Genomic DNA, 102,455 nt, shown 5'->3' with positions numbered 1-102,455 from the left:
GCTTCACTCGTCATTCATATACAGATGAGAGAGGGGAGGGGAAAGGGAGTCTCTTTCAAAAGGGAGAGATGTGACAAAGGAGAGTCCATACAATATTCACAAGGTAGGGGGAAACAAAGGACTAATCGATCATTTTAGGACTAACTCCCAGCAAGCACGTTGGGAGACTAATGCTTGTTTTCCAGGGAGCAACTCAGAACTGGGTCCCTGGATTTCAGAGGTTGTGAGGTCTATCGAGGGATTAGCGGTTGTAGGTTGAATCGGATGTCTCAGTGGGGAAAGAGAAAAAATAAAACGCAGTTGGATTAAATGTACTTTACTGCTATATTAACATAATTAAAGAGCATACAGACTTGGAGAAATTCCTCAGTCCCCCTTCTCAATTAATAGACATCATAATTATTTTCAATTCATTTTCAGTATGATTTGGTTGTTTCTAAATCTAATGGGTTATTGGGAAGCTTAATAAAGAACAGGGAAGTTCCCTTTGTTTAATATTAAACCTAACTGACACACAAGATCAGCTAATCAATTCATTCATTATTGTGATTTTATTGTTTGCAATTAAGACTTCAATTTCTAAAAAATATGTGAATGAACACAAGTAATAAGAAATGAGGTAGCAAATGATAAATAACATTTTACATGCACCATGTTGTGCTTGTCATGCCCTGATCTGTTTCACCTGTCTTTGTGCTTGTCTCCACCTCCCTCCAGGTGTCACCCATCTTCCCCATTATCCCCTGTGTATTTATACATGTGTTCTCTGTTTGTCTGTTGCCAGTTCGTTTTGTTTCGTCAAGCCTACCAGCGGTTTTCCCTCTGGTCCTGGCGCGTCATTGTTCCTGGTTTCCCCGATTTTTACCTTTCTCCCCACCCTGAGCCTTTTCCACACTACTCTGGCTTACTGATCTCTGCCTGACCTGACCCTGAGCCTGCCTGTTGTCCTGTACCTTTGCCCCACTACTCTGGCTTACTGATCTCTGTCTGACCTGACCCTGAGCCTGCCTGCTGTCCTGTACCTTTGCCCCACTACTCTGGATTATCGACCACTGTCTGCCTTGAGCTGTCGTTTGCCTGCCCCTGTGGCTGTAATAAACATTGTTACTTCGACACAGTCTGCATTTGGGTCTTACCTGAAACGTGTTAGTGCTGTTGATGCCTTATCTTCATATTTCCCAGTGTGCCTTTGAGTTTAATGTCATAGCTTACCTCCCATGGCAGAGTCGGTTGGTGTAGTCTTCCTTTGATAAATTAGTAATGATATCTCTGGTAGTTCCAAAAGTCCTATCAAGTCTAGGAATGTAACATCTATAAAATTATATTAATCTAACCTTCTGATACAATATATAGATTTACCATGCAAATGTGAAGGTAGAGATGGGAGATACTGACAAAAGCAGCATGGGGCTGGAACGAGCTTGAGACCCATAGCAGTTGGGGAGTCGTCGTCAGTGGCTTATGCTTCCTCAGGAGCGATGGGCATAATTTAAAATCATTTGAAGATATTACATGTAAACATACAGCAGCACCAGATCTTTCTATCCTGCAGCATTCGAGTCTTTGAAGAACAACATGTCTTAGTTATTAGTCAAAACCAAGCAACAGGGTGATGCATTGATAAAAGTCTTTAAGCAAGAGATATGTTCGCCTTTTTGTATATTCTTATGATTTCTTTCTCTTGACTCATGTTTTGACCTATCATCTTCATCATTTGGATGATTTGTAGTCGTTTTTGCCCTTCTCTGAATAAGAACCCCCCCACCTCCGAGACAAAACAAACATTTCTTCCACAACGTCTGTCTTGTATCACATGCTATGCTAATATGATTATGGCCAGCACTTCTGCGTCTGTTTTGGCTTTGAAGTATGACGCCGGCAGCTTGTGAAGATCAGAAGAGAGTGAGGGGGCTTTTATTGAAGCCAGACTGCTTTGATTCCCTGGCAAAACAATGGGTCAGTAAAAACAGATACAAATGGAATAGGTGAACAAGGAGGTATTGTGATAGTATCACCAAGTATAGATTCACAAAGCTTAGAGGTAGCTACAGGTTTTTAAGAGCATCCTCTGAAGATCACATTTTAAATCAAGACACTTTACATAGATGGTAGGGGGCTTGCTCCCAAGTCTGTTTTAAGACCATGTCACGTTCTGACCTTTATTTCCTGTGTTTTGTATTTAGTTAGTATGGTCAGGGCGTGAGTTGGGTGGGCAGTCTATGTTTGTTTTTCTAGGTTTTGGGAATTTCTATGTTTCGGCCTAGTATGGTTCTCAATCAGAGGCAGGTGTCATTAGTTGTCTCTGATTGAGAATCATACTTAGGTAGCCTGGGTTTCACTGTGTGTTTGTGGGTGATTGTTCCTATCTCTGTGATTGCACCAGATAGGACTGTTTTTGAGTTTTCACATTTATTGTTTTTTGTAGTCAGTTGTTCATGTGTACCTTAACGTATTAAAAAGAACCATGGACACTTACCACGCCGCGTATTGGTCCTCTGATCCGTTTTGCCTCTCCTCTTCGGAAGAAGAGGAGGAAATTCATTACAGACCAACCCAAGCACTATCATTTTTAGCTAGCTAGCGAATGTTAGCATTGCTGGCTATCTTTGACAAACTTTACTAGCTAATGGCAACATTGCATGATTAGGTGTCTCGTAGAAGGGCTTTGGGGAATGCTAGCAAAGTTGTTTCCTACTATATATTTGACTACTTTAGCTATGTCATCGTATTTCCAGGCACATCATTCCAGGCACATCCAGTATCATTTAGGTGAAACAGTAGGGTGCCACTATGGCGCCGCCGGTAGAGGGCGGCTTGAGAACGCTCATAACAATGGCATGACGCGACCAAGTGACGGAAGTGCAACCTATGAATAGGCAGCAGTCTAAAGTTACCAAGGTAATTCAAGGCAGGATGGTGGCTGGTAAGTGAATTGCGAGTTACAGACAGAACGTCTCTGTGTGCCATCGCAGCTTGTGTCTCCTGTGGCCTCTGGGTGTTTTCAGGTGGCGATGACAGAAGCTGAATGATATTATGATCAACATCTCCCCTTCCTCCTACCCCACTCTGTTTCCTGGTCAACATCTCCCCTCCCTTTTACTCCTTCCTGCTTCCTGGCCACCTGACTATGACTAACTGTGTAGAAACTCTCAACATCTATTTCACCTTTAAGTAAAAGAAGGTTCAGGACGGTAGCTTAATCATCATTTATTGCTGACACGTTTCAGAGCAAAGCTCCTTTGTCAAAGTACTTTTGCAACAGTGTCAGACCGCTACACTCTTGCTCTCTTCACATTTCTCTCAAAACCTCAACATTCACATTTTTTTGAACGCTAGTTCCCTTGAGTTTCAGAGATAGGCATTATAGTAATGGATTGCATCTGTAAAGGCTTGTCAGATTGTATCAGTGAAGGGTGGACACACAGAAAAGTCATGATTGCCAACGGCAGCAAATCATTTGTAGCATGTCACTCACTACATGTCACTAGTTAACTAAGTTCATAATACACTTATTTAGGGTTCAATGGACAGAGATATATGCTGTGTTTATAACCAAGTGGGAAGGTGAAAATGACCAGTTGTGAAGTTGTAAAAACGAATTGGGTACATTCAACTGGGAAATACCATCCAACATGGAGGTTATTAGAAGGCTTATGATTGTCTTGTTATTTTTTGCCTATTAAAAGTATATCCAGATCTGCTTTCACTTACTAAATCAAAAGAAAGATGAACAGATTACATTTTGGATCAACAATTTGGATTTACTTCTCACCATAAACAACAACTGCTGAAGATGCCACCATGCTTGCTGTCTTTTTTGTTGACAGGATGGCAGAGGAATTTCCCACTAGTATTTACCAGTTGGAGGGGCATTCAAGTGGATTTTCCCAGTCGTATGCTGGTGTTTACGAAATGAAGAGATGTTGTGAACACCCCAACCTCTAGAGAACCAGACCCAACCTTTAGAGAACCAGACCCAACCCTTAGAGAACCAAACCCAACCTTAGAGAACCAAACCCAACCTTTAGAGAACCAGACTCAACCTCTAGAGAACCAGACCCAACCTTTAGAGAACCAGACCCAACCTTTAGAGAACCAGACTCAACCTCTAGTGAACCAGACCCAACCTTTAGAGAACCAGACCCAACCTCTAGAAAACCAGAACCAACCTCTAGAGAACCATATCCAACCTTTTGAAACCCACAGACCCAAACAAGATATCTTCTGCATAAGCTAGGAGTAGATTTTGTCGATCACTGAACAAAATTCCTTAGTTCATTCAAAATCCCAGGCTCTGAGATAACGAGTGAAAACAGTTTTTCTTGATTTAGTTAACTTACTATGATATAAACAGACACCAGCTGCCTGTTTAAAAGAACTGAGAACAACACGCATAATACATTTGATTGACAACTATGACTATGGTCCCTTTGGTGGCCTGGGCTGGTCTGGGATGGTCTGGGCTGGTCTGGGCTGGCCTGGTGCCTCTAGCACACCTGTCTGCCAGGTCTGTCCCCACCATCCACCGCAACGCAGATGTACACCTCCTTTCTTGTCACTCTCCACTGTGTCTGTTCAATTAAAAGAAAAACAAGATATTGTCCCTTTGGGATACCTTCATCATTATCACCATCATTTACTGCCAGTGTTTCCTCACAGTAGTCCACTAGACTACTGTACAGTGGCTCTTTTCCCTCGCAGACTCCTGTGTTGCTAGGTAAGGATAGCATTAATAATTAACTTTGTAGCCAGCCTTTTGATGAGACCAGGAACAAGAAGCTAGTACAAAGCTGCTTTAAAGCTGAGAAACGAACATCAGTATTCTCCCGTGGATGCTGCATTCACCTCATTCACTGGAGTGAGACCCGGAGTGTGATCCAGGGTTTTGTGTTTTGAGACAGAGCCCCGGCGCATGCTTTACAAACTCCCAACTTCACTGATAAACCCTTCACAGTTCTCCACAGTAATCCACCAGTTCAGTTCAGAGGTCACTCATCCATTGTACTGTACACATTTTGCTTTACAGAATGTGCTTTACGCTAAAGAAGGGAGTATAAGCTGAGCCGCACACAGTCTGGTGACCTCTGCATGCAATGATATCTGCTCCCGATTTCGATCATAGATATTGGTCATTCTCCAGAGACCTGAGAATATGCATGGCGGCATCTTTGTTGAACCCCTTTCACAATATTTTGCCAACCCAAACCATACTGAAATAAAATATCCCCCCAAATTTTCCATGCACACAAAAAGCTTATTTCTCTCCAATTGTGTGCACAATTCATGTCACCTCATGAAACATGGGACCAACACTTTACAACTCCCCACACCTGGTTGTCTACGAAGAACCAAAAACTTGCAGACACTAGGCCCTCCATGGAATGAGTTTGATACCTCTGGTGTATAGTGTGCAGTTTCAGGAATTTTGAGAGATATTCGCCACACACAGTTTCAGGTCACACACTGCCAGACCTGGGTTCAAATACTATTTTTTTTAAATGCACATTTGAAGTACATTATCTGTGATTGATTGAGCTTGCTTCTCTTAATGGACCAATACAATAGTCCCACAACCTCAAACCCGCCTATATGGCACTCCAGGCAGGCTGGAGCAAACTCTCAATGCAGTTGAAAGATTTCAAATAGTATTTGAACCCAGGTCTTCACCCTGCCTTGCTCACCAAACAGCAGTGAACTCTCCAGTTGATATGAGCACAATTCAGCATACAGTAAACAAACAACTCACTCACCAAAATGGCCTCCTCAAGAGGTAGTCGATAACGCATTTACCTGGGCTATCTTTCTCCCAGAGTATGGCAAGAGCTACTCACTCAAGCTCATTAGAAAAACAGCTTTCCTGACTGGGGACTTAAAAAGTAAAAGGTGTTGCTAATGTTAATTATGCTTCCTAATTCAATCTTAGAGGTTCCATGAAGGAGACTTCATGCTGTTGAGCTGACTCGGCATATTGGTGGATTTCACTAAGGCAAGACAGGTTGAGAGCTTTTATCGAGGGCACGCCAGTACAACATCTTCCCTTTAGCCCACACTGACAGCATGATAATTTATGCTAATGGTTATATCTACTTCATCATGATGGACTCTTTCAGATTGCTAAATGTTTTGAGCCACTACAAACAGACGAACCAACATGTTGTCTCGAAGCAATGCACTCTTTTTAACATTCTCATTTCAAATCTGAACACGACTGCCAATTAGCTTACAATAGTTTGGGTGATACACTGTACTGTATAAGTACAATGTTTTTTTGATAGATTTTTGTGTTAACAATTTGTACAGTTAACTATTTAAAAGTGCATAGCTCCTTAGAGGACGACACATTAAAGCAATGGAAACTAGTATTCATCGATGTGATCCTTCTAATGAGCATGATGATTCTAGAGCTCCACCAAATGAGCCTCCACCTTGACTTTACCTAACAATATAATGAGTACAATGGGAAACAGGGTGCTGGTTTCAACTGCAGGGCACAGCAGGTGTTTATTAGTAAAGGACCACAGGAGGAGGCAGGTAGCTGGGTTCAGGGACAGGCAGAAGGTCATACACAGGGACTCCAAAAATGTAACAGTACAGACTGGGAAAAGGCTATTAACGTAGTCTAGGAGATCAGGCAAGTGGTTGATGACAGGAAATCTGATAAGCAAAAGTACAGGCATGGAATGGGCAAAAAGGCGTCGTTGGTGAGGATGGCCAAACACCATGATACACAGGAGGACTAATATGGACATAACCAGCACTCCAACTAGACCATGTATCGAAACAAACAATACCTCACAATGATGGGGTGCAAAGAACTGAACTAAATAGTGTGTCTAAATGACGTACAGGTGTGCGAACAGTTGATCAGGTGATTGGGATCTGGAGAGTGAGCTGCGTTCAGGGGATCTATGTGTTTGAGAGTGTGAGTTGGAAGCCAACATTACAATCAACGTATCATATTGACCTTACCTATCAACCTATCATATTACCGGCTCGGACTCTGGACAGGTACATTTCATACATGTTGCTAAAGCAGTGTTAGACCGATCAGCCAGGAGTAATGATCCATTTAGCAATTCCCTAGCAGAATGGTGTCGAGAGGATTTCCACAGAACTGGCCTTCATTAAAATAACCTTTTATTTGGCAGGATGAATAAAAAATCAGAACGGTAGTGTGTGTATGAAGACCATCAAATAATATTTATGGCGTTATATACTGTACCTCTGGCATATACCAATATTGCTATCTAAACAAACCATCATTTTGGCATGTACAGTTATCTTGTGAGTGACAGAGGAATCCTGTACCTGACTCAATTCAGAGTTTAAGAATTATCTCAAACTATGCTGCCTTCACTTGCTCATCGGAACTGGGAAATGTTTCAGTTGTGAAGTCGTCCAACATGATTGTGTTCAAACAGGCACGTGCACAGATAAGGCTCTACCTGTGCAGAACAAATGCCCCTTTGCCCTTCCAGTTTCTAAAGTGGCCTTTTCTTTTGAGAGTTGGGGGGTGGGGGGCTGTCCCTTTTTCAGTTTGAGCACCTACCCCTCAAAAAGCCTGTGGACGGACCTGTCTTCAAAGTGCTTTTGAAGTCAGAACGATTATTCAACCAATTAGATTTTAGCTAACTAGATAGCTAAAACGTTGCTTGCTAATAATAAAGTTAGCGAGCTTGTTCAACATTGACAATATGGCCAAACTGGCTACATTATCCGCATTGATACATTTGACGATGTCAACATTGATTTTGCTTAATCATCTTTTGCTTGAAAAGGTGAACGGTCAGTGATGAAACTGTGGTATCATCTCCAAATCTGACCTGGTGGGGTTGTTCAACTGGTTATTTTGTCGGAACCTTGTATTTCCTACTTCCGAGGAGCATTTCAAGGCACCATAGGACAATGGGACAAGGCAACAGCTTTGTGTGTCGCGAAACGTTCCAAAGCTTTGTGGGAATATAAATGTATGTCCTAACCAAACAATCCACTTTGCATTCAGGCCACTGCCTGAACTCTGACACTGTGCATTACTATCTTGAGATTAGCAGCAGCCTATGTATACAATGCTATACACAATGTTGTACACTGTACAGAACCCATAGGGCTCTGGTCAAAAGTAATACACTATATAGGGAATAGGGTACCATTTGGGATGCTGTTCCAGATTTGAAAATGCATGAGTCATAGACAGTGAGGAACAAACCGTTGGAGATGTGGGGCAGATGTAGATTAACTAGCTGTTCTCCTTTTGTTTATTTGTTTGGTTTATATAATTCTAGGAGGAATTTCCCATTATGGTCCAGACAAATGTTTCATGTGGGACAATACTAGCGCTGCCTGAAATATCCTTTTTCAGCGTGAGCACATGCCCATCAAAAGGTCTTTTCACGACACCCTGTGTTCAAATGCTTTTGAAGTCAGAACGATTCTTCAACCAATTACATTTTAGCTCGCTAGATAGCTTTTGATTTTCCAGTTATGGTCCGGACAAAGTTCTGTTTCATGTGGGACAATACTAGCGCTGCCTGAAATATCATGAAATATTGAATTATTAGTGGAAGACCATTAATAGTGTATGTCCTCGCAGCATTTATGTTAAAGCCACAAAGAAGGAACCTCTAGCTTCACATGTTCTTATTAGCACAGCACAACAGACTTGTTTCTAGGGGCAGGTGATTCAGTGCTCTGTTGTTGCTATCCCTAAAGAACACAGCACAATGTTGATTTAAATGTCAGTTTGACAGCCTTAAAACATAAACCCACTTACAGTGCTGGTTCTAGCCTGGCAGGCTCAGACTCAGAATAGGAATGTTTATTGAAGGGCCACACAGCGACAGAAGTATTTATTTAGAAATCTTGTGAACCATTATTATTGTACATGGTGTCCATTCAGGTTATTGAGTGACTTACTAATTGACTTGTACTAACTTAGCAAATGTATATTTGTATAAATGTATACACAAAAATGTATATTTGTATAAATGTGTACACCCAAATGTATATTTGTATAAATGTGTACACCCAAATGTATATTTGTATAAATGTATACACCCAAATGTATATTTGTATAAATGTATACACCCAAATGTATATTTGTATAAATGTATACACCCAAATGTATATTTGCTCAGCAGCAACAACTATAACAATGATGGTGAGGTGGCCAGTGGTGCCGTTTCCCCCGAATGCAGATTCCATCTTTAAGCAAAACATATATTTTTGTTTGTATTCATTTTGTGAATATTTATATATTTATATTTTCTACTTTACTCTGGAAGTGTAGAGAACTGCAGGTTGTATAGATCATTAAATACAATCCTAAATTGTAATTGGCTGAACACCTCATATAGACAAAGCAATATAATAGTAATCAGCCTTATCTTCCACCCCAGTCCTTGAGAAAGATGTCTGTCTCCTCCACCTTGCTCTGTAGTAAGTGGTGCTCTGCTGCTTTCCTCTCCTCTCCTGCATCTATCTGCATCAGAGTAGCGTCTGTCAAGGCTGACAAAGAGCCAAGACTGATTGTACACCCAACTAGCCGGGGCTGCCAGGGCTGATGTGCGATAAGACCATCAAGGCTTGAGGCAGCCAGTCAGGCACATAAGCTCTCCACATGTCGACAATCACAATTCAGCACTTTTGACTCAGCTATAGGGGCCTAACAGTGATTCCCAAACTGGTCTTACATAACTGTGTACAGTAACCCCTAATAAGCCTTATACTCACTGGGGTGGGAATACTGAAAAAAGTTTGTTTGTTAAAGCCCCACTACATCCTTGGCAGTATCTACTAACTCTCCCTGTACTTGAATTCATGTATCATTATCGTGGTGGTGTTGTCTACCAACAAAGGGCTTTGGTGAGACCTCCCTGTTGACAGGAAAACTATATGATACCTCATAAGAGAGGTGCACTAGTCATGGTAGCTTTGACTCTTTGACAAAGCTATTTTGCGTTATTGTCATGAATGGCACCTCTAAACCTCTTGTTTCTACCAAGTCTATGTGTGGGCTCCTTGTTTCTACCAAGGCTATGTGTGGGCTCCTTGTTTCTACCAAGTCTATGTGTGGGCTCATTGTTTCTACCAAGGCTATATATGGGCTCCTTGTTTCTACCAAGTCTGTGTGGGCTCATTGTTTCTACCAAGGCTATGTATGGGCTCCTTGTTTCTACAAAGTCTATGTGTGGGCTCATTGTTTCTACCAAGGCTATGTATGGGCTCCTTGTTTCTACCAAGGCTATGTGTGGGCTCCTTGTTTCTACCAAGGCTATGTATGGGCTCCTCGTTTCTACCAAGGCTATGCATGGGCTCATTGTTTCTACCAAGGCTATGTGTGGGCTCATTGTTTCTACCAAGGCTATGTATGGGCTCATTGTTTCTACCAAGGCTATGTATGGGCTCCTTGTTTCTACCAAGGCTATGTGTGGGCTCCTTGTTTCTACCAAGGCTATGTATGGGCTCATTGTTTCTACCAAGGCTATGTGTGGGCTCCTTGTTTCTACCAAGGCTATGTGTGGGCTCCTTGTTTCTACCAAGGCTATGTGTGGGCTCATTGTTTCTACCAAGGCTATGTGTGGGCTCCTTGTTTCTACCAAGGCTATGTGTGGGCTCATTGTTTCTACCAAGGCTATGTGTGGGCTCCTTGTTTCTACCAAGGCTATGTGTGGGCTCCTTGTTTCTACCAAGGCTATGTGTGGGCTCCTTGTTTCTACCAAGGCTATGTGTGGGCTCCTTGTTTCTACCAAGGCTATGTGTGGGCTCCTTGTTTCTACCAAGGCTATGTGTGGGCTCCTTGTTTCTACCAAGGCTATGTGTGGGCTCATTGTTTCTACCAAGGCTATGTATGGGCTCCTTGTTTCTACCAAGGCTATGTATGGGCTCATTGTTTCTACCAAGGCTATGTGTGGGCTCATTGTTTCTACCAAGGCTATGTATGGGCTCATTGTTTCTACCAAGGCTATGTATGGGCTCCTTGTTTCTACCAAGGCTATGTGTGGGCTCCTTGTTTCTACCAAGGCTATGTATGGGCTCATTGTTTCTACCAAGGCTATGTGTGGGCTCCTTGTTTCTACCAAGGCTATGTGTGGGCTCCTTGTTTCTACCAAGGCTATGTGTGGGCTCATTGTTTCTACCAAGGCTATGTGTGGGCTCCTTGTTTCTACCAAGGCTATGTGTGGGCTCATTGTTTCTACCAAGGCTATGTGTGGGCTCCTTGTTTCTACCAAGGCTATGTGTGGGCTCCTTGTTTCTACCAAGGCTATGTGTGGGCTCCTTGTTTCTACCAAGGCTATGTGTGGGCTCCTTGTTTCTACCAAGGCTATGTGTGGGCTCCTTGTTTCTACCAAGGCTATGTGTGGGCTCCTTGTTTCTACCAAGGCTATGTGTGGGCTCCTTGTTTCTACCAAGGCTATGTGTGGGCTCCTTGTTTCTACCAAGGCTATGTGTGGGCTCATTGTTTCTACCAAGGCTATGTGTGGGCTCCTTGTTTCTACCAAGGCTATGTGTGGGCTCATTGTTTCTACCAAGGCTATGTACCAAGGCTATGTGTGGGCTCCTTGTTTCTACCAAGGCTATGTGTGGGCTCATTGTTTCTACCAAGGCTATGTGTGGACTCCTTGTTTCTACCAAGGCTATGTGTGGGCTCATTGTTTCTACCAAGGCTATGTGTGGGCTCATTGTTTCTACCAAGGCTATGTGTGGGCTCCTTGTTTCTACCAAGGCTATGTGTGGGCTCCTTGTTTCTACCAAGGCTATGTGTGGGCTCATTGTTTCTACCAAGGCTATGTGTGGGCTCCTTGTTTCTACCAAGGCTATGTGTGGGCTCCTTGTTTCTACCAAGGCTACTTGGGGGGGGGGGGGGTACTCTGTCAAACATACGGCCATCAAAGGAGAACCAGAACTAAGTAATAAGTCTATATACGATCTGAGCAAATGAGGTGAGATAAGGGAGGTAAAGGCAACAAAAAAGGCCATGGTGGTGAATTAAATACAATATAGCAAGTAAAACACTGGAATGGTAGATTTGCAGTGGAAGAATGTGCAATGTAGAAATAGAAATAATGGGGTGCAAAGGAAAAAAATAAATAAATAAATACAGTAGGGGGAGAGGTAGTTGTTTGGGCTAAATTATAGATGGGCTATGTACAGGTACAGTAATCTGTGAGCTGCTCTGACAGCTGGTGCTTAAAGCTAGTGAGGGAGATAAGTGTTTCCAGTTTCAGAGCTTTTTGTAGTTCGTTCCCGTCATTGGCAGCAGAGAATTGGAAGGTGAGGCGGCCAAAGAAAGAATTGGTTTTGGGGGTGACCAGAGAGATATTCCTGCTGGAGCGCATGCTATAGGTGGGTGCTGCTATGGTGACCAGCGAGCTGAGATAAGGGGGGACTTTACCTAGCAGGGTCTTGTAGATGACCTGGAGCCAGTGGGTTTGGTGACGAGTATGAAGCGAGGGCCAGCCAACGAGAGCATACTGGTTGCAGTGGTGGGTAGTATATGGGGCTTTGGTGACAAAATGGATTGCACTGCGATAGACTGCATCCAATTTATTGAGTAGGGTATTGGAGGCTATTTTGTAAATGACATCGCCGAAGTCGAAGGTCGGTAGGATGCTCAGTTTTACGAGGGTATGTTTGGCAGCATGAGTGAAGGATGTTTTGTTGCGAAATAGGAAGCAAATTCTAGATTTAACTTTGGATTGGAAATGTTTGATGTGAGTCTGGAAGGAGAGTTTAGAGTCTAACCAGACACCTAGGTATTTGTAGTTCTCCACATATTCAAATCAAATCAAATTTATTTATATAGCCCTTCGTACATCAGCTGATATCTCAAAGTGCTGTACAGAAACCCAGCCTAAAACCCCAAACAGCAAACAATGCAGGTGTAAAAGCACGGTGGCTAGGAAAAACTCCCTAGAAAGGCCAAAACCTAGGAAGAAACCTAGAGAGGAACCGGGCTATGTGGGGTGGCCAGTCCTCTTCTGGCTGTGCCGGGTAGAGATTATAACAGAACATGACCAAGATGTTCAAATGTTCATAAATGACCAGCATGGTCGAATAATAATAAGGCAGAACAGTTGAAACTGGAGCAGCAGCACAGTCAGGTGGACTGGGGACAGCAAGGAGCCATCATGTCAGGTAGTCCTGGGGCACGCGGGACTAGGTGGGTGAGGAAGGAATCAGGCGCAGAGAGTTCCACTGGGAAACAGTGCTCTTTAATATGGCACAAAAATAGACAAGCCCAACAACACAGGGCACTGTGTTGTGACTACCCAAAACACAGGGTGCCAAGTCCAGAAAATTATACACCTCTACCTAAACGCACACACGTAACACAAAGACAATCCTGCACAAAACAAGGGCGGGTACACGTACTTTAAATAAGGAAGCTCATTAAGCACATACAACAGGACACAGGTGAAAATAATAAGACAAAACAAACAGACAAACAAAAAAGGTATCGGTGGCGGCTAGTAGGCCGGTGACGACGACCCAGGGGAGCCAACTTCGGCGGATGTCGTGACAGAACCGCTGGACGGGCGGGCTGGTGCAGGCAGCGATCGGTTGAAAAGCATGCACTTAGTTTCACTTGTAATTTAACTGTACACACTACTGGGTTTAAGATTCCACCATTACTGAATGAGCCCACTAGAGGGTGCCAGATAATTTAACCTTGCAGCTTGATTGGTTCATTTCAGACCGGGGACCTTAATGCCACAATCCTTAATATGTTTTTCAGCTAAATGGCGGTTTGCTATAAAGCTAAAGGATGGGGCAGGAGAATTGTACCACTCTTCAATCATAGATGGAGAAACTGTATAGTAAAGTAACACATGGTTTGATTATACACTGAGTGTACAAAATATTAGGAACACCTGCTCTTTCCATGACATACTGACCAGGTGAAAGCTATTATCCCTTATTGATGTTAAATCCACTTCAATCAGTGTAAATGAAGGGTAGGAGAGAGGCTAAAGAATCATTTTTAATTGAGACATGCATTGAGACATGGATTGTGTGCGTGTGCCACGGAGGGTGAATGGGAAAGACATAAATATTTAAGTGCTTTTGAACAGGATATGGTAGTAGATGCACCGGTTTGTCTCAAGAACTGCAACACTACAGAGTTTTCACTCAGTTTGTGTATCAAGTGTGTGTGAAGACATCCAGCCAACTTGAAAACTGTGGGAAACATTGGATTCAACGTGGGCCAGCATTCCTGTGGAAAGCTTTCAACACCTTGTAGAGTCCATGCCCTAAAGAATTGAGGCTGCTCTGAGGGAGGTGTTCTTCATGTTTTGTACCTGTATGTTGAAGCTATCTATACATAGTTTGATTACAAAGACATTGTTTACTAATACTGGTGTGAAACATCCTTATTCTATAGCTTGGGTTATGTACTGCAGATAAGACAGTAGCATTAAGCTCATGAAGCATTGTAGAGGTGATTTTCCTCAAGAATCAATACATTATTTTTAAATGACAAAAATAGCTGTTAATATCAGATTATCACGGCTGTTGAAAGAACTGGACCAAGGTGCAGCGTGGTGAGCGTACATATTCCTTTATTTCATATGACACCGACAAACGCAATCCAAAACAACCGTGAAGCTATAGTGCCAACAAACAAAGACACCTTCCCACAAAGACAGGTAGGGAAAAGGGCAAAGTATGGTTCTCAGAGACAACGATAGACAGCTGTCCCTGATTGAGAACCCTACCCGGCCAAACATAGAAATACAAATAATAGAACATCGAATTCCCACCCCAAATCACACTCTGACCAAACCAAATAGAGACATAAAAAGGATCTCTAAGGTCAGGGCGTGACACAGATTGTACCTTCAAGGATCGATGTCTGATATACAGTGGCTGAATGGGGGTTATTCTGTCAGATTTAGATTTCTTCATATAAACCAATCATGGAGTTTGCAATCCTTTTAGCTAGCCTTTAGGCAGCATAAGCAACATTTTGTCAGTACATGCATCACACATGATGGACCTGATAAGTGCATGTACAGGTAACTGCCAAAATAAAGGAAACACGTGAGTAAATGAGGGATACAAAGTATATTGAAAGCAGATGCATCCACTCAAGTGTGGTTCCTGAGTTAATTAAGCAATAAACATCCCATCATGCTTAGGATCATGCATAAAAATGCTGGGCAGGCCATTATTTGAGCTATCATGGCTTTTCCCATATAGGATGACTAAACCCCCATCCACAGTGGTCATTTAATGGTTTGATGAGCATGAAAAATATGTAAACCAAATGCCATGGCTGTCTGCCACCAGATTTCAACCCATTTGAACACTAATGGGATATTCTGGAGTGGCACCTGATACGCCGTTTGCCACCACCATCAACAAAACACCAAATGATGGAATTTCTCATGGAAGAATGGTGTCACATCCCTCCAATAGAGTTCCAGACACTTGTAGAATCTTTGCCACAGTGCATTGAAGCTGTTCTGGCCCGTGGTGGCCCAATGCCCTATTAAGACAATTTATGTTGGTGTTTCCTTTATTTTGGCAGCTACCTGCATGCAGTGGTAGAATTCCCTCTCAAGAACTTAACACGTTAATGGTATTACTACGTTATCATATCAAAGGTCTTGCGTTCGACAATTTGCATAATTGAATTGAGAACCACCCCTTAGCTTTCAGGCTTATTAAATATGTGACTGGGTGTCTTTGCATCTGTAATGAGGTAGCCGCACACACACAGACGCACATTCAAATATACAGGGCTTCAAACATCTGAGACTGCCCATCTCCCTATCTAACTATCAGCTCTGATTCCGCCAGATAGAGGGATCCGACTTATCAAACTTGACAACACACACTCTAACCAATCAGAGAACATATAGTATGGAACTAGACCCAGGGATATCATTATCTGAAAGTAATATTACCATTACCCAGGCAAATGGAAGTCTGGAGAACCTATTTGCGTGTCCAGAAAGAGTTAGCTGGAGCTGTGTGTGTATGAGGTCTTGTGTGTGTGTCTCCAGAACTGGTTAGCTGGATATCTCTGTTCTGTTCTGTGCATGGACTACGCATGATGATTAACTTTCCAGCCTTGTGCTCTCACCACTACCCCCAGTGCGTGAATTTTACCATGACATTCAGGGGATCTCTATTTTTTTCACGGGACGTCCTATTTTTTATGGGTCTACTTTGTTTTATTGGGCCTAATAGTAAAGTCATGTGTTTTAATGGTAAACATGTATTACCTTTTAATGTGGCATGAACACAACCAGTCAAAAGTAGTCTACCTGCACACTTTCGTCCACTCCAATAATTCCAGCATCCAAACAGTGCACTGTGCACCTGACATTTGAAGAGACATATGTTACAAAACATTTGGCGATTGTCATTAGGTTTACACTCTTGTCGCCTGAATTAATTGATGTGTCTTGCTGACAAATTGGCCATTTTTGTAAATTGAAAAGTCAGAAAACCTGAAAGGGGGCTGAAATACTTGATGGAAATAGGTTACAGCTGTGTGTCTACCCCGAACTCAGCGGCGTGGGAAACTGTGAGGCTGGCTGGACCCACAGGCGTAGTATAGAGATGAATGTGGTTGAAACAACCTGAACCAACTGTCACTGGTTTGAACCATGACAGAGAAGTGGGGGTGTTGGTTTAATTTGGAATAAGCTTCTTTTTCCCTATGTACCACTGTAGCAGGACAAAATTGCATTACAAATAGGAGAATGATTAAATTGGAGGGTGTTGGTTTAATTTGGAATAAGCTTTCACGGAAGTCCTGTGAAAAAACTTTATAACAGAACGTTATTTCGAAACTCACCACAAACTATCTATAGTACCCATAGAGTGTAGCTCAGTAACACAAATACTTTAAAATTGACTAGGCTAAATGCAACTGTCACGCCCTGACCTTAGATTCTCTGTTTTTCTATATATTTTGGTTAGGTCAGGGTGTGACTAGGGTGGGTACTCTAGTTGTTGTGTGTCTAGAGTTTTTGTCATCTAGGGTTTTTGTATGTCTATGTTGGCCTGATATGGTTCCCAATCAGAGACAGCTGTTTATCATTGTCTCTGATTGGGGATCATACTTAGGTAGCCATTTCACCATTGTTAGTTGTGGGTTCTTGTCTATGTTTAGTTGCCTGTCTGCACTAGTTGTATAGCGGTTCGTTAGTTGATCCCCTCCAAATTCAAAAAAGGAATTGACCATGGTGTTAAGCTTAGTCACGTCAGAGCCAATGTGTTGCTTCGCTGACCACCTTGCTATCATAGTATAATATAAGCACTAATCATAGAGTATTGCTCCCAGAGCCTTAGAAGACAGGACTGCAACAGACAGAGGCCAAGCCATTAATAAACCTATTTACATGAATAACACAGCCCACGTGGTATAATCTACAGCTGCGGTCTGAGGCTCTGCCTGCATACCAAATGTCACCCCTTTCCACTTTATAGTGCACTACTTTTGACAAGACCCCTATGGGGAAGTAGTGTGAGTGTGCGTTCGTCTGTGTGTGTGTGGACAATGTAAAATGCCCACAAGCAGTTACACTGACACTTTCTGACAGTAACAAATGCCATGGGCATAGTTATTGGACCTAGAGATTAGGCCATATGGGGGGGGACCTTGAAAAGTCAATACCATAAACATGTACCAGTTAATAGCTACACCCATTTTTCACTCCCTCCATTCACAGAAAACATAAATGGTTGTCATAACTCACTGTACAACGACAGGTTTTCAATTTCAAAGGACGGGCGGGGTGGGTGGGTGGGTGGGGGGGGGGGGGGTGTAAGACCTTAGGTGAAAGTCAATGCTGTAAGATTTTACCAGTTTATAATACCACCCATTTATCACAACCTATTCAGCCGTTATACCACACTCAACACATTGACTTCACAAAACATCACAAAACAACAGAAATAAAGGTCAGAACGTGACAGTACCCCCCCCCCCCCGAAAGGTGCGGACTCCAGCCGCAAAACCTTAACCTATAGGGGAGGGTCTGGGTGGGCGTCTGTCTGCGGTGGCGGCTCTGGTGCGGGACGTGGACCCCACTTCACCATAGTCTTAGTCCGCCTCATTGTCCGCCTCCGTGGCTTCCTAACCACGGTGACCCTTCTAAATGACCCCACTGGACAGAGGGGCAGCTCGGGACAGAGGGGCAGCTCGGGGCAGAGGGACGGAAGCTCTGGCACCTCTGGGCTGAGGGGCTCTGGCGCCTCTGGGCTGAGGGGCTCTGGCACCTCTGGAGCGGGAGACTCCGGCAGCGCCAGACGGGAGGGAGACTCCGGCAGCGCCGGACAGGCGGGAGACTCCGGAAGCGCCGGACAGGCAGGAACACCTGTAGGGAGGAGACAGAGAGACAGCCTGGTGCGTGGGGCTGCCACAGGACCCACCAGGCTGGGGAGGCCCCTGAAGGACCGGGCTGTGGGGGAGCACTGGAGCTCTGGTGCACAGGATTGGCACCACTCCCCCAGGTTGGATCACTACTCTAGCCCGGACCCTCCAGAGTGCAGGCACAGGTTAAACTGGGCTGTGGGTAAGCACTGGAGATCTAGTGCCTACTACGCGCACCTCTCCCTTAGGCTCCACTCCCACATTTGCCCGGCACGAGCGGAGTGCAGGCATAGGATGCGCTGCACCCTCCCAGCGCCCGGAGACACAGTACGCAGAGCCGGCGCAGGATACCCTGGACTAAAACTGCGTTCCGGCGACCAGACACGCTGAGCAGGCACCATATGCCCTGGTTCGATGCCCTAACTCGCATGACACTTTCAGGGGGCTGCCCTATAGCGCACCGGGCTATGGGCACGTACTGGCGACACTGTGCGCTTAACCGCATAACACGGTGCCTGACCAGTAACACTCTGCTTATAATAAGCACGAGGAGTGAGCTCAGGTCTGCTACCTGGCTTAGCCCCACATCTCGTGTGCCCCCCCAAAATGTTTGAGGGGGCTGCCTCTCGTACCTGTCGTGCTGCCGTGCTGCCTCCTCATATCGCCGCCGCTCAGCTTTCGCTGCCTCCAGCTCTGCTTTGGGGGCGGCGATATTCCCCAGCCTGTGCCCAGTGTCCCTCTCTGTTCAATATCTCCTCCCATGTCCAGGAGTCCTGTGATGCTGGCCGCTGTTGCTGCTGCTGCTGCTGCTGTCGTCGCTGTCTTTTACCACGCCGCTTGGTCCATGGTTGGTGGGTGATTCTGTCTTTGTGTTTGTTACACCAGATAGGGCTGTTTTCAGTTCTTCGCGTTTCTTGTTTTTGTATATTGTTCTATTTTCATCTTTATTAAAGATGTATCAAAATAACCACGCTGCATTTTGGTCCGCCTCTCCTTCCCAGGAAGAATCCCGTTACAATATTAGTTTGTAGCCCAAACGGTTCGGATGCTACAGACAGAAGTTGGCACATCGACGGTACCAACGTCAGACAAGTCCCGTGGGGCTCATGGGGTTGTAGGCTAAACCATTCAGATGCTACAGACGTTTTCATGAGAAGACCGACTTTAGGGATTTCTCCTGGTCTGACAAACAGCCCTGTAGCTCTGCCTCGTTCCACCTCAGATGCGGAAGGCCGACATAAGCGGATGAGGTGGAATGAGACGCAGCCCATGTAAGAACAACAAAAATATCTCCGTCTGTCAATCTACTCTAGGGTGTTAAAATCTTTGTCTTTCTAATGTCTAATTCTCTTTTTGTCCTTGGAAGAGTCATTTTTACTTAAAGCTGCAATCAGCAGTTGAAACAATATCAAAGCCAATCCCACCCCAGTTTCGGTAAAAAGCTGAGGGATGGGGCTGGAGAAATGTAACCACTTTGAAATTCATAGAAAGAGATATGGATGCAATGACTAACCATCCACGATATCAACATTTGTTTTAACCATGTTTTGAGGCTATAGTGCTTGTTTAAACTTACAAACATTTGACTTTAACAAGCTTATATTTTGGTTTATGATGGTTTATGACAGTTGAACTGAAGTGCATTCTTTGGGAAACAATAGGTCCATATAATTAATTTGTAAGTCAAAAAAATGGATGTAGCAACTGCCCCTTTAACTACAGTAGGTAGTCCCACCGAGGTCAGAAGACCTCTTTCCCAAGGGAGGATGACCGACCACTTGAAGAGTGACAGATCTGGTTAATAAAACGGTATAGACACTCAGACACCCAAGCGTACAATACTGTCAGCATGAACTATATTTATCTCTTGAGCTCACAGCTGCTAGGCCATAGAGAGGCTGTCTTCTTCTAACACTGCCAAAGCCTGTCTCGATCATAAGGATACAAATAAATGCTATTAAATGTACTGATATAAATTGAATGCTATAATGCTAAACGCTTATATTGCTAAAATATGATTCCCATGCATTTCTGTGTCTATTGCTTCCTTAACGATCATGTCAGATATTTAGACAGCCCTGAACAAGGTCAATTGATTGCCTTTTTCCCCAACATGTGATAACAAGTTTTTATTTTTTATTTCACTAGGCAAGTCAGTTAAGAATAAATTATTGTTTTCAATGGCAGCCTAGGAACAGTGGGTTAACTTACTTGTTCAGGGCAGAATGCCAGATTTTTACCTTGTCAGTGTCACAGCCTGACCATAGAAAGCCTATATTTTCTATGGTAGAGTAGGTCAGGACGTGACTAGGGGTTTTAGTCTAGTTTGTTATTTCTATGTGGGGTTCTAGGTTTATTTTCTATGTTGGTGTTTGTGTATGCTTCCCAATTAGAGGCAGCTGGTAATCGTTGTCTCTAATTGGGGATCATACTTAAGTTACATTTTGTCCACCTGTGGGTTATGTGATATTGTTTGTATGTATGTGTTTTGAGTTAGTGCACATAGTATATCTGTAGTCACGGTTTGTTGTTAGTTTATTGTTTATTTTGTTTTTTCGTTGCTTAGTTTCACTTTCATTAAAATATGTGGAACTCAACATACGCTGCGCCTTGGTCCAATCATCATTATTAGGAACAACGTGACAGTATATCCCCTCACAATGGGACCAAGCAGCGTGCTCGGGAGGAGATGACATCCTGGTCTTTGGAAGAGATCAGGGAGAGAATATTCTGGACTTGGGAGGAAATAATGGCAGGAGACAAGAGCCTGCCATGGAAGCAGGCGGAAGCAGCGAAGGAGGGACAGCGACAAAGTCGGGGAGGAAGGTCACAGAAACCCCAAGAAAAACATTTTTGGGGGGCACATACAGCATTCGGCGGGGCCGAGGAGTGAACCAGAGCCAGTCTGGGAGAAGAGGGATAATTTGGAGGAGAGAGAAATTGGAGAGTTGTTGACTTGGTGGAGGATGCACGGCATTTGCCCTAAGGAATGTGTTGTCAGTTTGGTGCCACAGTCAGTTCCCCGTACTCGTCCTGAGAAGTGTGTTCACGTTCCGGAATAATTGATACCGGCTATACACACCAGGTCTCCAGGGCACCTTAACAGCCCAGTATGTCCTGTGCCTGCTCCTCGTACTCTCCCTCAATTGCGTGTCCCCAGTCAGGTACGTCCTGTGTCTGCTCCCAGCACTCGCCCTGAAGTGCGTGTCACCAGTCTGGCGCCACCTGTCCCGGCTCCACGCACTAGGCCTCCAGTGTTCCTCCCCAGTCCAGTACGTTCTGTGCCTGCTCCTCGCGCTCGCCCAGAGGTGTGTGTCACCAGCCCAGAGGTGTGAGCATCAGCATTTGTGGGTTCGATTACAGGCTCAAAATGGCCAGAAACAAAGTACTTTCTTCTGAAACTCATCAGTCTATTCTTGTTCTGAGAAATGAAGGCTATTCCATGAGAGAAATTGCCAAGAAACTGAAGATCTCGTACAACGCTGTGTACAACGCTCTAACCAGAATAGAAAGGGGAGTGGGAGGCCCCAGTGCATAGATACTTTTTAGATACTCAACTAGTCTAAAGAAGGCCCGTTTTATTGCTTCTTTAATCAGAACAACAGTTTTCTGCTGTGCTAACAACATTGCAAAAGGGTTTTCTAATGATCAAGTAGCCTTTTAAAATGACAAACTTGGATTAGCTAACACAACGTGCCATTGGAACACAGGAGTGATGGTTGCTGATAATGGGCCTCTGTACGCCCATGTAGATATTCCATTAAAAATCTGCCGTTTCCAGCTACAATAGTCATTTACAACATTAAATGTCTACACTGTATTTCTGATCAATTTGATATTATTGTAATGGACAAAAAACATTCTTTTCTTTCAAAAACAAGTACATTTCTAAGTGACCCCAATCTTTTGAACGGTAGTGTATATCATAACAGCTTTTCAGAAGTTATCTGTAGGTCAACACCACATGCAGTCAATAGGTTTTCACCAATGGGCAATTTTTTCAAACTCAGCTAGCTACAAGACAACTGGAGAAATCTAATTTGATCTACAGAGTCAGGTCACGCCTCACTCTCTCCAGTCCCGTATGTGTAACACCTCTCAGAGTAGGAAAGTGCTGAGCGCTGAGAAAATGTATTCCTACTTTTATGGGTAAGAATATAAGTTATGCCTAAAACTTCTTAAGACCTTTAGTCCTTTCAATAAACCATTAGGAAGACCTTATTAAGAGCTGTCCTAACCTGTTTGAAGCTGCCAGGTGAAAGCAGATGGCTTTCGTGAATCTGCCTGGGCCATGCCATAGAGTGAATAATGACTTGGAAATTATCAAGTTGTATCGACCAATCGCATCGCCTGTCTGTGTAACAGAGGTGGTTGTGAGCAAAAATACAAATGAGCCTTCTCTGCAAGATAATGGACAGTATTCCTCTTCTTGTTTTTTTCTTCTTTAGTGAACCAGGCTTGTTTGATGCTTGACTGCTTGACCTTGCTTGAGACCTGAAGACTTGCATTAACTAACCAAACTAATGTTTAGGCTTTAGCTCAGCAGGCTAACATAGCCTTGTGGTATAATGGAGACCAGGGTTAGAAACCCGGTGCGTCACACTGGTTGTATAAAATCTCATCAAGCAATTCCAGCCGATGGTGAAATAGGCACTGCGTTGACTCATCTGAACGGAGGGAGTTGGCAGTTGATTTAGGATTTGTCAGTCTCATTCAAGCTCATTTTGATATCACCCACCACCTTTGAACTTTCTGCTACAAATTTGGCTCCTGCTTTGCACCCCTCTCTACAGTTCACCTGTTCTCCATGAGAACTTCTTTTGAGGCCATCAAAACTCCACCAGCTCTGTCATATCGAGCACGAGTCTTCAATGTTTGAAGACCAAGCACTCCCACCACGTTGTGGAGCCCCAAATACAGATTGTTCTTTCTGACCGAGACATCTTCCGCACTTCAGGCACAGATGCACAGAGCTTCTTGTGCCATGTGGGCCACACACAGCGATGGGTATTGATGGAGTAGCTGTACCATTCAATTGCCTCGGGTCATCACTCAATAGAGGTCTGGTTATGCTGCAGGCGGTCTCTCTGTTTATTGGCTAACAGCCCCTATTGCTAGAGTGAGCACAGAGGGATGTGTGCTAATCATGTTAATGGTAACTAAAACCCAAAGGACAGCCTGGTAATTGGATGGATGGCAACATCAGTTTTTTAGTGTTCACATGGTCTGGACAAACCTTGAGTTATCACACACACTGGAGACCTAAGGAGCATACATGTACATGTGAGAAGTGATATTTTGATTTAGGCTACTATAGATCATATGATTGATAGATAATTATTGCTGGTGGATTTTTACCAGCCGCCCCACAGGAAATGAAAGCTGAGGGTAGACAGAAAATGCTTTCCACAAACTGCAGTGAGCTAAGTGATGCCGTACAACATCATCATCTGTCTGAACCTATAGCTAGTCTCCAGTCTTCCAGTACCAAAGCACCATCTGATACATCCATTCATATTGTCCACAAACTTCAATCCAGTTGGCAGCATGGGTTGAAAGATTTGAATGAGAATGCCAACTTGGCATTGTGCCAAATGTGTGGCCAGGAATATCCTAAATCATTGTGTAACTCTGTGTTGTTGTATTTGTTGCACTGCTTTGCTGTATCTTGGCCAGGTCGCAGTTGTAAATGAGAACTTGTTCTCAACTGGCCTACCTGGTTAAATAAAGGTGATAGAAATAAATAAAACAATTAAAAATCCTCTCTGCTATGGAGGACAGGATGTCGATCTTCCTATTCCTGCCATGCAACTCCCTGGATTCCTCCGGTGCCCCGTTGAGTTCTTTGTCCTCATCAGAAGACACAACATAGAGGTTGATCTGGGAGTTGGAGCTCTCCAACTGATTACCTGGCATTGGTATATCAATGGGGCATGTGGTTGCATATTTCAAACCCAGTACATGGATTTGAATCCCCAACATCTTTTAGCAGAGATACCATCTGTACTATGCTGCACAACTGGAAAAGTTGATGTTTCCCAAGACAGACACTTGTTGCCCCTTGGGGTACAATTGGAGTAAAATAAATAGCTATGGTCGATTTGTACCATATGGTCTGAATGGGCAGACAAATTCTGCTCAGGTGTACAGGTGTGCTGAGTGAGCAATGCTGCAGTGCTGTCCTTGGTGAGTATGCTGCTGTGGTGGGCAGAATGTTCTGAAATGACGAAATGTGGTGAACAAAGCTGTCCAGGGTTCTGAATTGACCAATGTGGTGAGCGGAGCTGTCCAGGGTTCTTAAATGGTCCAATGTGGCATTCGCTGTCGATGGTGCTGAAATGGCCAATCTGACATTTATTGGGGCTGTCCCCGGATCTGAACAGACCGGCACCGTCATTTAACCCAATCATTTCACACATCCCTGTCATGTTCTACAGTTTTACAGTGCCATATAAAGACTTTTCTTTCACCCTTAATTGTTTAATATACACTGGGTGTACATAACATTAGAATCACTTGCTCTTTCCATGACATAGACTGACCAGGTGAATCCAGGTGAAAGCTATGATCCCTTATTGATGTCACTTGTTATATCCACTTCAATCAGTGTAGATGAAGGGGAGGAGACTAGTTAAAGAATGATTTTTAGGCTTTGAGACAATTGAGACATGGATTGTGTATGTGTACCGTTCAGAGGGTGAATGGACAAGACAAAGGATTTCAGTGCCTTTGAACAGGGTATGGTAGTAGGTGCCAGGCACACCGGTTTGAGTCAAGAACTGCAACGCTGCTGGGTTTTTCACGCTCAACAGTTTATGTGTGTTTCTAATGTTTTGTACAGTCAAGGTATACCGTTGGTGTAAAGGTATGGTCTGATATTCACATAAAAACCTCTCCTATATACGCACAAGCACACATAGACACACACGTACACACACACTTGAGATCAATGTGAGTACGGGTTGGGGCTGGGGCTGGTTGAGAGAGAGAGATACAAAAGTGGCCAGTAATTGGGTCTTACATCTAGTGTTTACTTTGTGCATATTTCATGTACAGTATGCCAAATGGTTCATTCGTGTAAAGGTACCTTGAGGGATATATGGTGTCATCTCATTTTTGGGAATTCTGTATTCACAACTGCATGGACATTTTGATGTGTTGTAGCACATATTGGCCATTATACAGTATGTAGCTAGCAATGGCCTAGTAGGTTTAAATGCATTCATACTTTCATAAGCAATTCAAACCACTCTAGATGTTATTCAAGCAGATAAGATTGCTGTAAGAGTGCTGCACTTGTATTCATTCAGCTGTCTCTGTGATTTACAATCCAAATCAAGCAATAATGGAAAGCAAGCAAACATCTTTCAGTTCCAAGGTTTGGGTGATTTCCTCAAGGCAAGCACTTCCTCTCTTATGTAGTCTAGTGGTAGTGGTGGCAGTGGTAATTATGAAGACAGTTCTTGATGAGCTTTCATTTGACGGGAATGGGCGGGCCACTACAACATCCCTTTCAATTCACTTATGCAAACTAGCCCATTGTTGTACACCGGCCCGGGGAAATAGCCAACGGTAGGCTACCTGCGGAGAACGCAAGCGTGCGTCTGGCTCCATTCCTAAACCCAAACGGACGTGCTGACTTCGAAGATTTGCCGCAAAAAAAGGAGACAGCAGAAAGAGTGTGCAGAAAGAGTGACTACTGGCCATATGTCAACGAAGGGCAGAAAGTATCACGAGAGAGTATCGTTCTCCGAAGAGGAGGATGAACAGTGTTGGAAAGAGGAAAACGGCTGTATGGATGTACATTACCTAAAATCCGTCCAAACAATCCGGGATTCGTCTGGATATTATGCTTATAATATGTGAGTAGACAAACCTATTATCGGCGCCACTTAGGCTGTAGAACTCATTGGAGGCTAAATAAAGTGGGCAGGTGAATTTAGATATGCTACTGAATATTTGTGTGGGTTAAAAACTTTACTTAAAACAGTTGATATTGAATGAATCATTATTTTTAAAACACCTGACACTTAAAGGGACTGTTTTCTTTCTGCCTTTGGTCCGAATAAAAATCTTATCTTCTCATGAATTTTTTGAAAATCACGTTTATTCATATCTGTTGCACTGATATGTCATATAAAGTCATCCAATACGAAGCCTTCAACTGGAAGCCTAGTGCAATGATGTTGTTTTGGGCCATACCAAAATTGGAATTTTATTCATATAAAATGTAGCTGCATCTTTGGACATTGGCAGTGTTTGTGACAATACTTGCGCCACCTTGTGGATAATTCAGTCCGTGGTCATAGAGAGAGAGTGCAGACAAGAGACCATGATGCTACTGTTCACTCTTTTTGGTTGGATAATGCATAAACCTACAGGTAGCCTACATGTCGCCTACTTTTTGTATCATGTTGAGACTCACTCAGCATGTAAAAATGCTGAAACAGCAGACGTTCTAATTAATCTCATGTTCATATGCAGGCTACTACATAACTCGCATGATTCAGGTTGTATTATGTGCCTTTCCTGTTTTCAAATCCCATTTACTTAATCCATTCCACACACACAGATCACATTTGAGAAAGTACAACGACTCTGAGACAGCATGATTTCTAAGGCCTCATCTATCTATTGTCAACATTGCTGATATCAATGTTTCGCTCATTTGCAGGCATCGCTCATTTGCAGGCACTAGCTCTCAACTCTATTTTGTTATGGCCATACATCAGAGATGATCATCTAGACAGGAGTATGTCAATCTAATACACACTGCTGTGTGTGTAAATCCGCTCCAGTCTTCAGAGGTTCTCCATATCGTACCCATTAATTAACACGTTATCATGTGTCACACATGGTGACGTAAAGTGGGCTGATATGGGTGATTGCTCTGCTTTATACTATCTTATCCTGGTGATACTTGCTTTGGGCTAATACATCAAATGTAGCACAGGGCTTATGGTAAGTGGTGCAGTGTTTAACATCCTAACTATGGAACAACATTGTCAGACGAAGCTGAGATGTATATTTAACATTTGAAAAGTCAGTCGAAATACTTTAAAGTGAACCCTTCAAACAGTAGGCCGTCCCACTTCCCTGCTGTGTTGGGTAAAGTAATATCTCAGGTCTTGTGTGATGCCATTTTAATATTTACTTAGATATTCCTTAGGTGTATGTTGAGTTTGTGAATATGAGAAAAGTGGATATCTTGCATTTAAAATACCAATGCCATTTTATGCCTTGCCAATGTTATGCCTTTCCAACATGTGATGTTCTCCCTTGGTGTAGAGACCCTAGACTGGTCGCAGATCTGTGTGTGCTCTTTCCAACTCCATTGCTCATTGTCAAAGCAAACATGTTTGTATGATAATGGATGTGAATGATGGCACAAACAGACTGGCACTCAGGCTATGGAGACTCCATAGAATTCGAATGAGTAGAATAGATATATATTTCTTCCGTCCATGGGATCGTTTTAGTGGTCCACCCATTATGGCAACTCAGTAGTGCCTTGCATGTGTAGAATAGTTGGAGAGGCACTGTATTTTCAGCAAAAGATTCCCACTGACAGAGCATAAGAAAGTCTTGTTCCACCTCGACCACCCAGGAAGTAAAGGTCATGAATTCATCCAGGCAGTGAAATTCGTCCTCTGATTCGTCCTATTTCCCTTCCAAGAGCTAGCTTTATCGTATGTTCTTTAAGAAAGACAAAAACAAGACCTGAAGACCATGTCCTACTGCAAACGTTTTTACACATTGGATTTGGGGTTCTAATTATGGTGCAAAGCAACTGTATTGTCAAACCAAATTGTTTTGGTAGTTTGTTCCATTGCCCTTTCCTCTCAAAATTGTCCAAATTCTGACCTGTCATACTCTTTCTTTTGAAGGAATGTCAGACAAGTTACAGCATCAGTGATTTGCTAATGAATGTAATTAACAGACGTGAGCGAAATGAGTTCCTTGAGTCCTGATCATGTGACCGAATGTCACCCGAAGTCCAATTGCAGATTACCACAATATATATATAATAATAATATCCTCTGCACTGTTCATTGTTATTATGACACTTGTACCTGTTTTACCAACATCCTCTGGAGTGGCATGGAAATAGTGTATGTCAGGCATACAATAGTAATCGGTACAATAATAAAGCCCTGCAGTAGACTTTTGTCCTGTCCAGGGGGTGTACATGTCTTCACGCTACAGAATCAGGAGACAGGCACCTGCTCTATGGACCATTCTGCCTTGGACAACAGTACTTCATAGTAATTGAAGCTTTTGTATTGTATAATTAGCAGGGGCTGAAGCTGTGACTCAATGGCTTTTTTCGTGTCCAGGCACTTTCTAAGGCAGTGTGTCCGGCTCTGCCCAGTCAGTGTCTTCACCGGCTGTGGCCAAATCCCTAACTTGACAAAAGTAACATGGTGTATGATGCTCTTCCTCTTTCCTGTCAGTGTACGGCTCGGGTTCAAATGTGCTAGATCACTTGTTCTGTTTGGGCTGCTGTACCAGCAGGAGCCAAGACATTTTCATGTTGTTGGATGGTGCTTTCTTTTGCTGTCCTGGATCAGTTGAAATGGCCCGCCATCCTGTTGTCTTGGCAGTATCAGTAGCGGAATGGGTAGAATCCTGACTTTTACCTTTTGACTGTGTGACTGACCGCTCTGGCAGTTTGCTTCTGATTTGATAGTAAACAACTGTTCCCCTGGAGTGCAGCCTGTAACCGAGTGTGGGGGAAAAATGTCTGCAACCACAGTTAGGGCTAAGGTGGAGGAGGAGGATGATGGTGGATGGTGGATGAGGATGATGTATGGTGGTGGATGAGGAGGAGGATGCATGGTGGTGGAGGAGGAGGATGATGTGTGGTGGTGGATGAAAAGGATGATGTATGGTGGTGGATGAGTAGCTTGTGAAGCTCAGCTATGGTATATAATGGTGTTTCTATTAATATAAATGGGAATTTTGTATTTTTTGTGGTTTTATTAATCAGATAGGACAGTGAAGGGGAAAAGGAGACATAGTGCGAGTTAGAAAGGGAAATGGGGAGAATGCCTTCAATTGAAATGTGCCTTCCGCATTTAACCCAACCCCTCTGAATCAGAGAGGTGCGGGGTGTTCCCTTAATCGACATCCACATCTTCGGTGCCCGGGGAGCAGTGGGTTAACTGCCTTGCGCAGGGGCAAAACGACATATTTTTACCTTGTCAGCTCGGGGAAGGGCAAGGAGGATACATATTGCTCAGGAGGAGTATGCATGGCTTATAAAGATCAAGGCCTGTATTCACAACGCATCTCAGTGCTGTATCTAGGATGAAGTCCTCCCTGTCCATCCATATCATCTTATTCATTAAGATCTAAATGGCAACACTGATCCTACAGTAGATCAGCACACCTACTATGGGACTCTTTGTCTGTACAGGCCCATCTATAGTATAGAATGGTTATGAGAAGGAGAAGAAGTATTTATATTATCCCCACAGTGCTGTTCCTAACAGCTTAGGTTACTCACAGTCACAGCCCACAGATGTGGTTGTTTTATATAGCCTGTTATTAACCTGCTGAATGGTGTTGCCCTGGGATGAGTGGGCGGAGAGTTTGGGAGGAAGAGGCTTTGGTTGGACAGAGTTTAGAAGTATCATCCATCATTAGACCGATGTTCCAATTCCACATTGGGATAGTCTATTGATTCAACCAGGATAAAAGGGGTTCCTGTCAGTTCATGGTTGTTTTGTGTGGCCTCTCTAATCTAGCATGTGTATCTGAGAAGATATGGTGCGTGGGTTCCAGCACATTTGATTGTAACGTTGTCCAATCGATACTTTCTATGGAGACGGTGGCATGTTTTGAAGTAGTGAATCGGATAAGAGGTTCGGTGTCTAGCTTCGTTCCTTTCTGAGGACATTAAACATTGAGCAGTTCTCAGTAACTATCTAAATGAGGAGTGAAGAGTATTGACTGGTGCTCAGGGGCTATTGATAATTAAACATTTTATTTAAGGCCCATTGCAGTCCAAATTCAGTTTTAATGGAACTATTACAGTAAGGTACTTAATTATTACCCAGAAAGGATTTGATATTGAAAAAAATGGCTGAATTGGGCTTTTTAAGCATAATTTTTTCCAGTTTGGGCTTGAAATTCATTTTGGAAACTATATTTTGTGCAGCTAACCAGGCAGACCAGGAGTCTTTGTGTTGAGAAAATGGATTTCATTTAGATAGCATCTGACTGGCTTCTCGCTAGCTTGTGGTGAATAGAGCTGGTCAGTACTTCCCCAAACCCACACTACAGCTTGGAGTAGGATAAAGGAGAATGCGTTTGCTTGCATTACAGCACTACCATCAGACCAAACTGGCATATACCTCTTGGTTGAGCTACTGTCTGCCTTACCCTTTGCATGCCTGCCAAATTTCGGGTCAAGGGTTGTGAACATATGTCTACTATTGCACCATCATTATTGCTAATGGACCAATAACCACCATTAGGAACCAATATGGACCCTATTCACATAGGACTTTTGGACTTACACCCTCAAGTCAATTTTTGCTGCCACTTAGCCTTTGCCTCAAATGGATGCACTGGGAATGCATTCCACACTATTATGTCCTGTCTATTACTAGATTCTTATCCTCCTCTATTTTGTTAACCAAAGGTCTGGTGTGCTACATGAATACAGTACATTGATTTGGTAATGTCTATAAGAATGAGCCATAAGGGGAATATCTATAAGAGTTAGCCATAAGGGTAATATCTATAAGGGTTAGCCATACGGGTAATGTTTATAAGAGTTAGCCATAAGGGGAATGTCTATAAGAATTAGCCATAAGGGTAATGTCTATAAGAGTTAGCCATAAGGGGAATGTTGAGGCAGAGTACGACCCTGCCTCACACAGGAAGCGGCGCAGGTCCTAATCCAGGCACTTGTCATCTCCCGTCTGGATTACTGCAACTCGCTGTTGGCTGGGCTCCCTGCCTGTGCCATTAAACCCCTTCAACTCATCCAGAACGCCGCAGCCCGTCTGGTGTTCAACCTTCCCAAGTTCTCTCACGTCACCCCGCTCCTCCGTTCTCTCCACTGGCTTCCAGTTGAAGCTCGCATCCGCTACAAGACCATGGTGCTTGCCTACGGAGCTGTGAGGGGAACGGCACCTCAGTACCTCCAGGCTCTGATCAGGCCCTACACCCAAACAAGGGCACTGCGTTCATCCACCTCTGGCCTGCTCGCCTCCCTACCACTGAGGAAGTACAGCTCCCGCTCAGCCCAGTCAAAACTGTTCGCTGCTCTGGCCCCCCAGTGGTGGAACAAACTCCCTCACGACGCCAGGACAGCGGAGTCAATCACCACCTTCCGGAGACACCTGAAACCCCACCTCTTTAAGGAATACCTAGGATAGGATAAGTAATCCCTCTCACCCCCCCCCTTTAAGATTTAGATGCACTATTGTAAAGTGACTGTTCCACTGGATGTCATAAGGTGAATGCACCAATTTGTAAGTCGCTCTGGATAAGAGCGTCTGCTAAATGACTTAAATGTAAATGTAAATGTAGTTAGCCATAAGGGGAATGTCTATAAGCATCAGCCATAAGGGTAATAGGGGTGCCTATATTTGTCCTGTTTCACTGCATGTACATGTGGGTAATCTGTACAAGTGTGAGGTGTGAATTGGAAATGTGTTTTTTGCATATCCCACATCCCAGGAGACACCCGTGGAGAGTGTGGTCACAGCCAGGTGATCAGACATTATTGACGGTGACACGAAGCCATTAGAGTTAAGTGCCTTGCTCACGGGCAGAAGTGACAGATTCTTCTGGGTTTCAAATTAGCAACCTTCTGGTTACTGACCCAACACTCTAACCGCTCGGCTACCTGCCGCCCAAGTACAACCCCTGGATACCCTGCTTCTCTATCGCAGGGCATTATTTGAATGCATGATCCTCCAATATTCTCCAATGTGGAAGAAATGTAATGTCAGAGTGGAAATCTAACCCTATTATTACTCTAATTAAGATGATACGTTAGCCTATTAACCCAATCAATTTCTGGCAGCCGTTGTTCTATCGAGGCAAAGGGGAAATAGTCATGTTAATTCTAGGTTATCCCTTGGGTGTCTGAAGCATTTGGCTATATATGGAGGATGCAGTGTCCCCTCAAGCCTGCCAGCAAGTCATTGGGGTAGCAAGTCCTAAGGGTCTTCAGCTGTTCATGCCTGTAAAATGAATTTCCTGCTCAAGGGCAAATCTCAAGGACCATTATGGTAGGAGAAATGTTGCTCTGAGTGACGTCCCTATGTGATGTTATTTAATTAACCCTTTTTATTTTATTTTTGGAATAGAATAGTTAACCAAGGAATACATTTTTGTTCACAGTACATTCTCATTGGTAGCCTATTTCATAAGCTGAGTCCATTTTTCTCTTTAATTTACCCAACTAAAAATGTTTCTCCTTTGATGACTTTTCCTTGCCTGGCATTACTCATCAAATAAATATGAACAAATGAGTGTGCGGTTTATATGGGAAGCGAGGCATTGCATTGATTGCTTTTTCAGGCTATTGACAAAGGTCACCAATGCAAGGTTAACTGAATTCCCATCACTTGTTTCTCTCTATTGATTTACACTTTGTTTGCCCATGTATTGTACAGTATGCTGGCACTTCATTTGATGCCGGGTTGATTATAACGGATAGTCACCCAAATTACAAATAAACATCCTTTCATAGATAATTATCAAACCGTACAAGATAAAGATCCTGCGTGTCAGCGAACCCACAGTTTGACTGTATTTACTTACCCACAGCAAAACAATGGGTGTTAAGGGACTAAACGTAGCATACTGCAAAGTAGCATGCCACGCCCCCCCCCCCCTTTACCCTTAGAAAAGCTTCAATTCGTCGGGGCATGGACTCTACTAGGTGTCGAAAGCGTTCCACAGGGATGCTGGCCCATGTTGACTCCAATGCTTCCCACAGTTGTATCAATTTGGCTGAATATCCTTTGGGTGGTCGACCATTCTTGATACACACGGGAAACTGTTGAGCGTGAAAAACCCAGCAGCTGTGCAGATCTTGACTCAAACCAGTGCGCCTGACACCTACCATACCCCGTTCAAAGGCACAAAAATATTTTTCTTTGCCCATTCACCCTCTGAATGGCACACACACAATCCATGTCTCAATTGTCTCAAGGCTTAAAAATCCTTATTTAACCTGCCTCATCCCCTTCATCTACACTGATTGAAGTGTATTTAACAAGTGTCATCAATAAGGAATCATAGCTTTCACCTGGATTCACCTGGTCAGTCTATTGTTTGTATTTCCTTCTACTTCCTTCCTTAGAAGATTCATAACAGACCACTGAATAATGCAGGTATATGTCATATCTCATTGCACGTTAATCAACTTTAAGATTACAGACTTTACCTTAGGGTGACGCACTGACTTTAAGGTGACATACTTTACCTTAATTAAGGTGAAACACTAAATTTAAGGTGACATACTTTACCTTAATTAAGGTGACACACTAACTTTAAGGTGTCATGGTTGTCATAAGAACGGGACCAAGGATGTTGAGTTCCACATATTTATTTCCAAGAGAAACTTCAGCAAAACAAAAATATACCAATAAACGAACAACTAAACGTGACTACGTGGTGCACATGTGGACTGTTGACCGTTGCAGGAGGTTCCAGACTGTGGACCATGGCAGGAGGTTCCATACTGTGGACTGTCGCCGGAAGCTCTGGAATGGGGACCGTCGCCGGAAGCTCTGGAATGGGGGCCGGAAGATCTGGACTGGAGACCATCGCCGGAAGCTCTGGACTGTGAACCATCGCCGGAAGCTCTGGACTGTGAACCATCGCCGGAAGCTCTGGACTGTGAACCATCGCCGGAAGCTCTGGACTGTGAACCATCGCCGGAAGCTCTGGACTGAACCATCGCCGGAAGCTCTGGACTGAACCGTCGCCGGAAGCTCTGGACTGAACCGTCGCCGGAAGCTCTGGACTGTGAACCTTCGCCGGAAGCTCTGGACTGTGAACCATCGCCGGAAGCTCTGGACTGGGGACCGTCGCCGGAAGCTCTGGACTGTGAACCATCGCCGGAAGCTCTGGACTGGGGACCGTCGCCGGAAGCTCTGGACTGTGAACCATCGCGGGAAGCTCTGGACTGTGAACCATCACCGGAAGCTCTGGACTGAACCGTCGCCGGAAGCTCTGGACTGAACCGTCGCCGGAAGCTTTGGACTGTGAACCTTCGCCGGAAGCTCTGGACTGTGAACCATCGACGGAAGCTCTGGATTGGGGACCGTCGCCGGAAGCTCTGGACTGTGAGCCATCGCCGGAAGCTCTGGACTGGGGACCGTCGCCGGAAGCTCTGGACTGTGAACCATCGCTGGAAGCTCTGGACTGTGAACCATCGCCGGAAGCTCTGGACTGTGAATGCGCACTGAGGCCTAGTGCGTGGAGCTGGTACAGGTGGCACCGGACTGGTGACACACACTTCAGGGCGAATGCGGGGAGCAGGCACAGGACGCACCAGACGGGGGAAGCGCACCCGAGGCCTGGTGCATGGAGCCGGCACAGGTGGTACTGGACTGGTGACACACACTTCAGGGCGAGTGCGTGGAGCAGGCACACGACGTACCTGACTGGGGACGTCGTGTGCCCAGTCCAGAGCTTCCGGCGATGGTTCACAGTCCAGAGCTTCCGGAGACGGTCCCAATTCCAGAGCTTCCGGTGACGGTCCCCAGTCCAGAGCCTCCGGCAATGGTTCACAGTCCAGAGTTTCCGGCGACGGTCTACAATCTGGAACCTCCTGCGACGGTCCACAGTCCGGAACCTCCTGCGATGGTCCACAGTCTGGAACCTCCTGCAACGGTCCACAGTCTGGAACCTCCTGCAACGGTCCACAGTCTGGAACCTCCTGCAACGGTCCACAGTCCACATGTGCACCACGTAGTCACGTTCAGTTGTTCGTTTATTGGTATAATTTTGTTTTGCTGAAGTTTCTCTTGGAAATAAATATGTGGACACGCACTTAAGGGAGAGTGCGAGGAGGAGACACAGGACGTACCGGACTGGGGAGGCGCACTGGATGCCAGATGCGTGGAGCCGGCCCAGGTTCCACCGGACGGATGACACGCTCCTCCAAACGCCTGCGTTGCCGCATATTCCTAGCCAACTCCATTCTCGGGTATCCCTCCTCACACTGATCCATCGACTCCCAGGCGGGCTATGGTACTCTCCTTGGGTCAACCAACCACCTCTCTATCACCTCCCAGATGGTCTCTGGCACTTCCCTCTGCTCAGCCGCCAGCTCCACGTGCCACCCCCCAAAATAATCTTAGGGTTTCTGTGGCTTAGGGTTTCTGTCCCCGGCGTCGTCTCCCTCCTTCTTGCGTCCTCTGCAACTCCTGCCAAGGAAGGGTCTACTGTCCTTCCATGATTTCTTTCCAGATCCAACTTATTTTTCCCATCGTTGCACGCTGCTTGGTCGTTGATATTCTGTCACGGTTGTCGTAAGAGTGGGACCAAGGCGCAGCGGATGTTGAGTTCCACATATTTATTTCCAAGAGGAACATCAGCAAAACAAAAATATACCAATAAAAGAACAACTAAACATGGCTACGTGGTGCACATGCACAAACACAAAACAATATCCCACAAACACAGGTGGGAAAAATAGCTACTTAAATATGATCCCCAATTAGAGACAACGATTACCAGCTGCCTCAAATTGGGAATCATACACAACACCAACATTGAAAATATATACTAGAACACAACATAGAAATTATAAACTAGAATAGTCACGCCGTGAACTACTACACCATAGAGAAACAAGGGCTCTCAATAGTCAGGGCGTGACATAAGGTGACATACTTTACCTTAATTAAGGTGACACACTAACTTTAAGGTGACATACTTTACCTTCAGGTGACACACTTCTTCAAGGAAAATAAAATAAAAGTGTAACAGGTCTCGTCGAGACCACGCTCAAATAAAATGCCCTGCTTGAGAAGGATGCTGATGAAGATGAAAACGTTGATACAATGTTTGACATTTCCTTTCTGTGTTTAGAGGGGAAATGGTGGAAATTCGTTTCAGTACTATTCCTTCAGAAGAGGTATGGAGAGGGGGAGATAGGGAGCCTACCTTGTGTGCCAAACTGACTAGCACTACCCATCCGTCAACCAAGGACAGTGGAATGACAGTGCTCTTATCTATAGAGAAGTAGTAATAGCAGCTGTAATTGACTTGAAATTGGGTTTGATGTTTTAAATCAAAACTGGACTTGAGTTTACTTGAATTGGTCGGCTATAAAGGCAGAGGGAATGGAACCGAATTGAATTAGTGGAATTGTCTATTAATTGTCTACTAATTTAATTTGATAAATGTCATGTTCATTCCAATTTTATGGACCAACTACTATTACTCAATTACCAATTGTTGTCAAATACTTCCCAAACACCCAGGGTATTATTAATCCACTATCAGAAACAAGTATTCCAACATGTGCTTAATGACTATGGCTCTCATCTCTGGCAGGAGCACTTGCTTGGTTTGAAACCTGGCACAGAAACCCCTGATATGTTAGTGCATCCTGTAGTTGTATCACCCAGGCATCTGTTGTGTTTCATTAAAATGCTATTAACGCCAGAAGGATTTCTTTCACAGTCTGTGGGGCACTCTGTCACTGCACTTTTCACTGAGACTGCTGGGGTGGCTTGGTGCTGGGCTCTAATGAATACACTGCTGCCGCTCTCCACTCTGTTGTGAACGTAGGGAAGGCATGGGCTGGTGGGATGACATGGCTATGGATCAAGGAACAACAAACTGTGCAGACACCAAACATGATGCTCTAGATACGCCCTTATGCCAAAACGCAACATAATTCAAAATGTAAGCATGCCTTGCAATCTCTGCTCTTATAGCACTGGTCTCTTTGAATGGTGAAGGGTGTTTTTGTAGACTTTGTAAAACAGGTCTACAACTGAAGTTGAGTCCATTTAAAGTTGACTGGTTTTGACTGGTAGAGTAGGTCATCTTTATTATCCTGGATGGGTAATGTTCTTTATAGCTGGTATTCAATACAACTTGGTGGTAAGTATGTTTGCAAAAGTCAGAGCTCTTCACAGAGGAAGTAACCATAATGTCGCTTTCTCCATCTCTGCAAGGAAAGCGGCAGCGGAACTTGAGCTCCCCGCCCACCGGCGGATGATAGCGGCGCGGGAGAAGGGTCGTCGACCACAGATGCGCGGGCCGGCCTTCATGTTCAACGACCGCACCACAAGCATGACCGCTGAGGAAGAGCGCTTTCTGGACTCGGCAGAGTACGGCAACATCCCTGTGGTCCGCAAGATGCTGGAGGACTCTACCACGCTCAATGTCAACTGCGTGGACTACATGGGCCAGAACGCATTGCAGCTGGCGGTGGGCAACGAGCACCTGGAGGTGACGGAACTGCTCCTGCGGAGGGATAACCTGGCGCGCATCGGTGACGCCCTGCTCTTGGCTATCTCGAAAGGCTACGTCAGGATAGTGGAAACCATCTTGGCCCATCCATCCTTCCAGGCTAGCGAGCGACTGACACGGAGTCCGTGCGAGCTGCAGGACGACGACTTCTACTCATACGATGAGGATGGCACGCGCTTCTCGCCCGACATCACCCCCATCATTCTGTCTGCGCACTGCCAGAAGTACGAGGTGGTGCACATGCTGCTGCTGAAGGGTGCGCGCATCGAGCGGCCGCATGACTACTTCTGCAAGTGTGTAGAATGTGCCGAGAAACAGGGCAAAGATGCGTTCAGCCACTCACGCTCACGCATCAATGCCTACCGGGGCCTGGCCAGCCCCGCTTACCTGTCACTGTCTAGCGAGGACCCAGTGCTCACCGCATTGGAGCTCAGCAACGAACTGACCAAGTTGGCCAACATCGAGAAAGAGTTCAAGGTAGGACACTACTGCACTCAGGGTTGCAAACTTTCTGAAACTTTCCCAAATGCGTAGGTTTTTCAGAAATCTATTTCTGAATTCTTAGGTTTTACAGAAATCCTAGGAATTTGGGAAAATTTCACAGAATTTTGCTGACCTTCTCCTCAGAAGCTAACTGCTTGCTGACTGTTGTTGTTTCTGCATTTAGTTTCAAGGCGTAACCATGTTTGTTTTCCTTTATTTAGCTTGAAGATGTAATGTTTGATCGTTTTGAATGCTTTGGAATTCTGACATGGAATAGTATGAACTAAATTGCGGATTGTTATCAGGTAAAGAGTGTACAATAGCGATGTGTTGAATCTGCTTAATTAACAACTCCATTAATTTCAGCCTCATGTTTTTATTTAAAACCGATGTTGTGTAATGTAATGAATCTTCAACCTGTATGTGTGTTATGCTGATGTCGCCACCAGGATAAAAAGAGCCATAAAAAAGAGACCACGCAGCACAATTGCTTCTCCCTGGTAAATATGTTTAACTACATAAATTCATTGAGATTGATTAAAAATGTGCCTAGCTGCACACTGGCTAATTACTTGCTGTTACTTCAAGGGTAATCTGTCTTTTAGTATATCTGGCTGCCTGTCAGATTGTGCATTATTTTTTATTTTTTATTTAACCAGGCAAGTCAGTTAAGAACAAATTCTTATTTACATAGGTGACCTACCCCAGTCAAACCTGGACAACGCTGGGCCAATTGTGCACCGCCCTATGGGACTCCCAATCACAGCTGGCTGTGATACAGCCTGGATTCAAACCAGGGACTGTAGTGACAGCTCTTGCACTGAGATGCAGTGCCTTAGACCACTGCGCCACTTGGGACTACAGTTGCATTTTAGCCACAGCCTGCAGATAAACATTGTGACAGATGTGATTTCCAGAGCTGTTAATGGGAAAGAGAGAAACCAGTGGTGTTTCAAAAAACAAACCTGCCCTCTCCTTTAAGAATACATTTTTGAATTATTTGTCTAATTTAAATTGATTGTGAAAATGAGTTCACTGAACTATATTGCCGCAAAAGCTTGTTATTAAATTACCCACATTTACTAGAGTGCTTCATGCTGTTAAACATATGACACATTAACAACCATTTCAAGCTTGGTATGATGCAACAAGCTACACTGAATGTGTTTGTAAATGAACATTTTAGAAGAGGACGCTTGTTTGACCCTGTCTCATAAATCAAAACTTTCTCCTGTTGGGATGTTCAGGTTTGTCTGATACAACACTTAACACAGAATAAACTGAAAAGCAATTTCCGTAGAGAACACATCACATAGCTCTCAATATGGGCCCTCATACAGGACTTATTATGTTTTGTCCTTATACCTGTTTTCTTCAATCTGTTCTCTGAGTTGTCCTTTTGCCTCCCTCTGAGGGATGCAGTGAGATGATAGAAGTATATCGGAACATGTTCTAGTGAATGAAAGGCAGTAAATTGCTCACACGGTGCAATACTTCACTTGAGAGTTGGATCACAATGTTCAGTTATGAGTGACTGAAAATGTAGCGTTTGGGCTTGTCAAACACAGTATTTGACAGTATCTTTGAACAGATGGTGTATGACAATCCATCACAATTAGAAAGAATAAAGCACTAGACATGAACAAAGTGACAGACGCATGCTGAGCAAAGTCTAGTTGTTCCTTGGAAATGAAATCCAGACTAAATGCTCTCAGTATAAAGGACAAACAACACATTTAAAAGCAAAAGATAAGCCGTTAGCTTAATACGCCTTTAATTGTGTTCTTAGAGCAAGGTTTAAACAACAATGTGAGTAAAAGTGGTGACTCTGGAATGATTCACTATGGAAGTATGACCATAGGTAAAAGGGACAGGCGACAGCTTGGCAGTGTGCTATAAGGACAAAGTCAGCTGTACCAGGAACATTTCAGACTACTGTTTCATCATGAGACTGCATGCATTTCAAATGCATTGTCAATATGTATAACTGTTTATGTATCGTCTGTGTAAACATATCGTCTGTGTAAACATGTCGTCTGTGTAAACATGTCGTCTGTGTAAACATATCGTCCGTGTAAACATATCGTCTGTGTAAACATGTCGTCTGTGTAAACATATCGTCTGTGTAAACATGTCGTCTGTGTAAACATATCGTCTGTGTAAACATGTCGTCTGTGTAAACATGTCGTCTGTGTAAACATGTCGTCTGTGTAAACATGTCGTCTGTGTAAACATGTCGTCTGTGTAAACATATCGTCTGTGTAAACATATCGTCTGTGTAAACATGTCGTCTGTGTAAACATGTCGTCTGTGTAAACATGTCGTCTGTGTAAACATGTCGTCTGTGTAAACATATCGTCTGTGTAAACATATCGTCTGTGTAAACATATCGTCTGTGCAAACATGTCGTCTGTGTAAACATATCATCTGTGTAAACATATCATCTGTGTAAACATATCATCTGTGTAAACATATCATCTGTGTAAACATATCATTTGTGTCCCCTAATTTGCAAAAATGTTTCTTCTTGATATTTGAATTATACCAATGAAACATGCATGGCCTCTTCCTCCCTTGTAGACAAAGTATTTATTACATTAATGTTGGATTGCTTTTCAACAAGTAGAGTGATCTAAGCTAGGGATGGTTGACCAGAAGTTCAATTAACAGCTTAAATATGATACTAAGTAATACTGAGGCCAGTATCATCAATATCGACTGTATACTTTCTATAAATAGGAAGAAAATTATATTAAATACTTTGACTGTACTCAGCACAGTATTATAAATCTTGTCACCTGGCAAGCACGTTCATTTTATCAAAACACAGATGTCTTTTCGCAAAGGACTAGACTAGTATTATGTAGGCCTATTTAAGGAATGCTGAAATGACCAATTTAACTGCTTCCACGAGAATAAAATTGCGGATGCAATCAGATAACAATTCCATTACCTTACCTCCTCCTATAGTGACAGTAATCCTGTGAAAATAGAGGTTAAAATACATTTCACATTGTAGCATTAACAACACATTTCTATGAACGTTTTATTTTTTGGAGATTCATTTCCGAGCTATTGTAATCCGTATTATTCATTTTATTATCCTGCACAAGTATTGAGATGTAAATGTATTTCAGATTTTCCTACTTAATAATACAATTCTATGTCATGTGGATATACAACCCTTTCTTGAGTTCAGCTAATGTCGAGATCATTACACACAGATATCCCCATTGGGTCACCACTATTGGACCCATTACTTATTCAGAAATGCTAAAAGTGTTTTCAGAGAAGCATAAGTATTTTTTTGTCACTATTACTGTATATCTTTCTATAACATAATGTTTGCTGGAAAAATATTACTAAGTTTATATTCTGTTCGTGTCACGTTACCTTTGTAATTGAGATTTACGCCAACGAGTTTGCCTTTCCCTGTCTCCAGTAGCTGACTTGACTCTAACCTGTTTTTCTCTCTGTCCAGAATGACTATCGCAAGCTGTCTATGCAGTGTAAGGACTTTGTAGTGGGAGTGCTGGACCTCTGTCGGGACACAGAGGAAGTGGAAGCCATTTTGAATGGAGATGTTACTGCTGAGAAGGAGTCGGGGCAGGGCCTTCGCTCTCTCCTGAGCAGGGTCAAACTGGCCATCAAGTACGAGGTGAAAAAGGTAAGTAGCTAACAGTTTCCTTTATCTATCCTCAGGTCTAGACCTGTAGTTGACTTCTCAATACTTCAACAGGCATTAACTCTTCCCATGTAAACTCTCTCTGACCGGTGATCTCTTATTGGTTGAATGCTGAACATATCCAGTGTGTCCTGTAGAAGTGAAGCAAACAAAAACTATCCATTTGGTTGGACTCACATCACACCTTATTTTCTAGCTGCACAACAGAACTGCAACGCTCTCTTATCTCTCGATCTTGTAAGTTATTTCTAGAATTTAGAATATACTGTAGTTCGTTCAAAATGATTCACAGGACACGCCACTTTACATCAAAGTGCCTCCATTGCTACTTGCCTGTGTACCAGACCTGCATCCATACCTCTTCTACCCCTCTTCACTGGCCCTGCCTACAAAATTCACTTTCAACTCAACAGGGCTTCTTTTATGACACTATCTACAGTATCCATCCATTTAGCATCAACATTTTGGTACTACACTTTTTGCAACAGTCAGACATTTTCATTGATTCAATGCTGCTTGCTTTAGTTTGTTTTTGCCAGAACGACTTTATGTTGTAGTGGAAACCACTGTGCTGTATCTCAAAGTTCAACTAATGACTAAACATAACCTTCCTGTTCAGAGTGTCTAGAAGTAACACAGCAATATGTCAACCAAGTCAAAATCAATGTATTGAATGTATACAACTTTATTTAACCAGGTAGGCTAGTTGAGAACAAGTTCTCATTTGCAACTGCGACCTGGCCAAGATAAAGCAAAGCAGTGTGAACAGACAACACAGAGTTACACATGGAGTAAACAATTAACAAGTCAATAACACAATAGAAAAAAAGAGAGTCTACATACATTGTGTCCAAAAGGCATGAGGAGGTAGGAGAATAATTACAATTTTGCAGATTAACACTGGAGTGATAAATGATCAGATGGTCATGTACAGGTAGATATATTGGTGTGCAAAAGAGCAGAAAAGTAAATAAATATAAACAGTATGGGGATGAGGTAGGTAAAGTTGGGTCTGCTATTTACCGATAGACTATGTACAGCTGCAGCGATCGGTTAGCTGCTCAGATAGCAGATGTTTGAAGTTGGTGAGGGAGATAAAAGTCTCAAACTTCAGCGATTTTTGCAATTAGTTCCAGTCACAGGCAGCAGAGAACTGGAACAAAAGGCGGCCAAATTAGGTGTTGGCTTTAGGGATGATCAGTGGGATACACCTGCTGGAGCGCATGCTATGGTTGGGTGTTGCCATCGTGACCAGTGAACTGAGATAAGGCGGAGCTTTACCTAGCATGGACTTGTAGATGACCTGGAGCCAGTGAGTCTGGCGACGAATATGTAGCGAGGGCCAGCCGACTAGAGCATACAGGTCGCAGTGGTGGGTGGTATAAGGTGCTTTAGTAACAAAACGGATGGCACTGTGATAAACTGCATCCAGTTGCTGAGTAGAGTATTGGAAGCTATTTTGTAGATGACATCGCCGAAGTCGAGGATTGGTAGGATAGTCAGTTTTACTAGGGTAAGTTTGGCGGCCTGAGTGAAGGAGGCTTTGTTGCGAAATAGAAAGCCGATTCTAGATTTGATTTTAGATTGGAGATGTTTGATATGAGTCTGGAAGGAGAGTTTACAGTCTAGCCAGACACCTAGGTACTTATAGATGTCCACATATTCTAGGTCGGAACCATCCAGGGTGGTGATGCTAGTCGGGCGGGCGGTTGCAGGCAGCAAACGGTTGAAAAGCATGCATTTGGTTTTACTAGCGTTTAGGAGCAGTTGGAGGCCTCGGAAGGAGTGTTGTATGGCATTGAAACTCGTTTGGAGGTTAGATAGCACAGTGTCCAAGGACGGGCCGGAAGTATACAGAATGGTGTCGTCTGTGTAGAGGTGGATCAGGGAATCGCCCGCAGCAAGAGCAACATCATTGATATATACAGAGAAGAGTCAGCCCGAGAATTGAACCCTGTGGCACCCCCATAGAGACTGCCAGAGGGCCGGACAGCATGCCCTCCGATTTGACACACTGAACTCTGTCTGCAAAGTAGTTGGTGAACCAGGCAAGGCAGTCATCAGAAAAACCGAGGCTACTGAGTCTGCCGATAAGAATATGGTGATTGACACGAGTCGAAAGCTTTGGCAAGGTCGATGAAGACGGCTGCACAGTACTGTCTTTTATCGATGGTGGTTATGATATCGTTTAGTACCTTGAGCGTGGATGGGGTGCACCCGTGACTGGCTCAGAAACCAGATTGCACAGCGGAGAAGGTACGGTGGGATTCGAGATGGTCAGTGACCTGTTTGTTGACTTGGCTTTTGAAGACCTTAGATAGGCAGGGCAGGATGGATATAGGTCTGTAACAGTTTGGGTCTAGGGTGTCTCCCCCTTTGAAGAGGGGGATGACTGCGGCAGCTTTCCAATCCTTGGGGATCTCAGACGATATGAAAGAGAGGTTGAACAGGCTGGTAATAGGGGCTGCGACAATGGCGGCGGATAGTTTCAGAAATAGAGGGTCCAGATTGTCAGCGCCCAGCTGATTTGTACGGGTCCAGGTTTTGCAGCTCTTTCAGAACATCTGCTATCTGGATTTGGGTAAAGGAGTACCTGGAGAGGCTTGGGCGAGTAGCTGCGGGGGGGGGGGGCGGAGCTGTTGGCTGAGGTTGGAGTAGCCAGGAGGAAGGCATGGCCAGCCGTTGAGAAATGCTTGTTGAAGTTTTCAATAATCATGGATTTATAGGTGGTGACTGTGTTACCTAGCCTCAGTGCAGTGGGCAGCTGGGAGGAGGTGCTCTTGTTCTCCATGGACTTCACAGTGTCCCAGAACTTTTTGGAGTTAGAGCTACAGGATGCAAATTTCTGCCTGAAGAAGCTGGCCTTCGCTTTCCTGACTGACTGCGTGTATTGGTTCCTGACTTCCCTGAACAGTTGCATATCGCGGGGACTATTCGATGCTATTGCAGTCCGCCACAGGATGTTTTTGTGCTGGTCGAGGGCAGTCAGGTCTGGAGTGAACCAAGGGCTGTATCTGTTCTTAGTTCTGCATTTTTTGAACAGAGCATGCTTATCTAAAATGGTGAGGAAGTTACTTTTAAAGAATGACCAGGCATCCTCAACTGATGGGATGAGGTCAATATCCTTCCAGGATACCCAGGCCAGGTCGATTAGAAAGGCCTGCTCACAGAAGTGTTTTAGGGTACGTTTGACAGTGATGAGGTGTGGTCGTTTGACTGCGGCTCCATAGCGGATACAGGCAATGAGGCAGTGATCGCTGAGATCCTGGTTGAAGACAGCATAGGTGTATTTGGAGGGCCAGTTGGTCAGGATGACGTCTATGAGGGTGCCCTTGTTTACAGATTTAGGGTTGTACCTGGTGGGTTCCTTGATGATTTGTGTGAAATTGAGGGCATCTAGCTTAGATTGTATGACTGCCGGGGTGTTAAGCATATCCCAGTTTAGGTCACCTAACAGAACAAACTCTGAAGCTAGATGGGGGGCGATCAATTCACAAATGGTGTCCAGGGCACAGCTGGGAGCTGAGGGGGGTCGGTAGCAGGCGGCAACAGTGAGAGCCTTATTTCTGGTGAGAGTAATTTTTTAAATTAGTAGTTCGAACTGTTTGGCTATGGACCTGGAAAGTATGACATTACTTTGCAGGCTATCTCTGCAGTAGACTGCAACTCCTCCCCCTTTGGCAGTTCTAGTTTGACGGAAAATGTTATAGGTGGGTATGGAAATCTCTGAATTCTTGGTGGCCTTCCTGAGCCAGGATTCAGACATTGCAAGGACATCAGGGTTAGCAGAGTGTGCTAAAGCAATGAGTAAAACAAACCTAGGGAGGAGGCTTCTGATGTTGACATGCATGAAACCAAGGCTTTTTCGATCACAGAAGTCAACAAATGAGGGTGCCTGGGGACATGCAGGGCCTGCGTTTACCTCCACATCACCCGTGGAACAGAAGAAGAGTAGTATGAGTGTGTGGCTAAAGGCTATTAGAACTGGTCGCCTAGAGCGTTGGGGACAAAGAATAAAAGGAGCAGATTTCTGGGCATGGTAGAATATATTCAGGGCATAATGCACAGACAGGGGTATGATGGGGTGCGGGTACAGCGGAGGTAAGCCCAGGCACTGGGTGATGATAAGAGAGGTTGCATCTCTGGACATGCTGATTATGATGAGTAATCAGCATGTCCATTGTGTCCTCCTCCCAGAGCGCTAAGAACCTTGGTGTGATCCTGGACAACACCCTGTCGTTCTCAACCAACATCAAGGCGGTGGCCCGTTCCTGTAGGTTCATGCTCTACAACATCCGCAGAGTACGACCCTGCCTCACACAGGAAGCGGCGCAGGTCCTAATCCAGGCACTTGTCATCTCCCGTCTGGATTACTGCAACTCGCTGTTGGCTGGGCTCCCTGCCTGTGCCATTAAACCCCTTCAACTCATCCAGAACGCCACAGCCCGTCTGGTGTTCAATCTTCCCAAGTTCTCTCACGTCACCCCGCTCCTCCGTTCTCTCCACTGGCTTCCAGTTGAAGCTCGCATCCGCTACAAGACCATGGTGCTTGCCTACGGAGCTGTGAGGGGAACGGCACCTCAGTACCTCCAGGCTCTGATCAGGCCCTACACCCAAACAAGGGCACTGCGTTCATCCACCTCTGGCCTGCTCGCCTCCCTACCACTGAGGAAGTACAGCTCCCGCTCAGCCCAGTCAAAGCTGTTCGCTGCTCTGGCCCCCCAATGGTGGAACAAACTCCCTCATGACGCCAGGACAGCGGAGTCAATCACCACCTTCCGGAGACACCTGAAACCCCACCTCTTTAAGGAATACCTAGGATAGGATAAGTATTCCCTCTCCCCCCCCTTTAAGATTTAGATGCACTATTGTAAAGTGACTGTTCCACTGGATCTCATAAGGTGAATGCACCAATTTGTAAGTCGCTCTGGATAAGAGCGTCTGCTAAATGACTTAAATGTAAAATTATAGTGCTGTCACATGATTATAGTTACAAGTAAATCCAGTGTATGACAGCACCACTTATCCAAAATATAAAAAATATAAAATAAAAATGAAGTAATAAAGAACCAACAAAAAAATACAAGTAAAGCACCAGCCAGCCTGCCAGTCACATGTATGTTATGTGCCAGTCAGCCAGCCAGCCAGTCACATGTATGTTATGTGCCAGTCAGCCAGCCTGCCAGTCACATGTATGTTATGTGCCAGCCTGCCAGTCACATGTATGTTATGTGCCAGTCAGCCAGCCAGCCAGTCACATGTATGTTATGTGCCAGTCAACAAGCCAGCCAGTCACGTATGTTATGTGCCAGTCAGCCAGCCAGTCACATGTATGTTATGTGCCAGTCAGCCAGCCAGTCACATGTATGTTATGTGCCAGTTATCCAGCCAGTCACATGTATGTTATGTGCCAGTCAGCCAGCCAGTCACATGTATGTTATGTTCCAGTCAGCCAGTCACATGTATGTTATGTTCCAGCCAGCCAGCCAGCCAGTCACATGTATGTTATGTGCCAGCCAGCCAGTCACATGTATGTTATGTGCCAGCCAGTCACATGTATGTTATGTGCCAGCCAGCCAGTCACATGTATGTTATGTGCCAGCCAGCCAGCCAGTCACATGTATGTTATGTGCCAGCCAGCCAGCCAGTCACATGTATGTTATGTGCCAGCCAGCCAGTCACATGTATGTTATGTGCCAGTCAGCCAGCCAGTCACATGTATGTTATGTGCCAGTCAGCCAGCCAGCCAGTCACATGTATGTTATGTGCCAGTCAACGAGCCAGCCAGTCACATGTATGTTATGTGCCAGTCAGCCAGCCAGTCACATGTATGTTATGTGCCAGCCAGCTAGCCAGAGCCAGTCACATGTATGTTATGTGCCAGTCAACGAGCCAGCCAGTCACATGTATGTTATGTGCCAGTCAACAAGCCAGCCAGTCACATGTATGTTATGTGCCAGTCAGCCAGGCAGTCAGTCACATGTATGTTATATGCCAGTCAGCCAGGCAGCCAGTCACATGTATGTTATGTGCCAGTCACATGTATGTTATGGCCAGTCACCAGTCAACCAGCCAGTCAGTCACATGTATGAACCAGTCAGCCATCCAGCCAGTCACATGTATGTTATGTGCCAGTTAGCCAACCAGCAAGCCAGTCACTTGTATGTTATGTGCTAGTCAGCCAGCCAATCACATGTATGTTATGTGCCAGTCAGACAGCCAGCCAGCCAATCACATGTGTGTTATGTCCCAGTCAGACAGCCAGCCAGTCAATCACGTGTGTTATGTGCCAGTCAGACAGCCAGCCAGTCAATCACATGTGTGTTATGTGCCAGTCAGTCAGCCAGCCAGTAACATGTATGTTATATGCCAGCAAGCCAGTCACATGTATGGTATATGCCAGTCAGCCAGTCACATGTATGGTATGTGCCAGTTAGCCAGCCAGCTAGTCACATGTATGTTATATGCCAGCCAGTCACATGTATGTTATATGCCAGCCAGCCAGCCACCCAGCCAATTACATGTTTATTATGAGCCAACCAGCCAACCAGCCAAGCCAGTCACATGTATGTTACGTGCCAGTCAGCCAGCCAGCCAATCACGTGTAGGATATGTGCCAGCCAACTGAGCCAGTCACATATATGTTATATGCCAGCCAGCCAGTCAGTCAGATTTTTAGTGCAGCAAAATTACCCTGAATTGGAAGCAGCCAGGCACATGTATGCTGCCAGCCAGCCAGCAAACTTCTTAGTACAGTATTATTAATCATAGGACTGGGTGAGCTTTGCCTACTCTGTGGGATTTCCTGCGCTCAAGGTCGTCCGGTGATGTGATGTTAATCAAGCTTACAGTTAAATGGCATGGATAAAAGTGCTGCACTCCCTGCATAAAGGGACCATCATACACTGCAATTTTAAAAGATTAGATTTTGACAATAACTAACACCTCACTAAGGCCTTCTTCTTGCCATAATGTGTGAGGTTCATTGAGGTATAAATGCATGATGGAATTGAAACCGACATTAACGTGATTGATTAATTAGCAGCCGTGGCCACAATGGTAAAGGGTGTTGTCTCCTCTTCCATGGTAAAGGATGTTGCCTCCTCCTCCACCATGGTAAAGGATGTTGTCTTCTCCTCCACCATGGTAAAGGATGTTGTCTCCTCCTCCACCATGGTAAAGGACGTTGTCTCCTCCTCCACCATGGTAAAGGACGTTGTCTCCTCCTCCACCATGGTAAAGGACGTTGTCTCCTCCTCCACCATGGTAAAGGATGTTGTCTCCTCCTCCGCCATGGTAAAGGACATTGTCTCCTCCTCCACCATGGTAAAGGATGTTGTCTCCTCCTCCACCATGGTAAAGGACGTTGTCTCCTCCTCCACCATGGTAAAGGACGTTGTCTCCTCCTCCACCATGGTAAAGGACGTTGTCTCCTCCTCCACCATGATAAAGGATGTTGTCTCCTCCTCCACCATGATAAAGGATGTTGTCTCCTTCTCCACCATTGTAAAGGACATTGTCTCCTCCTCCACCATGGTAAAGGGTGTTGTCTCCTCCTCCACCTTGGTAAAGGGCATTGTCTACTCCTCCACCATGGTAAAGGACGTTGTCTCCTTCTCCACCATGGTAAAGGATGTTGTCTCCTTCTCCACCATGGCAAAGGATGTTGTATCCTCCTCCACCATGGTAAAGGACGTTGTCTCCTCCTCCACCATGGTAAAGGACATTGTCTCCTCCACCATGGTAAAGGACATTGTCTCCTCCTCCACCATGGTAAAGGATGTTGTCTCCTCCTCCACCATGGTAAAGGACGTTGTCTCCTCCTCCACCATGGTAAAGGACATTGTCTCCTCCTCCACCATGGTAAAGGGTGTTGTCTCCTCCTCCACCTTGTTAAAGGGCATTGTCTACTCCTCCACCATGGTAAAGGACGTTGTCTCCTTCTCCACCATGGTAAGGACGTTATCTCCTCCACCACCATGATGGTTCAGATGTCATGGTATGAAACTCAGATGAGGCCTCAATCTGATTTGGCTCTATACTGTTGTTTTATGAAGAAGAAAAGGATAATAACATGTTAATATGATTGAGGGATTTTTTATATTATTGTTTTGTATCCTTTATTAAACCAGGGAAGTCCCATTGAGATTGACATTTCTGTTTCAAGTAAGCCTAGGGCCATATGGTTTAAGTGTCTCAGAGTAAGAGTGCTGATCTAGGATCAGGCCCCCCTGTCCATGTGTCACGTCTACTCCTGCTCCTCCCCTCCGGCATTGACGTTGCCACAGTACTAACCACCGGTCCTGAGATTCATCAGTACGCACACCTGGCATCCATCATTACGTGCACCTACAGATCATTAGGATTCACACCTGGATTCCATTTCCTTCATCATTATCTCCCCTTTATCTGTCCCTCCCTTACGTTCATTCCTCAGTCGGTATCATTCCTGTGTTCATGCTATATCGCCACTGTTACGCTGTCTCGTTTCATGTTTGTTGATTTATTATACGTTGCACCTGCTTCTTGACTCACAGCGTCATTGTTACACCATGTAATCTTATTCAAAACTGACCGTGAATCAGCACTCCTTTTCTGAAATGCTTGGTACATTAGGGCCCTGACCAAGAAAGCACCATTTATTAAAGACTTGCTCCAGAACTTTGGCAACTACTAAGTATTTATAAACCTCACACTTTGAGCAGGATGTGTCAATGTGTAGTTCATACATGCATAATATATGAGCAGAATTAATGTCTTCCCTAAATTAGCCACAAAATCCCTAGTTTAAAAGTGAGTCTTTTTCTGTAAGCTGTGCTAAGCCATTTTCCCTACATTTTCCCCCACGTGAGCCAGCCCCGTAGCAATTTGAGTTCTAGCCAATGAGCTTCAGCCCCTTGCCATTTGAGTGACAGCTAGCAAGATGCACACACAGCCGAGCGAGTGAGAGCAATCACGTGGTGCACATATCTGCACATACTCTACATGACCAAAAGTATGTAGACACGTGCTCGTCGAACATCTCATTCCAAAATCATGGGCATTACTATGGAGGTGGTCCCCTCTTTGCTGCTAGAACAGCCTCCACTCTTCTGGGAAGGCTTTCCACTAGATGTTGGAACATTGCTCTGGGGACTTGCATCTATTCAGCCACCAGAATTAGCGAGGTCGAGCACTGATGTTAGGTGATTAGGCCTGGCTCGCAGTCGGCGTTCCAATTCATCCCAATTCATCCCAAAGGTGTTCGATGGGGTCGAGGTCAGGGCTCCCTGCAGGCCAGTCAAGTTCTTCCACACCGATCTCAACAAACCATTTCTGTATGACCGTGCAAGGGTCATTGTCATGCTGAAACAGGAAAGGGCCTTTCCCAACTGTTGCCACAAAGTTGGAAGCACAGAATCGTCTAAAATGTAATTCTATGCTGGAGCGTTAATATTTCTCTTTACTGGAACTAAGGAGCCTATCCCGAACCATGAATAACAGCCCCAGACCATTAACTTTACGGGTTAACTTAGCTTTAACATGAACTTTATAGGCACTATGCATTGGGGCAGGTAGGGTTGTCCGGGGATCCGCCAAACCCAGATTCGTCCATTGGACTGCTAGTTGGTGAAGCATGATTCATCACTCTAGAGAATGTGTTTCCACTGCTCTAGAGTCCAATGGTGGTGAGCTTTACACCACTCCAGCCGATCCTTGGCATTTCACATGTTGGTCCTAGACATTGCTCAGCAATGGAAACCCATGTCGTGAAGCTCCCGACGCACACTTTCTGTGCTGACGTTGCTTCCAGTGGCAGTTTGGAACTTGGTAGTGAGTGTTTCAACTGAGGACAGAGGATTTTTACGGGGCACACACATCAGCACTCGACGGGTCCCATTCTGTGAGTTTGTGTGGCCTACAACTTCACGACTGAGCCGTTGCTGCTCCTAGACGTTTCCACTTCACAATAACAGCACTTACAGTTGACCGGGGCAGCTCTAGCAGTCCATAAATTTGATGAACTGACTTGTTAGAATGGTGTCAACCTATGACGGTGCCACATTGAAAGTTATTGAGCTCTTCAGTAAAGCCATTCTACTGCCAATGTTTGTCTGTGGAGATTGGATGGCTGTGTGCTCGATTTTATACACATGACAGCAACGGGTGTGGCTGAAATAGCCAAATCCACTAATTTAAAGGGGTGTCTACATACTTTTGTGTATATAGTGTATGTGACATAGTATGCTACTTTAAGAACTACTGGCTAAAAAGCATGCAGAAGTACCAGAGAATCTCTTTAAGCAACCAGGTGGAATTCTTAACACCACATCAGAATGACAAGGAGGCATTTGAGGTAGTGCCAAATCCCATAAGCAGTGTAGTGCGTTTACAGTGTTTCTCATACTCAGGCTCCCACTTGAGAAATACATTTGCAAGCAACATCCTCTCTCCCTATTGTCAATGGATCCAGCCTGAGGGAGCACTTTGCTATTTCGCAAGGCCCCAAATTACATTTTCCTAATCTGCAGCAGAGATGCAAACTGGAGCTGGCGCTCTTCACACTCTAACACATGGACACATGGAGGGGAATCCTGATTGTGTGTGCCACGTTTCCCCTCAGGAACATTGAGTCATCTGGATCCAGCTCCCCAGAATGTGACTTAGCTGTGCCAGGATCACAGATAGAATGCCATGATTGACATTGCCAAGATGTGACCTAGCTGTGCCATGAACACAGATAGAATGCCCTGATTGACTGAACACATAAAGATCTATTTTATCCAGCAAAATGTTGTTGCAGACTACAGATGATGTAATACAAATCTCTGTGACAGATGCCTTGGCACCACCACTGTGATTTTGGGCTTAATCAAATGAAATTCTATTTGTATTTGTTACATATTTGTCACACCGAATACAACAGTTCTACAACAATCTTTTGTGTCAGTGTAGTGTGTGTGAGTGAGTGTATATACAGTCTTATGAGTGTGCATAGTCAGTGTAACATAGTGTCAATGCAGATAGTCCGGGTAACCATTCAGTTAACTATTTAGCTGTCTTATGGCTTGGAGGTAGAAGCTATCTCTGAGCCAGTTGGTCCGAGAGCCAATGCCATACTGTTTGCTGGACAGTGGCAAAGTGAACAGTCTATTGCTTGGGTGGTTGAAGTCTTTTTTGGGCCTTCCTCTGATGCCTGATATAGAGGTCCTGGATGGCAGGGAGCTCGGCCCTAGTGATGTTCTGGGCCGTCCGCACCCCCCTCTGTAGTGCTTTGCGGTTGAGGGTAGCAAGCAGTGATGCAGCCAGTCGAGATGCTCTCGAAGGTGCTGCTGTAGAACATTTTGAGGGTCCGAGGGGCCATGACAAATTTTTCAGCCTCTTGAGAGGGAAGGGACGCTGCTTTCTTCACAACTGTGCGGGTGTCTGTGGACCATGTTAAGTCCTTAGAGATGTAGACGCAAATGAACTTGAAGCTCTCGACCCGCTCCACAACAACCCTGTCGATGTGGATGGGGGCTTGCTCTCCTCTCTTTCTCCTATAGTCCACAATCACCTCCTTACTGATGTTAAGGTGAAGCTGTTTTTTGACAAGTCAGTCTGTTTATTTGCCAAATGACCATTTGCTCCATATGTTAAAAGCCCATAAGTGTAAATTCACTGTTTTGCAACTTAAATCAAAATCGAATCAAATCAAATGTATTTATATAGCCCTTCGTACATCAGCTGATATCTCAAAGTGCTGTACAGAAACCCAGCCTAAAACCCCAAACGGCAAACAATGCAGGTGTAGAAGCACGGCCTCAAATGAACTTGAAGCTTAAAGACGATGCACAGAGCTTACCCATGAGGGTGCACAACAATTGAAGTCAATAAATCATTGTTTTAGTCAAAGTAGGATCAGTGGTGTATAGCATTTACAGTGCCTTCGGGAAGTATTAAGAACGTTGACTTTTTCCACATTTTGTTACAGCTTTATTCTAAAATGGATTACATGTTTTAAAATCCTGAGCAGTCTACACACATTACCCCATAATGACAAAGAAAAACACGTTTTTAGAGATTTTTGCAGATTTATTGAAAATTAAAACAGAAATTGACATAAGTATTTAGACAATATTGCTATGAGACTCGAAATTGAGCTCAGGTGCATCCTGTTTCTATTGATCATACTTGATGTTTCTACAACTTAATTGGTGTCCACCTGTAGTAAATTCAATTGATTGGACAAGATTTGGAAAAGCACAAACCTGTCTATATAAGGTCCCACAATTGACAGTGGGTGTCAGAGCAAAAACCAAGCCATGATGTTGAAGGAATTGTCCATAGAGCTCCGAGACAGGATTGTGACGTGGCACAGATCTGGGGAAGATTACCAAAACATTTCTGCAGCATTGAAGGTCCCCAAGAACAGTGGCCACCTTCATCATTCTTAAATGGAAGAAGTTTGGAAACACCAAGACTCTTCCTAGAACTGGCCGCCTGGACAATCGGGGGAGAAGGGTCATGACCAGGGAGGTGGGTGTATCTGTACTATACTTTACTATTTATACTGTATTTTTGACAACTCTTGCTTTTACTCCACTACATTCCTATAGAAAATAATGTTATTTTTACTCTATTCATTTCCCCTGACACCCAAAAGGACTCCACGGGGCCAGGGCCGGCTGATATCCCAGGACGCACTAGAAGGGAGTCTGCCAAGTAGAGAAGTGACAAAGTGAGTTCTGGGCGTACCCAGCCCAGGGAAGGAACCAGGACCACTCCCCCTGCCGGTCCTGGCAGTGACTCCTAAGGAACCTCCCCTTCCTCTGGTTGGTCCTCTCCACCTGCCCGTTGGACTGAAGCCGGTTCCCGGATGTGTGGCTGGCCACGGCCCCCATCTTCTCCAAGAAAGCTCTTCATAACCGCGACGTGAATTGGGGGCCACGGTCGTAGACTATGTCCTCTGGAAGGCCATAGTGCCTGAAGACCTGCTGGAAGACCAGAGAGAGGGATGAAATGGTAGGATTTAGAGAATCTGTCCACAGCAACCATAATAGTGGTGAACCATCAGACGGAGGGAGATCAGTCAAAGAATCTATGGACAGATGGGACCAAAGCCGCTGAGGCATGGGAAGGAGTTTCCCTGCTGTAGCGTGTCCCGGGGATATTTGGTTTGGGCACATACGAAGCAGGAGTTGACAAAGCGGGCGACGTCCTGCGCAAAGGTGGACCATCAGTACTTTACAGAGATGGATTTAACGGTGCAGGTGTTACCTGGGTGTCCAGCAGTGAGGGATGTGTGCGCCCAGGTCAAGGTCTTACCCCTGTGGGGACGTAGATGTGCTCAAGAGGGCAGGTAGCAGGCAAGGGTTCCCTCTCCAGAGCCTGGCGGATCAAATCAAATCAAATCACATTTTATTTGTCACATACACATGGTTAGCAGATGTTAATGCGAGTGTAGCGAAATGCTTGTGCTTCTAGATCCGACAAAGCAGTGATAACCAACAAGTAATCTAACTAACAATTCCAAAACTACTGTCTTATACACAGTGTAAGGGGATAAAGAATATGTACATAAGGATATATGAATGAGTGATGGTACAGAGCAGCATACAGTAGATGGTATCGAGTACAGTATATACATATGAGATGAGTATGTAGACAAAGTAAACAAAGTGGCATAGTTAAAGTGGCTAGTGATACATGTATTACATAAGGATGCAGTCGATGATGTAGAGTACAGTATATACGTATGCATATGAGATGAATAATGTAGGGTAAGTAACATTATATAAGGTAGCATTGTTTAAAGTGGCTAGTGATATATTTACATTTCCCATCAATTCCCATTATTAGAGTGGCTGGAGTTGGGTCAGTGTCAATGACAGTGTGTTGGCAGCAGCCACTCAATGTTAGTGGTGGCTGTCCACATATACGTCCCAAAACACAGGGCCAATGATACAGCGGGACGGAATGATAGGTTGGAGGGCACTCTCAACCTAGGAAGGGTTTGGCAGAAAACTATGATGATGGAACACTCATGCCTACCTTGGGAGATGGGTGATCACGGGGCCACCTCTCCGCTCCAGTGGACCCTGTGTTGGAAGGCACCAGACACCGCTGAAGCTGGTGTCCCTTCTGGCCGCCGTCTGGACACAGCCCCAGCTGTCTCCGGTGACGCTGCTCTGCCACAGAGATGTGTGTGGCCCCTACCTCCATGGGTTCAGGATCTGCCTCAGAACGAACAAAGGAGGAGGGCGAGGAGAGTGAGGTGCCGGCGCTCCCGAAGAAGGTTGTCCAGATGTATGGCCATCGCGATGAGCATGTCTAAGGAAAGGTTGTTTTCCCGGCACGTCGATTGCATTAGGACCTCCTCGCGCAGTCATCTACTGAATAGGGTGCAGTAGACCGACGACGTCGAGCGCCGGAGAGGGGGAGTGGGAGAGGGAGTAGGCGTGACTGGAATGTGAAATGATTTATACATTTACTTTTGATACTTAAGTATATTTTAGCAATTACATTTACTTTTGATACTTAAGTACATTTAAAACTTTTTTTAAAAACATTTACTCAAGTAGAATTTTACTGGTGACTTTTACTTCAGTCATTTTCAATTAAGTTATCTTTACTTTGACTGAAGTATGACAATTGGGTACTTTTTCCACCACTGAGTATGATATATTTGGGCTTGAAGTGGGGACATTTTTCCTGTGGCAATGCCGTATGTTTCCCATATGATATGACGGCTAATACTTTTCAGTCTACGTTTCTTTCCAGGGCTGGGTTTTATTTGAATGTTACCACCCACCAGCATGGCACTGTTTATGAATCAGAAACACCTGCAAAGTCCTTCCTCTTTGCAAGTCTCAACTGAACCAAACAGCTTTTCGCCGTAGCCAACACTTGGCTGCCTGAGCCGTGGAGCAAATTAAAATAGGGGGTACAAACGTATGTTGTTTTTTTTCACCTCTACTTTTTTTTACAGAAATTTAACATGGATCATTTATACATATCAACCTACTTTTTTTAGCTAGTCTGTATTAAAATATATATATAAATATATACATTTCATAAATGGTATGATTGCACTTTGCATCCATGCTCCCCCATCGCCGCAACATGAATGCTTCACTACATGCTTCATTGCTTTGATTGGTGCAGCCCCCATGTATCCTATATTATAAACTGGTTAGTTTGAGCCCTGAATGCTGATTGGCTGACAGCCGTGGTATATCCGACCATGTACCACGGGTTTGAAAAAACATGTCTTTTTACTGCTCTAATTACGTTGATAACCTGTTTATAAAACATCAATAAGGCACCTCAGAGTTTGTGGTATATGGCCAATATACAACCAATATACCAAGGCTAAGGGCTGTGTCCAGGCACTCCGTGTTGCATTGTGCGTGAGAACACCTCTTAGCTGTGGTATATAGGCCATATACCACCCCCCTCGTGTCTTATTGCTTAAATGAACAGGCACCTGCAAAATAACATTCAAGGAACTTGTTTATCTATTTTTGCTGTTCTGTTGTAACATTTGTATTGGTGTTTTGTGTCTGACGCACTCAGGGTGTTGTTACATGTCATTTGCGAAATGCATCACGAGCAAAGTAATTGTAGCCTATCATTTCACTTCCCCTGTGAGAACCATGAGCACGGCCGACTTGGCTTTGCTGTACCACAGCTGAAGCCTGCCAGTTTCACCGTGTCCATTATAATGTAGAAAAACAGTCTCTTATGGAAGATGCCAAAACTTTGGAGATAACAATAGATGGTGAAGTCAAAGATACTGGTTTCCATCTGTGGTGAAGTTTTCCCTATTATGCTAATGAAAACTCCAGTAGAACCAGTTTAGCCAGCTGGCTAATCCTTTGAATACAGAGTAGTTTGAAAAAAGACTGCAACAACAGATAACGTTAGCTAGTTAGATAAGGTTAATAAGATGGCTAGCTAAGGTTAGCATGCTACCTAGCTACACTGACAGCTGTCAATTGCCTATTTGTTGATGTTTCTCGATCACTCGAGGTGGAAGTCATTACAACATTATTTCCCTCCCCCAATTTGTGAATATGTATATTCTTCGGAGGTGGAACCTAAACAAAAATTATATTGAAATAGGGGCGGCATTGCCCTCTGGTGGGCGCATTTAAAATCAAACGATGTGTATAAACTCTGGATTGCTTATGCTATGTATTGGCCAGTGAAAGGCTTTGAAGCCACCGGTCAGCCATATTGGTACTCCTCAGAAGGAGCAGTCCTCCATAGGAATGAATGGAATTCTACAATCTTTCAATATTATCTTTCAAGGACAAAATGGTATGTATTACAGTAACATTATTACTCTCTAAAAATATATATTTTAAGGAATATAAGGAAAACAAATGTAGACATTAATAAATGAATTTCTATATCGTCCAAAATATAATTTTTTTACACTGGAGTAGGAGTACCAAGATGGCTGCGCGGTGGCTTCAACCAAATAGATATCTAGGGTTAATGCATATAATTGGTTAAAGTGGAAAGACCAGTGCCAATTTTTGTTAATTGCAACTTTTCCAACTTTTCCAGTCAATATACCATCTGGCTCTGTGTGCACTTGCTATGTTAATGATGCTGAGTGTTTGTTGTCATCACTGTGACTTGCGGTTTTATGGTTTTTGTTGTCAGGCTTGGCTAGGTTACTTTCTAAATGTAATCCATTACAGTTACTAGTTACTTGTCCAAAATTGTAATCCATAACGTAACTTTTGGATTACCCAAACTCGGTAATGTAATCTGATTAAATGCAGTTACTTTTAGATTACTTTCACCTTAAGAGGCATTAGAAGAAGACAAAATTGTATGTTACCAATTGAACGACATCTATTGCAGGTTAAATCAATGTTAAAGTTTACATAACTGGCCATATATGGATGTTCCATTTGACTTTATAGGTTGGTTATGTAGGCTTCTTCTAACCTATCGCTTTCTACTACATATAATAATACGGTTAAATAATGTCCAAAAATGGATGTAGCAACTACAGATAGTCCCTTTAAGTCTATCAGAAGTGTGTGAGTTTGAGCATGTGTCAGTTAGATGTTGCAGGAGTGCGTTTTTCACTGGTTTCAGAAACAATGTTTGATAGGCAGCTTAAACTTCTTGAATTCAACCATTATTGTGTTCAAATACACATTAAGATTTGTGAACAGCCATCCTCAACAACCACAATCCGTGAGGCGCAAATAGCTAAGGGAGAGAGCAGCAATGTGATTCACATCAATGCGCTATGGTAGATATCAATAATAAGTGATATCTGTATCGCCGTAGACACTGCTGTCATCCTAAACCTTAGCGTTTATTCAAATTGGATCATCTTTGAATGCTGACAGTAGTTGCAACATTGGAAGACATAGGTTGGACTGTAGCCTACAAAAGCCTATTCCTGCTCTTTTCACACGATCCATCAAACACATTTGGTATGACATCATACTGGTCTCTGACTTGTGTTCAGGCTCACTCAAGTGGAACTACCTTAAACCTGCACTGTTTTGCAATGCTGATTTGAATGTCATTGAGAAAACAGACCTGTTAAACATCCTTTCTCTATTTAAAAGTAATCCTCAAAGTAATCATCTAGTTTTTCAAAAGTATCTGTAATCTGATTACAATATTTTTGCTGGTAACGTAATGGATTACATTAACTGTTTTAAAAAAACCTTATATGTAACTGATTACATGTAATCCGTGACTCCCCAACCCTGTTATATTGTCATTATAGTTTATTTGTACGTGTGTTTATGTTGGTGCCTGTTGCCCAGGGCACCCTTGAAAAACAGATTTGCATGTCAGTGTGACTCACAAGGTTAAATGAATCATAAAAAAATAAAAGGATTAGCTGGAAACTGAGTTGTACAGCAAGTTGAATCTTTAGTTGGTACTTCAGACAACTGAAACAAAAAAACATGCCATTACAGTTAGCTTGTAAAATGGGATTTGAAAGGTTAGATAATGCATAAAATTAATTAAATCATAAGGAAGTTGCATAGCAAGTTGAATCATTAGTTGGCACCGTATAAAATAACATTCCATCAGGATAAATAGCTTTAAAAAGCTTTTGAAAAAAAGGCAAAGTGACATCTTTCAGGATGACTCAAACCACCATTGGAGCTTTTGAACACCTATTGTAGCTTGCTACCCCTGACAGCCATTGAGTTTCTACCTATTGATTTTTTTTGACCAGGTTTTCTCACATGGAAGTGTTTTAAAATGTCCTTATCCTGTTACTGGCAGGTTAATGTTCACCTCAACTCTTCTGCATCTCGTTCTTGTCCCATGATTTTTGTACACTGACAAATCCCAATGCCACACGGCTCTCCCTCTCCAAATAATCGATAATAATAGACTCACTGCTCCTTATTCATAGCCGTTCTGGCTTTGCCTCGATTCCTCATTCAACAGCATAATTAATTGGCCATATTTTCCAATTCAGTCATTGCTAGCCTTGCGGCAAAAAGGGGGAGCCGATGTAGCACAACCATGACATTAAAAACCCAAAGGCACAGATGTTTGTTCTTCATTAACCTAGTGGGCTCCATTTAGAACACATTGCACACTTGAGGATGGAGCTTGTTTCTTGCTACAGGTGGCAATGCACCTCTCTCTGACCCAGAATTAATTTTGTCTGTATCTCAAAGTTTTTCTCGAAGTACCTGGGAGCAACAGTTTGAGGGTGAATCCCATTTAAATCCCAGGAAATGGCCACCACTCCCGTCCATGATTTCTTTCTTCCATTGGAATTGCATGTCTGTTTGTACCCATATTAGAATGAACATGGGAACCCAAACTTTTTACATCCCCTTGATACTAGTTAATGTTCTTATCTTGTAGTATTAGGTCTTTACAAAGCAAATAACAAAACGTTTGCTATTATAAAATGGTTATGGATTGACTGGGCTGGCAGACGGTGTCAAGAAAACCCACAAAGAGAACTGTTCAGTTCATTAATGGCTCAGTAGCTTTTGATTGAAAACTTCCATTACTCAGAAAGGGAACACCACCTACCCAAATCTTCCCAGAGCAGCCACCGCTGACGAGAGCGTAATGTATTTCCCCAGATTTGATCAAGCCTGTTAATGTGATTAAATGAGACCCCCCCCACACACACACACACACACACACGCACACACATAGACACACACTATAGGCCCACTTAAAATGCAAATGACCAAGCAATGACTGGTGTCCACCTAGTGCCTACAGAATAGATTCAGAACTGGGTTTTCATCCTCATTGTCCAGACTAAACAGAGTGGCAGTGTAGAGGATGAACCAGGTCTGCCACTCAGCCTCTTTGTTTCCCTAGACTGCTTTCCTATTTTAATCAGCTCTATTATAAAGACAGTATATAGCTCATCCCTGCTTCCCCAGGCTGCTTCCCGATTACATTAACTTAAACATTACATCTCATTTCCTGTTTTCTCTCTCCTCCCCCACAGTTCGTGGCACACCCCAACTGCCAGCAGCAGCTGCTGACGATCTGGTATGAGAACCTGTCGGGCCTGAGGGAGCAGACTATCGCTGTAAAGTGCCTGGTGGTGGTGGCTGTGGCCCTGGGTCTGCCCCTGCTGGCTGTGGGTTACTGGTTCGCCCCTTGCAGTCGGGTAAGAGTACCACGTCCACTGACATACCACTGACTCTCGCTTACCATTTGTTGTTGTAGTCAGAGCAATGTTGATGGAGTATGTTTGTTTACAAAACTGCACAAACGCTCGTATGCACATGCACGCTGAGATGTTGAACTGCTGTACCCTCTTTAACCACTCTGGTTATTATTTGACCCTGCTGGTCATCTATGAACGTTTGGACGTCTTGAAGAACGATCTGGCCTTGTAGTTGGAATCCAAAATTGGCAGATTTGTTCTTGTTTTTATTTTGAGAAATTGCGCCTCCAGCATCGTGGAGAAAAAACTCACAGTACATGCTCTGCTGTTCTATCTTGCGTGAAATTATGTACAATGATGTCAGAGGTGTTCGTTGTTTGACGTAACGTCTTTGTTGTAATATCGCAAACGGACCTGGCAGTTTCCCCGCTATAATCTCCACAGAACACAGCCAGGAGAGGACTGGCCACCCCTCGGAGCCTGGTTCCACTCTAGGTTTATTCCTTGGTTCATTCCTTTCTAGGGAGTATTTCACTGCCACTGTGCCTCTGCACAGTGTTCTTTGGGGTTATAGGCTGGGAATCTGTATTGCACTTTGTGACAACTGCTGATATAAAAAGGCTTTAGAAAATAAATGTGATAGCTTTATTTTGATTGATTGATTATTGTTTTGCAATGTGACATGTAATGTCTGCCAAGAGAGTATAGATAAAAATCTGGCATGCAAGGCCACCCACCGCCATCATTCCTGCCACTCAGAACCTCTCAGGTAGATCAACTGGTGCATAACCAGGCTGTAGAGTTCAAAGTGAAATACGGAGGCAGTGTTGGGACAAAATTCACCAATTGTGTTCCCTTCATTTATCTCAACTCAAACCAGAGTATATGAAGAGTATTGTTTCTAGCCCATATAATTACATATATATGGTTCCATTACCCAAACTTCCCATTGAAAAGTAAAACAGACATTTACAGCCACCTGTGATTAAAGTAAATAGGTATAGGAGTGTGAGGGTATGTAGTCTAGTGGTGTGAGGGTAAATAAAAAGTCTAGGAATGTGTTGGTAAATAAATAGTCAAGGAATGTGAGGGTAAATAAATAGTCTAGGAGTGTGAAGGTAAATAAATAGTCTAGGAGTGTGAAGGTAAATAAATAGTCTAGGGGTGTGAGGGTAAATAAATAGTCTAGGGGTGTGAGGGTAAATAAATAGTCTAGGAGTGTGAAGGTAAATAAATAGTCTAGGGGTGTGAGGGTAAATAAATAGTCTAGGGGTGTGAGGGTAAATAAATTGTCTAGGAGTGTGACGGTAAATAAATAGTCTAGGAGTGTGACGGTAAATAAATAGTTTAGGAGTGTGAAGGTAAATAAATAGTCTAGGGGTGTGAGGGTAAATAAATAGTCTCGGGGTGTGAGGGTAAATAAATAGTCTCGGGGTGTGAGGGTAAATAAATAGTTTAGGAGTATGAAGGTAAATAAATAGTCTAGGAGTGTGAAGGTAAATAAATGGTCTAGGAGTGTGAAGGTAAATAAATAGTCTAGTAGTGTGAAGGTAAATAAATAGTCTAGGAGTGTGAAGGTAAATAAATGGTCTACGAGTGTGAGGGTAAATAAATAGTCTAGGAGTGTGATGGTAAATCAATAGTCTAGGAGTGAGGGTAAATAAATAGTCTAGGAGTGTGAAGGTAAATAAATAGTCTAGGAGTGAGGGTAAATAAATAGTCTCGGGGTGTGAGGGTAAATAAATAGTCTAGGAGTGTGAAGGTAAATAAATAGTCTAGGAGTGAGGGTAAATAAATAGTCTCGGGTGTGGGGATAAATAAATAGTCTCGAGTGTGGGGATAAATAAATAGTCTAGGAGTGTGAGGGTAAATAAATAGTCTCGGGTGTGGGGATAAATAAATAGTCTCGGGTGTGGGGATAAATAAATAGTCTAGGAGTGTGAAGGTAAATAAATAGTCTCGGGTGTGGGGATAAATAAATAGTCTAGGAGTGTGAAGGTAAATAAATAGTCTCGGGTGTGGGGATAAATAAATAGTCTCGAGTGTGGGGATAAATAAATAGTCTAGGAGTGTGAAGGTAAATAAATAGTCTCGGGTGTGGGGATAAATAAATAGTCTCGGGTGTGGGGATAAATAAATAGTCTAGGAGTGTGAAGGTAAATAAATAGTCTCGGGTGTGGGGATAAATAAATAGTCTAGGAGTGTGAAGGTAAATAAATAGTCTCGGGTGTGGGGATAAATAAATAGTCTCGGGTGTGGGGATAAATAAATAGTCTAGGAGTGTGAAGGTAAATAAATAGTCTCGGGTGTGGGGATAAATAAATAGTCTCGGGTGTGGGGATAAATAAATAGTCTAGGAGTGTGAAGGTAAATAAATAGTCTCGGGTGTGGGGATAAATAAATAGTCTAGGAGTGTGAAGGTAAATAAATAGTCTCGGGTGTGGGGATAAATAAATAGTCTCGGGTGTGGGGATAAATAAATAGTCTAGGAGTGTGAAGGTAAATAAATAGTCTCGGGTGTGGGGATAAATAAATAGTCTCGGGTGTGGGGATAAATAAATAGTCTAGGAGTGTGAAGGTAAATAAATAGTCTCGGGTGTGGGGATAAATAAATAGTCTCGGGTGTGGGGATAAATAAATAGTCTAGGAGTGTGAAGGTAAATAAATAGTCTCGGGTGTGGGGATAAATAAATAGTCTCGGGTGTGGGGATAAATAAATAGTCTAGGAGTGTGAAGGTAAATAAATAGTCTCGGTGTGGGGATAAATAAATAGTCTAGGAGTGTGAAGGTAAATAAATAGTCTCGGGTGTGGGGATAAATAAATAGTCTCGGGTGTGGGGATAAATAAATAGTCTAGGAGTGTGAAGGTAAATAAATAGTCTCGGGTGTGGGGATAAATAAATAGTCTAGGAGTGTGAAGATAAATAAATAGTCTCGGGTGTGGGGATAAATAAATAGTCTAGGAGTGTGAAGGTAAATAAATAGTCTCGGGTGTGGGGATAAATAAATAGTCTCGGGTGTGAAGGTAAATAAATAGTCTCGGGTGTGAAGGTAAATAAATTGTCTAGGAGTGTGAAGGTAAATAAATAGTCTCGGGTGTGGGGATTAATAAATAGTCTCGGGTGTGAAGGTAAATAAATTGTCTAGGAGTGTGAAGGTAAATAAATAGTCTCGGGTGTGAAGGTAAATAAATAGTCTAGGAGTGTGAGGGTAAATAAATAGGGTGTAGTGTGCTTGTTTGTTTATATTCAATTACCCTGCCCTACCCAGGTGGTTTATGGATCGGTCTTAAGTTTCAGTAGTATAACGAGAGTCTCTCACAACACTCCAATTAAATGTAAGTGTTACATTTTCTATCTTTATTGACGTTGTCTACCCTCTCATAAAGCCAAGACTAACAATGTGTATTTTAATCATTGAGGGCTATAAGAGGAATGGAGAAAAGCAGAGCAACAGCTGGGCATGTTAATGGTGCGATGCCAATTTGGGTTGTTGGCATCATTACTATTGCAATGTTTATTTAGAGGTGGCACCTTAAGAACACTTCAATTTGTTTTTCATGAATGCTTTGGCATAGGATAGGATTAGGACTAGTAGTAGCTTTTCAGTTGTATAGATCATGAACGAAACCAAAGAAAGTCTAAGTCAATTCATTCGACCACCTAAACTGAATTGATTTGTGTTTGTTGTGAAGTTACTCCAGACTTTCAAGCAGGTTGAGGTGGCTGTAGCATAGTTTTCTCCATACTTCACAACCAACTAATTTCATCTGACAGGTATATTACTATGCAGGTTCATGGAGTTAGCCAAATAGCTTTAATAAACAAACAGAAATAACTGTTGATTGTCTGGTTCATTAAGACAGCTAAACGTACATATATGTGTTTTTTGTTGTTGATAAAATTAGGCCAAGCCCATTTCAAACTTATCTTTAAAGAAAAAAAAAAGGTGTAGGCAAATTAGCTGGCTAACTATCCTGATTTGTAGTATAGGTTGAGGTGGTTGCAGCATAGTTACTCCAGAGACTCCTTATTGACTGAACTCTCCCTGTGCATCCCACCGATCTCACCTGAAGGTTTTACTTGCTATGATGTGGTTATTTAACCTACCTAAGTTGAATGCACTGATTGTAAGTCACTATGGATGAGAGCATCTGCTAAATGACTGAGGTGAAAATGTGATCCTTCTTATTTTCTGCAGCTGGGCAATGCTTTGCGCAGCCCCTTTATGAAGTTTGTGGCCCATGCCGCCTCCTTCATCATCTTCCTGTGCCTGCTGTTGTTCAACGCATCGGACCGCTTCGAGGGAATCCGCACCATGCCAAACGTGACCGTCACTGACCACCCCATGCAGATCTACCGGGTCAAGACCACTGAATTCAGCTGGACTGAGATTCTCATCATGGTCTGGGTCACAGGTGAGAGAGGATTTATTTGTTTAATTAATTAACATGTTATGGTACTGTGGAGGATTGACGGCACCAGAAGGGCCTGGAAAGGTGTGGACATGCGTCAGAGGCAAGGACGTACATCAGAGTTATGTTTCATGTCCTGCTTAGATTCAAGTGTCACTGAGTGGACTGTCCTGGTTAGATTCAAGTGTCACTGAGTGGACTGTCCTGGTTAGATTCAAGTATCACTGAGTGGACTGTCCTGATTAGATTCAAGTGTCACTAAGTGGACTGTCCTGGTTAGATTCAAGTATCACTGAGTGGACTGTCCTGGTTAGATTCAAGTGTCACTGAGTGGACTGTCCTGGTTAGATTCAAGTATCACTGAGTGGACTGTCCTGATTAGATTCAAGTGTCACTAAGTGGACTGTCCTGGTTAGATTCAAGTATCACTGAGTGGACTGTCCTGGTTAGATTCAAGTGTCACTGAGTGGACTGTCCCGGTTAGATTCAAGTGTCACTGAGTGGACTATCCTGGTTAGATTCAAGTGTCACTGAGTGGACTGTCCTGGTTAGATTCAAGTATCACTGAGTGGACTGTCCTGGTTGGATTCAAGTGTCACTGAGTGGACTGTCCAGGTTAGATTCACATGAAATGAAAATATTGTTTTGTGTATTGTGCTCTATTTAGAACAGTCATCTCTTTTCAATGTGCTCTGAAGAACCTAGCATTTAAAACACAGCAGCTTTATGGCACAATAGTCAGGAGACTATTTTGTGCTTTTCACATTTTGAACACTGATGTACAGTATATTGTAGAGTTACAGACAGTCATTTGTTTTTTTAAATGGAAAGTGAAAGGTTTAAGTTCAATTTCCATAGCTTCCCTGGTCAGTTTTACTTAATGTTTAGCAGCCATACTGACCTAAACTTGAACGAGCAGTTGACAGTGCGTACTTGCGAGAGAGAGAATAGGGTAACTCTCTGGAGAGGGGGAAATCAGATGAGATTTTTGTGAGGAGCAGTCTTCAGTCCCGCTGCGGCTCCCGCAAGATCGAAATACCAATTACGGTGACACATCTGCAAATGGACCCTCTCCTTCCCCTCCTCTACACAGCAGTCTCCATTCTGTTCTCAGGATAGGGGAGATTTCCAGGGTTGAGTTCATTTGGCATCAAATGAACCAGCCCTGGAATCAAATGGAACAAAATAAACTGAAACGGAAAGGAACATTTTCTGCTACAAAATGTTTTAAAATTGGTTTGCGTGCCCTAATAAACACGACCGTCATATCGAGCCTGGTCAAGTTTGACGCCATTGCAGATGAATCCCATTTGGTCGGATAGGGCAGAAACCAGGAAGCGATTATAATGAGTCACTACCGGCCTTTTGACATGACCCAAGAGGTCCTCTGACCTTCATTCACCAATCATCTAAATGCAGGATCAATGGTCTCTCAGGAGGGAACATTTCATCATTTCTCTCTCCCTCTTTGACAGATTGAGTTAACGAATCGATGTAGAGACTATAACCATGTTCCATCTTCTGAATTAATTTTTAAAAGCTATGTTAGAGGTTTTAATCTGTAGTGATTCAATAAATGGCTTCAAAAGTACAGCTAGATTCAGACAGTTAGTTTAATAAACAAACTAACCAATTTTCAGACCCTGAAGGTGGTTTCATTAGGTAGACATTAGATAGGTTACTGAATCAAAACACTTCAGTTTCACTATTGCCAGCCGATTCAATGACACTATGGTCATGTTCATTAGGGCACGACATAGCAAAATGTTTTGCTACAGAAAACAAAAATGTGTGTTTCTTATTGGACAAGTCCCTCTTTACCTTTAGTTTCGTAACTAACAAACACAACCCATGTCCTCTTGTTGCTGTTTACTCTGCAGGGATGTTTCACTCAGTTTCAGAACATTTTAATCTGTTTGGTGCCTAATGAACACAATCCACATCTTTGTTGCTTTCCACAGGGATGATGTGGTCTGAGTGTAAGGAACTGTGGACTGAGGGGCCAAGGGAATACAGCCAGCAGCTGTGGAACGTTCTGGACTTCGGCATGCTCTCAATCTTCATCGCCGCTTTCACTGCCCGGTTCTTCGCCTTCCTCCAGGCCACCAGAGCCCAGCAGTACGTCAACGAAAAGATCCACGCTACCGATCTCTCCCTAGTGACCCTACCCCCAGAGGTCAAATACTTCACCTACGGTGAGAGAAGAACTTCTGTATTAATTTTGTTACTCATGTCAGGATTTAGAATGAATACACCTATGATACAGTTAAGACAAGTAGGCATTTTTCACACATCTATAAATACCACCACACACTCATAATACCTAACCACATGCCCTGTAAGACATGTAAACCGTAATGTTATAATGTTAGGGGTTATCGATGATTATACTTAAGGCAACACTGTAGACACACTAATCTCAATAATCATTTGAGAATTAACACAGGACTATCACCATTCATACTAAGCTGTAATTGTCTAATGGTGCATGGTGACACACGTACAGTACATAATTACTTTAAGTGCAACATTATCCACCTGGTAAACTGTGCAAAAGGTCAACAAAAGGCTGGCACTTAAAATCACATAAAAGCCTGTTTTTAATTTGACATTGAGAGCAATAGCGGCCTATGCAAATAGTAGTAGCATTATCATGACTCAAGATGAGACCCATATACAGACATGTGAGGCAAGTCTGAAAGATTTATTGAATAGACAGGAGCAGGAAAAAGGCAGGTTGAGGACAGACAGGGGTTCGTAATCCTGTTAATAGTCTGGAGACGTAGCTGAGACACAGGTTTTTATCTTGGACTCATGAAATGTAGGATGATACGGGGGTTCAGGACAACAGAAGACAAATAACAGAGGGGCCAAGGATTTTAGAGATTGGGAAAGGGCCGATGAAACAGGGGGAAAGTTTGCAGGACTCAATCCGGAGGGGCAGATCCCGTGTAGACAACAATATCCTCTGCCCGAGACGATAGCGGGTAGCCGGGGTACGGGGAACCGGGAACCGGGCTCTCTCCCAGGCAAGCTGACAGCGGCGGAAGAACATCTGGGCCGAGGGTATGTTGACTCTTGCTCAGGAAAGAGCTGGAGCTGATCACCCATGGAGCACTCAAAGGGCAAGAGATCACTTTCCAGAATCAGGATGAGAACCGAAGACCACGATCAGAGACTATGTCGACCGGAAGTCCATGAATTCGGAAGATGTACTGTACTATGAGTTGGGCCGTCTCCTTGGCTGAGGGTAACTTGGGAAAGGGGGATGAAATGGGTGGCTTTAGAAAACCTATTTAACACCGTAAGGATAGGAGACCAGTGAAAAAGTCCAGGGATATATGGGACCAGGGGTGATGAGGAACAGGGAGTGGTTGAAGGAGGCCGGCCGGAGCATGCCACAGTCTTATTCTGAGCACACAACATGCATACGACGACGAATGCGGAGACATCAGAAACCATAGTGGGCCACCAAAAAACGTTGTTGGAGGAAGGCCAGGGTCCGTCTGGAGCCGGGATAGCAGGTTAGAGCAGAGAAAGAAACCCATTCCAGCTCCGGGACCGGGCAGAATCCGGAACTAACAACTGGTTAGCCGCCCCACCCAGAAGAGTGTCGCTGCTAGACAGGAGGTAGGGAGGATTGTCTCTGGGTCAGACAGTGTAGCTGTGGAGCTATGCAAGCAAGAGAGGTCGTCAGGCTTCACATTCTTGGACCCATGGCGGTAGGAGATGGTGAAATTGAAACGAGTGAACAACAGAGCCCAACGAGACTGCCTTGAGGTGAGGCGCTTGGCGGTGCGGAGAAATTCCAGATTCGTATGGTCGGTCCGAACTAGGAATGGATGTTCTGCCCCTTCTAGTCAGTGTCTCCGTTACCATTAGTTCCTCTCCGCGGGATTAAGACCAAGGAAAGCGCAGGGATTCAGCTTTTGGTCTTGGGCAGAACGCTGGGACAGGACGGGGCCGTCCAAGTGGGGCCGTCGACCTCCACCACAAACTGATGGGATGGGTCTGGATAGATTAAGATGGGGACTGTAGTGAACCGAAGCTTAAAATCCAAAAACACCTGGTCAGCAAATGAGGACCACGTGAACGAAACCCAGGGTGAGGGGAGTGCAGAGAGGGGGGAAGCCAGGGTGCTGTAGCCCTGGATGAAGCGGCAGTAGAAATGAGCAAATCTCAGTAAATGTTGCAGATGCATTCTGGATGTAGGTTGGGGTCACTCCACCACCGCGCTTGCCTTGTCTGGATCCATCTGAATGTTCCCGGCAGTGATGACATATCCCAGAAAGGAGATGGAGTGGAGTGATGAAATTCATACTTCTCAGCCTTGACAAACAACTGGTTCTCCAGGAGGCACTAGAGGACTTGTCAGACATCGAGAACATGCTCCTGAACCGAAGGGGAAAGGACAAGAATATCGTCAAGATAGACAAACACGAACTGGTTCAAAATGTCATGGAACGCATCATTGACCAGAGCCTGGAACACTGCGGGACCGTTGGTCAGTCCGAATGGCATAACCAGATACTCGTAGTGGCCACTAGCTGTGGTAATGCTTTCTTCCATTTGTCTCCTTCCCATATCCCAAAAAATAAGAACCCTGCAGTGCAGGGGATGCAGAGGGATGAATGATCCTTCCCCCAGAGAGTCCTCAATGTACCCTTCCATGTTCTTGGACCAGACAGCGAATAAAGCCACCCAGAGGCAGTGTAGTGCCAGAGAGGAGGTCAATGGCGCAGTCATAGGGTCAATGCGGAGGAAGAGATGTGGCTCTGGCCTTGTTGATAACCTCCCGAATGTAGTAATACTCCGCGGGAATGGCGGAGAGTTCCGAGGCTTTACCCAAGCCCACAGGAGGACGTCCAGTGGTGGGCTGCATCGCCTTGAGGCAATGTGCGTGGCATAATGGGCTCCAACCCAGGATTGAACCTGTAGCCCAGTTGATCAGGGGGTTGTGCCTCTGGAGCCATGACAATCCCAATACCATGGGTGCATGAGGAGATTCAATGAGCAGAGACTGCATGGATTCACTGTGATTCCCTGACACAGGTTGATAGGAATTGTACTGTGAGTGACACTGCCAATAGAGTGTCCGTCCAATGCTCTGGCGTCCATGGGAACGGAGAGAAGTTATGCGGAGATACCCAGCTCCGACACCAGGGTAGTGTCCATAAATCTTTCGTCGGCCCCAGAGTCCAGGAGCACCCGGAGAGATTTAGACCGGTCACCCCACAGCAGGATAGCATGGAGAGAAGTATGAGAATGGGAGACTCCCTGTATGGCCCACCGGCGTACTCATACCTACTGATGAGCCTGGGCTTTTTACTGGACAGGTGGATATATATTGTCCTTATGGTCAAGGCTATGAGACTGTCGAGGTCCAAGGGCAGCTCCCGGGCTGCGAGCTCATCCTTAATTCCCTCTGTCATGCAGGTGAAAGAGGACCCAAAAGCGACTTGGCGAAAACAGAGTCTTTAATCCAGTAAAGTAAATACAAACAAAAACACAACTTTCACTCGAGATGACGAGGACAAACTGGAGACTCGATCTTGAACAGCAGGTGAACAGCAGGTTGCCTCGGGAAGGCACTTGAACCAGACAGACTCAGACACCTGCTCACCACGCAGCATCTGAGGAAAACACGACACGACAGGGCGATATACAAACACAGCACGGTGAATTCTAGACAAGGAACCGACAGGACAGGAACGGAACACAAAGGAAGAAATAGGGACTCTAATCAGGGGAAAGGATCGGGAACAGGTGTGGGAAGACTAAATGATTGATTAGGGGAATAGGAACAGCTGGGAGCAGGAACGGAACGATAGAGAGAAGAGAGAGCGAGAGAGTGAGAGAGGGAGGGGAGAGAGAGGGATAGAAAAAGGGAAAGAACCTAATAAGACCAGCAGAGGGAAACGAATAGAATGGGAAGCACAGGGACAAGACAAGATAATAAATGACAAAACATGACAGTACCCCCCACTCACCGAGCGCCTCCTGGCGCACTCGAGGAGGAATCCTGGCGGCAACGGAGGAAATCATCAATGAGTGAACGGTCCAGCACGTCCCGAGACGGAACCCAACTCCTCTCCTCAGGACCGTAACCCTCCCAATCCACTAAGTATTGGTGACCCCGTCCCCGAGAACGCATGTCCATGATCTTATGTACCTTGTAAATAGGTGCGCTCTCGACAAGGACGGGAGGGGGAGGGAAGACGAACGGGGTGCGAAGAAAGGGCTTAACACAGGAGACATGGAAGACAGGATGGACGCGACGAAGATGTCGCGGAAGAAGCAGTCGCACAGCGACAGGATTGACGACCTGGGAGACACGGAACGGACCAATGAACCGCGGAGTCAACTTACGAGAAGCTGTCGTAAGAGGAAGGTTGCGAGTGGAAAGCCACACTCTCTGGCCGCAACAATACCTTGGACTCTTAATCCTGCGTTTATTGGCGGCTCTCACAGTCTGTGCCCTGTAACGGCAAAGTGCAGACCTCACCCTCCTCCAGGTGCGCTCACAACGTTGGACAAACGCTTGAGCGGAGGGAACGCTGGACTCGGCAAGCTGGGATGAGAACAGAGGAGGCTGGTAACCCAGACTACTCTGAAACGGAGATAACCCGGTAGCAGACGAAGGAAGCGAATTGTGAGCGTATTCTGCCCAGGGGAGCTGTTCTGCCCAAGACGCAGGGTTTCTGAAAGAAAGGCTGCGTAGTATGCGACCAATCGTCTGATTGGCCCTCTCTGCTTGACCGTTAGACTGGGGATGAAACCCGGAAGAGAGACTGACGGACGCACCAATCAAACGACAGAACTCCCTCCAAAACTGTGACGTGAATTGCGGGCCTCTGTCTGAAACGGCGTCTAACGGGAGGCCATGAATTCTGAATACATTCTCGATAATGATTTGTGCCGTCTCCTTAACGGAAGGAAGTTTAGCGAGGGGAATGAAATGTGCCGCCTTAGAGAACCTATCGACAACCGTAAGAATCACAGTCTTCCCCGCAGACAAAGGCAGACCGGTAATGAAGTCTAGGGCGATGTGAGACCATGGTCGAGAAGGAATGGGGAGCGGTCTGAGACGACCGGCAGGAGGAGAGTTACCCGACTTAGTCTGCGCGCAGTCCGAACAAGCAGCCACGAAACGGCGCGTGTCACGCTCCTGAGTCGGCCACCAAAAGCGCTGGCGAATAGACGCAAGAGTGCCTCGAACACCGGGATGACCAGCTAACTTGGCAGAGTGAGCCCACTGAAGAACAGCCAGACGAATGGAAACAGGAACGAAAAGGAGGTTACTAGGACAAGCGCGCGGCGACGCAGTGTGCGTGAGTGCTTGCTTAACCTGTCTTTCAATTCCCAGACTGTTAACCCGACAACACGCCCATAAGGAAGAATCCCTCGGGATCAGTAGAAGCCACAGAAGAACTAAACAGACGGGATAAGGCATCAGGCTTGGTGTTCTTGCTACCCGGACGGTAAGAAATCACAAACTCGAAACGAGCGAAAAACAACGCCCAACGAGCTTGACGGGCATTAAGTCGTTTGGCAGAACGGATGTACTCAAGGTTCTTATGGTCTGTCCAAACGACAAAAGGAACGGTCGCCCCTCCAACCACTGTCGCCATTCGCCTAGGGCTAAGCGGATGGCGAGCAGTTCACGGTTACCCACATCATAGTTGCGCTCAGATGGCGACAGGCGATGAGAAAAATAAGCGCAAGGATGAACCTTATCGTCAGACTGGAAGCGCTGGGATAGAATGGCTCCCACGCCTACCTCTGAAGCGTCAACCTCGACAATGAATTGTCTAGTGACGTCAGGAGTAACGAGGATAGGAGCGGACGTAAAACGTTCCTTTAGAAGATCAAAAGCTCCCTGGGCGGAACCGGACCACTTAAAACACGTCTTGACAGAAGTAAGAGCTGTGAGAGGGGCAGCAACTTGACCGAAATTACGAATGAAACGCCGATAGAAATTAGCGAAACCTAAAAAGCGCTGCAACTCGACACGTGACCTTGGAACGGGCCAATCACTGACAGCTTGGACCTTAGCGGAATCCATCTGAATGCCTTCAGCGGAAATAACGGAACCGAGAAAAGTAACGGAGGAGACATGAAAAGAGCACTTCTCAGACTTTACGTAGAGACAATTCTCTAAAAGGCGCTGTAGAACACGTCGAACGTGCTGAACATGAATCTCGAGTGACGGAGAAAAAATCAGGATATCGTCAAGATAGACAAAAACAAAGATGTTCAGCATGTCTCTCAGAACATCATTAACTAATGCCTGAAAAACAGCTGGCGCATTGGCGAGACCAAACGGCAGAACCCGGTACTCAAAATGCCCTAACGGAGTGTTAAACGCCGTTTTCCACTCGTCCCCCTCTCTGATGCGCACGAGATGGTAAGCGTTACGAAGGTCCAACTTAGTAAAGCACCTGGCTCCCTGCAGAATCTCGAAGGCTGATGACATAAGGGGAAGCGGATAACGATTCTTAACCGTTATGTCATTCAGCCCTCGATAATCCACGCAGGGGCGCAGAGTACCGTCCTTCTTCTTAACAAAAAAGAACCCCGCCCCGGCCGGAGAGGAAGAAGGCACTATGGTACCGGCGTCAAGAGACACAGACAAATAATCCTCGAGAGCCTTACGTTTGGGAGCCGACAGAGAGTATAGTCTACCCCGAGGAGGAGTGGTCCCCGGAAGGAGATCAATACTACAATCATACGACCGGTGAGGAGGAAGGGAGTTGGCTCGGGACCGACTGAAGACCGTGCGCAGATCATGATATTCCTCCGGCACTCCTGTCAAATCGCCAGGTTCCTCCTGAGAAGTAGGGACAGAAGAAACGGGAGGGATGGCAGACATTAAACACTTCACATGACAAGAAACGTTCCAGGATAGGATAGAATTACTAGACCAATTAATAGAAGGATTATGACATACTAGCCAGGGATGACCCAAAACAACAGGTGTAAACGGTGAACGAAAAATCAAAAAAGAAATAGTCTCACTGTGGTTACCAGATACTGTGAGGGTTAAAGGTAGTGTCTCAAATCTGATACTGGGAAGATGACTACCATCTAAGGCGAACATGGGCGTAGGCTTCTCTAACTCTCTGAAAGGAATGTCATGTTTCCGAACCCATGCTTCGTCCATGAAACAACCCTCAGCCCCAGAGTCTATCAAGGCACTACATGTAGCACCCGAACCGGTCCAGCGTAGATGGACCGACAAAGTAGTACAGGATCTTGATGGAGAGACTTGAGTAGTTGCGCTCACCTGTAGCCCTCCGCTTACAGATGAGCTCTGGCTTTTACTGGACATGAATTAACAAAATGTCCAGCAACTCCGCAATAGAGGCACAGGCGGTTGGTGATCCTCCGTTCCCTCTCCTTAGTCGAGATGCGAATCCCTCCCAGCTGCATGGGCTCAGACTCTGAGCCAGAGGAGGGAGATGGTTGCGATGCGGAGCAGGGAAACACCGTTGATGCGAGCTCTCTTCCACGAGCCCGGTGACGAAGATCTACCCGTCGTTCTATGCGGATGGCGAGAGCAATCAAAGAGTCCACATCTGAAGGAACCTCCCGGGAGAGAATCTCATCCTTAACCACTGCGTGGAGTCCCTCCAGAAAACGAGCGAGCAGCGCCGGCTCGTTCCACTCACTAGAGGCAGCAAGAGTGCGAAACTCAATAGAATAATCCGTTATGGACCGTTCACCTTGGCATAAGGAAGCCAGGGCCCTAGAAGCCTCCCTACCAAAAACTGAACGGTCAAAAACCCGAATCATCTCCTCTTTAAAGTTCTGGAACTTGTTAGAGCAATCAGCCCTTGCCTCCCAGATAGCTGTGCCCCATTCTCGAGCCCGGCCAGTAAGGAGTGAAATGACGTAAGCAACCCGAGCTCTCTCTCTAGAGTATGTGTTGGGTTGGAGAGAGAACACAATCTCACACTGCGTGAGAAAGGAGCGGCACTCAGTGGGCTGCCCGGAGTAGCAAGGTGGGTTATTAACCCTAGGTTCTGGAGGCTCGGCAGGCCAGGAAGTAACAGGTGGCACGAGACGTAGACTCTGGAACTGTCCAGAGAGGTCGGAAACCTGAGCGGCCAGGTTCTCCACGGCATGGCGAGCAGCAGACAATTCCTGCTCGTGTCTGCCGAGCATGGCTCCTTGGATCTCGACGGCAGTGTAACGAGCGTCTGAAGTCGCTGGGTCCATTCCTTGGTCGGTTCCTTCTGTCATGCAGGTGAAAGAGGACCCAAAAGCGACTTGGCGAAAACAGAGTCTTTAATCCAGTAAAGTAAATACAAACAAAAACACAACTTTCACTCGAGATGACGAGGACAAACTGGAGACTCGATCTTGAACAGCAGGTGACCAGCAGGTTGCCTCGGGAAGGCACTTGAACCAGACAGACTCAGACACCTGCTCACCACGCAGCATCTGAGGAAAACACGACACGACAGGGCGATATACAAACACAGCACGGTGAATTCTAGACAAGGAACCGACAGGACAGGAACGGAACACAAAGGAAGAAATAGGGACTCTAATCAGGGGAAAGGATCGGGAACAGGTGTGGGAAGACTAAATGATTGATTAGGGGAATAGGAACAGCTGGGAGCAGGAACGGAACGATAGAGAGAAGAGAGAGCGAGAGAGTGAGAGAGGGAGGGGGAGAGAGAGGGATAGAAAAAGGGAAAGAACCTAATAAGACCAGCAGAGGGAAACGAATAGAATGGGAAGCACAGGGACAAGACAAGATAATAAATGACAAAACATGACACCCTCAGATAATCTATGAAGGAACGTGTCGAATAGGGATTCCAGGTTCCAGGCACTCTCGGGGGGCTAAAGTGCAAAAGTCTACCGCGTAGTCTGCCACACTACGGGAGTCTTGGCACAGTTGAAGGAGCTTCCAAGCCGCCTCTCTACCTGACAACACCTTCCTTACTTCCGCCACAAAATCCTCCAGACACTTTCTCAGCGTTATAAGAGACGCTATCTTTGAACGGTCCGACGGAAACAAAGAGGGCTGCAGCTCGAAAATGAGGGAGCACTGGGAGAGAAACGCCCAGCAGGTTTTGGGATCCCAAGTGTAGCTCTCTGAAGGAGGTAAGTGGGGTTCTCGGGAAGCCAGGGTAGGCAGAGGAGAAGCACCCCGGAAAGCGGGTTACTTAGAGTCTGGGAGGTTTTCGTTGTGGCTTGCTGCCTAATAGATAGTCCGTTGAATTGTTCCAACAATGCACTGATGGCATGATCATGGTTTTCCACCAAGGTGTGGAATCCTTCCATAAGGTTATGTAGTAACTCCTTGTGTCTTCCAATGGTGGCTCCTTGCGAGGAAACAGTGTTACAGAGCTGGTCTGAGTCTGGTGGGTCAGTCATGGCCAGTTTGTACTAACATGACTCAAGATGAGAACCAGATGCAGATACGTAAGGCAGATGGTTCAAGTCTCAGGGGCAGGCAAAGGCAGGTCGAGGACAGGCAGGGGTTCGTAATCCTGGTAGCAGTTGGCAGAAGTAGACGGCAGGCAGGCTCAGGGTCAGGACAGGCAAAACAGGTCATAACTGGAGAAAGACACTGGCACAACTTGACGGGATAAGATGAACTGGCAACAGACAAACAGAAAACGCAGGTATAAATACACAGGGGATCAAGGGGAGAAAATGGCAGACACCTGGTGGGGGTGTAGACAAGCACAAGACAGGTGAAACAGATCAGGGTGTGACAAGCACTTTATTTTATAGTCCTGTTTCATTTAGTTTGACCTGATATTTACTGAGAAATTAGGAGGTTTATTGGTGCTTGTGTTGATGCATCCCAAAGAAACAAAATACACATTTTAGGGGAATTATTATGTAATTACCATTTGCTGTGTTATTTCAAAGCCTGCAACGACCTCGTGAGTCTGTAAAGCAAAGTCTAACCCAACCATTGTGTAGAACAATCCTATTGCGCCATGCATTAAACACATTGTGCATGTTGCTATGAGTGATAAGAAAACAACTGACTGTTGCCCCTTCCTCCACGTAGCGAGGGACAAATGGCTGCCGTCAGACCCCCAGCTGATCTCAGAAGGACTATACGCCATCGCCGTGGTGCTGAGCTTCACACGCATCGCTTACATCCTGCCGGCTAACGAGAGCTTCGGACCGCTCCAGATCTCCCTGGGCCGCACGGTCAAAGACATCTTCAAGTTCATGGTCCTGTTCATCATGGTCTTCCTGGCATTCATGATTGGCATGTTTATCCTCTATTCTTACTACTTGGGTGCCAAGGTCAACCCAGCATTCACCACGTGAGTGATTATAGCAGACACTGTGACCACTTTATGAGGACACTTACTTGAACAGACGTATGGGGAGACACTTATGGGGACAGTCTCGGTCAACTTGTGTAAATAGAACGTTAATTGATGAGGTGTGGAGTCAGTGACAGGAAGTGCTTCGTACACAGTCAGTAGGGAGGCTTTGTATACATTCAACCTTACTGTTTTGTCCCCAAAGGCCCTGGAATGAATACACTCCTAAAATAGGAGACTAGAGAATAAGATTGATACACATTTATCAAGTAAGAACCTATCTACTGCCATGAACCTTCATAAAACATTTAAACATCGACAAGTGCGCTCTCCATTCATGTAGAGAGCTCTTTTCCTCCTCTATTGAATCCAATCAAGAAGCGCTAGCTCATTCAGTCTATCAACTCAGTCAGTGTAGTGCAGTATGAAGTAGAAAATGGCCCAACTTGGTCTCCCTTTCTAAGAGTGCCTCAAACCGGAATTGTGGCAGCTCAGAAAAAATAACTCATTTCACACTGGACTGGATTCCCTCTAAGGTTACTCTTTCCAAAGTGAGAAGATGAAATCATTTCCATTGTTATGGTTTATTGTTTTCCTCAATTGTCTCGGTGTCCATATTGTATTTTATTAGCCAAGCTGGCATGGCATAAATGTATCACACACTTACAAATGGAACACACACACACTCATGTAACATTGCTAAGAGTCCCAATGGTCATTTCTGCCCTTACCAAGGACATCTGTGGAATTCATATAACACAAAATATCAAATACAGGGACATCACCTGAAAATAAAAATAATAATTTGAATGCAACAATTCCCATGAAACTATCCTTCAATCTTGTTGTTAATTTTCCACAAAGTCACTTTGACAACCAGAGGACTATATACCAGGATAGTATTAATCAAGACATGCTAAGATATTTGGTTAATTCCCCATACATCATATAGCTACATGTCTGTCCTTAGAGGTTAGGCTACACAGGAAGTGACTTCTTAATCGCATCACTTTTTTAAAAGTAGCACCTTGTTATCGCCTGTCACTTTGGGCCTAAGCCAGGTGTAGTTTGTGGTCTCACTAGGGAACAGCCACAAACTAGAAACCCCTAGAACTAATCCGCCTGTCTTGTGACAATCCCCTTCCTTCCTTGTCACCACAGGGTGGAGGAGAGCTTCAAGACTCTGTTCTGGTCTATATTTGGGCTGTCAGAGGTGTCCTCCGTGGTGCTCAAATACAACCACAAGTTCATTGAGAACATCGGCTACGTGCTCTACGGAATCTACAACGTGACCATGGTGGTGGTGTTGCTCAACATGCTGATCGCCATGATCAACAGCTCCTATCAAGAGATCGAGGTGAGTTACTCGTGTAGGGTGAAGTTACCCCAGCCTAGACGCTGATCTTGGGTCAGTTTAGCATTTCCCCCAATAATGGTTAGGATTGGGGGACGGGAAGCAGATCCTAGATCTATACCTAGTGGAAAACTTCACCCTGGGGATGAATCAGTGGCATCTGTACACCCCGCCATTTCATTTGGTTATAATTATAGCGATAGTGTATTTTGGGGTAATCTGTTGGTTGTTGCTGTGGTTTTTATATAATGCTGTATGTAGCACAGTATGCCCTAAGCAACTATGCTCTGTTGTCTCTAATTGTGAAACATCAGGGGCTCTGCTATGAATAGCTCTGAAATCAATCATTTCAAGATTATCCTTGTTATGTGCTATGGGAATATTTGTTGCTATTTCCTACTTGCCTCATATGACCGCAGTACAGCCGTGCTAAAGCCACAATGAATCACACCCCCTCATGTGTTATTGCTTGAATCAATTAATTGGAGATGATCCATGTTATGTATTGTGGGAATTTCCTTTGATAATCCGCAACACAAGATACAAGAAGTGACATGAGGCCTCTGCTGTAATGTCCTATCAGAGACAACAACAGCTTGTGACTTTTCGATGGCAGTATTAGGCTAATAGTGTTGTCTCTCATAGATTAGGCCAACAGCAAATTAAGTATTTGTATTTGTATTTATTATGGATCCCCAGCCAGCAGCTAGTCTTTCTGGCGTCCGGCAAAATTAAGGCAGTTATACAATTTTAAAAACATTACAATAAATTCATAACATCCCATGAGCGAGACAGAAGTGAACAGGTTATCATTAGGTCAAACAGGTTTGGGATAATGGTGTTTGTAACAGTTACTGAGCTAGTCTCACTAAGTCAATCTCTCGACTTCCAGGGGGTGTTTACTCAGAGAATGAAATAACTCTACTTATCTCTCAGGATGACGCGGACGTGGAGTGGAAGTTTGCGCGCTCCAAACTGTGGCTGTCCTACTTTGACAATGGCAAGACGCTGCCTCCTCCCTTCAGCATCGTTCCAACTCCCAAGTCCTTTTACCACCTCGTCAGGTGGATAGTTGGCATGCTGCATTGCCGACGACGAAGCCTGAAGAAGGACGTAGAGCTGGGAATGGACAGTTCGAAGTCCAGGGTATGGATAGATAGGTGTATTTATGGATGGATGGATTCATTCATTCATCAAATCATCTATTGATTCATTTGTCCATTCAGTCAGTCATTCATTAATCTCTCTCTCTCTCTCTCTCTCTCTCTCTCTCTCTCTCTCTCTCTCTCTCTCTCTCTCTCTCTCTCTCTCTCTCTCTCTCTCTCTCTCTCTCTCTCTCTCTCTCTCTCTCTCTCTCTCTCTCTGCATTGTTTTGATTATAAAAATACACAAGTTTGCTCTAGCTGGAGACAACATTTTATGCAGAGATCTCTGTTTATGTGGGTTATTATTTGTGCATGATGTAATGTATATTCTTCCATGATTTCTCAGTATTGACTCTAGGTGGTCATAATTTGCACTCACCTCTTAATGACCCTGGAGAGGATCAATGGCTTTTGCATTATGTCTGTGGCTCGCCATATTTAAATTACAAATAAATATGAACGCTATCCACCTAAAGAGAAGGCTCTTGTATGGATTGGAGTCTGGAGTACTCGTCTAGTAAGAGAACATGGAATATTATTCAAGCCCTACTTAAAAGATAATAACATCCAATGTATATGTATGGAGTGTTGAAATCCCCTTTAAGACAGGTTTGATGCCTGTATCTAATGTAATCCTTGGAGGATATCATCTGTTCAATCAGCAGGCCCCCCATGGCACACAATAATAGTATCAAGATGATTCATATGTGTCTGGGTTCTCTCTCTCTCTCTCTCTCTCTCTCTCTCTCTCTCTCTCTCTCTCTCTCTCTCTCTCTCTCTCTCTCTCTCTCTCTCTCTCTCTCTCTCTCTCTCTCTCTCTCAATTCAATCTCAATTCAATTCAATGGGCTCTATTGGCCTGGAAACATATTTACATTGCCAAAGCAAGTGAAATAGATCATAAATGAAAGTGAAATAAACAAAAAATGAACAGTAAACATTACACTCACAAAGGTAGAAAAGGAATAGAGACATTTCAAATGTCGTATTATGGCTATACTGTATACTGTGTTGTAAGGGTGTGCAAATAATTCAAGTACAAAAGGGAAAATAAATCAACATAAATATGGGTTCTATTTACAATATTCTTCACTGGTTGCCCTTATCTTGTGACAACAGGTCACACGTGTTGCTGCTGTGATGTCACACTGTGGTATTTCACTCATAGATATGGGAGTTTATCAAAATTGGATTTGTTTTCAAATTCTTTGTGGTTATAATCTGAGGGAAATATGTGTCTCTAATATGGTCATACATTTGGCAGGAGGTTAGGAAGTGCATCTCAGTTTCCACCTCATTTTGTGGGCAGTGTGCACATAACCTGTCTTCTCTTGAGAGCCAGGTCTGCCTACGGCGGCCTCTCTCAATAGCAAGGCTATGTTCACTGAGTCTGTACATTGTCAAAGCTTTCCTTAATTTTGGGTCAGTCACAGTGGTCAGGTATTCTGCCAAATCCATTCCAGTATGCTCTGTTTTTCCAATGTGTCAAGTAATTCACTTTTGGTTTTCTCATTATTTGGTTGGGTCTAATTGTGTTGCTGTCCTAGGGCTCTGTTTGTGTTTTTGAACAGAGCCCCAGGAGCAGCTTGCTAGCGGACTATTCTCCTGTTTTACCTCTCTGTAGGTGATGGCTTTGTTATGGAAGGCTGTTATGGAATCGCTTCCTTTTCCTGGTTGTAGAATTTAACGTCTCTTTTCTGGAGGTTATTTTTTGGGCAGAATTCTGCATGCAGAGTCCCAATTTGGTGTTTAGCGCTTTTTGTGAATTCTTGGTTGGTGAGCAGACCCCAGACCTCACAACAATAAAGGACAATGGGTTCTATAACTGATTCAAGTATTTTCAGCCAGATCCTAATTGGTATGTCAAAGTTTATGTTCCATTTGATGGTGTAGAAGGTCCTTCTTTCCTTGTATCTCAGATCGTTCCCAGCTTTGTTGAAGTTACCTGTGGCGCTGATGTTTAGGCCGAGATACGTATAGTTTTTTAATGTGCTCTAGGGCAACAGTGTCTATATGGAATTTGTATTTGTGGTCCTGGCAACTGGACCTTTTTTGGAACACCATTATTTTTGTTTTACTGAGATTTACTGTCAGGGCCCAGGTCTGACAGAATCTGTGCAGAAGATCTAGGTTCTGCTGTAGGCCCTTCTTGGGACATTTCTACAAAAAATGCTGAGCGGCCTTTCAGGTTATGTCGATATAGGATTGGTTTTACTGTGGATATAGATACTTTTGTACCTGTTTTCTCCAGTATCTTCACAAGGTCCTATGCTGTTGTTCTGGGATTGATTTGCACTTTTCGCACCAAAGTACGTTCATCTCTAGGAGACAGAAGGCGTCTGTCCTCTTCCTGAGCGGTATGACGGCGGCGTGGTCCCATGGTGTTTATACAGATGAACGTGGTACCTTCAGGCGTTTGGAAATTGCTCCCAAGAATGAACCAGACTTGTGGAGGTCTACAATTTTTTTCTGAGGTCTTGGCTGATTTATTTTGATTTTCCCATAATATCAAGCAAAGAGGCACTGAAATTGAAGGTAGGGCTTGAAATACATCCACATCTACTCCAACACTTCAACGTCAACAGTGAAGAGGCAACTCCGGGATGCTGGCCTTTTAGGCAGAGTTGCAAAGAAAAAGCCAAATCTCAGACTGGCCAATAAAAATATTAAGATGGGCAAAAGAGCACAGACACTGGACAGAGGAAATCTACTTAGAAGTCCAGCATCCCAGAGTCGCCTCTTCACTGTTGACGTTGAGACTGGTGTTTTGCGGGTACTGCTGCAATAAAAATGTTATCTCTAAAATGGCAATCACCTCACTCTCTCCCATTTAATCAGTGGATACAGTTTGTCACGCCCTGACCATAGAGAGCTGTTTATTCTCCATGTTGGTTGGGACGTGATAGTGACTAGGGTGGATCATCTAGGTGATTAGTGATTTATGTTGGCCTGGTATGGTTCCCAATCAGAGACAGCTGTTTATCGTTGTCTCTGATTGGGGATCATTTTTAGGTAGCCATTTTCCCCATTGTGATTTGTGGGATCTTGACTATGTTTGTGTGTAGTTGCTTTCTGCACTGCATGTAGCGGCACTTTTCATTTATTCGCTTTATTGTTTTTGTGCTTTAAGTTTCTCTTCTAAATAAAAGGATGGAAACATACCACGCTGCATCTTGGTCCACTCATTCTAACGATTGTGACGGTTACTATTATAAGTTGTAACAGTAGATTTATCAACAGCGAGAATGAATGGTGCTAGTCAAGGAACAATTGAGGCCTGGACAAATATATTGGACCTATCTATCTGGCTGCCTGCACCTAGGTATCTGGCCTGCCGGACTTAGCTAGCTGGGTGGCTGGCTAGAAAGCTAGTGAGGTTGCAGACAGGTGGATGGGGTTTGAGCGAGGAATGGGTCATCTTTATATGCATTTATTTTGTTTTTGTACCTGTAACCCCCCCCCATTGACAAAACTAGATGTAAAGTTGATCAAACAATAAAAGACTCACGTTAATCATTGGTCATTATTTTCATAATGGTTGATTGAGTATCCAGATAAAATATCCAAATATGTTTGTGTGTTTGTGCATGTCTGTGTTTTGCAGCTCAATCTCTTTACCCAGTCCAACCTGCGCATAGCAGAGTCCCACAGTTTTAACAGCATCCTGAACCAACCCACTCGCTATCAGGTAAGGTGACCTCTCCGTCAGTCTAAAATATCATGTTTAGCCAAAATGTCACATTAACATAATAGCATATAGGCCTACATTTTTTACATTTTCCTTTCTTTGTTGCAGCAAATCATGAAAAGACTCATAAAACGCTACGTGTTGAAAGCACAAGTGGACAAAGAAAACGACGAGGTCAATGAAGGTAATTTTGCATCTTAACTTTTACTCTGAAGTACCTCATCTGAAATTGTCTCTGAGAATCTGTTGCAGTGTTGTTACACAATGCCAATAATAAACTATTCTCAAGGGTAGGAAGAGGTCTGCAAACTGATCAAATTCCACAGGTTTCTCATTGGCGTTTGAAGCAAAATAAACCATGCAAACTGCATTGTGCACTTAAAAAGATTATGGAGAGTAGATCAGTTCAACATTGTCATGCAGTGAATATTGCATTTGAGAACACAAACGGAATTATTCAATTACAAACCACTTGAACAGAAATGACATTATTTCTCGACATGTTACTTTGCAGGTGAGCTGAAAGAAATCAAGCAGGACATCTCCAGTCTACGGTACGAACTCCTGGAAGACAAGTCTCGGGCTACAGAGGAGCTGTCCTTTCTTATCCAGAAACTGAGTGAGAAACTGAAGCTAGGCCCTACAACACGCTTCTACGAGTGAACCCACCGCCACCCCACAGTACAACCAAGCAGCCAACATCCAAGCATTTCTCCACATACTCCACCAGCACCCCCTGGCTAGGTTGTTTTGTAAAAGTCTTCTTTGCAAATCAAATCATAGTGTATTTGTCACATGCGCCAAATACAACCTTACAGTGAAATGCTTACTTACAAGCCCTTAACCAACAGGTTTGCATGAAGTTAGTATTAACAGACAAGAACAGCACAAGTGAAGGCAACAGCAAAAAGGATTGTTGCCTCACTATTTTGGTGTACGGAGAAGTTGCCCTAAGACTGATCTTGTGTCAGTTAAGCATTTTCCCACTAATGGTTAAGATTAGGATTGCGAGAGGGGAAGCTGATCCTAGATCTGTACCCAAATGAAACTTTACCCCAGAGCCACTATTTTACATTAAGACGAAAAATGGTGTTACTGTTATAGATATTTATATATCATTCCTTGTTAACATATTTTAAAGTAAATGGTTGTTTAGTACTGGTTTTATCTGTTGCTTTCTCTCATTATAGATTTATAACCAAGCAGTAGGATTATTTGACAATATTTCCTCATAAATTCTCTCATAAGATAATCAGTCATTGATTAATGTCATTATTATGTTTGTTCCTGAAATCCACCTAGTTGCAAAGCACCTTTTATTTTCTACGTAAACACTGTTCTTGTTGCTCTAGTGCTATGGCTATTTTGGGGTTCTTACATTGTGTGTTTTAAAGTTGTGTCCAGCCGTGGTCCTGGAGAGTGTACATCAGAATACCGTAAACAGTACAAGGGGATATCCAATGATCTACACTACATTTGGAACGTATTCAGAGCCCTTGACTTTTTACATATTTTCTTACGTTACAGCCTACTTCTAAAATTGCTGAAATCGTTTCAGACGATTGCTGAAATCGTTTCAGACAAAACCCGTCATCAATCTGCAAACAATACCACATAATGACAAAGTAATAACAGGTTTTTGGATTTCTTTGCAAAAAACTCATATAAAGGTATATATATTTTTACATACAGTACCAGTTAAAGGTATGGACAAACCTGCTCATTCAAGAGTTTTTCTTCATTTTGACTATGTTCTACATTGTAGAATAATAGCGAAGACATCAACACTATGAAATAACAAATATGGAATCATGTTGTAACCAAAATATTTTATATTTGAGATTCTTCAAAGTAGCCACCCTTTGCCTTGATGACAGCTTTGCACACTCTTGGCATTCTCTCAACCAGCTTCACCTGGAATGCTTTTCCAATAGTCTTGAAGGAGTTCCCATATATGCTGAGCACTTGTTGACTGCTTTTCCTTCACTCTGCAGTCCAACTCATCCCAAACCATCTCAAATGGGTTGAGGTCTGGTGAATGTAGAGGCCAGGTCATCTGATGCAAGACTCCATCACTCTCCTTCTTGGTCAAATAGCCCTTACACGGCCTGGAGGTGTTTGGTGTTGAAAACAAATGATAGTCCCACTAAGCGCAAACCAGCTGTTGAGATGTGTCTGTTACTTGAACTCTGTGAAGCATTTATTTAGGCTGCAATCGGAGGTGCAGTTAACTCTAATTCATTTGTCCTCTGCAGCAGAGGTAACTCTGGGTCTTCTTTTCCTGGCGGTCCTCTTGAGAGCCAGTTTCATCATAGAGCTTGCGACGACTGCACTTGAAGAAACTTTCAAAGTTCTTTAAAGATTCCACAATGACTTACCTTCATGTCTTAAAGTAATGATGGACTGCCATTTCTCTTTGCTTATTTGAGCAGTTCTTGCTATAATATGGACTTGGTCTTTTACCAAATAGGGGTGGTATACAGAAGATAGCCCTATCTTGTCACAACAAAACTGATTAGCTCAAATGCATTAAGAAAAAAATTCCACAAATTAACTTTTTACAAGGTACATCTGTTAATTGAAATGCATTCCAGGTGACTACATCATGAAGCTGGTTGAGAGAATGCCAAGAGTGTGCAAAGCTGTCATCAAGGCAAAGGATGGCTACTTTGAAGAATAAAATATTTGTTTAACAAGTTTTTGTGTTATGTGTTATTTTATAGTTTTGATGTCTTCACCATTATTCTACAATGTAGAAAAGGTAACAATAAAGAAAAATGCTGGAATAAGTAGGTGTGTCCAAACTTTTGACTGGTACTGTAAGTATTCACACCCTTTGCTATGAGACTCAACATTGAGCTCAGGTGCGTCCTGTTTCCATTGAACATTCATGGTATGTTTCTACAACTTGATTGGAGTCCACCTGTGGTAAATTCAATTGATTGGTCATGATCTGGAAAGGTACACACCTGTCTATATAAGGTCCCACAGTTGACAGTGCATGTCAGAGCAAAAAGGTTGAAGGTCGAAGGAATAGTCTGTAAAGAAGTTTGGAACCACTAAGGCTCTTCCTAGAGCTGGCTCCCGGGCCAAACTGAGCAATCGGGGGAGAAGGGCCGTGGTGAGGGACGTGACCAAGAACCCGATGGGTTCCTCTGTGGAGATGGGATAACCTTCCAGAAGGACAACCATTTCTGCAGCACTCCACCAATCAGGCCTTAAAGGCAAAGTGGCCAGACGGAAGCCACTCCCCAGTAAAAGGCACATGACAGCCTGCTTGGTGTTTGACAAAAGGCACCTAAAGACTCTCAGACCATGTGAAACAAGATTCTCTGGCCTGATGAAACCAAGATTGAGCACTTTGGCCTGACTGCCAAGTGTCACGTCTGGAGGAAACCTGGCACCATCCCTACGGTGAAGCATGGGGTGGCAGCATCATGCTGTGGGGATGTTTTTCAGTGGCAGGGACTGGCAGACTAGTCAGGATCGAAGGAAAGATGGAGCAAAGTACAGAGATATCCTTGATGAAAACCTGCTCCAGAGTGCTCAGGATCTCAGACTGGGGCAAAGGTTCACCATCCAACAGAACAATGACCCTAAGCACACAGCCAAAACAACACAGGAGTGGCTTCAGGACAGGAGTGGCTTCCAGCCAGAGCCCGGACTTGAACCCGATCTAACATCTCTAGAGAGACCTGAAAACGGCTGTTCAGCGACGCTCCCCATCCAACCTGACAGAGCTTGAGAGGATCTCCAGAGGATAATGGGAGAAACTCCCCAAATATAGGTGTGCCAAGCTTGTAGTGTCATACCAAACAAGGCATGAGGCTGTAATCGCTGCCAAAGGTGCTTCAACATAGTACTGAGTAAAGGGTCTGAATACTTATGTAAATGTTATATTTCATTTTTTTTGCGAAAGTTCCTAAAAACATGTTTTTGCTTTGTCATTATTGTGTAGATTGATCAGGGGGAAAAACTTTCATCCATTTTAGAATAAGGCTATAACGTAACAAAATGAGGAAAAAGTCAAGAGGTCTCAAAACTTTCCAAATACACAGTATATAAACTCTGGATTGCTGATGATAAGAGACTTTGAAGCCACCATTCAGCCATATTGGTACTCCCCAGTAGAAGCAGTCCTCCAGAGGAATGAATGGAATGCTCCATTATTTCAAATAAGTGTTTCAAGGACAAAATTACATGCATTTAAGTCTTCTTTTGTTGTAGTGGGGACAGTAACATTTAAAACTTTTTTAAATTATTTTTATTTGTATATTTATTTTTAGCTCACATATTATAATTTGAAAGCATGCATTAAGAATAAACGTGGCAAAAACAAATGTAGACATTAATAAATGCATTTCTATACCTTCCAAAATATTTGTTACAATGGTGGGGGAGTGCCAAGATGGAGTCATTGGACATAACATAAAGCCTGCAACACTTTCATAAGCTGTACATTAAGATTCAGAAATGCTTATGGCAACAACCACAGTGTTGTCATTGCGTACTATCCCTACTAGGTACTGTTTTAGGCGTGTAATTAGAGCATACCCTTTCAAAAAAGTACAACTATGTACCTGAACTCAATGTAAGCATTTGTAATAGATCGTTAAGAACAAAGTAATTCTAACATGATCAAAGATCATGTAACAGCGATCTGACATAATCAAAGATCATGTAACAGCGATCTGACATAATCAAAGATCATGTAACAGCAATCTGACATAATCAAAGATCATGTAACAGTCATGTAATGTTATCAAAGGGTTTTACAGTAGTTGTCATTCCATCCTAGATGGGACTTGGTTAAGCATTCCTCTCAGGTCAAATGTGATGAATTCTATATAACACATTATTATATTCTATGATATAACACATACTTTTATGTGGGTCTCATCATTTCTTTTAAATGACACATACTGCATTTATGCCAAATGCACCATACAAGGCTATGCCCAATACATTGCCAACTCATTGATAGAGGTGCTTGTGTGGGTAAACCTATTTTCTCTGTGTAGCCCTGATGTGAAACTGTGGATAGAAAGTGGAAAATTGCCTCTTCGGGACCAGATTTGGTTTACACTTAAGCATTTATTGGTATAATAAACAGCTTTAGATTTCCTTAATGATCTATGCAGGATATACCATTCCTTTCGTCTGATATCTATATTGTAATTATACTAGGGAACAGAAACATGCATTTGATTTATATATTGTATTTCATAGGATGTTCTTAGACACTGTAAATAAAGTTTATTCTAGTTCAATAACTAACATTTCAGTCATGGTGGAATTTTCTCTTTTTAATGATCTATTTTTGAGTAGAACAGAAATAGTTGAAAGCGAATGTTTGTATGCATATGAAAATAAATAGCTGCTGTGTAATAAAAAAGGCTTGAGATAAGCAATGGAAAACCTCATACAATATATCTCATAACACAATATTTAATATTATCAGAGACCTCTCCACTCATTTTGGATAGACGCACCAACTATTTCTTGGGGACAAGCTTACATCATCATTTTTTGTTACAATAGGATATTCTTCACATTTAAGCTATGTATTTTCATATACCCATATATATGATTTTATTTTGATGGCTATAATTACATAATTGTACATTGAGATGATCTAGAAACTATATGGTGATGCATATTTTTAACCTGTTTTCTATATAAAATGCCTTTGGAAAAATGCAGAGTTGGATTGATTTTGTTGTATAACAATCATGTTTTGAGTAAATGTAAGACCAAGGTATTAAGTAGCAAACCCCAGATTTGGGACCAGACAAGTACTCCATAGAGAGTCTGGTGAACATTAGCACCAAATAAAATTACAACCTTAGGGAGTGAAAATACTCTCTCCTCCTCTTTGGGCACATAATGCAAATTATTATGAGAAAATAAACATTGTGTAATATAAATCCAACATAATACATGTTGTATTAAGATCATGTTTTGTCATGAGTAAATGTAATACTAAGATATTAGGCAGCAAAGCCATTATATAGAGTATATACCTGGTAGTAGAGCATCACCATGAGGAGAAAAGTAAAGACACTTACTGTACATACGGTATGTTCCTGGCAACCAGTCGGATCCAGTAGCAGCTGGTTTTTCTCAGCTAGAGGGCAGTAGTGCGCTATAGAAGATTAGGATTTCTGACACTTACGCTGCATTTGTCAGCAAGTGAGAAGTAGGAAATTGCCACATAAGACTGGGAAAAATCCAGTTGAACAGCCCTCCAATTGATAATTACTAATGGGAAACTCGTCCTCGTCCTGAGCGCCCACTTCTCCCACATGCTGATATGATCCCGATTACAGCATTTTCAGCAGATAAATGCAACTATAAAACATTATTTATGTATTAATATTGTTTTTGAACACTATAATTTCTTTACAAGCATGATAGCTGTAGTTTTAGTTAATGCAGCCAATCTGCGTTTCTTAACAACTTCAAAGCATGTCAATGCGTAATAGTAATGATTTAACTGGTAAATTCCCACCTCCCACTTGGTTATGAACTCAGCATTAGGTCACAATTGTAGATAAAGCAAACAACACTGATGCTTCCCTCTGACTGTTTATGCTGTATTTTCAGGATATTTGTATATTTACGTTTTTACATTTTAGTCATTAGCAGACACTCTTATCCAGAGCGACTTACAGTTAGTGCATTAATCTTAAAATGGCTAGGTAGGACAGCCACATATCACAATCATACTGTAGGAAGTACATTTTTACTCAATAAAGTAGCTATCAGTAAAGTCAGAGCTAGGAAGGGGTGAAGTGCAAGTGTTTGTTCACCAAAATCTTTAAACAAAATAAATTGGTCGGGGTGAGGAGGGAGTGCGAGGGGGAAGTTTTGGGATTATTTAATATACTCTGTGAAGAGGTAGGGTTTCAGATGTTTTCGGAAGATTTGCAGGGACTTGCAGGGACTCTGCTGTCCTAGCTTCAGGGGGAATCTAGTTCCACCATTGGAGTGCCAGGACAGAGAAGTACTTGGACTGGGCTGACTGGGAGTTTCCCTCCCATAGGGGTGGAAAGACCAAGAGACCAGAGGTGGCAGAACAGAGTGCTCGGGGTGGTGTGTATTGTTTGAGCAGGACAGTTTCTCTTGATGCTCTGTAGCTAAGCACCATGGTCTGACCAGGTGGCGAATCGCATCTCTGCATGTCTGGCAGACATATCAGTGTGGATGACGGATCACCACCTCAAGCTGAACTTCGGCAAGACGGAGCTGCTCTTCCTCCCGGGGAAGGACTGCCCGTTCCATGATCTCGCCATCACGGTTGACAACTCCATTGTGTCCTCCTCCCAGAGCGCTAAGAACCTTGGCGTGATCCTGGACAACAAACTGTCGTTCTCAACTAACATCAAGGCGGTGGCCCGTTCCTGTAGGTTCATGCTCTACAACATCCGCAGAGTACGACCCTGCCTCACACAGGAAGCGGCGCAGGTCCTAATCCAGGCACTTGTCATCTCCCGTCTGGATTACTGCAACTCGCTGTTGGCTGGGCTCCCTGCCTGTGCCATTAAACCCCTACAACTCATCCAGAACGCCGCAGCCTGTCTAGTGTTCAACCTTCCCAAGTTCTCTCACGTCACCCCGCTCCTCCGCTCTCTCCACTGGCTTCCAGTTGAAGCTCGCATCCGCTACAAGACCATGGTGCTTGCCTACGGAGCTGTGAGGGGAACGGCACCTCAGTACCTCCAGGCTCTGATCAGGCCCTACACCCAAATAAGGGCACTGCGTTCATCCACCTCTGGCCTGCTCGCCTCCCTACCACTGAGGAAGTACAGTTCCCGCTCAGCTCAGTCAAAACTGTTCGCTGCTCTGGCTCCCCAATGGTGGAACAAACTCCCTCACGACGCCAGGACAGCGGAGTCAATCACCACCTTCCGGAGACACCTGAAACCCCACCTCTTTAAGGAATACCTAGGATAGGATAAAGTAATCCTTCTCACCCCCCCCCTTAAAATATTTAGATGCACTATTGTAAAGTGGTTGTTCCACTGGATGTCATAAGGTGAATGCACCAATTTGTAAGTCGCTCTGGATAAGAGCGTCTGCTAAATGACTTAAATGTAATGATGTAAATGTCTTGTAGTGGATGCGAGGTTCGACTGGAGGCCAATGGAATGTGCGGAGGAGCAGAGCGACATGGGAGAACTTGGGAAGGTTGAAAACCAGGCGGGCTGAAGCGTTCTGGCTAAGTTGCAGGGGTTTGGTGGGGAGCCCAGCCAACAGCGAGTTGCAGTAGTCCAGACTGGATTAGGAACTGCGCCGCTTCCTGTGTGAGGTAGCATCGTATTCTACAGATGAATTTGCAGGAGCGAGTCACTGCTTTGATGTTTGCAGAGAATGACAGGGCATTGTCAAGGTTCACACCAAGGTTCTTTGCACTCTGGGAGAGGGACACCGTGGAGTTGTCAACTGTGATGGAGAGGTCTCTGAACAGGGTGGCCTTCCCTCAGGAGGAAGAGCAGCTCCGTCTTGTCGAGAATGAGCTTGAGGTGGTGGGCCCACATTCAAGCTGAGATATCTGCCAGGCACGCAGAGATGCATGTCGCCACCTGGGAGACAATGTGAGGATATGACAAAGCCAAGTGATTTGGTGTATAGAGAGAAGAGGAGAGGGCCTAGAACCGAGCCCTGGGGGACACCAGTAGTGGGAGTATGTGGTGCAGATACGTGGTGTAGATTTAAAAACTCTGTAGTTGTAGTTTCAAGTCAATATCCAAAGACAATGTTTGCAAGGGCAGAAGAGGAAGAAGAAGTGAAACAGTTTCAGGAGTTTAATTTGGTTAACACGTCCAATACAGCATACATACTCTGCAAGATAATAACTCTAACACACACCTGTCCTGAAATTAAAGTGTAGACATTTTGAATGAAACATCAGTGCAGTGTTTGCAATTAATTGAATTGTGGCCTAACACTCGCTTATTGTACGTAATTGACATAATTGCTCAAACAATGTATTACCGTGTCACGTCCTGACCTTAGAGATCCTTTTTATGTCTCTATTTTGGTTTGGTCAGGGCGTGAGTTGGGGTGGGCATTCTATGTTTTCGTGTTCTAAGTCAGGATTCAGACCTAAGCCAACTCCCCGTGCTTACCGTAAGGACCCGAGGATGGAACTGAAGCCAGTCGGGGTGAAATTGGAGGTGAGCGAAGGGAGCGAAGCTGAGACAGTGAAGGAGTTGATGGGGAGATTGGAGGAGAGAGTAATGAGAGAGTTGCTGTGTTGGTGCATGAGGCACGACATCCGCCCGACGGAGCGTGTCCTCGATTTGATGTCACCTGAGTCAGCTCTCCATACTCATCCTGAGGTGAGTGCAAGCCATCTGGTGAAGACTGTGCAGGCCCACGCACCAGGCCTCCTGTGTGCCTCCCTCGCCCTGCACGTCTTGTGCCAGCTTGGCGCTCCAGACCTCCAGTGCGCCTCCACAGCCCGGTGAGTCCTGCGCCGGCTCTAGGCACGGTTTCCCCAGTTCGCCAGGAGGACCCAGTGCAGCCAGTTCCAGCTCCCCGCTAGAGTGGGCATTCAGCCTGGAAAAGTGGTGCCAAGGCTACGCACCAGATCTCCAGTGCTCCCCCACAGCCCGGTCTACCCTGTGCCTCCTCCACGGACCAGGCCTCCAGTAGGTCTCCCCAGCCTGGTGAGTCCTGTGTCTGTGTCCTGTCCGGAGCTGCCAGAGTCGCCCTCCTGTCCGGAGCTGCCATAGTCGCCCTCTTGTCCGGAGCTGCCAGAGTCGCCCTCCTGTCCGGAGCTGCCAGAGTCGCCCTCCTGTCGGGAGCTGCCATAGTCGCCCTCTTGTCCGGAGCTGCCAGAGTCGCCCTCCTGTCCGGAGCTGCCAGAGTCGCCCTCGTGTCGGGGGGCCGCTGCGAGGGTCCCCAGTCTGGGGTTGGCGGCGAGGGTCCCCGCTCCAGAGGCGCCACCTAAGTGGGCCAAGCCTAAGGTGAAGTGGGGTCCACGTCCCGCACCAAAGCGCCACCGTGGATAGATGCCCACCCAGACCCTCCCATATAAGGTTAGGTTTTGCGGCCGGAGTCCATTCCTTTGGGGGGGTACTGTCACGCCCTGACCTTAGAGATCCTTTTTATGTCTCTATTTTGGTTTGGTCAGGGCGTGAGTTGGGGTGGGCATTCTATGTTTTTGTATTCTATGTTTTCTATTTCTGTGTGTTTGGCAGGGTGTGGTTCTCAATCAGAGGCAGCTGTCTATCGTTGTCTCTGATTGAGAACCATACTTAGGTAGCCTTTTTTCACCTGTGTTTTGTGGGTAGTTGTTTTCTGTTTTTGTGTCTGCACCAGAAAGAACTGTTTCGTTCGTTCTATTTGTTGTTTTTGTTATTCAGTGTTCAGTTCAAATAAGAAAGATGAACACGAACTACGCTGCGCTTTGGTCCACACCTTCTTCATACGACGACCTTTACATACTGTGACCTTTCACCAAAGTATTACTGACCTTTCACCAAAGTCATTGAAAAAGCTGTATGTCAGTAAATGTCACTTGCATTCCAGAATATCATCAGATACCTATATATACAGTACCAGTCAAAAGTTTAGACACACCTAACAAAAACATGACTGGTCCTTGCGTTGGATGCACGTGATGTTGAACTGGATCCTCTGGCCTACGCCTGCCAGAAAGCAACTGCAGTTATAGTCGTCAACTGTATTACTATTTTGGCTGAATCATTCACAGGTCGGCTAGGGATATCTTGTATCTGATGATATACAGTACAGAGTCAAAAGTTTGGACACACCTACTCATTCAAGGGGTTTTTCTTTATTTTTACTATTTCTACATTGTAGAATAATAGTGAAGACATAAACTGTGAAACAACACATAATATGGAATCATGTAGTAAGCAAAAAAGTGTTAAACAAATCAAAATGTATTTTATATTTGAGATTCTTTAAAGTAGCCACCCTTCGCCTTGATGACAGCTTTGCACACTCTTGGCATTCTCTCAACCAGCTTCATGAGGTAGCCATTCAACTAATGTATTTCAATTAGCAGGTGTGCATTGTTAAAAGTTAATTTGTGGAATTTCTTTCCTTCTTAATGCCTTTGAGCCAATCGCTTGTGTTGTGACAAGGTAGGGTTGGCATACAGAAGATAGCCCTATTTGGTAAAAGACCAAGTCCATATTATGGCAAGAACAGTTCAAATAAGCAAAGACAAACGTCAGTCCATCATTAGTTTAAGACATGAAGGTCAGTCAATCCGTAAAATGTCAACAACTTTTAAAGTTTCTTCAAGCGAAGTCGCAAAAATCATCAAGTGCTATGATGAAACTGGCTCTCATGAGGACTGCCACAGGAAATGAAGGCACAGTGTTAACTCGGACGCAGAGGATAAGTTCATTGGAGTTAGCAGCCTCAGAAATTGCAGCCCAAATAGAGTTCAAGTAACAGACACATCTCAACATCAGCTGTTCAGAGGAGACTGCGTGAATCAGGCCTTCATGGTCAATTGATGCAAAGAAACCACTATTAAAGGACACCAATAAGAAGAAGAGACTTACTTGGGCCAAGAAAAAAGAGCAATGGACATTACACAGGTGGAAATCTGTTATTTTGTCTGATGTTCAAATTTGAGATTTCTGCTTCCAACCGCCGTGTCTTTGTGAGACGCAGAGTAGGTGAACGGAGGATCTCCGCATGTATGGTTCCCATCATGAAGCATGGAGGAGGAGGTGTGATGGTGTGGGTGTGATTTATTTAGAATTCAAGGCACACTTAACCAGCATGGATACCACAGCATTCTGCAGCGATACGCCATCCCATCTGGATTGCGCTTAGTGGGACTATCATTTGTTTTTCAACATGACAGTGACCCAACACACCTCCAGAATGTGTGAGGGCTATTTGACTAAGAAGAAGAGTGATGGAGTCTTGCATCAGATGACCTGGCCTCCACATTCACCCAACCTCAGCCCAATTGAGATGGTTTGGGATAAGTTGGACCGCAGAGTGAAGGAAAAGCAGCCAACAAGTGCTCAGCATATGTGGGAACTCCTTTAAGACTGTCAGAAAAGCATTCCAGGTGAAGCTGGTTGAGAGAATGCCAAGAGTGAGCAAAGCTGTCATCAAGGAAAAGAGTGGCTACTTTGATGAATCTTAAATATAAAATACATTTTGATTTGTTTAACACTTTTTTGGTTACTACATGATTCCATATGTGTTATTTCATAGTTTTGATGTACTATTATTATACAACATAGAAAATAGTAAAATAAAGAAAAACCCTTGAATGAGTAGGTGTGTCCAAACTTTTGACTCGTACTGTATATCATCAGATACAAGATATCCATAGCCGACCTGTGAATGACTCAGCCAAAATAGTAATACAGTTGACGACTATAACTGCAGTTGCTTTCCGGCAGGCGTAGGCCAGAGGATCCAGTTCAACATCACGTGCATCCAACGCAAGGACTAGTCATGTATTTGCTTGTGCAACTCCCCAGACAGCAAAGCATGAGTCATTATGACTCCCTAGCCTGGTCCCAGATCTATTTGTGCTGTAAAGACAATGCCTATGGTCCTTGTCAATCCAGTTTGGCAAGACAGCACAAACATATCTGGCACTAAGCAAAGCACTCTATGAAGTGAAGCGAACATAGCACTGTACAAAATGACACCGTCTATTGTAATACATAACCAACTCTCCAGGATTTTCACAATCTGAACGTGCATGTCAAAATAACAAACCAACAAGTTACAAAATCTCGCCCTAACTATACAGAGAGTAAGTGAATGCACAGAAACACTTCATCTACTGGTCTTGCCTGTTTAGTTATAGATGATTGTTGATTTGTATATAAAGGGTAAAAAACATACACATTCCATAGATTTCTGCAGTTGCTGCTGGATATGCTGTAGGCAACTGACAATAAAGAAAATAGACTTTGTACTGTGGACCACTATATGTAGTGTGAAGAGACTTCAAAAAAAAATATATTTCTTCCTAATAATTACTGGGGGGGGTTAGTTTTCTTTTTAGTGTCTTTCACGCTCACATATCTTCCGGTTCGAGGTATGTTGACCTGATCAATGTTCCACTATAATTTAATGAACTTTTAAGTTATGAAAATGGACAGCTATTGAAGTCAAAAATACTGTAGTCAAGCTTTAACCTGGTTGCCAGTCTGTTTCTGCTCTCTTGCCAACTCCTTATGGAAGTGTCATGTCAAAATTTTTAACCTTTTCTTTGAAACAACACAGAAACAATTATTGATGTGCCTAAACAGAACATAAACAGAACCTTTTATTTTGCCCTAAACTCTGTTTGTAACCTTGTTGTAAGAACTAGACATCCTGGTGTCACCAGGAACGTTGTCACCATGGAGATGTGAATGGAGGGCACTCTCAAAGCCAGCTGTATGAGTCTCTGACTACTACCAAGGTAACCAGTGTACCCTAGTCAAGTCATGTTATTGCATTTCACCTCACTTTTACAGTACATGCAAACAAAAATGTCTTCATTAATGCAGTTTTATCTGGGAAGGGAGTAACCTCCCTGTGTATCGTGATGATGTGTGCTCTTAATATCAATGCTATATCAATATCAATTAATGCTGCTGTTTTACACAAGGTCTCTAGGACCAGCTTATAATAAAAAACAATTTTATTGGAAAACAGTAATTTTGACAGTGAGTTTTATTAGCACTATGGGTTCACTACTCACTGTAAAAATTCTGCAAAGCTACTTGCGAAAATGCTGCAGCACCTCCGAGGGCTTGTTCAACTTGCCCTGATCCGGGCATTGGCAGAATGTTTACTGAAACATCCTTGACAATGTCCTCCTAACAAGGCAGTTTAGATAGCAACTTAGCAAACATGACACTGGCATCCTTGGCTTCTAAGCAACAACACCCATGTGGGCCTTACTGAGACAAAGAGAGCCCTTAACAAGCTCCATAGGGGGAAGAAGATGGATGCAAGATCAGCCAAACGGATCCTGACAAACATATCAATACAAAATACAGCAACAACAAATACTGTCTCATAGCTCATGCACATAAGGCGTTGTGAATGCTCTTATGTATTCATAGAAGGTGTTCTCAGAATCATGAATTTGAACTTTTAGATGCTAGGTGATTGAGGAAGTGACTTATCACAATTTAGATTTTTGAATTGGGATTAGAAGTGAAGTGCCCAATGCAGTCGTTTTTTCATATATCAATATCAAATCATTTCTGGGTAACACTTTTAATGTACCTTACTGTAATAGTTTTCCATCAATAGCTTTTTTATTAAAAAACAATTTCTCAAGTGAGAATTTTGCTGAGACTGTCTAGGTCTTGTCTGTGTGGGGAGGGGAAAACTTAAAACTATCTGTTATTGGCAGAGGTTTGGAACTCTCTTTGTTATTAGTCTATTAACCAATTTACCACCTGGTGTTGTCACCAGGCAAACTGAAACTCCCGCCCATGCAAACAGGCTGATTAGAAAGTCCTTTGTAGATTGCATTTTCAACCAGCATCAATCAGGAAATAACCCAATAAAATAGTATCACACTTTAAGTGTTAGTTTCATCAGCTGTTGTATAATATGGTACAGAACACAGGAAAACATCATTTTGACTGCACTGGGACTTCAGTTCTTTGGTCAGCTCCCTAAATTTGAAGACTGTGGCCTCACTCTGTACCAGATCAATGTGGTAAGGAGACATCTCGCACAGAAACTTGGTAGGTGGAGGAATAACATAAAAGCCTGCTTGCAACATAATGAGATTCCTATTGACTCACCCATTATGTGTAATATGTCTTGCTCAATATCTGTTTCATAGTATAGTGAATTAAAGTACTAGTAGAGAAGTAGTAGAGTAGGACTAAAGTATTGACTATAGGAAACATAGCTACTTACCTACTGTAACCACAATGCAGATTTGATTGAATTGAGCCCTAAATTGATGAAAAATTATATTTGGTTCCCTAGGACTCCGGGAAAAAGAGGGGTACCTTAAGGCACTGTCAACAGATCTCATGCCCTTTGAGAAAGCCTTTTCCAGAAATAAAATAAGCTTTCTGGTGGACAACAAAATACATGTATTTCTGTTATCAACTTAGCATCAAAGACGTCAACTGGCATAGACTGTACATGGTGGTAGGGGGTAGGGAGGGACTAAGGGTTGTTTCATAGACTTCTGATAGACTGTACATGGTGGTAGGGGGTAGGGAGGGACTAAGGGTTGTTTCATAGACTTCTGATAGACTGTACATGGTGGTAGGGGGTAGGGAGGGACTAAGGGTTGTTTCATAGACTTCTGATAGACTGTACATGGTGGTAGGGGGTAGGGAGGGACTAGGGGTTGTTTCATAGACTTCTGTTAGACTGTACATGGTGGTAGTGGGTAGGGAGGGACTAAGGGTTGTTTCATAGACTTCTGATAGACTGTACATGGTGGTAGGGGGTAGGGAGGGACTAAGGGTTGTTTCATAGACCTCTGTTAGACTGTACATGGTGGTAGTGGGTAGGGAGGGACTAAGGGTTGTTTCATAGACTTCTGATAGAATGTACATGGTGGTAGGGGGTAGGGAGGGACTAAGGGTTGTTTCATAGACTTCTGTTAGACTGTACATGGTGGTAGTGGGTAGGGAGGGACTAAGGGTTGTTTCATAGACTTCTGATAGACTGTACATGGTAGTAGGGGGTAGGGAGGGACTAAGGGTTGTTTCATAGACTTCTGATAGACTGTACATGGTGGTAGTGGGTAGGGAGGGACTAGGGGTTGTTTTGGACTGGGACTTCTCATGTTCTCATGGTCTCTTCCTCTTTCTTGAAGATGTCCTTAGCCGACTAAGCCCTCATGCTCCTGCTGATTCACTACCAAGTCCTCAGCCCCCCCTGCTTTGATGCCTTCCCCTCCTTCCAGAAGTACACGAGGAGGTTGTGTGCCCGACCCAATCTGCATGCTTACCTCGAAAGTGAGGACTTCAAGAACAGACCCATCATTCCTGGGAAGAGAGCCTAAAGTGGATGTTGCCCTAGTCCTCTTACTGTACCTCAATATTATATCATATCCAATATGCCTCAATATTATTAAAGCATGTATACATTCAACCAGAATGGATCACCCTGCATTGTAATGTAACAGTTTATTTAGCACTGTGTGTCTTGGAGTATGTCTCTTGCTTAAATATTTTGTATATAATCTCCTTTTCCAATTAGAATAAATTGTCGTGACGTTGTATTAGTTAATGTGACGACTGTTGCTCATCGAATGATTAAAGGTTTCTAATTGCGTGATTAACTGAATCAAGCAATTATTAACTCATTAACCTGGGGCACCATGGGAAAATTAGTTTTATTGAGTTTCTATTTCCCAAATTACCTCAAAGAATATCAGAATATCGATTTTACAACAGCCGCTAATTAACCAGTTACCTCTACAGTCTCATTCTGAACGTCGCATAATCCGGGGATATGCACGGACCCGGGTCTCACCAATGAGTTCGTACCACACCAATCCTAGTTGAGTATTTATTTACTAGAAAGCTAACATGATGATAAAAGATATACATACACAAAAACACCTTCTAGGCTATTGATTAGAACTTAGTATAACGGGCCAACACACTATGGCGCGTGTTACCCAAAATGGGGATTTAAAAGAGAGAGAAAAAGAGAAAGTACATGAGAGAAATATACATTTGGATGAATGTGTCAGCTATGCTTATTCTAACCCTAGCCTTGCCCCAAATTGCCGCTCTTATGGGTCAGAATATAATGATGTAATTACGTGGGGAAGGTCTCCGTGGGTTCTCCGCGTGGACCGTTCAGGCTGCTCAATGACACACTTCTCCAGTGCAACTCTTTGTTTGTCCTCATGATGTCAGTGTCCTTTTGGCTTAGGAGTCTGTTCCCTCGCCCTTGCTCAGGAAGGGCTCGGAAGGGCTCTTATGAGGACAGACAGCTCTGTAGCTCAGAGATCACAGCGTAGGAATGAAACCGTGTAGATAACCCGATTCGATGAGGAGTGGAGGCTAGGTGATTCGACTTGAATTTACCCTCTTAGACACAGCTACTCATCCGTAGCTTGGGTAGAAAAAGATTTCTTTGTCTTCAAACTTGTGTCTCGTTTTGGGTTCGTTGACTTTTTTAGACCTCGGCTGCAGCTTGGGTCACGTAGTCTAATCTGTAAATTCTTCACTCACAGGTTTTATACCCTCGGGTCAGAAGTGGGCGCAACCGCCTTTAGGGCAATTCTCTGGGCGTACCAAGTTAGAAGGCAAGGTCTAGATTTGACTCAAATCCAATTTTAGACAACTAACTTCACCTTTCATCTTTACCAAAGCATTCTCTTTGATTTGAACATTTTCCACACAACGTACAATGTATAAACATCAAACTAGGTAAACTGTTGACGTTACAATGTTTTCGTAATAATGTCATCTATTAACCTTTAATAACAAAACAAAAATGACATACATTTTCATATTCCATCTATCGTCATGACCACCATTGTGGCTGACGGAAACCATTGTTCCAAAGTCCCTTTATTTCATGGTTAATGTTCTGAGGCTGGTTCTCCATAGTAACAGGACAAAGGAATTTGTCTGTGGCCTGAGATTTACCAGGGGTGTGAGGGGTCATAAAAAACCCACATCTTCAGACCCCTAGATCTCTCCTCCTCTGTTGGGGTTGAGAGATAATCTGTAGGGTTGTGGTCTCCTGTAACCTGACCTGATCAGGACAGTCATGACAAAGTGATGCTGAAACCTATTGGCACTTGTAAAGAAAATTGACTGAAACGTTGTCTCAAGTATTGCATTACAAACACCAGCTCAACTTACATACTGTAAGAGCCAGTTATGGTTGTTGTCAAGTGTCAAATGAAAAATGAGCGTGAGAGACTGTACAGGGAGGAGGATCAGGTGTGGTATTTCCAGTCCTATATAGTGAGCATTTACTTTACTACAATATGAATATACAGTTGAAGTCGG

At 44.0% G+C, this 102,455-nt stretch overlaps 1 protein-coding gene across 1 annotated transcript; it reads left to right on the top strand.

The window, feature by feature from the left end:
• Nucleotides 1-25,882: 25,882 nt before the first annotated feature.
• Nucleotides 25,883-86,130, top strand: trpc3 (transient receptor potential cation channel, subfamily C, member 3). Its single transcript, XM_046296640.1, has 12 exons — nt 25,883-26,193; nt 37,501-38,275; nt 41,763-41,948; nt 61,411-61,575; nt 65,776-65,992; nt 67,951-68,184; nt 78,030-78,294; nt 79,459-79,654; nt 80,588-80,797; nt 84,400-84,483; nt 84,592-84,667; nt 84,998-86,130. Exons 1-12 carry the CDS (start codon nt 26,039-26,041, stop codon nt 85,144-85,146), a joined length of 2,712 nt encoding a protein of 903 aa, XP_046152596.1. The 5' UTR covers nt 25,883-26,038; the 3' UTR covers nt 85,147-86,130.
• The last annotated feature ends 16,325 nt before the right edge of the window (nt 86,131-102,455 follow it).

This window comes from Oncorhynchus gorbuscha, linkage group LG13 (assembly GCF_021184085.1).
Source record: "Oncorhynchus gorbuscha isolate QuinsamMale2020 ecotype Even-year linkage group LG13, OgorEven_v1.0, whole genome shotgun sequence".
In the NCBI taxonomy this organism is placed as follows: Eukaryota; Metazoa; Chordata; class Actinopteri; order Salmoniformes; family Salmonidae; genus Oncorhynchus; species Oncorhynchus gorbuscha.
The sequence above is the reverse complement of the archived record's forward strand: the minus strand, read 5'-3'. Positions and strand labels throughout refer to the sequence as shown.

Excerpts from the sequence above, each read along its gene's own strand:
- trpc3 (XM_046296640.1), top strand. The coding sequence starts at position 26,039 with ATGTCAACGAAGGGCAGAAAGTATCACGAGAGAGTATCGTTCTCCGAA. Across the intron at positions 61,576-65,775 it reads GGTTCGCCCCTTGCAGTCGG|CTGGGCAATGCTTTGCGCAG; the intron begins GTAAGAGTACCA and ends TATTTTCTGCAG. Across the intron at positions 65,993-67,950 it reads CATCATGGTCTGGGTCACAG|GGATGATGTGGTCTGAGTGT; the intron begins GTGAGAGAGGAT and ends TGCTTTCCACAG.